This window comes from Medicago sativa, chromosome 4 (assembly GCF_051527215.1).
Source record: "Medicago sativa cultivar Bolivia chromosome 4, Bolivia_mono, whole genome shotgun sequence".
Lineage (NCBI taxonomy): Eukaryota > Viridiplantae > Streptophyta > Magnoliopsida > Fabales > Fabaceae > Medicago > Medicago sativa.
Window position 1 is genome coordinate 26365494 of NC_140752.1, and position 144179 is coordinate 26509672.

At 35.0% G+C, this 144179-nt stretch overlaps 6 protein-coding genes, 2 long non-coding RNA genes, 2 other non-coding genes and 4 pseudogenes across 10 annotated transcripts; 5 read left to right on the forward strand and 9 right to left on the reverse strand.

Annotated features, from left to right (window-relative positions):
• Positions 1–806: 806 nt before the first annotated feature.
• Positions 807–2582, reverse strand: LOC146927327 (F-box/kelch-repeat protein At3g06240-like). The gene is made up of 2 exons (XM_085708144.1): positions 1909–2582; positions 807–1485 (listed from the first exon to the last, which is right to left on the reverse strand). The coding sequence occupies exons 1-2, from the start codon at positions 2554–2556 to the stop codon at positions 928–930; spliced, it is 1206 nt and encodes a 401-aa protein (XP_085564270.1). The 5' UTR covers positions 2557–2582; the 3' UTR covers positions 807–927.
• Positions 2583–6070: 3488 nt separating this feature from the next.
• LOC146927328 (F-box/kelch-repeat protein At3g06240-like) lies at positions 6071–7851 on the reverse strand (annotated as a pseudogene).
• Positions 7852–12339: 4488 nt separating this feature from the next.
• Positions 12340–14477, reverse strand: LOC146927329 (zinc finger protein ZAT9-like). The gene has a single exon (XM_085700619.1). It carries the CDS (start codon positions 14069–14071, stop codon positions 12617–12619), a length of 1455 nt encoding a protein of 484 aa, XP_085556745.1. The 5' UTR covers positions 14072–14477; the 3' UTR covers positions 12340–12616.
• LOC146927330 (putative MO25-like protein At5g47540) lies at positions 14196–33176 on the forward strand (annotated as a pseudogene).
• Positions 18667–18773, reverse strand: LOC146927331 (small nucleolar RNA R71). Its single transcript, XR_015009177.1, has one exon. It is a non-coding gene; the product is annotated as a small nucleolar RNA R71 (small nucleolar RNA).
• A 9335-nt stretch (positions 33177–42511) lies between the features above and the next one.
• LOC146927332 (uncharacterized) lies at positions 42512–47439 on the forward strand. The gene is made up of 4 exons (XM_085700620.1): positions 42512–42787; positions 43021–43158; positions 45879–46628; positions 46701–47439. Exons 3-4 carry the CDS (start codon positions 45899–45901, stop codon positions 47168–47170), a joined length of 1200 nt encoding a protein of 399 aa, XP_085556746.1. The 5' UTR covers positions 42512–42787; positions 43021–43158; positions 45879–45898; the 3' UTR covers positions 47171–47439.
• LOC146927333 (uncharacterized) lies at positions 43641–45164 on the forward strand. Its single transcript, XM_085700621.1, has 2 exons — positions 43641–44176; positions 44262–45164. The coding sequence occupies exons 1-2, from the start codon at positions 44018–44020 to the stop codon at positions 44877–44879; spliced, it is 777 nt and encodes a 258-aa protein (XP_085556747.1). The 5' UTR covers positions 43641–44017; the 3' UTR covers positions 44880–45164.
• A 23379-nt stretch (positions 47440–70818) lies between the features above and the next one.
• LOC146927334 (secreted RxLR effector protein 161 pseudogene) lies at positions 70819–71529 on the reverse strand (annotated as a pseudogene).
• A 16429-nt stretch (positions 71530–87958) lies between these two features.
• On the reverse strand, positions 87959–89772 carry LOC146927335 (putative expansin-B2). Its single transcript, XM_085700624.1, has 4 exons — positions 89571–89772; positions 89309–89421; positions 88812–88993; positions 87959–88520 (listed from the first exon to the last, which is right to left on the reverse strand). The coding sequence occupies exons 1-4, from the start codon at positions 89746–89748 to the stop codon at positions 88199–88201; spliced, it is 795 nt and encodes a 264-aa protein (XP_085556750.1). The 5' UTR covers positions 89749–89772; the 3' UTR covers positions 87959–88198.
• A 797-nt stretch (positions 89773–90569) lies between these two features.
• Positions 90570–96855, reverse strand: LOC146927336 (uncharacterized). Its single transcript, XR_015005644.1, has 3 exons — positions 96099–96855; positions 92096–92249; positions 90570–91998 (listed from the first exon to the last, which is right to left on the reverse strand). It is a non-coding gene; the product is annotated as an uncharacterized LOC146927336 (long non-coding RNA).
• A 7917-nt stretch (positions 96856–104772) lies between these two features.
• Positions 104773–104879, forward strand: LOC146927337 (small nucleolar RNA R71). The gene has a single exon (XR_015009107.1). It is a non-coding gene; the product is annotated as a small nucleolar RNA R71 (small nucleolar RNA).
• A 3689-nt stretch (positions 104880–108568) lies between these two features.
• LOC146927338 (protein MID1-COMPLEMENTING ACTIVITY 1 pseudogene) lies at positions 108569–115389 on the forward strand (annotated as a pseudogene).
• Positions 115390–117178: 1789 nt separating this feature from the next.
• Positions 117179–117823, reverse strand: LOC146927339 (uncharacterized). The gene is made up of 2 exons (XR_015008194.1): positions 117534–117823; positions 117179–117453 (listed from the first exon to the last, which is right to left on the reverse strand). It is a non-coding gene; the product is annotated as an uncharacterized LOC146927339 (long non-coding RNA).
• Positions 117824–121934: 4111 nt separating this feature from the next.
• Positions 121935–123783, reverse strand: LOC146927340 (cyclin-U2-1-like). The gene is made up of 2 exons (XM_085700625.1): positions 123255–123783; positions 121935–122598 (listed from the first exon to the last, which is right to left on the reverse strand). Exons 1-2 carry the CDS (start codon positions 123659–123661, stop codon positions 122349–122351), a joined length of 657 nt encoding a protein of 218 aa, XP_085556751.1. The 5' UTR covers positions 123662–123783; the 3' UTR covers positions 121935–122348.
• Between the last annotated feature and the right edge of the window lie 20396 nt (positions 123784–144179).

Sequence of the window (144179 nt, forward strand, 5' to 3'; positions counted from 1 at the left end):
TATCCTCTACGTGATTCTCTGCATAACACGAGTTGGCCAAAAGAGTACGCATCTAACAACAGTTTGCGAGTGAGAGGAGGCAGCAAACAGATACTTGTATGGAAATTTGAACGATATTTGGGAGTGACATCCTTTGAAATGAAGAATAATCTACCGTCAAAACGAAGACACTTATGCTTATTAGTCAGATGAAGTAGATTGTTCAAGCTACATTCATGGCCATCCAGTTCAAGACGTCGTAATAACGATGATATTGCAGAATTGAACTCAAAATAACCTAGTGGTCTTTGGCAAATTCACTAAAACTGATAAGATTCTTAGTAAAATAGCAGATATGAACAAGCCAAGTTTATTATTTAAGTTTGGGATGCAAAAGAAAAAATAAAGCAGAAAACTAAACATTCGATGATATGGAAATCAAAAAGTTTGCAAATAGAAAGAGACTAAACATTCAAAATAAATTCATAAAGCAATACAACCAAAAGGGACACTCGACTAAAGCACCAACAACTAGCCCACAGACCAAACCCCAAAAACAACAAACACCCCTACTGGAAGCAAAACAGACCCAACATACAGTCAAAAACCCAAACAAAATAAATACTCCAACTGCCTCCACCAATCAAACAGAAGAAAACAAAACCTCAGCAAACCATGCTAGGCCGCAAGGAAGTCGCATCCAACAAGCCTGAAGGTTGCACAGAAAAACGGTGGGATCGACCCAGGAAACTTCCAGAACGCCCACTGCGAAATAACAACCACAGACCAGGAAAAACAGCAACAGCAGACCAGAAAACAGCACAAGGACAATGGCCCGCTACCTATTCAAGCTATCTCTGGAATTCAAATTGACAAGACACTTTGCATACAAGGTAATATCCGAATTACCGCAATCATTTTGCTCCTGGTGAAAACAAGGAAAAAAAACTAATTACTTATTCCTCCAATTGGAAGAATGTTTACCTTGTACATTACTATCCGTTCAATAGAATTCACTTCTTTGTAAGCAAGCTCCACAATCCTTTGAGTACTTAAATCAAGACAAACTAGTTCTTTATCTTTTCTGATGACCAATATTTCTCCTTTCGTCCCCACTCCGATAGGACGCTCAATGCAAGACAACGGTCCAGCCATGAAGAGTTTGGTCCACGCGTCCTTTATACCGTATCCACCCAAAATCGATATGTGAAAATTTCTCGTCTCTTCATGATATGAGATCAACGCAATGGTCCCGTTTAGCACCACCAAGTTTATCCATAATGCTTGAAAATCAAAACAATCATCCAAGTATGAGGGTACGGGTGTTATGAAGAATTCCTCATTGCTCAAGTAAAATGATACCAAACATGGATCAGAGTGACTATCTTCATCTTCTTCACACAACCAATGACACACGCCATCCATGTAGACTTGAGTGCCGTCATTACATGCCAAAGAATAAGGCATGTCAAAAACATCAAGTATCCTCCACGAGTTAGTTTTTTTTTTTTTTTTTTTATCAAAGCTAGGAAAATTAAATTGCAAACCAGGAGATGCCTGAACCTTTTTACAACAAAAACTGGCCAACTATGACCAAACTCAGCTAAAACAAATCTCAACTAAAACAACATATATGTAAAGAAGCAAACAACTAGCTACTAACACATATTAAGAAGCATATTTGGGATTGTGTTTTATAACACCCTTTTTGGAACGAGTTTGGATGTGCTCACTACTTGTGATGCCATCCAAGCCTTTGCCTCTTGTAGAGCTGCTACTCTTTCCTAACTTTCTGCTGAACTTTGGTACTATTTCAGTGTCTGTGTCAAGGTCCATAGTGCCATCTGTTGTGTGGTCAGAGTCCACCACATCCCCCCAAAGTTTGCTAAGAATTTGGACACTTTTCTTGGCTGCAGCAGAAACATTTTTACTATATATCTTCCAGAATGGGTCTAAAGTCATATCTCCGTAACCAGGGTGTTCACCACTAATAGATACATAACAAATGACATTATAGTCATTTCTAAGATCGTCATAACCAAATCCATGAAGATAAGACGTATAATCTATACTATCAAAATCCTCAAAATCTTCGATAGACGACAAAACTAACTCATATGGAGTGGGAGGAATGAGCTTGATTGCATGGGTAGATGGGTTCCACAATAGAGTTTTTCCATTATAATCATCTTGATGGAGACAAAGTGTGCCATTAATACTACCAAAACCAAAAACACGAAAATTGAAACGGTTTGCAAATGGATTTGAGAAATCTAATTTAACTTTGTTCTCAAACATTTCGCCATAAATAGAATAGAAAACATCTTTACCAAGTTCTAAATCCTTTAGGAGCAGAGATGCTCCGTCGTAATAAGGACATCGGTGAGAATTAGATAAAAGATTCTTGTAGAACATGTTCATGAAGTGAGGGTTTTCAGATAAGAGAGACCATGCTTTGCGAACGCATTCAAATCGCTTAATAGATTTAAAAGGCAATTTGGATAGAATGGAGAAGGCAATATCATTAGGTATATAGATGGTGCTCACCTTTCTCTTTTTTGCAGCAACTGACTCCATTATCGGTTACAAATCGGAATGCTATGAGATCTTGAGAGCGCAAAGTGGATTGGGATTAGTAGAAGTAGAAACTATAAACAACTTTTGAGCGAGTTTGAGGTGGAACCTCTTTTATATATTGAGAAAGGGGCCCTATCCTTGAAACCGTTATGCCTAAGTTAGAAACAAATTTTTTTTTGGGTACATTTTAATGTATATTTATACTGTATAAAAAGAAAATATGTTGTTTTGTCGATGTTATTAAAAAAGATAAGAATTATATTATATATCTTTTAAAAATATATTATATTTGTTATATTGTTGGTATCATTGAAAAAAGATAAGTATAGTTTGTTACATCTTTAAAAAAAATATAGTTTGTTACAATATGAAAGTGCAAAATATCTATTATCTATATCTATTATTTTAATTAAAATCAAATTAATTTTATTCGAAAATTTTATAAAAACTATCGTTACATATAATAATAATTCTAGAGGAGTTAATATTCTGTAAATAAGATTAGTTGAAGTGAAGTTAAATTTTTCTTAACTGAATAATCTTAGTTAAATTTTGATTAATGTGAAGTTGAAATAAATTTTATTTTGTTTGTATTTAAAAAATGTGTGCAATACTTAAACTATTGACACTTATTTGTTATGGGAGAGAGATGAAACATGTCCAACAAAAATATGAATTTGTTGGAGAGTACCTAACAATTGTTTGTTATTTTGTCAAAAAAAATTTGTTAGAAGAGTAAGATAGCATTAAATTTAATGAAAAGAGAAAATGTGTTAAAAAATTTGAAATTTATTTGTGGATTAAAATGAGGGTATAATAGAAAGAAAAGGAAGCTCAAAAAACCAACTTCCTTAATTTTGTAATCAAAAGTTAACAAGATGTTTAATCCTATCTGAGTAGATGTGTAATTTAGATGGCTAATTTACATAGCGAAAATGAACTTATTTACAAGGAGTTTAATTCTACTATTTATATAGAAAGAAATAGGGTTAATTAAGTTTTTAGTCCATATAAATATTCACAGTTTTGTTTTTAGTCCCTACAAAATAAAATCATAGTTTTTAGTCCCTGTGACATTTTCCTTAAGCATTTTAGGGACCAAAAATGTTGATGGAAATTTTTGACAGGGACTAAAAATGCTGATGGAAATTTTTTATAGGGACTAAAAATGTTGATGGAAAAATTTATAGGGACTAAAAAGTGTGATTTTATTTTATAGGGACTAAAAACAAAGGTGTGAATATTTATAGGGACCCAAAGAAATAAATTAACCCCTATGGTGCATGAATGTCAAATGTCTTTTAGCCACCTTGAAAAAACATCTTCTACAAGTTTCTTCTAGTATTTTGAATGTTACAGGTCTCTTAAGTCTAACTTCATTATGATGGCGGAGCAAAGTTTACTTGAGATTCAAGCAATCAAGAATGGGAGAGGTTTAAGAGAAATTGAGTGAGAAAAGAGAGAGATACAAGTTGGATTGTAATTCTATGTTCATTAATTAATGAAAATGTGAACATTACAATCATTTATATTTTATACTACTCATGTGCAACTAACTTGTAAAAGAAATGAAATGCTTAACGAACTAACTTCCTTAAAAGTTGCTAAACAGTTAAACTAACCATCATGTATCGACACAAAACAAGATGGATCAATCCATGTTACGAAATTCTTATAATTTACAAGTTTCAGATTTACTTCAGCTGGAGTAGAAGTAGGAGTGCAGCTCATCATATTGAGTTTCAGATTTAATGCTTTGGAAGTTTCGGTGAAGGAAATAGGTTAGCTTCCCTAAATCAGTCATAGAAAATTCTTTTATCATTTGTTTTTAGAATTCTTCAATCTCTGCTAGATTGCTTCCTATTGAATGAGTCTAACCGTCATCCCTATGTAAGATGCTTCAAATTACTATCTAATAGTGATCTTTATCTTGAATAGCAAATATTAGATTATGTTTGCTATGCAAACTTGACTGATCATGATGGTGATCACATTGAGCTTTAAAGAGATCTAAACCTGCGCATCTGAATAGAGAGAGCAGCACAAGAATTTCTATAGAATTCAGACATGAAAAAGGGGTGCAGCACAAGAAAATCAGACTAAGAATTTGCTAGAAATGTAAATGCAATATAGAGAGTGCGACATCAGAATTTCTATGACATGGGGAAAATGACATTGCATGAGGAAAAAATGATGAGATGTCAACAAAGTAATGTGGAACCTGTCATTTCATTGCTACATGAACAGAACTTTGAGCAATAATTGTGCAGTAGACATTGTCAGACACATTACTTGGAATAACTAGGAGAGATTTCACTTGGTGAATGCAGAACGAAACATGACAACAAGTACCATTACAGTTATGAAAGACACAACTGTGAAATGAAGTGATTCGAAAACTAAGGTCGAAACATTGCAGTCCGTTTGAACATGAAGTACGTTCTCATTTGCATCGACACATCAGAAAAGATAAAGTATATGCACATTTCTTAAAGAGGATAAAACTATTTTGAATTTTCACTAGCCATATTTCTCTATGGTTTTATAACTTCATTTGTAAATGACCAAACACCCTGCAAAGATAACATTTAAATTTAAAGTTACTAATTCATTTGAGGTGTGTCGCCGGTGTCGGCATAATAAATGTGGGGTAGCTCTTCCAACCGGAATTCAAATCTTGGTTCACCACATTGTGGTAGTCTAGCAGCTTGTGTTAGAGGAGTCAGACCAAACAAAAATGAAAGACGGCATAATTAAGGAAACAATATCTTGGTTGCAAATTACATTCTACCAACTTCACAATGTCATAAGATTTTGGATTACTGTATTAAATATCCACCCTATAGAGTTACCAACGCTCAAACTGACATTTAAAAGCTACCTATCAATTCCGAAATAATGTTAAAAACAATACCAGATGCCCAATATCAACTAGGAACAGTGTCATCAACATCACATGCACAAAGTTCTGCCTGACAAAGGACAACAACAAAAGGATGGCAGCAAATGAAGAGTCTACCATCAAAGAAAGACAGATATGACAGACATAACCAAAAACTCGTTCGAAGGTATAGTCAGGTGGTCGTTTGAAAAAATTAGTATAAGGAACATTAAAAGGCTGGTGAAGTAGATTCTTCAAGCTACATTAATGGCCATCAAGTTCAAGACCTCGGTGGTATTGGCTTGGGTCTTGGGAGTGTGCTCCTCCGCAAGGTCTCAAGTTCGATTCTCTCCGGCGCCAATTTAGGTGGGCAATTTAGCTTCTTCAAAAAAAAAAAAAAAAGTTCTAGACCTGGTAATAACCATGACATTTCACACGACAAAAATCAAAATTGAACTCGAAATAACCTAGTGGTCTTTGGCTAATTTACTAAAACTAATAAGATTCTTAATAATTGATTTGAAGTAAGCCACCAACCTTGAACAGGCCAAGTTTATTATTTTGGTTTCGGATACAAAATAAAATAAAACAAAAAACTAAAAATAGTGACATGAATATTCCTGGTAGAAAGTAATGAAAGTTCAAATATAGATTTATTGCTCATCACTTCAGATTATAAAGTTTTCCATAAAACTGGAGGTCATTCACTAAAGGCAAAAGATCATTATTTTCATTGATATGGAAATCAAATAAGTTTGCAATTAGAAACAGACTAAACATTCAAAATAAAATTGATAAAGCAATACAACCAAAAGGGACTCTCGACTAAAGCACCCTAAAAACAACAAACAACAAAAATTAAAAACATCACACACACCCCTGCTGGAAGCAAAGCAGAAGAAAACACGACCACAGAAAACCTTGCAAGGCTGCAAGGAAGACACACAGAACAAGCCTGAAGGCTGCACATAAAAAAGGTGGGATCAACCAAAGAAACTTCGAGAACACCCACTGCCAAACAGCAACCACAGACCAGAAAACAGCACCATATAAGCATCAGAGACGATACAAGGATAATGGCCCGCTACCGATTCAAGCAATCTCCGGGATTCTAATTAACAAGACAGTTTGCATACAAGGTGCTATTCCAATGACGACAATCATTTTGCTCCTGGTGAAAACAAAAACAATAACTAATTACTTATTCCTCCAATTGGAAGGATGTTTTCCTTGTATATTACTATCCGATCAATAGAATTCACTTCTTTGCAAGCAAGCTCCACAATTGTTTGAGTACTTAAATCAAGATAAACTAGTTCTTTATCTTTCCTGATGAAGAATATTTCTCCTTTCGTACCCACTCCGATAGGACGCTCAATGCAAGACAACGGTCCAACAATGAAGAGTTTGGTCCATGATTCCTTTATACCATATTCACCCAAAATTGATATGTGAAACTTAGTCGTCTCTTCATGATATGAGATCAATGCAATGGACCCATTTAACACCGCCAAGTTTATCCACAATGTGTGAAGATCGAAACAATCATCTATGTATGAGGGTATGTATGTTATGAAGAACACCTCATTGCTCAAGTAAAAGGATACCAAACATGGTCCCTCCCGGGAATCATCAACTTCTTCAGCCAACCAATGACACACACCATCCATGTAGACTTGAGTGCCGTCAATACATGCCAATGAAAAAGGCATGTCAACATCAAGTATCCTCCATGAGTCAGTTCTTAAGCTATATATCTCCCAGAATGGGTCTAAAGACATATCTCCGTATCCAGCATGTTCACCACCAAGAGATACATAACAAATGACATTATAGTCATTCCTAAGATCATCATAACCAAATCCATGAAGATAAAACGTATCATGTATAGTAAGAAAATGCTCAACATTTGGGATACCCGACTCAATTAAATCATCCGGAGTGGGAGGAATGGGCTTTATTGCATGGGTCGATGGGTTCCACAATATAATTTTGCCCCATATATGAGCATGATGGAGACAAAGTGTGCCATTAATACTACCAAAACCAAAAATACGAAAATTGTCGGGGTTTGCATATGGATTTGAGAAATCTAATTTAATTTTGTTATCAAACCCTTCACCAGAAATAGAATAGAAAACGTCTTGACCAAGTTCAAAATCCTTTAGTAGCAGAGATGCCCCGTCGTAATAAGGACATCGGTGAGAATTAGACAAGAGATTATTGCGAAACATTTTCATGAAACGATGGGTTTCAGATAAGAGAGACCATGATTTGCGAACACATTCAAATCTCTTAATAGATTTAATAGGCAATTTAGATAGAATAGAGAAAGCTATATCATCAGGTATATAGGTGGTGCTCACCTTTCTTTTCTTTGCGGCCACTGACTCCATCGGCGGTTGTAAATTGGAATGCAATGCAATTTTACCCGTAGACAACTTTGAGCGAGTTTGTGGTGGAAGAATAGGGAAACCCTAACGTCTTTTATATACTGAGAAAGGAGCCTCCTTCGAAGTCAAACCGCTTTGTTTTCCATTCTCTCTTTGCCACAAAAACCCTTCATTTTCCATTAATTTTACTCCCTCCGTCCCTATATGTAACCACCATTTCCCTCTAATAAAAGGGTGTTTACATATAGGGACGGAGGGAGTATTTTGGTTAAATTATATTGGAGGTTTTTTAAGTTATTTAATCGTAACAAATTAGTTAAAAAAAATTCGTATCATTTATGTTCTTTAAGGTATTTAATTGTAACAAGTTAATCTTTTTAGTATTTTTTGTTACACTTAGATCCATTAAGTTATTTAATTGTAACTCATAGGCCTCGAATAACTTACACTTTTAAGATCTAAAATCCCATAAACCTGTGAGGCCGCCCTTTCATTTCCAAAACATGTTCTATTCAAATACTAAAATCCAAATCAGTCAGACAACTTTCTAACCGAACTTCTGTACTCACTGCAAGTACACTAAGAGAATCTACAACAGAGACAATTTGATCCTCATGTACCCATATTTTCATGGGTACTCTTGGGTTAGTTCTATAAGATTGTTTACTCTTCAATATTTTCAATCTAGGCTTTCAAAATTGAGCAAAACCTTTTATTATGCGCCTTTTTTAAACAATAGAAACAAATGGCATGTTTTGGTACAATTAAACTATGAACATTTGAGTTTTGTTCATTCTCTATGTATCCAATACCTTTCATTTTGTTCCTTCTGACTCCGTATATGGAAGCCATTTTACTTCTTTCTATACCATGTTCCAAAAACGCTTGAAAAACATATTCATATTTTCAGAGTTGGATTTACTATTTTTAGCTTATTGAGATATTTTTAGTGAAATAGAGTTTTTAGATTTTATTTTAATTTCTCAATTTTCAACATTCAATGTAAGCTCTTTGTCAATACCTCTTAAACAGGGCCGTCCCTGAGAATTCGGAGGCTCGGCTCAGGGAATGAAAAGAGGCCAGTGATAAAATCAAAACGTATTTTTTTTAAAAGAGCAATAGATAATATAAAACGAGTTTAGGCGAATACGTTCAAAAAGAGTCTTCATTCGCACCAAAACGAGACTTCCTACGTGTATTTACTGAAGCAAATTCATCAATCAACTCTTTGTATTGTATATTTGGTGAGGTTTTTTTTTTTTGAAGAGGTATATTTGGTGAGGTTAGACATGTAAGATTATTAAGAGGTCAATTTGGTGATAATTATCTAGAGTAGATAATGTGGCAAAACTAATGCTTCTAGAATAGAAAAACTATGAACTTCCTAATGGACAAGTTATCATAATTGGGGCTGAGAGGTTCCGTTGCCTAGAAGTCCTTTTCCAGCCATCTATGATTGGAATGGAAGTTGCTGGAATGGAGATATTAAGGGGGCCTAAAAAGCAATACTATTTTTTTTATTGGAGATACTATTACTACTGGGTTTAAAAAAAATTGAGGCCCATCCTTGAGGGAGGCCCAGCTCGTTTGAGCTGTTTGCACCCCCTCAGGGACGCCCCTGCTCTTAAATATCCTTAAACAATACCTCTTAAATTCTTCAAATATTATTGAATACTCATCATCATATATCATCAACTATTCCATCACTATACATCATCAAATATTCCTCATCATATATAATTCAAGTACTCATCATTTATACATTTTTATATCAACACATTTATAACACATCTTTACATCAACACATTGTCATATAATCACTTCATTATTTAATACAACTTTATTTAATCTCATAGTTATATAATCACTTCATTATATGACCACTTCAAATATCACCTTAATCTCACATCATTAAACAATTCACAAATTACACTTAGTCAAATAATTCATCATTTACACATGTTTAAATAACTCAACAATTACTCATCACTTTCACATCATTAAATGTCCATCATCATATAATTATCACAACTCATCATTCATTAATTCTTCAATTCAATTCATCATATAGTTTCCAACATTCAAGTTTATCAAGGTTGCATGCTTATACATACTAATTAAACCACCACAATAAAAAAAAACTTTCCAAGGTTATACATTTTATTGCAGTAGTTCAATATCTAGGCCAAAAATCAAGTTAATTAATTCTCATAGGCCACTGAAAAAGGTTATGCTGAGATTTCATGAAAAATGCAGTATGATCTACGTGTAGTATTTTGATCATAACTCAAGTTCTAGAAATCCAATGGAATCAAATCAAAGATAAATGAAAGATAACATCCATATCTACAACTTTCATGAAGACACATAAACTCAGTTCAGAATAGAAAGGGGTGAAAAATGTTGGCTTTCCTAAGCCTGGAAAGGGTACACGACCTTACTAGCCCTTGTGTAGTATTTTGATTATATCATAAATTGTAGATTTCCAAATGGAGTCAACCCAAAGGCAAAAGAAATCTAACATACATATCTATAACTTTCATAAAGACACCTAAACCCAATTCAGAACAGAAGTTTTTCAATCTGAGACAGCAAGAAACACATGGTGACAGCAAAATTACTGTTTTTTTTCCAGCTTATTGAAAACGTGATTTTCGCCATTTAAACTTCTCTAAGGCTCATAAATCAACCCCAACACACCCAAATCATCCAAAAATATTACCCATGGTTAAAACAATTTAAATAAGCACTTACAACACATTAAAACACCAATCATGCATCAAATTTCATGAATTTCACTCATTTAAACATAAAACTCAAAACCACAACATTAACACAATCAAATCATAGATTTAGCATATCAATATCATGGATTCACAAATAATTACAACAACATATTAGAGCACGAATTCCACATCAATTCCTCATAAGAACATGAAAATAAAGAAGAATCATACAACCCTTTACTATCCATTTGCTCATAAATCCCATATGTGAAAATAATCTCCCCCTTACCTTAATAATCACCAAAGCAAGTCTTTCCAATTAATGAATCTTCCTCCAATCTTCTATTATAGCCTCCTAGAGTTCTCCTCTTTTAGCCCCCTTCTTGCATCTTCTCTCAAATGTTTCTTATGAGCTCTAACCCTAATTTTTCAAGACTGCAATCTATTTATATTCTCTTGTTTGGGTTTGGTTTTCTCACATCACGGCTTAGTTTCTATCATGTTTATTTTTCTCCACAAATAAAACACTACTCGTTTTCTCACTTAAACCTTCTATTTACTCATACACCTCTATCATAATAATAAACCAACCCATCAATTCAACCACGTCAAATATAATAATAATAATAATAATAATAATAATAATAATAATAATAATAATAATAATAATAATAATAATAATAATAATAATAACAATAATAATAATAATAATAATAAACTAATAATACAAATCGGGATGTTACATAGCTTAAACCTAAAAACAACTGTGCTTATTGCTCTACTGGAAAAGTAGGGAACCAACGACTGAGGGACATAGTTCCTCCCTCAATGTTAATCACTTGAAACAACGAGAATCACAGTTGAACGAACTCAACCAACCTCTTAGTTTCCATCAACAATATGTTATAAAATGCTTTTATAGTTTTCTAAAGTGCGTATTAGATATAGTAATTAAGATCAGAAGCCTCCAAACCATATAATTGACTAACAATTATAATTATTGATATTTTTGTTTATGAAACATATAGTTATGGATTCAACTTCATATGTTTTTTCTTGCAATTCAACTTTAGAATTGAAAGTTCGATTATAAGGTTGAAATTATATGAATGGATCCTCTCCTGCAAAATGCAAGAAAGAGAATGATATAAAAAAAATAAGGAAAAAGTAAGAGAGAAAAAAAAGAATTTATAAGAGAGATAAAGAGGGTTGTACCTTGACATTGAGTTTTAGTGACATTGTCTTTATCCCTCTCATAACTAATTATTCTCATCAAAAATAATTTATTTTAATTATTCATACAACATTCTCTCACTAAAATATAATAATGTCACCGATATATATCACCAAAACTCAATGCCACGTAAATATTTTCCAAACTAGAAAATTACACACCTTCCTCTTTTTATGTCTAAAGAACGAAGTCACCTTTTTCTATTATGTAAGCTCACTGACCTTCCCTCATATTACATTCACTTCCCCCATATGTATTTTTTTTGTAAATAGATGAAATAACAATAGTCACTAAAAACTCAAATACACAGATGAAAAATGCATGATTCAAACCCTAATTAATCACGACATCCGATTTAACAATTTTGACATTTTTTCCATATGAACTAGAACTTCTGAACGTGCCCTTTATTTCTACAAAACAGTGGAGAGTGTGAGAATGCAATAAAGAAATGGTTATTAGATATGACAAGTTATTAAAGCACTTCTTATCCATAAGAAGGAAGCATGATTCTCTCAGATGCAATAAAAAACAATGTAGAAGAATAAGTTCTGCAAAAAGGTGAACCTTTAATTTATTCATAAATGTAATAACTTCATATTATAAAATGTACAAAAGGAGAAAACAAAACTGAGGTATAATGCTAAACACGTTTATAGATATGATCATGTCTGTATACATACTTACATTTTCTTGGTTTAGGGTGTAAAAAAAATACTAAACAAAGATAAAAACTCTAAATTGGGATCAATCTTTACCTCATATGGTGTTTTTGTAAAAAAAAAAAAAAAAAGTAAAGAAGAAAAAAAAGAAAGGAAAAATATAATTACGTATCATTCCTCACATCAGTTGTTGTACCAATTCCAACTTGCAACCATGGTGAAGAACTTCCACCAATGTTAATTACATCCTTTAACTCACTTAATTTTGCCAGCTTGACCTTCCTATCATCTTCGTTATCAACATTTTGTACCAATGCATTAAGGTTGTTATTTTTGTTGTTCTCTTGAGTTTCATTATTTTGATCAACTAGGTTATTGTTTTGATTTTGTTTGCTATTGTTATCCTCTTTGATGATGTTGTCCTTTGTTGCACTTGAATTTGCACCCCATGTTGGTTGCAAGTAAATTTGTGTATTCGTCGGAGCTGGAAGATTAAGGTCAAGTTTGAGATCAATTGGCTCAGAAGAGTTATCAAATTTAGGTATTTGTTCTATTTGGTCTTGAAATTGTTGAAACCTAGCCAATGTTGATGTGTCGGGTGCATTTGATGTGATCCAATGACATCTCTTGTGACCACCTAATGCTTGTCCAGAAGAGAAACTCCTGTGACAAATTGAGCATTCATGCACTTTGGATTTTCTCTTGGATGAAGAAGCCATTAATGTAGGGTTATTGGAAGTGCCATGATCAAATTGTAGAGATGAGTTTGGTTTTGAAGGAAAAAATTCATCTTGTGTGATGACATCATCCTCAACAATACTATCCTCAGGGTTTTGATCAAGCCTTGCAGCAAAACATCCCTTAACCTTTTTGTGACTTGCTCTATGGCCACCTAATGCTTGATGTGAGTTGAAAACTTTTTTGCATGCTTTGCATTCAAATAACCCTTTTGCAACACCTTTGGCCTTATTGTTGTTATTGTTGTTTTCATAGGGAATTCTATAAGACAATGGTGCAATGAAATTCATAGGGTTTCTTCTTTCTTCATCTTTGCTAGCCGAGGCACATGATTCTTCCGGTTCAACCTCAAGAGGATCAACAATAGCATGGGACAACATCATTAAACAATTTGCTAGATCTTTTTCTTCACTTGAAGGATTATTATAATTGTTATTATAACTGCCTACTTTAGTTCGCATCGACCTTTTCCTTTTCGACCCGCCACATCCTCTCCTGCCATTGACGCCATCACCATCATCTGCCATGGCGTCAGATTCTGGAGAGGATATGAGAAACTCTTCATCCGCGTCATCTGAGTTGCATTTTCCGTGTTCGAGGAATGATTTCCAAGAAAAAAATTCTTTGCCACAATGCTCACACACCCTACAACTTTTTAGCTTATTAGGATTTGTTCTTAAAGAATACATACGTTTGTTACTTGGTGGGACATTTCCACCTTCCCAGTCGCTCGCTGGATCATCGTTGTCCATTTGACTTGTTTCATCGCCTATGCCATGAGCTCTCATATGTCCTCCTAATGCTCTTCCACATCCAAAGCCTTTTTTGCAAATTTTACAAAAGTGTTTGAAGTTTGATTGTTGATCCACAATCAAAGCCATACAATTTTAAGAATAACCACTATGTTGAATGGTGTAAAACAAATGAACAAAAAAAAAGAAAAAAAAAGAAGGGGGGAGATGAGAGAAAGAGTCACATTGATTTTTTTTAGAGAGAGTTGCATAGATGGAAGATGGTGGAAGTGAGTTGAAGGATGAAGCACAAGGTGGAGTTTGCTCTTGTAGTGATAGTTGTTGAAGGGTTTGTATGGTGAACTAATTAAGGAGTAGTAGTCCTAGTTTTTAGTTGGAGTATTGATTTATGGATGAGAGAGATTAATGCAATAGTTGTTTCACAACATGAGAATTAGTGACAAGTGTAAGGAAGAGACTTTTTCTACGACTCTAAGGTAGTGTCGTTGTATGTCAAAGATTACCAAAGGTGTTTCTATGTGAAATACAAAAAAAAGAAGCGTGTTTGTCTCTCATTATTTAATTTTTGTTTTTTTTTTCTTATAGTAAATTAAGGACTGAGAAGTGAGTGGTTCTAACTACCATATCTATTCATATCACTTCAATTCTAAAGCAAGGAAACTAACCTATGTTTCTCCTTGCCTGTCGGTTGGTTAATGTTTCTTTTCCACCCAATTTATATCATTTTTCATCTTTATAGTCATTGCAACCTGCGATCATGAATTTTTTATCCTTTTCTCAAAAAAAAAAAATTGCAATTTTAGTCCGTACTTTTATTTGACTGGATTCTCTTCATCTGATTTATAATGTTAACATGCTTATACTTTACTTATTCTATTGATTTTATAACTTGTCTTTTTTAAATGGTAAAATGATCAATATATTTGACTGGATTCTTTTATTTAATTTGGAATGGAAGTCCAAAGTAATATGATATAAATAATTAATAAGTTCTGTAAAAAAAGGGAAAAATATGATGGGAATAACAATGTCCACAAACATTTATATTTATTTAATTATTTTATTTTTTATAAAAATGGGTTTTGTCAATCAATTATCATTCTTCTTGCTTGGCCTCAAAGCATATAGTGAGCAAGAGTAATTCAGTAAAGGGGCACTGCTTAATTACTTTAGTGTGGTTTTGATTGGCTTGGAAACCTTGAGAGTCAAACATAAATAATGATAAAAAAAAAAAAAAAAAACTTTGATTTTGAGTGCCAATTTTGGAGGACTCATCCTCTTTAATGGTTGTTATCTGTCTCTATGTAGCTTTGTTTTTTCTGTTTGATGCTGTTACAAAACTTGTTTTGACATATTGTATTTTGTGGTATTTTTTTGACAAGCCTTATGTTTTTTTTTTTTTTGAGAGAACAAGCCTTATGTTGAAAAGTTGTCTTAATGATATTTTATTTTGGCGTGTTAAAAGAAATATCAAAAACTTTTATGGGAGTAGCAATACCTCCAAACATTTGTCATCGTAAACTTAACTCAGTAAGTATGAACAATGCATAAAATATGCAAGGTCTGAGGTTCAAATTCCGATCATCACCAAAAAATACCTCCAAACATTTTCGTATAAATAATTAATTAGTTTTGCCTATTTTTGAGATATTTGGACGCTGCTTTTTGCTCTAACTAAATCGAACATGCTTGCTTTATTGATTATGTTGATTTTACTTTCATTTTTACAAGTTTCATTTTTCATCAAAAAAGGATTAACATATTGGTGCGTGTATAATTGATGCTTTGTTTTTCACTGAATTTATAATTGTTACTTAAAGTGTACCTACTATGTGCATTGAGTCCTTCAAAAAATGTTTAGTGAAAATTCCAAGCATGAGTAAACACAGTACTATATTTATCTATGAAAGAGTTAGTTAATACCATGAAGGAAGGCAAATGCTACCTAGCTTAGTGGTAGAATAGTATGCCTTGTCAATTCCATGTCTATGGATCGATTACCATCTTCATCCATTCTAAACTTTTTTAGTATCAGCATAGAAATCGATTCTCGATTCATTCATTCTCGATCGATAGATATAAAATATCCCAACGCAATCCATATAAATAGGTGAGTGCGTTTCTAAACCCAAGGGGCTTCGAAGAGGCTCTTCATTATAGGACGTGGTTTATTCTAAACCACCACCTCTAACTGAATCTAAGAGCCTCTCCAAGCCTAAGCCTCGTACTCCTTACGACATTGTTCGTAATACTAGAAATCTTCTCCGTCTCCTCCAAAATTCTAATTCTTCTGATAACAAACATGATAATGACAAGATGATCGATATGTTTAAGAATTTGAGAGAGATGAAAACGATTCTGTATGAAAACGATTTGAGTTGTTTAAAAATAGGTGTGCGCGTTTCTAAACCCACAGGGCTTCGAATAAGCCCTTCGTTAGAGGTGGTGGTTTATTCTGAACCACCACCTCTGACTGAATCTAAGAGCCTCTTCAAGCCTAAGCCTTATACTCCTTTCGACATTGTTCGTAATACTAGAGATTTCTCTGTCTCCTCCAAAATTCTAGTTCTTCTGACAACAAACGTGATAATGACAAGATGATCAAGTTGTTTAAGAATTTGAGAGAGATTAGAACGATTTTGTATGTAAATAGTGAAGCTGAACCAGTTCCTGAAGCTTGTTCGCAGTTGACTCAAGAGTTCTTTAACGATAACACTTTGAGACTTCTTGTTCTATGTCTTCCAAAATTGAATTTGGATGCTAGGAAAGATGCTACTCAAGTTGTTACAAATTTTCAAAGGCAACAAGTTCAATGCAAGCTGATTGCATATGATTACTTGGACAAAAATATGGGTCTTATGGATATTTTGGTATCTAGCTATGAAAACTGATGAGTCAATAATTAGTGTTTTTAAGTGTTTATTTTAGTTTATTTTATTTAGATTTTATGTGTTTTATTTTACTTTCTAGAACTATTTTACTTCAATTGCTTGTTATTTAATTTCAGGAACAAATATGGTGAAAGATTAAGTCTTAGAGCAAAAGAAAGGGTTTTGGAGCATGATTAAAGGATGAAAGGATCTAGAGCATGATTTGGAGCTGATTGGAGACAAAAATATAAAGATCCTGTGCAAAAATATCAGGCATGGTCGTGCCTCCAAGTGTTCAAAGAAGTGCCATTTTCCAGAGAGCTGGGCACGACCCATGCCTATGGTGGCAAGGCCGTGCTCGATACCCATCTTCCCTTTTGCTTCTTTTGCTTACTTAACAGGCACGGTTGTGCCTGCACATGCACGGTCATGCCAAGGTTCCAGCTGCCCTTTTTGTAATATTTCTAACCTAAAGCCCATGGGTTTCCTTGTGAACATTCTAGTGATTTATTTCATGGGGCTTAAGTTAGTTTTAGGCTATAAATAGAGCAGCCACCAGACATATCTCCTCATCTTTTGTTCTTGTGAATTTTATGTGACAATTATTTCCATCAATAAAAGTTCTTCTTCTTCTTCTTCTTCTTCTTCTTCTTCTTCTTCTTCTTCTTCTCTTCTTCTTCTTCTTCTTCTTCTTCTTCTTCTTCTTCTTCTTCTTCTTCTTCTTCTTCTTCTTCTTCTTCTTCTTCTTCTTCTTCTTCTTCTTCTTTCTTCTTCTTCTTCTCTTCTTCTTCTTCTTCTTCTTCTTCTTCTCTTCTTCTTCTTCTTCTTCTTCTTCTTCTTCTTCTTCTTCTTCTTCTTCTTCTTCTCTTCTTCTTCTTCTTCTTCTTCTTCTTCTTCTTCTTCTTCTTCTCTTCTTCTTCTTCTTCTTCTTCTTCTTCTTCTTCTTCTTCTTCTTCTTCTTCTTCTCTTCTTCTTCTTTCTTCTTCTTCTTCTTCTTCTTCTTCTTCTTCTTCTTCTTCTTCTTCTTCTTCTTCTTCTTCTTCTTCTTTCTTCTTCTTCTTCTTCTTCTTCTTCTTCTTCTTCTTCTTCTTCTTCTTCTTCTTCTTCTTCTTCTTCTTCTTCTTCTTTCTTCTTCTTCTTCTTCTCTTCTTCTTCTTCTTCTTCTTCTTCTTCTTCTTCTTCTTCTTCTTCTTTCTTTCTTCTTCTTCTTCTTCTTCTTCTTCTTCTTCTTCTTCTTCTTCTTCTTCTTCTTCTTCTTCTTTCTTCTTCTCTTCTTCTTCTTCTTCTTCTTCTTCTTCTTCTTCTTCTTCTTCTTCTTCTTCTTCTTCTTCTTCTTCTTCTTCTTCTTCTTCTTCTTCTTCTTCTTCTTCTTTTCTTCTTCTTCTTCTTCTTCTTCTTCTTCTTCTCTCTCTTCTTCTCTCTCTCTCTCTCTCTCTCTCTCTCTCTCTCTCTCTCTCTCTCTTCTTCTTCTTCCTTCTCTCTCTCTTCTTCTTCTTCTTCTTCTTCTTCTTCTTCTTCTTCTTCTTCTCTCTCTTTCTTCTTCTTCTTCTTCCTTCTTCTCTCTCTCTCTCTCTCTCTTCTTCTTCTTCTTCTTCTTCTTCTTCTTCCTTCTTTCTTTCTTCTTCTTCTCTCTCTCTCTCTCTCTCTCTCTCTCTCTCTCTCTCTCTCTCTCTCTCTCTCTCTCTCTCCCTCCTTCTTTCTTCTCTCTATGCCTGCAGAAGTAGTCATGAGATGAGTGTATCACTTTTGTTCTGGGATTATGATTAGTTTAATGGACTTAATCCTTATCAAATTATACTCTTTTTACTACTTCGGTAAACTGTGCACTTGCGGATTTACTTCGGTAAAACTGCTCAATTGAGGGATCAAATAACACGATTCACTCAAAGAGATGGGGAATCTCTTTACGATGTGTGGAAGCGTTTCAAAGGAATGCTTAGGCTTTTCCCCCATCATGATTTAGAGAAGTGGCTAATTATCCATACTTTCTATAATGGTCTTTTGTATACCATAAAAATGAATGTTGATGCAGCTGCAGGTGGAGCTTTGATGAATAAAACTTACATAACAACATATTCTTTGATCCAGGACCTTGGCTCAAAACCACTATCAGTGGACAAGTGAAAGAGCCATCATTGTTGTTGCTCCATCATCCTCTAAAAAAGAGGCAGATATGTATGAAGCTTCTGCCCTTGATCGTTTGAATGCTAAGGTGGACACACTTTTTCAAAAATTTGATAAATTAAGTGTAAGTGTTGTCACACCTGCTCCTGTTTCACCACCATGTGAAGTTTGTGGAGCCATACTGGCGTTAAATGCCAACTAGGTAGTGCTGTTGAAAGTCTCGAGTAGTTGAACTATGCTCAATACAATCAAGGAATGAGGCCAAATCAAAAAATTTAGAATAAAACTCCTCAAAATCCATTAAGAATTTGCAAAAGCAGCCAAGGGAGCTTCACGAGATCGTGCACGACCGTGCTCAGCTTGGCACGGTCCGTGCCAGTGGTTTGACATTTTCACAGCACGGTTACTTAAAAGGGGCGCACGGTCAGTGCTTTTGTAGGCATGACCGTGCGTGATAGAATGGACAGAAATTCCCATCGTTCTCCTCTCAAGTAGGCTTCGAATCATGCATCTTTATGCTTCATGCCTCAATCATGCTTTTAGACCCATTCTTTTGCTTTAAGACTTGATTCTCCATCATTTGAAATCCTGAAACAAAAACAAACAAATTGCAGTAAAATAGTTCCAAAGAGAAACCTAAACAAACTAAATTCTATGAAAATAACCAGTTAAAAACTACTTATTATTGACTTATCAGGGATGATTGATATGACGATGTTGATTTGGTATGATGATATAATGATGTTGATATAATGATGATGACATGATGATTTTGATTTGATATGATGATATAACGATGTTGATATATTGATTATATGACGATATTGTTGATGTGTAACTGTTGAGTCAAGTTATGCATTGTTGAGTCATAATGAAATGTTCATGCATTCATGGTCATTCAAATTTAACGATGGTGAAAAATGATGATATGACGATAGTGGGATCACTCAGAAACATACCTCTGATAACAAAAACGATATCATATGCATATAGAGTCAAGTAGGAACATTGCATACAGTTGAGTATATGTGGAAGTTGTGTATTTGACTATGTGAAGATGTTGTGAACTGATTATGTGTCACTATGTGGAAAATATGTGATTTGACGATGGTGATGATACGTGAATCTATGTATTCAGTTTGGTTATTACTTAATGATGTGAATACATGTTTATGTTCTGGTGATGATGTTTTGAAGTGTGTTATAGTCAATTAATAATTAAATGCGAACTCATATGAATATTTGTATGCTTATATGATGTTGTCGTTTATCTTAAATAGTATGCATGCATTCATATTTCCTTTATGTTGAACAAATATCTTAATCTCTAATGGCTGTTTGGTCGCCTACATCCTTGGGGTGTAGACTTGCAGGTTGAGAACGCTTAGTCGGTGTGAGTATTTCGAGGACGGCTTTGGAGCCTACTCATCTTTACCGCATTTTTTTTGGAGTTTAGTATAGGATTACTCTAATTAGGACTGTTGGGAGTTATATTTATGTTATCAGATTTTGTTGAGGAACCATGAGTGCAATTTGTTAATGTATTTACTTTGAGATATGATACATGACTATATGATGTTGAGACTTATTTTCAACCGTGACTTTATATTATATGATGGAATTTTTATTATGTGATGAATGGTGAAGAGTAACACCTTTAAGTATTTGATTATTTGTTGAATTATTATTTAAATATGAAGGTGAGAAAAACACAAGAAGGGGGGTTGAATCGTGTTTTGAAAAATTCTTCGTTTCTCTAACAACTGAACACACTGATCAGAAGCTAAGTGAAACAGCTTCTGAAGTGATAATCAGAATCTGAATGCAGTGGAATAAAACAGAGAGAGAGAGAGAGAGAAGAAGAACGACACAAAGCAATTATACTGGTTCCTTCCACAAACCGGAAGTAGTCCAGTCCCCCTTGCACTTCCAAGGAGATTTCACTAAGAGTAATATCTGATTACAATTGCTCAAGCACACACGCAAGAGACTTCCTTTGCTCAAGCACACTTTGCAAGAGTCTTCCTATGCTCAAGAACACAATCAAGAGATTTCTATGCTCAAGCACAACTGCAAGAGACTTCCTTTGCCCAAGCACAACTGCAAGAGACTTCTAAACAAAATTACACAGAAAATTGTTTAAGGTTGAACACTTGATATACAATCAGAGGTGCTCACAATACAAATCAGATACAGACTCAATGACTTAAGGATTTCTAAGATATGACTTTGAGACACAGAAATTCTAAGTGAATGCAGAACAATTTCAGCAGAGGTTTGGCACTTGTAAAAATGTTGAGAGTCTGTTGTTCAGCATTGCCAATTCTCTAAGTCTTCACTCCTTTATATAGAGGTGTGAAAGAGACGTTGTGAAATTGCCAGCACATCAAAGAGTCGTTGTTGAAGCTTGATCTTTCACCAATGATCTTTTGCCTGATTTAGTTGTTGTCCTATGAAGAACCAATTTGAAATCCATTCCTAATCCAAAGGAACATCTATGCAGGCGAAACCGTATTCTGGAGCTGTTTTCTTGTCTTGTAGCGTGGACACAAAATAGAGTAGTGGAGAAGGTGGTTGTACAGTTCGTACAAAGTACAATGTCAACGTTTTCATCCAAAATTGCAAGCACATGTCTTCAAACACCTTTGAAATGACCGTTGCAAAATTCCACTGATCTTTTGTTGTCCTTTGATGAATTTCTATCCATGACACAACTCTTGAATCCTTGAATTCCTCAAATTCAGTTGATCTTAAGCTTCTGGTGAAATGACTTCTGCTGAGGCAGCTTCTGATAATGTAGCTTCTGATGATGCAACTTCTGATAACTCAGCTTCTGATGATGTGGCGCTTCTGGACCTCTTGTCTTCAGGAGCACTATTCTTCAGGAGCACTTTACTAACTTCAGGACCGGCTTTACTTCAGGAGCGCTTTTTCTCTTCAGCAGCGAGTTGCCTTCAGGAGCGTCTAAGCTTCAATTTTGTTGATTCCTTTTGCTTTTTATTTGCTCATTCTGAACCAATAAATGATGTAACTTTTTAATTATGGTCCTGTACACTTGAACAAATATTAGCTAGTCCAATTTACAATTTTTAATACCTTGTTATCATCAAAACCCTTTAAGGTTCATTGTTAAACACATTTTGTTCCAACAATCTCCCCCTTTTTGATGATGACAAACAATAGTATTTAAAATTGATCGATTGTTATTAATCTAATTAACAAGTTGATTTTGGGGTTCTGAGGTTTGTAAGCTCAGAATCTGAGGTTTGTAAGCTCAAACTCCCCCTGAGTCTGATAGTCTTTAAGGTGAGGTTTGTAAGCTCCCCCTAAGTTCTATCCAGGTTAATTAAATTCATTTTACGCACAATAAAAATATCAGAGCTAAAAATTTAGAAAGAATTAACTTATAGATAAGAAGAATGGTTCAATTAATTTTATTTGAAATTTGATACCCCCCCTTTTTTTGATACACCCTTCTTTAGGTAAAACAAAAAGATAGAAGTTTTTCAAAAAATTTCAAATATCATTAATGGGGCTCAGAGCCTTTAAATACTATCACATATACTCCCCCTTTTGTCATTAGCAAAAAGCAAATAAGTAATCAAGACAAAAAGATTTGAGAAAAACTCAAACACAAGAGAGTATAAAAAAAATTAGAACCTATAAACTCATCCAAAATATAATCAAAGCATAAATAACTAAGTAAATCAAAGCAATGAATATGTATAAGAACAAAAATATCCAGACATTCATGAATCAGAACCAATAAAGCATTCAGAAGCAGTAACAAGTAAAACAAGAAAGTTTCAGAAGCAAGAACTAAAGTAGCTAAAACAAACAACAAACAAAAGATAACACTAAGGTGTGAAACTAAGGGTTGGTTTGTTGTTGTTTCTTCATCTTCTCCATTTCTTATGCTTGCTTCTTTAACAGTTCTTCAAGAACTTGTTGCCTCTGGAGAAGAGCCTGTTCCCTTGCTCTAGCTTCTTGATGCTGCTGTGCCATCTGTTGCCTCAGAAGCTTGAACATTCTAGCTTCTCTTGTCATGTAGTCACCTTATGAGTAAAATGGCTTGTTTGCCAGAAGCAGCCTTGGACCTCCAGCTCTAAGTCTTTGCTTCAGATCCCTTAGCAGTTTTCTGACAGTAGCTCCCTTGATTCTGACACACTTGTTCTTAACAGTCTCTATCAATTCAGTAGCTCTCTTCTGAACTGATGCCCATTCTTCCTCATATGCATTGGTTAGATCAATTGTCCTTCTTTGATCCACCAGATCATGCATTTAGGAGAGGATCTTGAGTAGCTCTACATCAATATATTCAGATTCCAGGATGTCCAGAGGTGGTTGTTCAAGAGTTTCAAGGTCTGAGGATTGGTCAGAATCACTAAGAACAAGGTCTTGAATAGGGTTGGATTCTAGAATGGTGATTTGTTGAGATGGAGTTGAGGATGATGGTTGGTCAGGAGCAATGTGTGAGGTTGAGGTTGAGGCTTGGAGATTGACTTGAGGATTGTCAATATCCATGGGAGTGGGTTTGGGTAAAGTTCGCTCTGGTTGTTGGTTTAGTTGGGAGTCAATTTCAGTATCGGTTGGTGGTTGTTGTGGTGAAGTTGGTGTTTGAATGTTGAGTTGGGGGTCAATGTCATCTAATGGTGATTTTTGTTGTGAGGGTGATGTGGATTTGTGTGGTTCAGGTGTTTGTTGATGGGGGCTTTCTGAAATAACTTTTTCAGAAGCAACTACTTCTGGAGTTGTCTCAGAGGCTTTTTCTGAGGTAGATTTGACTTTGGGTAAGTCACCTGAGTAGTGGAGAGCAAGATTATCTAAGACAGAAGTGTCTTCTTCTTGCTCAAGTGCAGGTGGTGAAGAGGGTGAGATGGGGGTAGAGGTGACTGGAATCTGACATACCATGACTGTAGAGCCAGCTACTGAAGTGGTAGCATTTGGTGCTCCAGCTGGAGGAACAGATCCTGAAGCATCAGCTTCTGGAGTTCCAAGATTCTCATTCTGACCCATCTGTCTTTGCACTATGTTATCAACACCAGCTTCTTCCACAATTATCATCATTTCTCCTTCCTCATCTCTTTGAAATTCTTTCATAGCTTTCACTTCTCGCCTATTGGCTAAAAAATCATCAGAACGTTCCTTAGCCATCCTCTTCATGGCTGGAGTCACTTTAATCATGGAAGATTCCATCTGTAAAGGTGCCTTCTTCTTCTTCAGCTTGGGTTCAGCTTCTTCTTTCTCTAGCTCATCCAGAGCTTCATCCAACTTTTCTTTATGGAAAACAGTTTCAGCTTTCCCTCTCTTTCTCTTAGCAACCTTCTATTGCTTGCCCTTATCAGTAGCAGTTCCTGATGCAGTAACACCCTTAACTTTCTTTCCTTTAACAGGAGCAGATTCCTCTTGAGAGCTTACATCTTCCTCCAAGACATACTCAGCTTCTGATTTCGCTAAGTGTTAAGGATTACTTCCCTTAAAGATGGAAGAAAAGTCCCTGATAATCTCAGTTTCTTCTGTGGTCATCTCCAACCACTTTTCATCTTGAGGGGCTTTCTTGAAAATGTGCATAGAATTTAAGGTCTTGCTACTGATAGTTTTCTCAGCAGTAGAGACTTCAAAGCATTTATCAGATGCATCCCTTGTTTTCTTCAGAAAATCCAGCACTCTTCCCTGATGAAAGATCTCAGACAACAATCTTCCATATGGCACTTGTTTCCTTCCTTTGACAGTGCCTTCATTAATAGCCCAGCAGAGATGGTCCATGACATATCTTGGGAAATTTATCTTTTCAAACATAGCCATGAAGTAGATTGCTAGCTTCTGTTGATGATTGGGTTGATCAGACCCTCCTGCTCTTTGAAAGAAGCAATCAGTGCAGAACTTCACCAACATCCTGTTATGAATCTCCATTTCTGAAGGCTTGGCTTCTGAGTCTCCACCCAGAAGCAAGTTGTAGTAGCTTTTTAGCAGGACATCTTCCTTCTTTACTATTTCTTGGAATCTGCCTTCAACATCCACTCTGCAAGCTTTAACTATAATATCCTCAGTGATAGTTATAGGAATGCCCATCACTTCAGACCTTATCTCTAAGCTACTGAAAGAGGTGGGATTCAATTCCACCGTCATCTTTCCTTTCTTCGACCCACCTTGTTTCCCTACGACCTTCGCAGGCTTTCCATTGAAGACCTCAGCCCTTAACCAGAAGTCTTTGACCAAGTTCACATAAGTTGGTCCATTCTGCATCTTGAAGTACTCAGACAGCTTCTGAGTTTCTACCAAACCTTTCATGTCCACATCATACTTCTTAAGTGAAGCAAAATCCACTGGTGATTCTATTTGGACAATCAGAGAGTTGATTGGAATAGACATAGTCTTTTCTTTGTAAACTGACCCAGATTCTGATGCGCCTTGCATGCTTGATGTAGATTCTGACACTTTTCGTTGCGAGCTGGATGATGCCATATGATGATGATTGAAGAAGATGATGATTTTAGGGTTCTAGGGTTGAGAGAATGCGCTTACTTCGCCAGACCAGGTTTGAAAGCAAATGTGTTTGTTGTGAGTGAGTAGTGTGTGAATTGACAAAGTGTTAAGAGTAAAATGATTGCAATTCAAAAGAGACAAACAAACATAACATTAATCACTAATTGGGGGCGCGTGAAAATACTTTCAAAGCAATTGAATCAGCATTGCCCTTTTAAGTTATACACCAATACAGACAAGCCACGTCAGAAACTTTCAGAGTAACTACCAAGTTACTGGGCCAGAAGTTACCAAATAAAGTAACTCCCAACGTTTCCACTAACTCTACTATTCAGAAGCATAAAATCCAGCTTCTGGACTTCAGATGCTGACGTCATCAACAGAAGCGAGTTTTCCTCATAACCTCAATAAAGAGCTTCTGATGGACTACTGCTTCTGAACTAACTTCAGAACCTAAAATCCTATTCAGGAGCAAGCAAGCTTTAATCAGACACGTAGTGCATGTTCAATTTTTTCTTTATAAAATCAAACCTTTCAACAGTTAAAGGCTTAGTAAATATATCAGCCCATTGATTCTCAGTATCAATGAATTGTATATCTAAAATTCCTTTTTGAACATAATCTCTGATAAAATGGTGTTTGATTTCAATATGCTTAGCTCTTGAATGCAAAATTGGATTTTTAGACAAACAAATAGCAGCACTATTATCACAATAAATGGGAATACTGTTAGCAATTATCTGATAGTCTTCCAACTGATGTTTCATCCAAAGTAGTTGTGTACAACAACTTGCAGCTGAAATGTATTCTGCTTCTGCTATATACATAGCAATAGTTGTTTGTCTTTTGCTAGCCCAGGATATAAGATTATCACCCAGAAATTGACAATTGCCACTGGTTGACTTTCTCTCAATCCTATCACCAGCATAATCAACATCACAGAATCCAATTAGCTTATAATCTAAGGATTTCCTATAAAGGAGTCCAAGATTAGTTGTTCCTTTCAAATACCTGAAGATTCTCTTGACAGCAGTCATATGAGATTCTCTAGGATCTGATTGGAATCTTGCACACAAGCATACACTGAATAAAATATCTGGCCTAGATGCAGTGAGGTATAAAAAAGAACCAATCATACCTCTGTACAGCTTCTGATCTACTTTAGCTCATTCATCTTCTTTGCTTAAGGTGCACGTAGGGTGCATTGGAGTGTTCATCACTTTACAATCTTCAAGCTTGAACTTCTTCAGAAGCTCCTTTGTGTACTTTGATTGATGAACATAAACTCCATCTATTCATTGGTTGATTTGAATTCCCAGGAAGAACATCTGCTCTCCCATCATGCTCATTTCAAATTCATCCTGCATTAACTTAGAAAATTCCTTGCAAAGAGATGCATTAGTAGAACCAAATATTATATCATCAACATATATTTTCACAACAAGAATATTTTTCCCAAGGGTCCTTCTGAAGAGTGTTGTATCAACCTGTCCTCTTTTAAAATCATTTTTGATTAAGAAATTACTTAGTCTATCATATCACGCTCTAGGAGCTTGTTTCAAGCCATATAGTGATTTCTTCAGTTTAAAAACATGGTCAGGATATTTTATATCCTCAAATCCAGGAGGTTTCTTGACATACACTTCTTCTTCAATGACACCATTTAGAAAAGCACTCTTGACATCCATCTGATATAATATTATGCCATGATTAACTGCATAGGAAAGAAGTAACCTGATTGCTTCCAATCTTACAACTGGAGCAAATGTTTCAGTGTAATCAATGCCTTCTTGTTGATTATACCCTTGTGCAACAAGTCTGGCTTTGTTTCTTGTTACTTCTCCTTGCTCATTCAACTTGTTTCTGAATACCCATTTTGTTCCAATAATGTTCTTGTGCTGAGGTTTGGGTACCAGATCCCACACATCATTTCTTTGAAATTGATTCAACTCTTCTTGCATAGCTAAGATACATCCATCATCTGAAAGTGCTTCATCAACTGTTGTAGGTTCAATCATTGAGATCAGTCCAATCATTGACTCTTCTTGTCTGAAGTATGATCTTGTTCTTCTTGGACTATCTTTGTTTCCAACGATTAGCTCCTCAGGATGTGAATACTTGTGCTTGAATGTGTTTCTGGGAGGATCTGCTTGATCTGAGCCATCTTGTGCTTCATCAGACGCAGCTTCATCTTGCGCTTCTGATGTGGGTTCAACTTCTGGACTGTCTTCAGATTTAGCTATCTGATCAGGTTCTGGAGTAACTTCAGGAACCTGTATCTCTGCAAAACTTTCACCTTGCTTTGAAGTTTTATCTTCAAGCTCTTTATCATCAAATTTAATTTGATAGATTCTTCAACACAGAGTGTCTCTGAATTATACACTCTGTATGCCTTTGAGCTTTCAGAGTAACCTAAGAAGATTCCTCTTTGGGCCTTGGCATCAAATTTCTTTAGGTAGAGCTTGTTATTTAGAATGTAACATGTACATCCAAATTGATAAAAGTAAGAGATATTGGGTTTTCTTCCTTTAAAGAGTTCATATGCTGTTTTCTCCAAAATAGGTCTAATATAGATCCTGTTCTGGACATAACATGATGTATTCACTGCTTCTGCCCAAAAATATTTAGCCAAATTGTTTTCATGGATCATGGTTCTGGCCATTTCTTGTAAAGTTCTATTCTTTCTCTCTACAACCCCATTTTGTTGTGGAGTTGTAGGAGAAGAGAATTCATGGACAATTCCATGTTTTTCACAAAAAGCTTCAAATGGCTCATTTTCAAATCCTCCACCATGATCACTTCTGATTTTCAAAATCTTTGACTCTTTTTCAGTTTGAATCAGTGTGCAGAAGTTACTGAATACATCATATGCATGATCCTTACTTTTCAGGAATTTCACCCAAGTCCATCTGCTGTAATCATCAACAATGACTAATCCATATTTACTTCCATATAAGGATGCAGTACTCACTGGTCCAAATAGATCAATATGGAGTAGTTCTAAGGGTCTTGAGGTTGAAACAATGTATTTGGTTTTAAAAGATGATTTCACAATTTTCCCTCTTTGACATGCACCACAGAGTGCATCTGAATGATAGTCAATATCTGGTAGCCCTTTGACAAGTTGTAACTTACTAAGCTTAGAGATTAATCTCCAGTTAGCATGTCCCAACCTTCTGTGCTACATCCATTTCTTATCATTCACTGATAGAAGGCATATCACCTTCTGATCAGCCGACATTGTCAACTCTCTTTCCCTTGAACACAATGGATTTGTCTTCCTTGTTGATTACAGTACAGTTGGTTTTCTCAAAAAGCACATCATAACCATTATCACAAAATTGACTAATGCTCAAAAGGTTATGTTCAAGACCATCTACCAACCATACATTATTAATTGAGGTAGAGGAATTACCAATAGTTCCTGTACCTATGATCTTGCCTGACCGATTGCTTCCAAACTTCACATTTCCTCCCTCTTTCATTGTTAGGATGAGGACCATGGACTTCTCTCCTGTCATGTGTCTTGAGCAACCGCTGTCTAGGTACCATGATCTTTGCTTTGGCACTGCTCTTTGACATACCTGTATTATTGACATTTTTAGATTTAGGTACCCATTGTCCTATGGGTCCTGAAAGGTTAGTACTTAAGGTTTTACTCTTCACTTCTTGTACCTTGTGTTGTGAGTTGGGTTGCTTATGATTAACCATCACCTTAGGTTTTGTACTTCAGAAGCAGTAAATGTCTTCTTCTGAAACTTAGACTTCAGAACCTCAGATTTTGGTTTCACCAGACTCTGAGGAATAGGTTCTGATCTTTTCAGGATCCTGATCTTTGAAGTCTTGGAATCAGATTTGATCATATCCTTTGGCTTAGAGTTCTTTGGCTTTGAGATGATCTTAGCCTTAGTGCTAGAAGCTTCAGCTTCTGATTGAACAACATTTTCCAACTCAGCACCTTCAGGTACAAAGAAGGTTTTCAGACCTTCCTTGATGCATTCACAACAAGATTTTAGATTGGTTTTCTCAAGTTTCACTTCTGGAAAACCAATTCCTCTGCCATTTTTCTTGTAAATGCTATAAATCATAGAAGCCACTCTGCTTCTGTCAATGCCAGATATGATAAAATCTTCAAGAGCAATTTCATGGTTACTTAAAGGTTTTTCATTACACTTTTCTTGTAGCTTCTGACATAAGAACCTGAGCTGATCTTCATAAGTTTTACACATGAAGTCAAAGCCCCTAAGTCCTTGTTCAGAAGCTTTCAGATCCAATAGAGCTGATTTTTGCTGTTTTACCAAATCAGCATATTTTTCTTTTAAATCCTTCAACTCATTGGTTCTTACTTCAAAATGTGTAAGAAGTTCTTTAAGTGACTCAACAAGTTCATCTCTGGGAATCTTAGAATATACCTCGTTTTCATCTTTTGAGTCTGAATCTGATCCTGCTTCTGAAGTTGCTGTAGCCACTAACCCGACAGTTACCTTTGCGTCTTCATCAGCTTCCTCTTTATCACATCCAGATTCACTTCCTAAATCATCCCATGTTGCCATTAAACTCTGCTTAATCTGCTTAATCTGCTTCTTGTATTTGCTTGGTTTGAATGTTGACTTCTTTGACTTGTCCTTTGATTTCTCCTTCTGAAGATCAGGGTATTCAGCAATGAAGTGTCCAGGCTTCTTACAGTTGAATCATCCCTTCTGATCTTCTTTCTTTGAGCTTCTGGAGTTACCCTGTATGGCAAGAAACTTTCTGTTCTTCTTGGCCAGATACTGAAGTCTGTTGGAGAGCTTAGCCATCTCAACAGCATCTGGTTCAGATTCTGAACCTGATTGTTCTTCTTCTTCAGATTCAACCACTTTGAGAGCTTTTGATGACTTGCCTTTGGATGGAAGAGCTATTGATTTACTCTTCTTAGTAGACTCGTGTTCATTAAGACTTAACTCATGAACTTTGAGAGAACTAACAAGATCTTCGACACTTAAAGTGTCTAAATCTTTAGCTTCCTCAATGGCAGTCACCTTTGGTCTCCATCTGGCAGGCAAGCTTCTGAGTATCTTGCTCACATGGTCAGAAGCAACATAACTCTTCTTTAGAATCTGTAGCGCAGAGACTAAGGTTTGAAACCTTGAGTACATCTCCTCAATGGTTTCATCATCCTTCATCTTGAATAACTCATACTGATGTACAAGCATGAGAGACTTTGCTTCTTTGACCTTCTTGCTGCCTTCGTAGTTTGAACAGAGAGAAGCAAACATAGCTTTAGCAGTGGATTTGTCACTCATCTTCATGTACTCTGCTTTAGGAATAGCAGTGACAAGAGCTCCTATGATAATATGATGCTTCTTGTATAGTTTCTTCAACTCAGGAGTATGTTTCTTTCTATCCACAGCAGCTCCTTCTTCATCATGAACCAAGTCACCAACTCCTTCTTCTAGTATATCCCATAGTTCTTCGTCTAAGCTCATGATATAACTATAGAAGTTGGTTTTCCACCAAGAAAATTCTTCAGCATCTCCATTAAACTTTGGAACTTTTCCAACACAGGATCTCTTACTATCACTATAATCATGTGAGACATTAGTGTAGCTAGTTTGACCAGGAGGAGGTGTAGGAATAGGACCAGACATGTTTTTCTCAGATCTTTGACTGTTGCACGGTTAAGTGTTACACAACAAACCAAGGCTCTAGATACCAATTGAAGGTGAGAAAAACACAAGAAGGGGGGTTGAATTGTGTTTTGAAAAATTCTTCGTTTCTCTAACAACTGAACACACTGATCAGAAGCTAAGTGAAACAGCTTCTGAAGTGATAATCAGAATCTGAACGCAGAGGAATAAAACAGAGAGAGAGAAGAAGAACGACACAAATCAATTATACTGGTTCCTTCCACAAACTGAAAGTAGTCCAGTCCCCCTTGCACTTCCAAGGAGATTTCACTAAGAGTAATATCTGATTACAATTGCTCAAGCACACAAGCAAGAGACTTCCTTTGCTCAAGCACACTTTGCAAGAGTCTTCCTATGCTCAAGAACACAATCAAGAGATTTCTATGCTCAAGCACAACTGCAAGAGATTTCCTTTGCTCAAGCACAACTGCAAGAGACTTCTAAACAAAATTACACAGAAAATTGTTTAAGGTTGAACACTTGATATACAATCAGAGGTGCTCACAATACAAATCAGATACAGACTCAATGACTTAAGAATTTCTAAGATATGACTTTGAGACACAGAAATTCTAAGTGAATGCAGAACAATTTCAGCAGAGGTTTGACACTTGTAAAAATGTTGAGAGTCTGTTGTTCAGCATTGCCAATTCTCTAAGCCTTCACTCCTTTATATAGAGGTGTGAAAGAGACGTTGTGAAATTGCCAGCACATCAAAGAGTCGTTGTTGAAGCTTGATCTTTCACCAATGATCTTTTGCCTGATTTGGTTGTTGTCCTATGAAGAACCAATTTGAAATCCACTCCTTATCCAAAGGAACATCTATGCAGGCGAAACCGTATTCTGGAGCTGTTTTCTTGTCTTGTAGCGTGGACACAAAACAGAGTAGTGGAGAAGGTGGTTGTACAGTTCGTACAAAGTACAATGTCAACGCTTTCGTCCAAAATTGCAAGCACATGTCTTCAAACACCTTTGAAATGACCGTTGCAAAATTCCACTGATCTTTTGTTGTCCTTTGATGAATTTCTATCCATGACATAGCTCTTGAATCCTTGAATTCCTCAAATTCAGTTGATCTTCAGCTTCTGGTGAAATGACTTCTGATGAGGCAGCTTCTGATAACGCAGCTTCTGATGATGCAGCATCTCATAACTCAGCTTCTGATGATGTGGCGCTTCTGGACCTCTTGTCTTCAGGAGCACTATTCTTCAGGAGCACTTTACTAACTTAAGGAGCGACTTTACTTCAGGAGCGCTTTTTCTCTTCAGGAGCGAGTTGCCTTCAGGAGTGTCTAAGCTTCAATTTTGTTGATTCCTTTTGCTTTTTATTTGCTCATTTAGAACCAATAAATGATGTAACTTTTTAATTATGGTCATGTACACTTGAACAAATATTAGCTAGTCCAATTTACAATTTTTAATACCTTGTTATCATCAAAACTCTTTAAGGTTCATTGTTAAACACATTTTGTTCCAACAAAATATTATATGGGAGTTCAAGGTGTTACATTCGGGAGTCTATAAAACATGATATTGTTGCAAAATATGTTATGGAATCACCTTATATGAAGAAGTTTTTTTTACTACATTTAGCTTCCAAATTTTAACATAGCCGCAGATGCCGCATCGAATTTTAAGGAACTCGTGACAAGACATAAATCTATTGTAGTTGAATTCCATTCCAACAATTATAAATGATTTTTTTGATGAATATAGCTCAAAGATATTGGAATCTTCCAATTATATTACAAGGCGACAAGTTATGAAGTTGTTGGGAGATATGTAACTTGATTGCTCAAATGCACCTGTAATGACGCAATATGTCTGCTCCAGTGACAATTTATGGATTTTAATGAATCTAATGAGAGAGTTAAGCAAGATCATACAAATAGAATCATTTTATGTTTTCAAGGTTTTTGTTGCTAACTAAAAGAAATTGTCTTAAATCATTGGTATACTTGTTGCGAACAAAAGCAAACTTCTGAGACCGTTAGGCAACTTGAAAATCAATAAAGAGGATGAACAGTTTGAAGCTGACAAAGCTCAAGTTATGAAGGAAATTCCTGCTCTTGAACCTATGGAATAGGGACCATCTTTGAGCTTCGTATTGTGTCAAGTTGCAAGTTGCATTGTGCCATTTCATTTCAATTGGTGGTCTATTGTTATAGCTCTCTTCATTAAGTTAAGATTAATATTTCATACACATTTCTATGTTTAGATTTCATAATTTTATTTTGGTTCTGTAAATTTATTACAAAAATAAGTTGCTCAAAACAGATGCATGCAATAGAAGTATATGTCTTTCTTGGTGTTTAAAAAAATAGTACAATGAAGGAAAATATACCAAAACATTTGGATCTACCCACGACAGGTTAGGAAAGTGATGTTATCATTTTAATGTCATTATACAATAGTAGTTTTGACATATTCTTTTGAATATCAATTGTCATTTTAATGTCACATATATACTTGTACAATTCAATTGTCAATCTCTCTTTCAATTTCTTTTAATAACTTTTTAATTTTTATTTATTTTTACCAATAACAGAAAAAGTATAATACTATGTTGTAGACAGTTGTATCAGGATAGATTTTTATAAGAGGCAAGTAAATGAGGTCGTTTATGAGTTAACAAATATAGATCAATCTTAACCTATCCCCACGTACCATCATATATTTGACAAATTTTGACTATTAAAATGTGTTGAATTGATTCTTTAAAAAAAAAGTGCGGAGCAAAGTGAACACCCGCACAAATATAAACTTAAACAAAATTATCAATAATAAAAAAAATATTTATAAAAATTACGGTCTATCTAACATCAAAGTAAAAAAATCACTAAAGATGGACCATTGTAATTTTTAAGAACATATATACCATATATAAAGAGAATACATATTTTGGGTTGAATTATTCACTTCCAATTATACCCTTAAACAAATTTGTCAACAAAAAAGAATGTTATTTTGTTTGTGTTATTCAAAAAGATAAGAACTCATTATATTTAATATAATATTGATATCATTGGAAAAGATAGGTATAGTTTCTATCATATGAAAGTGAAAAATATATATTATCTATGCATACAATTGTAATCAAAATTTTATAAAAAATATTGTTCGTAATTTATATGCATTAGCGCAATATAAAGAGCGGACAGACGAGCATGGAGCGCCCGACTGAACATTACTTTTATTAATGTATTCAATCTATTTCTCGAATTAGTCGATCCTTGAACCAGATACTGAGTTTTTAAAAAACAATACTTATGAGTTACCTGAGCGTATTTTCTAGTGTTACCCGAGTTATATGCATAATATTAGTTTTTGTGTTTTATATGTATAATATTTATTAAAAGCTCATATAACTTGGGAGTTATAAAAGGAAAAAGATTACTCATATTATTACCCGTATTTTATTAATAAACTATTAATATCTGCTTAAAGATTAAAATAAATAAATCGTAGTAATCTAAATTGAAAAAATTGTCAATAACATTAGTGTTTCGGTTATCTATACTATATATATATATATATATATATATATATATATATATATATATATATATATATATAGGGTTATGTTACAAGCCACCTTCATAAAAAGTAGTGTGGTGTCTTTTATCAAGTCACACCTCAAGGTGTGATTTTCACTTTTTTAGTTATAACTTTGATAAAAGACACCTTCACAAAAGGTGTCTTCTATCATAACCCATATATATATATATATATATATATATATATATATATATATATATATATATATATATATATATATATATATATAAAGAGGCATGAAATACATGAGTTTGGGATGACTTTTTCATTACCTATTTTACCCTTCATTTATACTATTTTATTTACTATTTTATCCTTTAATAATATTAATTTTAATTAAAAAATTTAACCCCATTAAAATAGAAAATATTCCACTACAATAGGAACAATAATATTATCGATAATTCTTTATGCTGATGACATAATGTTGTTTTGTAAAGGTACAAATTCTAATATTCAAAACCTTACTCACCTTTTCCAGCAATATGCTATGAACTCAGGTCAATATGTCAATCCAAACAAATCATTCATATATGCTGGCTCTATCAATCACCATAGGCTTCTGAACTTTGCTGATTCAACTGGATTCAACATTGGTTCTTTACCTTTTACATACTTAGGTGTTCCTATCTTTAGAGGGAAACCTAAAACTGTCCATCTTCAACCTTATGCTGATAGAGTGAAATCAAAATTATCTTCCTGGAAAGCATCTCTACTCTCAATTGCTGGAAGAGTCCAACTTGTCAAAAGTGTAGTTCAATCCATGTTAATTCACTGCATATCAATTTATTCTTGGCCAGTCAAGCTCATCAAGGATGTGGAAAGATGGATGAGAAACTTCATCTGGGCTGGGGATGTGAATCAAAGAAAACTAGTTACAGTATCTTGGAAACAAGTCTGCTCACCTTTAAAAGAAGGAGGACTTGGAATAAGATCACTATCTAGTATAAATGAAGGAGCCAATTTGAAGTTATGTTGGGAGCTTTACCAGTCAGATCATCATTGGGCCCAATTTCTGAGAAATAGAGTTTTAAAAGGTAAACATCCGATCTCTTATCATGTTTATTCTTCTATATGGAGCAGCATCAAACACAAAATTCCTGAGATCATAAGCAACTCTTTTTGGAATCTTGGAAATGGTAAAAACATCAGTTTCTGGTCAGACAATTGGTGTGGAGAACCTTTGGTTGAAACCTTACAGATCACACATACCATTCACAATTCTCTTTCTTCAACTGTGGACATGTTTATTGTCGATTCCAATTGGTCAGTGCCCAACTGTGTCTTACATTTATTTCCAAACATGCTTACAATTCTGCATAAAGTCACAATTCCTTTGATTGAAAAAGAGGACAGATTGGTGTGGAAACCTTCTCAAAATGGTGATCTATCATTCAAAGATGCTTACACTTTTCATTCTCCTATAGATCAAAGTGTATCCTGGGCAAAATTCATTTGGCATCAGAACATTCCTCCTTCCAAAACTCTAATGCTATGGAGATGCCTGTTAAACAAGCTTCCTACAGATGATAATCTCAGCGCAAGGGGCTGCCATATTCCCTCCATGTGCAGCCTTTGTAATTTATATGAAGAATCTGCTGATCATCTTTTTATTGAATGTTCTTTTGCTAGAAGAATTTGGAGTTGGTTGAGTTCTATCATCAATATCTCTTGCAACTTCTCTTCAGTAATAGAAATTGTTGAGCTTTATAATAGAGGTTGGTCTCCTCTATGCAGATTGGTAATTCTTGCGGCTGTGACTTATTGTGTTAATCTAATTTGGTTCAGCAGAAACCAAAAAAGATTCTCAAACAAATCGGTGGATGTCAGAAATGCAATAAATTTAATCATCTCAGGCACATCCATGTCAGGTAATAATTCATCTTTAAAAGCTCATTCTTCCGTTTCAGAATTTGTCATTCTGGGAGCTTTCTCAGTAAGGAGAAACTTTGGAAATGCGCCAAAAATTAAAGAAGTTCTTTGGCACCCTTCGGTAATGAATTGGATAAAATGCAATATTGATGGTGCCTCCCATGGCAATCCTGGCCAATCAGCCTGTGGAGGAGTGTTTAGAAATGCGTCTGCAGATGTGGTTGGTGCGTTCGCTTACAATCTTGGAATCACAAACTCTTTATCTGCTGAGCTTCAGGGAGCCATGATTGCCATTGAAATAGCTTCTCAAAAAGGGTGGAATCACCTTTGGTTAGAAACAGATTCAACTTTGGTAACTCTTGCCTTCAAATCTTCTAAAATAATTCCTTGGCAACTTAGGAACAGATGGGAGAACTGCTTGTATAAGATATCTTTTTCTAATTTTTTTGTATCCCATATTTATAGAGAAGGAAATCAATGTGCTGATACTTTGGCTAATATAGGTCTCTCTCTGCAAACTCATATTTGCTGGGATCATATTCCTACTAATATTATGACAGAGATTACTAGAAACAAACTAGGCATGCCTAGTTTCAGATTTTGTTGATGTTTTGAGGGTTTTGGTTAATGTCCCCCCTCTTTGTCTTCTTTTTGTTGTTAAATATATTTCTATGGGGCTTGCTATTAGCAAGTTTCCTTTTCCTTTAAAAAAAAAAATATTATCGATATTATATATGAAGGGGATAAAGATTTTGAGTTTCATTTTTTATAATTCAAATTATAACCTTAAACAAATTTTTCTATATTAACGTTATATTGTTTGTGGTATTAAAATATATAAGGATGTATATTATACTTGTTAAATTACTACTGTCATTGATAAAAATAAACAAGATTTTTTTTGATTTGTTACAATTTAAAAATCACAAATATTTACACTTATAATTTTAACCAAAATTTCGTATAAAATACAGTTCATAATTTACACGCGTTAAGCCGTTAACGCAATAAGAAGAGCGGAAAGACGGACACGTGAGTGTCCGTCTTTTCGCTAGTATGTTTAATATTTATTGAAAATACATATAATTTATATGTTTAATATTTATTGAAAGTACATATAATTTATAAGTAATAAAAGAAAAAGATTGCTCATATAATAACACGTAATTTTTTTGTGGTCGTAACTTGTTAAATAAACGATTAATATCTACCTAAAATATGGATTTAAATTGGGCCCCACAAACGAATCGTGGAATTGGACCCTCAGGTTAGTCGATCATTGGACCAGGTATCGAATTTTTAAAGAAACTACTTAAGATATAAAATAAATAAATCCTAGTTATCTAAGTTGAAAAATTATCAAGAGTGCATGTTTAGAATGAAAATAATGAGCACATGCAGGCAAACAGAATTATTTATTTATAATTATATGAAATTGATAAATAAATAATTTAACCAATTAATCGTCTAAATATTTCTCTATCAATTTAATATTTGGATAATGAATGAATTATTTATTAAATTTGAAAAATCTATGCTAAATAAAATATAATTTAAAATGAAATGTAATGAAGGAAAAAACTGAGAAACGAATAAATAGTTTGAAATAAGGACTGAACTCATGTTAACTTTTTATGTGTTTTTCATATGATTCTTAGCTAAAAATACACTTTTCGTGGGTGGTTTATTTATGAACCATATGAAAAACATCTAAGAAAATATAAGTTTCTTGTTAGAATCAAAATAAGGATAAAACTTAGGTGTATTTTCTTAAATGCTTTCCGTGTGGTACTTCACATAAAATAATCACAACTACCAATGATTTCTCAAATCCATAATCACAAAAAATGAATTTTAATTATGTGAAGAACCACAAGAAAAGCATGCAAGGAAAATGCAACAAAATTTTGTCCTTAAAATAAAGGATTTTTTTAATAACAAAAATCAGCAATTAGTTATTAAAAATAACACACTATATAAAGGAATAAAAAGAACAAATGAATATGTTGTTTTACGACTTAAAATATACCGAACGAAATTACTGGGTGAGTCACGACCAGGTCGCTTTCTTTAAGACGTTTCGCGGCACTACCCTAGTTTGTGCGAGGTAGACTAACAACCACGCCGTCTCCAGGATAAAACAGCCCAGATCACTGTTACGAGTATATACTGCACAGTATATAGTCGCTCGAGAATTACACCTCAAGGTATGGTTCAATCGTTTGATTGAAGCCACTCGATATGGTACGTAACCGCTCTATTCGAAACCGACGGGACAAAAAGGAGTAGAAGATGAAGAATGATTCGTTAACACAAATCGGAGGGAGAAGAGAGAAACCGCACAGGAAGCATCAACTGTGAGATTTTGTGTGTAGAATGAATGGGGCGTGCTCTCCTTTTATAGGGAGAGTTTGTAACAAAAAACGAGTGACTTGGGGATTAAGTCTGCTTAATCCTTAAGCAAACGCGTTTTGTTTCTTAATTGGGTCGGATCGTGACAAATTTATTTGTTACGCGTAGCGCTTACGGATAATGATTAAATTAATTAATTAATTAATTTAACATTTTCAAGTGACAAAAAATATATATATCATTTTTTAATCCACGACCCACGCCCGGCCGGTCGGTCGGACGGACGGCGGCGTCGTATATAAACACTTGGAGGTACCCCAAGGGCACACCCTTGGAGGTCACTTTGCCCATATATAAACACTTACTAGTTGGGGTGACCCTCCAATGTGATACATTTTTAAGTCACACCCACACACTAGTTCTTTCATAGTGTTTTTCTTTCCAATTTTCTTCACTAGAATGACTAGTGCTCCAACAATCCCCCACTTGACTTCAAAATGGTTTCGAGAAATAACGTAAAATGTTTCCATAAGATTTACTAATATACAAAGGTGTCGCCAACAACTTGAACCTTTGCATAGTGGAAGGTATTCTGATTTAACAAGAGTTGCTTACAACATTGAACTCTATCTCAGACATAGAATCCACACACAAACCTTTTCATAGGTGTATTCTAAAAGCCCGTGCATTTTAAGGCCCTGCACGTGTATCCCGGTTTTAATGAATGCTCTAGGAATTCTGCCTCAAAATTCCATAGGACTGGCCTAAGTTCCACATTCATATAGGTGAGTCTATCAAGGGTACTCATGTAGCTGCGTACCCCACTCAACATAGAGTATAGATCTCATTAAGAGTTACTATTACCTCATCCTTCTTTTGCTGCAGGATCATGCTTTCTATATTCTTTCTCTCATAGCATGTTCTACCACTTCATGACTTGTTTTTACCCATTGAACCTAAATCTTTGGATCTCCAGTCATATAGGTCGGGTTACCATCATTCAGTGGGCTATAGACATTAGTCCCATCCTACTGGATGTTTCTCAGACTTTCTCTCTATTAAGTCCTTTCGTCAAAGGGTCAGCTAAGTTTTCATTCGTACGTACAAAATCAACTCTAACCGCTCCATTAGAGATAAACTCTCTAATCGTGTTGTGTTTTCGTCTTATCTGTCGTCTCTTACCATTGTAATAACGATTCTTAATCTTTGCAATAGCCGCGGTACTATCGCAATGAATTAACACAGCTGGCAACAGTTTCTCCCATAAAGGGATTTCAGCTAGCAAGGATCTTAGCCAACTTGCTTCTTCACTAGCAGTAGCTAGTGCTATCATCTCAGATTCCATTGTGGACTGAGCCAAGATAGTTTGTTTCTTAGACTTCCAAGAAACAGCTACTCCAGCTATGCTAAATATATAGCCACTGGTCGCTTTGGAATCATCTGACAAGGTGTTCCAATCTGCATCACTGTACCCTTCAAGTACAACATGATATTTTTGATAATGCAGTCCTAATGTCATGGTCCCTTTTAGGTATCTCATGACTCTCTCAATAGCATGCCAATGCTCCTTGCTTGCCCTACTTGTAAATCTGCATAAGAGTCCCACGACACAGGCAATGTCGGGTCTAGTACAATCAGTGGCATATCTGAGACTACCAATGATGCTCGCATATTCAGTTTGTCTAACACCATCTCCAGTGTTCTTAAAAAGTTTTACACTTGGATCATAGGGTGTGCTTCCAGGTTTACAATCAATGTAGTTGTATTTCCTTAATATCTTCTCAACGTAATGAGACTGGTCCAAGGAAATTCCTTTATCTGATCTAGTAATCTTGATGCCAAGAATTACGTCAGCTTCTCCTAGGTCCTTCATATCAAAGTTGTTACTAAACAGTGATTTCACATAATTTATGGCAGGAATGTTTGACCCAAATATGAGTAGGTCGTCTACATATAGACATATGATAGTACAAATGTTTTTATCAAACTTGTAGTAGATACATTTGTCACTTTCATTCACTTTGAACTCATTCGTAATCATTAAGTTGTCAAACTTTTCATGCCATTGCTTAGGGGCTTGTTTTAGACCATACAGAGATTTGTCTAACTTACAGACTTTGCTTTCCTGTCCATGAACTACAAAACCTTCAGGTTGTTCCATATAGATTTCTTCTTCCAACTCACCATTCAAAAAAACAGTTTTCACATCCATTTGGTGTACGATCAAGTTATAAACAGCAGCCAAGGAAATTAGTACCCTTATGGATGTGATTCGAGTAACTGGTGAGTAGGTATCGAAAAAATATATATTTTCTCTTTGTCTGAAACCTTTGGCTACAAGGCGTGCCTTGTATTTATCAACAGTTCCATCAGGTTTCAGTTTCTTTTTCAAAATCCATTTACAACCTATTGGTTTGCAGCCTGGAGGCAGTTCAGTCAAGTGCCATGTTTCATTAGACAGTAGAGAATCCATTTCATCATTTATGGCTTCTTGCCATAAGCCTGCATCCAAGGAAGACAATTTGATGGATCCTCTTCTAATGTATTGACCACATATTCAGGTCCATACTCTTTAGCAGTTCTTGCTCTCTTACTTCTTCGAAGTTCTGTTACATCAGTTATGATGTTCTTATCACTATCCCTAATCACCGGAGAGTGATCAGGTGTAGTGTTCATATTTGCGCCCCCACTATTACCCCCACTATCTCTTGATAGAAAGGGAAATTTTGTTTCATAGAAATCGGCGTCATTTGATTCTATGATCACCTTAGCCTTTAGGTCATAAAACATGTATGCTTTACTGTTCAAGGCATACCCAATGAATACACATTCATAGGCTCTACTTGCTAGTTTGACTCTCTTGGGATTAGGAATCCTTACATAGGCTAGACAGCCCCATGTTCGAATGTAAGACAAATTTGGTTGTCTTTTCTTCAAAATTTCATAAGGAGAAATTTTGTTCTTAGTTTTAGGTACTCTATTTAGCACATAGCTAACAGTTAATAAAATTTTCCCCCACCAATGAGGCGCTGCACCAGAATTAAGCATGATGGCAACTACTAACTCGGTAAAGGTTCTATTTTTTCTTTCCGCTTTACCGTTCATCTCAGGAGAGTAAGGTGCAGTTGTTTCATGAATGATTCCGTGCTCTTTATAATACCCATTGGATGTGTGTGAGAAATATTCAGTGCCTCTGTCGCGCTTGATTCTTTTATTGAATTGAGTTTCAATTTCTTTGACAAATATTTTAAACATATCAAGCGCATCACTTTTGTTTTTCATTAAATACACATAAGTGTAATCAGAGCAATCATCGATAAAAGTTATAAAGTATCTTTGCCCGTTTCTAGTCAAGTTACCATCAAGTTCACATATATCAGAATGTACTAATTCAAATGGTTCGGTTTCTCTTATTACAGATTTATGAGATTTTGTTATTTTTGCTTGACTACAAAATTGACATTTTTCAAATTCATTCAAAGATAACTTAGAAATTAAACCGAGATTGCTCATATTAGAAATGATTCATTTATTAACGTGACAGAGTCGTGCATGCCAAATATTAAAATCACACAACATATAAGAAGAAGGAGAAATTTTATTCATAAGATTCAACTTAAACATACCATCAGTAGCATACCCTTTCCCAACAAAAACCCCATCCTTAGTAATAGAGTACATATCACATGCTATGATTTGTTCAAAACCAGCCGTATTCAATAAAAAACCAGAAACTAAGTACATGTTTGGTTACCCGGTGGGAAAGGGTAAACACACGTCTAACTTCCTCAAAGCGCTTTCACGTTGTTTGGCTCTCCTCACCCTTCCACCGTCGCCGCAAGTTTGCATCATCAGAATCGATTTTCAATGAAGCTGCAATTCATAGCTTCTACAAATCAATTTTCACAACCGTAGGTTTGTATTCCTCCAATTTCTCTTTTTTACCCTTGATTCTCAACTAACTTCTCACCTTACATCATAACTCATGTTTATCTGAATTTTACAAAGCTGTTTTTTTCACCTATATCATAACTTCTTGCTTATCTGAATCCTAATCTCCTATCAAAAATTAAAGACAAAGCTGTTTTTTTCAACCATATCATAACTTCATTAAACTCTAATTCCTTTCATCATATTTAATTTTACAGATCAAAATCAATCGGTTCACCTACCTCAAAACTTCTTTATATATGTTGCCTCATCTCTAACCCTTTTCATTCTCTCAAGCACGCAAGAAAAGGAAATTAAGCAAAGTTCCAAATAGCAGCAGTGTTGGATAGCTCAAAGTAAGCTCAAATTCTCCTCTTTATCCATTTATTCAGTTATGATAACAATGCATTTGATGTGTTTGATAAAATGAATGAATGAATAAATATTGTTTTTCTTTGTTTTCCTTAAACTTAATTATGATTGCTTCTTTGTTTTGCTTTTAAAATGATAATGATATTGATGGAGTTTGAAAATAAATTTTAAGTTTTTCTTTAGTTTTGCTATTATTATGGTTTAGTTTTTGGTGCATTTCTTGCTGTTATGATGTTTCTGTTGATAAAAGTAATAAGCACTTCCAATCCAAAGGTAATAAACTGCACATATATACAACAGTGATAAAAGCATGTGTACAAGAAGCAAAATATTTCGCTGCACATATATTTTAAAGTGTTGACAACTGATTGTAAACCTTAAGAATGATATACAATTAATAACAAACCATCTAATGTAGGAAACTTCATCAAAACATATCAGGTTTGCATGATATATGCAGATATGATATTAATGCTTGGTTATTTGACTTTATTCTCCAATATTTTGGTTCAGTTTTTATTAGTGTTTTGCTGTCATTGATTGGTGCAGACTTTAGTTACTCTTTTCACCTCATATATAAGTGGTTATTTGAATATAGGTTTGATTCAAATAGATTTATATTTAACCTTGTTTACATAGAATGGTGAATACCAAGAAAAATGTTGTGGGTTCCTCCTCACCTAATGATGGGGGCAGAAAACAAAAGTTATTTGGGATTATAAGTCAACTGAAAACTTTGTGAAAGCATGTTTGGAGCAAGTCTCCAATAGAGAATGTGTTGGTACGAGCTTTTCAAAAAAAGGGTGGAAAAATATTAGGGTCTGATTTCATGATTTAACCGGAATGAAGTATGAGAAGGCTCAACTAAAGAATAGGTATGACAGTCTGAGAAAGGATTGGAGAGCATGGTATAACTTATTTGGGAGAGAAACTGGATTAGGGTGGGATCCTGTGAACAACACTGTTGTAGCACCTGATGAGTGGTGGGAGACCAAACAGCTGGTATGTAATAGAAAAAATTGTTATTACGTAAGCCTTAGATATGTATACTTGAGTTTCTTATATGATGTGAGTTATGAAAATGCAGGAAAACCCTCTTTATGAAAAATTTAGGAACAAGGGGCTTCCATTCGCTAGTGAGTTAACCACACTTTTTAAGGATGTAGTGGCTAATGGAGAGTACACTTGGGCACCATCATGTGGGGTATTGCCATGTGTGTTTGAAAATGATGATAATGATGATGATGATGAGGCAGTGGCTGCAGAAGGATCTGGCGATAGTGAGGATGCAAGTGTTGGAGCAACAACTGAATTTGCAAATATTGGGTTGAATTCTTCACAAAAAACCGATGGTCAAAAGAGTGGTGAGAAAAGGAAAAGAGCTGTTAGAGCAGACAAGCCAAGTAAGAAAAAAGCAAGTGCATCATCAAAGATAGCTGAAGCTGTGAGTTTAATTGCAGAGACATGTCGTTCTCGCAATGATGTTGCTGGTAATGCATCTATTGGTGAAGTGATGGCTGAGCTTCACACCATGGATGAAGTCTCAAATGATCTTTATTTGCATGCTCGGTGTTGCAACTTGCTGATGTTAAAGCCTGCAAAGGAGATGTTTATTTCCCTACGAGGTTCAGAGGAGAAGAGGTTGAATTGGCTTAAGCATACAATTGAAAACCCACTGCCATTCATGACTAACCTGTGTGACTAGGATGTATGGGAATTAAGCTAGGAAGTACTATGAATTAAGAAGTAATCTACGAAGTACTAGTAACTATGAAGTACTATTATGTTTAGTCTTTAATGTTGTCATGTTCTGTTGTCTTTAAATTAAGAAATAATCTAGGAAGCACTAGTAACTATGAAGTACTGTTATGTTTTTCCTTCAATTAGGAAGTAATGTAAGAAGTGGTAGTAACTATGAAGTACTGTTATGAAGTACTAGTAACTTATGTAATGTTTATATCCCTTAATGAAGACTTATGTTGTGTGATAATTATGCTTGTATTTTTGGTTCACTTATGTTGTCCTGATCATAGTTATTTGCAAAGCTGTTATGATGTCTGCACTATATTCTGCACTATATTTGTCACTATATTCTGAACTATATTTGTTTTAGGTTGCAGTTATTTGCATTGTTATGATTTCTGCACTATATTATGCACTATATTTGTCTATAATACATTGCTAGTACCTTCTGCACTTGCTAGTACCTTGCTAGTACCTTCTGCACTTGCTAGTAAATTTCTGCACTTGCTAGTACCTTGCTAGTAACTTATGCAGAAATATATAGTTACAAAGATAAGATCATAATAAAAAACACAGAAGATGGCTGACAGGATAGTTCTGAATGCAGAAATAAATAGTTCTGAATGTACACAATAAAGACACATATGTCAAATAAGATGCAAAAACAATGCAGACAAGTATATGTAATCCGAGTAAAAATACAATAGATGGCTGACAGGATAATTAATTTCTTCTACAAAGCTCCTGCACTATATTTGTCTAATTGTCATGATTTCTTCTACAAAGCTCCTGCACAATAGATTCAAATGCCATGATTTCTGATTGTTTGGATAATTGTCATGTTTCTTATGATTTCTTATGTTTTAAAGCATGTTTTAGATTGTGTGACATTCAAGATAGCTCCTGATATAGTAAATTAATTTTTTTTTGTTTTTTCTTACTAATTGTTTACCTTTGACAGTAGCCAAATCTCATTGCAAAATGAACTATTGGAATGAAGAATCAAATGAAGACGATGAATTTTTTGAACAAGCTTCTTTAGTGGCTGCGCTGATGGGTGAGTATGGCATGAAACATTTATGTAAAGAGCCATGTAGAACTAGTGAGCTAACAGGGCATGCATGGGTGAAAGAAGTGTTACAAGGGAATCCAACTCATTGTTATGAGATGTTTCGAATGGAAAAACCTATTTTTCATAAACTTTGCACTAAATTAGTTGATCATGGTTTAAAGCCCACTAATCACATAGGGGTAGAAGAGATGGTTGCAATGTTCTTACTTGTTGTTGGACATGGAGTGGGTAACAGAATGATTCAAGAAAGGTTCCAACACTTAGGAGAAACTGTGAGTAGACGTTTTCATGATGTGTTAGTTGCTTGCTTGAGTTTGTCCATCGAATATATAAAGCCTCAAGATCCTTTGTTTATTGATAGTCATGCAAAAATTCAAAATGATCCACGATATTGGCCATTTTTTAAGAATGTTATAGGAGCAACCGATGGTACGCATATTCCCTGTGTGGTTAGTGCCAGTGACCAAACTAGATTTATTGGACGAAAGGGATATCCGACACAAAATGTAATGGTTGTATGTGATTGGAACATGTGCTTCACTTTTGTTTTAGCTGGATGGGAAGGTACTGCCCATGATGCTCGTGTTTTTGACCATGCTCTCACAAATGCAAATCTAAATTTTCCACATCCTCCTCCAGGTATTAATATTATCCTTTACAACTTATTTATTAGTATTATTCTTTACAATTTATAATTTAATTTATTTTTAGGTATGTATTATTTGGTGGATGCCGGTTATCCAACACCGATGGGGTATCTTGGTCCATACAGATGTGAACGTTATCACCTCCCTGATTTTCGGCGTTCCCATGGGTTTGAAAATAACAACGAGGTATTCAATTATTATCACTCAAGTTTAAGGTGCACAATAGAAAGAACTTTTGGTGTATGGAAGAATAGATTTGCAATTTTACGACGCATGCCTAAATTCACAATTAAGACACAAGTTGAAGTCGTTGTTGCAACAATGGTTATACATAACTTTATTAGAAGGAATGCTGATATGGACGTCGATTTCAATCGGTATGAGGATGAAGACATAACCCTTGATCATGATGATTATCGTAGACCAGTTAATTTGGATTCATCTCAAAATTTAAATATAGCTTCCTCATCTGAGATGAATCATGTTCGAAACTCGGTTCGAGATCAAATTATAGAGTTTAAGAAAAATCATTAGTATTGTAGTAATGTTTTAAGGAGGAGCACCCTGAATGGGAAATCAAGAACGGTTTTGTCTATTTTCAAAAGGCAAAAGATTCTGCCCCTTGCAAAGAAATGGATGCAATGGATTTTGTGTTTTTCAAGATTGCTAATACTGTCTAATGAAATTGTTTAGTTCAGGTTCAATGTGGAACTATAAAATGATTATTTTGTTCATCTAGGTGTTGTATTGTTCCTTAATGTACCCTTTTCTTTCTTCTTTACAGTGCTCAAAATCATTATATACTTGTGTTGACTACTGTATCGAAAGAATTGGACAATTGCTGAATTTCAAATCCATTGGAAGGTTCATATTCAAAAAAAATTATATATATTCCCTACATCTATTTTTATTTGAATATTGTTTGATTAACGGAATGTCTGTGTCAGTTCTTCCTCATCAAGCCGAGGAGAAACACGGGCAGCTGCCCCTCTCCACCTCTGAGCATATTCACGGAAGGTTTCATCTGTCTTCTGAGACAAAGACTTAAGAGAATCCCTATTCGGCTTCAAGCGGGTGTTAAACTCATAATGACTTTCAAAAGCAGCAGCTAGTTCCTCAAAAGTATGGATATTGTCTTTACTCAAACTGGTGTGCCAGTCCGCCGCATCTTCAGTCAGACTATCCTGGAAGCAATGGATCATCAGTGCATCATTGTCTGCGTAATTGGCCATTTTCCGGACGTACCGGATGACGTGGCTATGTGGACAAGAAGACCCATTATATGTTTCAAAATCTGGCATTTTGTACTTCTTAGGAATCTCAAATTGGGATACCAAACACAGATCACGAGCCTTAGCAGAAAAACCGTTCCCACGGCTAGCCTTGACCTCACGGAGTTCTCCAGCTAGCTCTCTTAATTGTTCCTTCATAGCCTCCATTGCGGGGTCTTGTCCGCGTGGGGTGTCAACATCAATTACCTGAGGTACGGTGTGTACAACAGGATTGGTAACAACAGCAGTCACTTGAGGCATGGAAGTATTTGCAGAAGCAAAGTTTGTTGCAGGGATTTGTCCTTGATTGGCAACACCAGAAACACCGGCTGCAATATTTGGAGCATAGAAGGCTGAGAGTCCATAAGGACGCCCATTGGGCATAACAAAGCGAGCATCAGAAGCCACAGTAGACAGTGGGATAGATGGAATCCCTTCAGTAGAAGCCGGGACAGACGTGGCTGGTTGTTCTTGTGCAGCCAGCAAGGTAGACATAGTGTCATGAGCCTTAGCCAAGTCTTCTTTCATAGCAGCCAATTCGGCACGGAGCTGAGCATTTTCTTCCTCAAAGTTAGCCATATTTTTTCTCTTATACAATCTTGTCTGATGAACTCTAGCTGGTTGGTAAACCTTGCGAGCACGAGCCACCTTTCAGACTGCGACGGAAAAACCAGGAGACAATGAGCACCAGGGAAGTTTTTTGTGACCAATGAATGCATATGATGCATGAAATGTGTAAATGCATATGCAAAAAGACTCTTTTTTGTGTTATCAAAGGGTTTTAGGCAAATTAGAAGTTTGTAAACATCACTACACAACAATTAACATAAATGGGGAACAAACAAGCAACAATGTAGTTTTACAAGAAAATTCCCTTTGAAATGCCAAGCCAAGGGATAAACTTTGAAATGTAAACAACAACTGGAAACAGGAATCCTCAAGCATAGGAAGTAGAAGGATCATCCTCAGGCTCAGACTCAGACTCATAGCTGCAATATCGGGCATAGAAGTCACGGGCACCCCTAGCCCTTTTGGAATCCCTCATAAGCAACCTATCCTTTTCTTCAATTTCTTTTCTAGCCTTAGCTAATTCCCTCTTCAATGTCAAGACCTCATGAGTCTTCTGCTCATCCTTTCCATCCAAAGTCATGATCAAATTCTCAGCCTCATAGTATCTAGCCTTCCACTGACGCTTCTCTCGGCTCTCCATAGCTAGATGCTCCTGATACATCTCCTGAGTAGGCAAAGGTAGAGGCAAAGGCATGGATGGTGTAGATGAGGACACATATCTCATGGCGGGGTAAGGCATGCCAATCTTCTCAGCTTGGTTTATTACCCATTGAGTATAAGCCTCATGAGAAATACCGGATCTCACACCCATATGCTTCACATCTTTCTTCCGAATCTTGGGCCAAGCCTCTATGAAGTCTTCTCTTATCCCGGTAGGGGCATTGGAGTAATGGAAGAAGTAAGGAGATGTAGCAAGGTAGATGGTCTTATCTTTCATCGGGAAACCAAATTGTCGCAAAGCGAGCTCCGGGTTATAGTTGATTCAACCCCGGGTACCAAGAAGAGGTACATTAAGAAACTTTCCACCACCAAAGATAATTTCCTTGACCTTAACTGCGGGAGTGAGCCAAACCACCTCATTAGGGGTGAGAGCCATAATCCGCTGTGAAATAGACCAATTCTCTGGATTATCATGGAAAGACTTCGGAAGATGCGTAATAAACCACCTATAGAGGAGAGGTATACAGCAAAGAATGTACCCACGACCCTTGAAGGATCGGTCGTGAATAGCATGGTATGTGTCAGCTAGCAAAGTAGGAACCGGATTCTTGGAACGGAAGATCATGATTGCATTCATATCCACGAAGTCGTCAAGATTTGGAAAGAGAATAAGCCCATAGATGAGTAGTGCAAGAATAGCCTCAAGAGTGTCCTGACAAGTGGTTTTGAGATTGGCTTTCTCAAGTAGATACTTCGAAGTGAACCCTCGGATGCGAGCCTTAGTGACAAGATTCTTGGAGACTTCAGAGGTCATGAGGTGGAGATCCTTAGCAATAACTAAAGAAATAGGAGGATGCTCAAGACCCGTGAAAGGTATTCCCTTGGCTATGGGTATACCGATCAAGGAAGAATAAGCCTCTAGAGTAGGTACCAACTGAAAGTCAGGAAAAGTAAAGCACCGATTATCCCGATCATAGAATTGCACTAGAGTGTGCACAAGCTTCTCATCCACATTAGTTCGGAGAAGAGTAAGTAAGTCCCCGTGACGATGTCGGAAACTAATCGGATCCTCAATCTTGAGTGCCAGATCCCTCAAACTAGCCAAATCAACCTCCATGAACTTGTAGGACTTGGTCTTCCCCATTCCTACAATGTTTACAAATTCAATTTGTCTAAGCCCTTCGATAAATGCATGGGAAAAAGTTTATGCATGTATGCATGATCACATTTCAAGTACGGAGAAAACATGGAGGGTTGAGATTCAAAGTCAAGGAGTCAATGGGTGGACACGGTGTCCGGTGAAACTAGGGCTTTAGGAAATAGTAACCGGGTTCTAAAAAGGGTTCCCAAGTCGCAACCTCTCTCAAGTATATCATGGTGCCACGAGACGAACACTCGCTCCATGATTATCCGCAAGAAGGTCTAACTTGAGTGTAGTATCGCGTGACGACTAAAACTCGAGACAACACTCGGTTTAGCCTCCGCACTACATCCTAGAAAATGGCCATGGATGGGTTCGGTTATCTACGGTTCATAGCGTCATAGAACAAATGGAAGTAAAGTGCCTAAATGCGATAAACACGCGCCAACAACATCACCCCCAAAATGCCTTAGCTATGTGGGATTGATCGCATAACCCAATGCACGAGGCAACCCCTGGATTGAATTGTCGATTATATCCCCCCTAAATCCTAAGTTCACTCAGCCCGGGTGCAGGGCTTTAATATTCTCACCCCCACACGTTTGCAAAAATTTGAACACTTATTCATATAAGAAAGCAAGTAAAAAGCAAGTAAAAATACAAGCGCAAGCGTGAAAATAAAGACTAGGCGTAACTCTCAAATATCCCCAGTGAAGTCGCTAGCTGTTTTATCTTGGTTTTTCCGGTGTCAAACATTGATTAAGTTTGAACCATTTTAACCTTTGATATCTCATTTTTCTTGGGAAGGGAAAAATAAGAAAAACCCTTGAGAATCGAGGTCCGGGAGTTGTTTTCGCTACGGGAAGGTGTTAGGCACCCATAACGACTATAGTATCCTATAGGAACCGTCTTTACTTTCTACGCGCGCGCTTTATTTTTAAATGTTATTTGAAAGCATTATTTACACCTAAAGATTTACTAAGTGAAGAATTGGAGGGAGAAGAATGTTTGAATTTTTATTTTTATTAGAATTGAAGGAATATTGGTTCCCTGCCTACGTACCCTTTTAAGGGATCAAATCCATCGTAGTTCTCTTCCAAAAAATGTTTTTATTTTTGTTGGTTGATTTTAAGTTTGAAAATGAAATTTTGAAGAATGAGAGAGAGAGGCCTCAAGGGCATAAGATTGTGAGAATGTGAGGTTGAATTAGTCAATTTGCAAAAGAAGTCCAAGTATGATTAAAATTCATTAAGATTTTGTTTAAGAAAAGAAAAAGGAAAATTCAATGGGATTTTGATCCCAAGGTTTATTTGGAAAATGATTTGAGTGATATTATTCATATTTTTTTTTTGAAAAGAGAATTTTTGTCTAAGTTTCAAGGCTCCTAAACATACATCTAGGCATACATTCCCTAAACATACATCTAAAGTATCCATGTGATGTGTGGCATGTGTCGGTGCTTGTGTCGGTGTACATCATTAGAGTCCATTGTCATTTACATCATTGGCCTAAATACATGCTATGGTCTTGCAAGAAAAGTAAATGACATGAAAGTAATATTACAAGTCCCTAATTCTTTACATGCTAAGTTTTTGTAAGAAATATAATATTGCGAGAAAACTAGGCTAGAATATGAGATGAGATGAGCTTATGGAATGCATGAAACATGAAATAAAAGGGGTTAGTAGTACCAATGATATAGGAACAAAATAACAAATTCATAGTGAAGCAATTACAACTTGCAAGTAAAGTAAACCAACAAACTTAACCAAAAGTGACAAAAAGGACTTGAAATTCAATATACTTCTAAAGCAAGTTCAAGACCTAAATTCTCACAACATTAGGAAGTTTTAAGTGCCTTATTTCAAGGAAAGAAACATGAGAATCAAGGAAAATCAACATGCCAAAGATTATAAGGTTTTCAAGTTCTTTATGCACTTTATTTCACAAGAGCACTTCACATTATTTACAACACAAGGTTCACAAAAATCTAATTCAAAACAGCAAGCATACACCACATGAAGAGGCAAATTTATTCCACAACATTATATGTCTAAAGCCACAATCATGTATCAATATTCAATGCTCAAAATCACATCACAATTTCACAAGAATATTAACAAAAAGTGAGTTACAAGTAAGAAAAGATTACACATAATCTTGAGGTAAATTTTGGCATGAAACCACATCCCAAAAGATAGGTTTCAAATGCCAAAATTACTACAAGGAAGAAAGTTCACAAACACTTAAGAGTTTTTAACAAGGTTTTAACAAGAATCGAAATATTGAATTAACAAGAACACAAAATATTTTTCCTACACGTCTAATCAATTTTCAGCATGCAAACAACATCAAGATTCATCAAAAAACACAAGAAAATTAATAGAAATTTTCTTGTGAAGAGGCAAACCTCAAGCATACACCACATGAAGAGGCAAATTTATTCCACAACATTATATGTCTAAAGCCACAATCATGTATCAATATTCAATGCTCAAAATCACATCATAATTTCACAAGAATATTAACAAAAAGTGAGTTACAAGTAAGAAAAGATTACACATAATCTTGAGGTAAATTTTGGCAAGAAACCACATCCCAAAAGATAGGTTTCAAATGCCGAAATTACTACAAGGAAGAAAGTTCACAAACACTTAAGAGTTTTTAACAAGGTTTTAACAAGAATCAAAGTATTGAATTAACAAGAACACAAAATATTTTTCCTACACCTCTAATCAATTTTCAGCATGCAAACAGCATCAAGATTCATCAAAAAACACAAGAAAATTAATAGAAATTTATTTGGAATTTTTTTCAAAATTTTTGAACACATAGGGGTGTAAACAGCAAGAAACAATGTTGAAATAGCAAGAAAATAGAGAAAAACGTAAGAAACCCAAACTAAAGCCCAGGCCCAAGGGGAGGTGGATCCTGGATCTACAGGGAAGCAACAGAGGCCGTTGGATTGATCCAATTGGATCAAACCCTAGATCTAATGGCCAGGATACAGGGACAAGTGAACCAGGACTGAACCAGACTGGTTCACCTGCTTATATAAGGGTTTGTGGACCGGTTCACTTCATTTCTCCCATTCGTTTCTCTCTCTACGTCTCAGACTTCTCTCCCTTCTCACTAGGTTTCCGATCATCTTCTCCAGCGGGTTTGACCACCGCCGGCGAAGTTTCCGGTGGCGGAACCCTAACTTTCTCCGTTTAATACAAAACAAAACCCTAACCTACACTACTTTTCATGCTGATTTCGAATATGAGTCCAGATTTTACATATGAACGATGAATCTTAGTAGATCTACATATTCAAGCTTCGGTTTTAACGTTTTTTAAAGTTTTTTGAGGAAAAAGACTTCAAATCCACAAATCTATTTCGATTCATCGTTTAATCTTTCATATAAGTCTTCGATGAAGTTTTAAAGCAAGAACGAAAAGGTTTTATGAGTCTTACCTGAAATTAAACGGAGATTTGAGTGAGACGATGAAGAAAGACCTTGCGAATCCTCTCTGAGCCTCTGGTAAGTGTTGAACCAAAAATAAATCAGTAATCTCTCTTCTTCTTCGTCACCGGTTCAATTCCTCTTTGATTTCTCTTCTTCTCTTCCTCAATCCTCTTCTTGTGATCGTTTTATACTTGAATTGCAAGAAGAGAAAAGAAACAGTTCGATGATGATGATTTTCGTAGAAAATCACTGAGAACAAATGCGAATTAAACCGAATTTGATGAAGATTTTCGAATTGAAACGATTTTGATTTTGGTTTTCTGAAAGATTGTGTTGATTTTGTGTGCTTGATGATGAATTTGGTAGAGAATTGAATCGGTTAGGGTTTGGTGATGATGAAGATTGATGAAGTTCTTGATGAACTTCAACAATGTTCTTTGATTCTGTTGAGTTTCGATCTAACTGCCAAGAGAGAGAAAATTTCTTTCTGTTTCTTGTGATTTGATGAGTTGGCAAGTTGTGACTGGAATTGTTACTGTGTAATTGGTGATGTGGCCTTTATATAGGTGACATGTGGACTTGAGACCCAATGGATTGTTGACACCTGTATTTGGACCTGAGAAATTCGGCCTTGGACTAAATTTGGGACATAGGGTCCTTTCTGCAATTTTGAAGACTTGAGGGGCTAATCTGCAATTCTGGTACAAGGACTGAAAATAAACTTTAAAACAAAAAGGGACTGGACTGCAATAAAAAAACTAACAAACAATTTTTGAACCAAAAGGACTTAACTGCAAATTTAAAAAAAACTTCGAAGGACTCAAATGCAAATTGTAAAGACTTTAAGGACCAAAATGCAATTAAAAATAAAATTGGGTAAAAAATGTGATTTGAAAACAACGTAAAGTGAAACCAAATAAAAAACCAAAAGGACTAAAATGAACCAACTACATAAATGAGGTACTTCAAAGTAACCTCTCTCTGTCGAAATTTCATATGAAATGACCAAAATGCCCCTAGGGACTAAACTGACCCAAAATGACATAAATGCAATTTTAAAATGGGTTTTTTAACAGGGAATTAAAGCAAGAGTTTATACAAGTTAAATGAAAAGACTCAGAGACAATTTTCAAAGATTAAAAGGAATTTTAACACAGGAAATGACTAAAATGCCCCTAGGGGCTAAACTGACTCAAAATGATTCAAATGTAATTTTTGAAATGGATTTTAACATGGAATTAAAACAAGGACTTATACAAACCAATTGGAAAGACTCAAACAATTTTCAAGGACTCAAATGAGTTTGAATGCAGGAAATGACTAAAATACCCTTTTTCATGAATTTTGCAAACAATATTGAAATAAAATGCAGAGAAGTATGCAATTGATCAGAGACAAATTCAAATCACTTGAAATGCAAGGAAAAATATTTTGGGTGATTTGAAATGCAAGAAAAGAAGAATTGAGCTAGTATTTTTAGGTACAAAATTAGGGTATAACACTATATTCTGAAGCTCCTGAGATTGTTCTTCGACAGATTTCTCGTCGTTCATCTTATAGTTTAGGTACCGGCTCACAGCAAATTTCTTTGAGCCAGCCTCTTCAGTGTTATATTTATTCTGAAGAGCATCCCAAACATCCTTAGCTGTCTTATAAATCAGATGTAGATCATATAGATGATCCGCAAGACAGTTCAATATGTAATTCTTGCACATGTAATCCTCTTCTTGCCAGAGGAGTATATCCTTTTCAGCCTGTTTCACCTTTTCAGCATGTTCGGCAGTAAGCCTTTTCAACTCAGCATTTGTACCAGATACAGAAGCATCTGTAGCCGCTGCTGACTTACCGTTATTAGTCGTTTCCATAGGAACCGACATCGATGGTATCACAGGTATGTTATCCTTCAAGACGTGGACAACCTTTTTCGTAGTTAGAAAAAACATCATCCTTGTTTGCCACTGCTTGAAGTTACTACCGTGAAACTTAAACGGTTTGTTGAAATCGACAGCTGTTCCAGATACAATAATTTCGTTATTGGTACTCATGGTTTTAGAATCGTCTTAAAATTGTTGTTTTACGAGTTAAAATATACCGAACGAAATTACTGGGTGAGTCACGACCAGGTCGCTTTCTTTAAGACGTTTCGCGGCACTACCCTAGTTTGTGCAAGGTAGACTAACAACCACGCCGTCTCCATGATAAAACAGCCCAGATCACTGTTACGAGTATATACTGCACAGTATATAGTCGCTCGAGAATTACACCTCAAGGTATGGTTCAATCGTTTGATCGAAGCCACTTGATACGGTACGTAACCGCTCTATTCGAAACCGACGGGACAGAAAGGAGTAGAAGATGAAGAATGATTCGTTAACACAAATCGGAGGGAGAAGAGAGAAACCGCACAGGAAGCATCAACTATGAGATTTTGTGTGTAGAATGAATGGGGCGTGCTCTCCTTTTATATGGAGAGTTTGTAACAAAAAACGAGTGACTTGGGGATTAAGTCTGCTTAATCCTTAAGCAAACGCGTTTTGTTTCTTAATTGGATATATCCGGAAGTTTCTGGATACACGATTTGGATCGGGCCGTAACAAATTTATTTGTTACGCGTAACGCTTACGGATAATGATTAAATTAATTAATTAATTAATTTAACATTTTCAAGTGACAAAAAATATATATACCATTTTTTAACCCACGACCCAAGCCCGTTCGGACGGCGGCGTCGCCGCGCGCGTGATATATATATTTTGTAAATGTTCACCCGTTCACAAAATTGGGCACCCCAAGGGCACACCCCTGGAGGTCACTTTGCCCATATATAAACACTTACTAGTTGGGGTGACCCTCCAATGTGGGACATTTTTAAGTCACACCCACACACATAGTGTTTTTCTTTCCAATTTTCTTCACTAGAATGACTAGTGTTCCAACAGAATATAATATTAATAATAGACTTATGATGTGTAAAAAATAATAGTAACAGTAGCAGTAATTAAGGATGCCAAAAAATTTATATGTATGATATCCATAGATAAAATCGACCAGTGATACGAAGTGAATAATTTTATTTTAAGGATAGTGAGGTGCAAGGAGCACACTCGCCCAAAATATATTAAAAAGAAGATTGTTACAAGAAGATTGTTGCAAGGAGCCAAACCTCCTCAAGCAAAAGAAAACTATTAACTAGGCAACCCTAGTCTATTGTGAACATAAGCTTCTCTAATTTTCATAGGCAAAGTATAAAAGTACTGAAAGAAAGCTAAGGATAAACCAATGTTTGCTAATCTATTAGCACAAACATTTTCTTCTCTATAAATATGAGACACTATAAAATTAATGCTGTCAGTGTAATCCAAACAATTGAACCATCTATTTCTTATCTGCCAAGACACTATATCTGCATCATAGTCACATAATTCGCAACCGCGCTGGTACGCGGTACGGGTACGGGTTCACGGTACGCGACATGTGAAGAATTCGGTACGCATAGGGGTATAGAGCTTCGGTACGCGTCGGTTCGTAGTACTTGTACTATTTTAAGTATAGTAAGCTATTTTAATATTGCAAACAAGTACAAGAAAATATTGCTAACAAGTACAAGAATCATAGTAGCAAGTTGTAACAAACTTTTTTTTTATATTCACTTTTCTTTTGTTTTTTTCTTTTATATCAATGTTATTTTGCAAAGGAAGTTCTCATTTTCCAAGCTCCAAAGACGTTTTCCTACAAAATTTATTTCCTTTACCAGAGATTTTCCTTTCTCTTTTATCTCTTACTCAACATCTTCTTCCTTTTTCTTCGATCATCAGTCACTTGTATCGGTTCGCCAATTTTAAAGAATTACAAGGGGAATTTACGCGAACCAATTCGCAAAAGTACCACGAACCGGTACGCAAGTACCAATTCGCGGTTCGCAGCATGTCAAGAGAATTATGTGACTATGATCTGCATATTTGTATGCAAGAACTGCTATCCTTGAATCTGTTGGAACAAAATGTGTTTAACAATGAACCTTAAAGAGTTTTGATGATAACAAGGTATTAAAAATTGTAAATTGGACTAGCTAATATTTGTTCAAGTGTACAGGACCATAATTAAAAAGTTACATCATTTATTGGTTCTGAATGAGCAAATAAAGAGCAAAGGAAACAACAAAATTTTGAAGCTTGGATGCTCCTGAAGGCAACGTGCTACTGAAGAGAAAAAGCGCTTCTGAAGAAAGTATAGTGCTCATGAAGATTAGTGCTACTGAAGACAAGAGGTCCAGAAGCCACAGTATCAGAAGCTGTATTATCAGAAGCTGCCTCATCAGAAGCCATTTCACCAGAAGCTGAAGATCAACTGGATTTGCAAAGATTCAAGGATTGAAGAATCATCACTGCAAAAGCTGTCTATTGGATTCGAAAACACAACAAAAGATTAGTGGAATTTTCCAACGGTCATTTCAAAGGTGTTTGAAGGCATGGGTTTGCAATTTTGGATAAAAGTGTTAACATTGTACTTTGTACGAACTGTACAACCACCTTCTCCACTACTCTATTTTGTGTCCACGCTACAAGACAAGAAAACAGCTCCAGAATACGGTTTCGCCTGCATATATGTTCCTTTGGATAAGGAATGGATTTCAAATTGGTTCTTCATAGGACAACAACCAAATCAGGCAAAAGTTCATTGGTGAAAGATCAAGCTTCAACAACGACTCTTTGATGTGCTGGCAATTTCACAACGTCTCTTTCACACCTCTATATAAAGGAGTGAAGACTTAGAGATTTGGTAATGCTGAACAACAGACTCTCAACATTTTTACAAGTGCCAAACCTCTGCTGAAATTGTTCTGCATTCACTTCGAATTTCTGTGTATCAAATTCATATCTTAGAAATTCTTAGGTCATTGAGTCTGTATCTGATTTGTATTGTGATCACCTCTGATTGTATATCAAGTGTTCAACCTTAAACAATTTTCTGTGTAATTTTGTTTAGTTAGAAGTCTCTTACAGTTGTGCTTGAGCAGAAAGTCTCTTGATTGTGTTCTTGAGCATAGGAAGTCTCTTGCTTGTGTGCTTAAGCAAAGGAAGTCTCTTGCTTGTGTGCTTGAGCAATTGTAATCAGATATTACTCTTAGTGAAATCTCCTTGGAACTGCAAGGGGGACTGGACTACTTCCGGTTTGTGGAAGGAACCAGTATAATTGCTTTGTGTCGTTCTTCTTCTCTCTCTCTCTCTCTGTTTATTCCGCTGCATTTAGATTCTGATTCTCACTTCAGAAGCTGTCTCACTTAGCTTCTGACCAGTGTGTTCAGTTTTTAGAGAAACGAAGAATTTTCAAAAACACAATTCAACCCCCTTCTTGTGTTTTTCTCACCTTCAATTGGTATCTAGAGCCTTGGTCTGTTGTGTAACACTTAACCGTGCAACAGTCAAAGATCTGAGAAAAACATGTCTACTCCTCCTCCTACTCCTGGTCAAACTAGCTATAATAATGCTTCACATGATTATAGTGATAGTAAAAGATCCAGTGTTGGAAAAGTTCCAAAGTTCAATGGAGATGCTGAAGAATTTTCTTGGTGGAAAACCAACTTCTATAGTTATATCATGAGCTTAGATGAAGAACTATGGGATATACTAGAAGATGGTGTTGGTGACTTAGTTCTTGATGAAGAAGGAGCTGTTGTGGATAGAAAGAAACATACTCCTGAGCTGAAGAAACTCTACAAGAAGCATCATATTATCAGAGGAGCTCTTGCCACTGCTATTCCTAAAACAGAGTACATGAAGATGAGTGAAAAATCCACTGCTAAAGCTATGTTTGCTTCTCTCTGTTCAAACTACGAAGGCACCAAGAAGGTCAAAGAAGCAAAGGCTTTGTTGCTTGTACATCAGTATGAGCTATTCAAGATGAAGGATGATGAAACCATTGAGGAGATGTACTCAAGGTTTCAAACCTTAGTCTCTGGGCTACAAATCCTGAAGAAGAGTTATGTTGCTTCTGACCATGTGAGCAAGATACTCAGAAGTTTGCCTGCCAGATGGAGACCAAAGGTGACTGCCATTGAGGAAGCTAAAGATTTAAACACTTTAAGTGTCGAAGATCTTGTCAGTTCTCTCAAAGTTCATGTGTAAAACTTATGAAGATCAGCTCAGGTTCTTATGTCAGAAGCTATAAGAAAAGTGTAATGAAAAACCTTTAAGTAACCATGAAATTGCTCTTGAAGATTTTATCATATCTGGCATTGACAGAAGCAGAGTGGCTTCTATGATTTATAGCATTTACAAGAACAATGGCAGAGGAATTGGTTTTCCAGAAGTGAAACTTGAGAAAACCAATCTAAAATCTTGTTGTGAATGCATCAAGGAAGGTCTGAAAACCTTCTTCGTACCAGAAGGTGCTGAGTTGGAAACTGTTGTTCAATCAGAACCTGAAGCTTCTAGTTCTAAGGCTAAGATTACTTCAAAGCCAAAGAACTCTAAGTTAATGGCTATGATCAAATCTGATTCCAAGACTTCAAAGGTTAGGATCCTGAAAAGATCAGAACCTATTCCTCAGAGTCTGGTGAAACCAAAATCTGAGGTTCTGAAGTCTAAGTTTCAGAAGAAGACAGTTACTGCTTCTGAAGTACCAAAACCTAAGGTGATGGTTAATCAGAAGCAACCCAACTCACAGCACAAGGTACAAGAAGTGAAGAGTAAAGCCTTAAGTACTAACCTTCCAGGACCCATAGAACAATGGGTACCTAAATCTAAAAATGTCAATGATGCAGGTATGTCTAAGAGCAGTGCCAAAGCAAAGATCATGGTACCTAGACAACGGTTGCTCAAGACACATGACAGGAGAGAAGTCCATGTTCCTCAGCCTAACAATGAAAGAGGGAGGAAATGTGAAGTTTGGAGGCAACCAGTCAGGCAAGATCATAGGTACAGGAACTATTGGTAATTCCTCTACCTCAATTAATAAAGTATGGTTGGTAGATGGTCTTGAACATAACCTTTTGAGCATTAGTCAATTTTGTGATAATGGTTATGATGTGCTTTTTGAGAAAACCAACTGTACAGTAATCAACAAGGAAGACAAATCCATTGTGTTCAAGGGAAAGAGGGTTGACAATGTCTACAAAATCAATTTTTCTGAACTGACTGATCAGAAGGTATTTTGCCTTCTATCAGTGAATGATAAGAAGTGGATGTGGCACAGAAGGTTGGGACATGCTAACTGGAGATTAATCTCTAAGTTTAGTAAGTTACAACTTGTCAAAGGCCTACCAGACATTGACTATCATTCAGATGCACTTTGTGGTGCATGTCAGAGAGGGAAAATTGTGAAATCATCTTTTAAAACCAAAGACATTGTTTCAACTTCCAGACCCTTAGAACTACTCCATATTGATTTGTTTGGACCAGTTAGTACTGCATCCTTATATGGAAGTAAATATGGATTAGTCATTGTTGATGATTACAGCAGATGGACTTGGGTAAAATTCATAAAGAGTAAAGATGTTGCTTGTGATGTATTCAATAGTTTCTGCACTCAAATTCAATCTGAAAAAGAATCAAAAATTTTGAAAGTCAGAAGTGATCATGGTAGAGAATTTGAAAATGAGTCATTTGAAGCTTTTTGTGAAAAACATGGAATTGTCTATGAATTCTCTTCTCCTAGAACTCCACAACAAAATGGGGTTGTAGAGAGAAAGAATAGAACTTTACAAGAAATGGCCAGAACCATGATTCATGAAAACGATTTACCAAAACATTTTTAGGCAGAAGCAGTGAATACAGAATGTTATGTTCAAAACAGGATCTATATCAGACCTATTTTGGAGAAAACAGCATATGAACTCTTTAAAGGAAGAAAACCCAATATCTCTTACTTTCATCAATTTGGATGTACATGTTACATTTTGAATAACAAGCTCTACCTAAAGAAATTTGATGCCAAGGCCCAAAGAGGAATCTTTGTAGGTTACTCTAAAAGGTCAAAGGCATACAGAGTGTACAATTCAGAAACACTCTGTGTTGAAGAATCTATGCACGTTAAATTTGATGACAAAGAGCTTGAAGATAAAACTTCAAAGCAAGGTGAAAGTTTTGCAGAGATACAGGTTCCTGAAGCTACTCCAGAACCTGATCAGATAGCTGAATCTGAAGAAAGTCCAGAAGCTGAACCCACATCAGAAGCGCAAGATGAATCTGCTTCTGATGAAGCCCAAGATGGCTCACATCAAGCAGATCCTCCCAGAAACACATTCAAGCACAAGTCTTCACATCCTGAGGAGCTAATCATTGGAAACAAAGATAGTCCAAGAAGAACAAGATCTTACTTTAGACAAGAAGAATCAATGATTGGACTAATCTCAATGATTGAACCTACAACAGTTGATGAAGCACTTTCAGATGATGGATGGATCTTAGCTATGCAAGAAGAGTTGAATCAATTTCAAAGAAATGATGTGTGGGATCTGGTACCCAAACCTCAGCACAAGAACATTATTGGAACAAAATGGGTATTCAGAAACAAGTTGAAAGAGCAAGGAGAAGTAACGAGAAACAAAGCCAGACTTGTTGCACAAGGGTATAGTCAACAAGAAGGCATTGATTACACTGAAACATTTGCTCCAGTTGCAAGATTGGAAGCAATCAGGTTACTTCTGTCTTATGCAGTTAATCATGGCATAGTATTATATCAGATGGATGTCAAAAGTGCTTTGCTTAATGGTGTCATTGAAGAAGAAGTGTATGTTAAGCAACCTCCTGGATTTGAGGATATTAAATGTCCTGACCATGTTTTTAAACTGAAGAAATCACTATATGGCTTGAAACAAGCTCCCAGAGGTTGGTATGATAGACTAAGTAATTTCTTAATCAAAAATGATTTTAAAAGATGCAGGTTGATACAACACTCTTCAGAAGGACCCTTGGGAAAGATATTCTTGTTGTGCAAATATATGTTGATGATATAATATTTGGTTCTACTAATGCATCTCTTTGCAAGGAATTTTCTAAGTTGATGCAGGATGAATTTGAAATGAGCATGATGGGAGAGCTGAAGTTCTTCCTTGGCATTCAAATCAACCAATGCAAAGATGGAGTCTATGTTCATCAATCAAAATATACAAAGGAGCTTCTGAAGAAGTTCAAGCTTGAAGATTGTAAAGTGATGAACACTCCAATGCACCCTACGCGCACCTTAAGCAAAGAAGATGAAGGAGCTAAAGTAGATCAGAAGTTGTACAGAGGTATGATTGGTTCTTTGTTATATCTCACTGCATCTAGGCCAGATATTTTATTCAGTGTATGCTTGTGTGCAAGATTCCAATGAGATCCTAGAGAATCTCATATGACTGCTATCAAGAGAATCTTCAGGTATTTGAAGGGAACAACTAATCTTGGACTTCTCTATAGGAAATCCTTAGATTATAAGCTAATTGGATTCCGTGATGCTGATTATGCTGGTGATAGGATTGAAAGAAAGTCAACCAGTGGCAATTGTCAATTTCTGGGTGATAATCTTATATCCTGGGCTAGCAAAAGACAAACAACTATTGCTATGTCTACAGCAGAAGCAGAATACATTTCAGCTGCAAGTTGTTGTACACAACTACTTTGGATGAAACATCAGTTGGAAGACTATCAGATAATTGCTAACAGTATTCCCATTTATTGTGATAATACTGCTGCTATTTGTTTGTCTAAAAATCCAATTTTGCATTCAAGAGCTAAGCACATTGAAATCAAACACCATTTTATCAGAGATTATGTTCAAAAAGGAATTTTAGATATACAATTCATTGATACTGAGAATCAATGGGCTGATATATTTACTAAACCTTTAACTGTTGAAAGCTTTGATTTTATAAAGAAAAATTTGAACATGCACTACGTGTCTGATTAAAGTTTGCTTGCTCCTGAATAGGATTTTAGGTTCTGAAGTCAGTTCAGAAGCAGTAGTTCATCAGAAGCTCTTTACTGAGGTTCTGAGGAAAACTCGCTTCTGATGATGACGTCAGCGTCTAAAGTCCAGAAGCTGGATTTTATGCTTATGAATAGTAGAGTTAGTGGAAACGGTGGGAGTTACTTTTTATGGTAACTTCTGGCCCACTAACTTGGTAGTTACTCTGAGAGTTTCTGATGTGGCCTATCTGTATTTGTGTATAACTTAAAAGGGCAATGATGATTCAATAGCTTTGAAAGTATTTTCACGCGCCCCCAATTAGTCATTAATGTTATGTTTGTTTGTCTCTTTTGAATTGCAATCGTTTTACTCTTAACACTTTGTCAATTCACACACTACTCACTCACAACAAACACATTTGCTCTCAAACCTGTTATTGCGAAGTAAGCGCATTCTCTCAACCCTAGAACCCTAAAATCTTCATCTTCTTCAAATCTTCAATCATCATCAATGGCATCATCAAGCTCGCAACGAGAAGTCTCAGAATCCACTGCACGAATGATCCCTGAATATAACTACAGAGGAAGAAGCATGAAATTGGAAGAATGGGATTTACAGGTTCAGATAGAGAATCCAGTCGATTTTGAATCATTGGTTTTTCATAAGTGTTGGATCAGAAGCTACTATGAAGAGCAAGGACTCATGCAATACTTCAAGATGTTGAATGGACCAACATACGAAGCACTGGTCAGACATTTTTGGGTTAGAGCAAAGATTTATAACAAAGAAGCATCAAAAGCTGAAGAAAGCCATATGGTTCTGCTCTATCCAATACTGGAAGGGAAATTTAGAGAAGAAATGGGACTTGAGCCATTTACTGGAGATGAAATCAGGTCAAGTATATGTGGTATTCCAGTGAGAATCACACAGTGGCATATAGAAGCTGTTCTTGGTCTAGAAGCTTCCAGAAATTACTCTGGAATTGATCTTTCCAGTACTGATGAAGAACGCATCTGGAAAGCAAGAGCTAAAATGGTGATATACAATTCTCCAAAGGAATGGAAGTATGCTGATTTGGGCATGGAAACTAAGTTGCTTCTGAAGATTCAGAATGGGAACTTACTACCACGTGGTGGATGTGAAAAATCAAATTTAGCACAGAAAGTCTTTCTCCAGCACTTCATCAAGAAGGAAAAGGTGAACGTGCCCAAATACATGTTCAAGTACCTGATAGAGTATCTGAAACAGAGTCAGCTGCTGAATAAACCGTGGGTTCCTTATGGAAGACTCTTATCAGAGATATTCTATCAATGAGGTATTCTGGACAATTTAAGCAGCTCTCAAGCCTTCACAGATGAGCTACTTGATGCTAAGACTGGAGCATTCATAAATGCTCAAACTCTCAAGAATATGAAGCTGATCACCAAGGTCATCGAGCGTGACACTGACCTTAGTGTATCTCATGTCATGTCTGATCTCATGAAAGATTTTCCACCTATCTACAAGCAGGATCCTCTTGATGTGCAGATGTACTTCATCAAGGAGCACTTTGAGGCAACCAACGAAGTCATCAGATTGGAGGATGTACCTGAGGAAATGTATGGCGGTGCTCTGCCACGAGTCAGAGGCAGAAAGTCAAAAAGGAAGATGACTAAGGAAGAATATATGGAGGTTGAAAAATCTGCGAAGAAGGCTAAAGTCATTTCTGATAAGCTTGAAATTGGTGGGTCTGGAATGACATCAATTGAAAAAGCTGCTGAAGATATGGACTCAAAGTTGATGATGGATATGGGTATTGCTCTTGATCAACCTACAATACCAAAGAAGAAAAGGAAGCAAGCTGTAAGGAGGATAAAGGATTTTCCTCATGTTACCCAGAAAGCTGAAGCTGCTTCTGATTTGACTTTGAAGGATTTACAAAGGAAGAAGGCAGAAGCTGAAAAAGTCTTGGAAATTGCATCTGAGCTACAAGAGTCTGCAGTTTCAGAAGCTAAGCAACTGATGTTGATGGAAAGTGAATCTGCTAAGAAGGACTCTGAGTCTAAACCAGAAGAGGTAGTCAATATATCATCAGATTCCGCATCCCCATCATCATCAGACTTTGATGATGATAAACCCATAGCTCAACTTCTTCGAAAACCAGTAAAAAGCCATCCAACATCAACCAAAACCAACAAAAAGCCCTCTCAGTCAAGCTCGTATGAACCAGTTGGTCATATAATCAATCAGAAGTTGGCTGAAATGGCTGAGTAGAGAGAAAAAGTCATTGATACTATTCTTCGCCATCACCCTCAACCTCTTAACATTCAACCACTCAACATGATTCCTCTAGAGGATGTTGAACCAACATCAGAAAAAGCCTCTGAGACAACTCCAGAAGCAGCTGCTTCTGATAAAGTTGTTTCAGAAAGCCCCCATCATCAAACACCTGAACCACACAAACCCACATCACCCCCTCATCAACAATCACCAGTAACTCACATTGACCCCCAACCCAACACTCAAACATCAACTTCATCACAACAAACTCCAGCTGAAACTGTTACTGAACCCCAACTCAACCATCAAACAGAGCAAACCTTGCCCAACCCAACACCCATGGATATTGATAATTCTCAAGTCAATGTCCAAGCCTCAACCTCAACCACACACATTGCTTATGACCAGCCATCATCCTCAACTCCATCTCAACACATCACCATTCCAGCTTCTAGCCCTGTTCAAGACCTTGTCCTTAGTGATTCTGATCTAGAAACTCTTGAACAACCACCCCCTAACACCCTGGAATCTGGAGATTTTGACGTTGAGCTACTCAAAGTCCTTTCTGAAATGCATGATCTGGTGGATCAAAGAAGGACAATTGATCTCACCAATGCATATGAAGAAGCGTGGGCATTACTTCAAGAGAGAGCTAATGAAGTGATAAGGGCTGTCAAAGACAAGTTCATCAGAATCAAGCAAGCTTCAGTCAGAAGGTTAATGGAAAATCTGAAGCAAAGTCTCAGAGTGAGAAGTCCAAGACTGCTTCTGGCAAATAAGCCATTCTTCTCAGAGATGGACTACTTGACCAGAGACTCAAGGATGTTCAAGCTTCTGAGGCAACAGATGGCACAGCAGCAGCAAGAAGCTAGAGCAAGGGAACAGGCTCTTCTCCAGAGGCAACAATACCTTGAAGAACTGTTGCAGAAGCAAACGGAAGAAATGGAGAAGATGAAGAAACAACAACAAACCCACCCTTAGTTGCACACCTTAGTGTTTTCTTTTGTTTGTTGTTTGTTTTAGATCTTTAGTTATTGCTTCTGAGACTCTCTTGTTTTACTTCTTAATGTTTCTGAGTGCTTAATGGTTCTGACTGCTTAGCTGATTCTGATTCACATATGCTTGGATATCTTTGTTCATATACATATACATTGCCTTGATTTATTCAGTCATTCTTGCTCTGATTATATTGTTGATAAGATAATAGGTTCTGATTTTTGTTATACTCTCTTCATGTTTGAGTCTTTCTCAAATCTTTTTGTCTTTTATGTTTTTTTTGATAATGACAAAAGGGGGAGTATATGTGATAATATTTAAAGGCTCTGAGCCCCATTAATAATATTTGAAAATTATTTTGAAAAACTTCTATCATTTTTTTTACCTTAAGGGTATAAGCTATGAACGAAAGAAGGAGTATCAAATTTCAAATAAAATTAATTGAACCATTCTTCTTTTCTACAAGTTAATTCTTTCAATTGTGCTCTGATATTTTTTTAAGCGCTAAAATGAATTTAATTAACCTGGATAGAACTTAGGGGGAGCTTACAAACCTCACCTTAAAGACTATCAGACTCAGGGGGAGTTTGAGCTTACAAACCTCAGATTCTGAGCGTACAATCCTCAGAACCCCAAAGTCAACTTGTTAATTAGATTAACAACAATTGATCAATTTTAAATACTATTGTTTGTCATCATCAAAAAGGGGGAGATTGTTGGAACAAAATGTGTTTAACAATGAACCTTAAAGAGTTTTGATGATAACAAGGTATTAAAAATTGTAAATTGGACTAGCTAATATTTGTTCAAGTGTACAGAACCATAATTAAAAAGTTACATCATTTATTGGTTCTGAATGAGCAAATAAAGAGCAAAGGAAACAACAAAATTTTGAAGCTTGGATGCTCCTGAAGGCAACGTGCTACTGAAGAGAAAAAGCGCTTCTGAAGAAAGTATAGTGCTCCTGAAGATTAGTGCTACTGAAGACAAGAGGTCCAGAAGCCACAATATCAGAAGTTGTATTATCAGAAGTTGCCTCATCAGAATCCATTTCACCAGAAGCTGAAGATCAACTGGATTTGCAAAGATTCAAGGATTGAAGAATCATCACTGCAAAAGCTGTCTATTGGATTCGAAAACACAACAAAAGATTAGTGGAATTTTGCAACGGTCATTTCAAAGGTGTTTGAAGGCATGGGTTTGCAATTTTGGATAAAAGCGTTGACATTGTACTTTGTACGAACTGTACAACCACCTTCTCCACTACTCTGTTTTGTGTCCACGCTACAAGACAAGAAAACAGCTCCAGAATACGGTTTCGCCTGCATATATGTTCCTTTGGATAAGGAATGGATTTCAAATTGGTTCTTCATAGGACAACAACCAAATCAGGCAAAAGTTCATTGGTGAAAGATCAAGCTTCAACAACGACTCTTTGATGTGCTGGCAATTTCACAACGTCTCTTTCACACCTCTATATAAAGGAGTGAAGACTTAGAGATTTGGTAATGCGGAACAACAGACTCTCAACATTTTTACAAGTGTCAAACCTCTGCTGAAATTGTTTTGCATTCACTTCGAATTTCTGTGTATCAAATTCATATCTTAGAAATTCTTAGGTCATTGAGTCTGTATCTGATTTGTATTGTGAGCACCTCTGATTGTATATCAAGTGTTCAACCTTAAACAATTTTCTGTGTAATTTTGTTTAGATAGAAGTCTCTTGCAGTTGTGCTTGAGCAGAAAGTCTCTTCATTGTGTTCTTGAGCATATGAAGTCTCTTGCTTGTGTGCTTGAGCAAAGGAAGTCTCTTGCTTGTGTGCTTGAGCAATTGTAATCAGATATTACTCTTAGTGAAATCTCCTTGGAAGTGCAAGGGGGACTGGACTACTTCCGGTTTGTGGAAGGAACCAGTAAAATTGCTTTGTGTCGTTCTTCTTCTCTCTCTGTTTATTCCGCTGCATTTAGATTCTGATTCTCACTTCAGAAGCTGTCTCACTTAGCTTCTGACCAGTGTGTTCAGTTTTTAGAGAAACGAAGAATTTTCAAAAACACAATTCAACCCCCCTTCTTGTGTTTTTCTCACCTTCAGAATCAAACTCCAACCATAGGTCGGCAGTGTAATTGCTTTGTTTATGCGGCTCCAAAGTTCTCATTATCCCACATAGCTCGGAAATTAAAGAGTTACCAGCAATAATTGGCCATAATAGTTTCTAATAATGCCACCATATGAAGTGGCTCTAGAAGTAGTTGCACCATCACATTTTATTTTTATCCATAGTTACATCAGCAAAGTCATCCTCTGCATGTCTCTTATCAACAATCTCTTCAGCTTGAATTATGTTGAGTAGGTAGCTTTAAACTTTTAACTCTAGTCAACCTTACGATATAATTGATTTTTGTTTTCACTACCTTTTGGATAATTCTTGCACAATAGACTAATTGTAACATTAGTCTTTTGCATCTAGGACAAAGTATCACCTCTCAATTCTTATTACATTTCCACTGCAAAAACTCCAATAAAGTATCCACGACCTTAGGGTAAATTTTATTCTAAGTTTCTTCTTTAAATTTCTCAATCACTAAATCATTATCTTCATACTTTACAAAGACAACTTTGAGCATGAAAATATTAGAACCCGGATATACCTTTTCATTAGCATATTGTTCAGAAATTTGGTCTTCTTTCAGAGTAACTTCCACCATACAAATTTCAGGCATTTATGTAGTTAGACAACACTTGAAAAGGATCTTCATCGACTTTCATAGGTAGTTTTACTTTATCTTCGAAGACTAAGTGTCCGTCTCCAATTTCTTTATGTATTTTATCCGTGAAACGAACACAAGGGTTAGTGTGTTTTTCCAAAAGTATTATGAAATTTACAATACCTTCTTCCTCAAATTTGTTTAGGAGGAGGCATTTTATGACCATCACTGTTGCGGATTCGTTGTGAAAACCACACCAATAATAAACTTGATGGGTGGAGCAAATTAATACCAAGCAATCAATTGAAGCGTATGACAAAAATAATTCAAACAAAAATAAACAACAAGAGAGGAGAGAGAGAGAGAGAGAGAGAGAGAGAGAGAGAGAGACAGAGACAGAGAGAGAGAGAGAGAGAGAGAGAGAGAGAGAGAGAGAAAACACAAGGATCTGTTTACCCAGTTCGGTCTAATGATGACCTACTCTGGGGGAGAGAGCAGCTCTCCGTTCCACTATAATGATATGAGTTTCTTTACAAAGAGATGTCAGAGGGTTACAAAAATCAGTCTTCAAACCTAATTCTACCCAAAGTCCCAGCCTCTTCCCGTGACCAAGAGACTCACTCCTAATAGTGCTTTGTTCAAGGTGAATCAAAACAATCCCAACCCTAGTGTTATTGCCAAGAGAATTCTCTATAAACCCTAGTTTTTATGTTGGCTTCTAAACCCTATTTTCTACTCTGTGTTTCATCTGATACAAGGTTTATATTTATAGTAAAAGTAACCCCCTTAAAATATGGAACAAATCTCCACTGAAAAATACGTTTTCTTTATTTCCTTCAGCGTACCATCGTGCCACGTTACGATTCCATCGTGGCACGATTTTTCCAGTGCTTGCCTCAGGATCTGAAACCACCAATCGTGGCACGTTGCTTCTGATCGTGGCACGTTGCTCCTGATTTCTGAACCTGATTTTAAGTTAACTCTTACAATTCTACACCTTGACTTCAAATCAGTGATGATGCCAATTTATCCATCAATCACCTTGCTGCTCTCTCCAACCTTCATCTATTCTTCAATGAAGTTAATCAAGTCCAAGCAATGTTTGAATCTTGATCTTGGTAATGATTTGGTGAACATGTCTGCTGAATTGTCTTCCGATGCCACTTTCTCCACCATGATCTCCTTTGACTCAATCATGTCTCTAACAAAGTGCAAACGAATGTCAATGTGTTTTGTTCTTTCATGCTAGACCAGATGATTTGCCAAATGAATGACACTCACAATATATCTTCACACACCCTTGACTAATCCCCATTTCTCCAATCATACCTTTCAACCAAATGGCTTCCTTGACCACTTCAACAAGGGCTATGTACTCTGCTTGAGTTGTTGAAAGAGCTACAACTGATTGTTGATTTTCCTTCCAAGTTAATGTTGTACCGAACAATGTAAACACAAATCCGGACAAAGATTTTCTAGTGTCTACATTACCTGCATAGTCCGCATCCACATATCCTTCCAAAGCATCCCTTCCTGGTTGTGAACTTGTATACTTCAGACCTCCTTTCAAAGTCCCATTCAAGTATCTCAGAACCCACTTCAAAGCTTGCCAGTGCACTTGACCCGGATTTGCCATAAACCGACTTATCACACTTATTGCATAGGATAAGTCTGGTCTACTACAAACCATACCATACATGATGCTTCCAACCCCACTTGCATAGGGAGTACCCTCCATCTTCCTTTTCTCTTCATTGGATTGAGGACACTGCTTTATAGACAACTTTGTGTGATGACGAAGAGGAGTGCCAACGACTTTAAAATCTTTCATTCTGAATCGCTCCACCACTTTCCTCAAGTAACCTTGCTGAGATAAGAACAGCTCACCTTTGTTTCGGTCCCTTATGATATCCATACCAAGTATCCTCTTTGCATTACCAAGATCCTTCATCTCAAATTCATCATTCAATCATTTCTTGAGCTTCTGAATCTCTTGCATTTCAGAACTTGCCATAAGAATATCATCTACATAAAGGAGAAGGTAGAGAATGACTTTCTCATTTCTTCTCATCATGTAAACACAACTATCATAGTTGCTTCTCACAAAACCAGCCTTTATAAGGAACTCATCAAACCGACGATACCACTGCCTTGGACTTTGCTTCAACCCATACAAAGATTTCTTCAACAAACACACTTTTGTATTATCTTCCATGAAACCTTCTGGTTGTTGCATATAGATAGTTTCTTCCAACTCTCCATGTAGAAATGCGGTCTTCACATCCATTTGTTCTAACTCAAGATCATACATGTTAACAATCGCCATAAGTACCCTTATAGAACAATGTTTTACCACCGGTGAAAATATTTCATTGTAATTAATCCCTTCCACCTGAGTAAAACCCTTTGCTACAAGTCTTGCCTTATACCTTAGTGCTTCGACCCCTGGTATACCTTCTTTCTTCTTAAACACCCACTTGCTTCCCACTACCCTTTGATTCTTAGGTAATGAAACAAGTTTCCAAGTCTGGTTCTTTTCCAATGAAAGTATCTCCTCATTCATTGACTTCAGCCAGTCCTTGATTTCATTGCTTTCTAATTCTTCCCTGAAGTTCTTTGGTTCCGAGTCTTGCAATTCTTCAGCTGCATTCAAAGCATAAGATATGAGGTCAGCATAACTGTATCTATCAGGTGGATTAATTTTTCTCCTTTGCCTATCTCTTGCTAGCTGATAGTCAGGATCAATTGTTTCTTGGCCTTCACTCTCATCAGGTATTGGAGTCTCATCCTCCTCTTCCCTTTCATCAGTGGTAGGCTTCACCTCAAACTGAATTTTCTCTATCCCCGTTTCTGAGCTTGTATCTAGGTCTTTGCACTTCATCCCCATGCGGGTCTCATCAAAAGTAACATCCCTGCTTATAATAAATTTTGATCCTCCAGGTTCCATCTTCCATAGTTTGTAACCTTTCACACCTTCTGGATAACCCATGAAAATACACTTCACAGCTCTAGCATCAAGCTTGTCTTGTCTCACATGAGCAAATGCTAAAGCTCCAAAAACTTTCAAATTAGAGTAGTCTGCCGGTCTCCCACTCCAAACCTCCATAGGTGTTTTGAGATCTATCCCTGTTGATGGACATCTGTTAATCAAATATGCTGCAATACTAACAGCTTCTCCTCAGAAACTCTTGGACAATCCAGCTCCCAACATCATACACCTCACACGCTCCAATAAGGTCCTGTTCATTCTTTCAGCAAGACCATTCTGTTGAGGTGTGTATGCTACGGTTCTATGCCTCTTTATACCTTTTTTCCTGCAAAACTCATTAAACTGCTCTGAAACAAACTCCAGGCCATTTTCAGTTCTCAACACTTTCAGTTTAGTTCCAATTTGATTTTCTATAAGTGTATGCCATTCTTTAAATTTTTCAAAGGCGTCACTTTTATTCTTCAGAATGTAAACCCATACCCTTTAGAATAATCATCAATAATAGACATGAAATATGAACCTCCCCCATGAGTTTTAACTGATGCTGGACCCCAAAGATCCGAATGAACATACTCAAAAGGCCTACTAGATTTATGCACACACCCCCCCCCCCCCCAAACTTCACTTGTGTTGTTTGCCTAATGTGCAATTATCACATAAATCTAGTTTGTTCAATTTTTCATTCCCTAGCAAACCTTGTTTAGCTAGCTCAACTAAACCCCTCTCACTGACATGCCCTAACCTCAAATGGCACAGTTTAGTTATGCCCAGAGTGTCTACACTAGCAACCGATGCATGACCTATAACAGTGGAACCATCTAAAATATATAAACCATGTATTTTAGACCCTTTAGCTATAACTAATGCACCATGAGAAATTCTCATCATACCACGTTCAATTCTAGTACAATATCCTAGACCATCAAACATGCTTATAGATATTAAATTTCTCTTAAGTTCAGGAATATACCTCACATCCTTCAAAAGGAAATCACGGTCATCAAACATTTTGAGACGGATAGTACCCATACCTTGAATCATGCAAGCCTTATTATTACCAAGGCGAACAAATCCACCTTCTTTCAGCTCCAATGTTTCAAAGTACTCCTTTCTCGGACAGATGTGATAAGAGCATCCAGAGTCCAAGACCCAGCCCTTTTCAGGTTACCAACTTGTCACAGTTAGTGCTCCAGCACTCTCATAACCTTCCTCTTCACTTGCAATCTGAACGGATGGATTACCACTTCCATTGCCCTTTCTCTCCGGACAATCTTTCTTGAAGTGACCATAGTTGTGACAAATAAAACATTTGTACTTGTTTTTATTATCACCACCCTTTGACCTAAACTTTGATCTGGAATTCTTGTCTTTCCCCTTTCCTCTGTTTTCACTTCTCCCCCTTGAGACATTCAAGCCTTCTCCACTACCATCAACCTTTAACTCTTTGAACTTGGTTAACTCTTTGGTTCTCAAAGCTGCTTGAACTTCCTCCAAAGTGATAGTGCCCTCTTTGCCATAAAACATAGTATCCTTGAAATTCTCAAAGGACCTAGGTAAAGCACACAGTAGGTATAAGGCTTTATCCTCATCTTCCAGATTTACATCTATGTTCGCCAAATCATCAATAATCTTATTGAATTCCGTCAGTTGCTCCATTATAGGTTTTGACTCCACCATTCGGTAAAAGTAGAGTTGTTGTTTCAGACATTGTCTATGTGCCAAGGACTTGGTCATATACAATGAATCAAGTTTATTCCACATAGACAGAGCAGTAGTCTCCCTTGATACCTCTCTCAACACCTTATCACCAAGACACAGAATGATAGCACTGACCGCTTTATCATTCATCTCTGTCTTCTCTACAGGTGTCAGATGCGCAGGCATTTATGCTTCTCCCTTCAATGCTTCAACACACTTTTGTTGAATTAGAATTGCCCTCATCTTTACCTTCCACAACCCGAAGTCGTTACTACCGGTAAACTTTTCAATATCCCACTTCGAACCCATGATACCTGGTTATTGATTTGACCTTTGCCCCACGGTGGGCGCCAATTGTTGCGGATTCGTTGTGAAAACCACACCAATAATAAACTTGATGTGTGGAGCAAATTAATACCAAGCAATCAATTGAAGCGTATGACAAAAATAATTCAAACAAAAATAAACAGCAAGAGAGGAGAGAGAGAGAGAGAGAGAGAGAGAGAGAGAGAGAGAGAGAGAGAGAGAGAGAGAGAGAGAAAACACAAGGATCTGTTTACCCAGTTCGGTCTAATGATGACCTACTCTGGGGGAGAGAGCAGCTCTCCGTTCCACTATAATGATATGAGTTTCTTTACAAAGAGATGTCAGAGGGTTACAAGAATCAGTCTTCAAACCTAATTCTACCCAAAGTCCCAGCCTCTTCCCGTGACCAAGAGACTCACTCCTAATAGTGCTTTGTTCAAGGTGAATCAAAACAATCCCAACCCTAGTGTTATTGCCAAGAGAATTCTCTATAAACCCTAGTTTTTATGTTGGCTTCTAAACCCTGTTTTCTACTCTGTGTTTCATCTGATACAAGGTTTATATTTATAGTAAAAGTAACCCCCTTAAAATACGGAACAAATCTCCACTGAAAAATACGTTTTCTTTATTTCCTTCAGCGTACCACCGTGCCACGTTACGATTCCATTGTGGCACGATTTTTCCAGTGCTTGCCTCAGGATCTGAAACCACCAATCGTGGCACGTTGCTTCTGATCGTGGCACGTTGCTCCTGATTTCTGAACCTGATTTTAAGTTAACTCTTACAATCACTTAAGTGTTGAAGCAAAAATCTTTTTGATGAATGTTTTAATGATAACAAACCTAGTGGAATATATAATAAGTCTTACGAATGGTGATCTACTGATGGTTGCACTTGAGTTTTTGTTAAAAGAACAGGAATCACATAAGTGGATAAGCTAGAAGCCACCCACATTGATAAGTGCATCATATCTACTCAACAATGAAAGAATGAGTATATCATCAGTTGAAACAACAAAATCACATATCCATGAAGATTCATAGCTCAAGAATCAAGATGGAACAACTTGAATCATGCTGGAAGAACTTACATCACAAGCTGCACAAGAATGTGCTTGAAGTTATGTGACAAAACTCACATTGAGTTTTATGCTATATGATTTGAAGATCCACCATGGGTAAAGAAGATAAAAGGAAATATGCATACAAGTTAGGAAGATTCTCTGAACTTCCTCAAAGTATTACACTTCCAAAGCTTCTGAAGATAAAGAGTTCAGAGTTCAGAATGTTCATATGAACAGAGATCAGAATGTTCATATAAATGGAATTAATCATGAACATTAACCCTGAATATATCCAGAAATAATAAAGGATTATTTCATGGATAAACAAGAATATTTAAAGTCATCAGTTACATGCAATAATGAACTAGATGCAAAGAAATATTCTTTTGGACTTCAAAGAAAGAATCATCTTGTTTGTCAAAACAAATGATCTCTCATTTATATGCTTCAAGTAGCTCTTGAAGGAAATAAATAAACAACCTTCATAAGGTTCAAAGTGTTGAAGAACATCAGAATGTTCAGCACAGAGTACAACCATCAAAAAGGAAGGAACCCAGAAGAAACATTCTGAAGTTCATATGTTTGAACCCAGAAGGAGTTCAGAAGGTTGTTCAGAAGGTTGCTCAGAAAGTTCATTAGAGCAAAACCATAAATCAATGTCCACACCAAGAACATGCAAGAACAGATGTGACATGAACATATCTTATACAGACAATGATTTTAACTTTGGATCAAAAAATCATTAAAGACATCTATGGTGATTAAAGGATTAATGGACTTTGATAGTTCTTGGTATTTGTGCGTTCTTGAGTGATTAACCAAGACACAAACAAAGTTAAAACATACCAAGGTACAAGAAATCAAAGAACATTTACATTCATGAACTAACTCTGAGTTCAGAAAGTTAGTTCAGAATGTTGTTCAGAATGTTGATCAGAGAGTTGATCAGAACGTTCTGATGATAGTTCAGAAGGTTGTTCATAAGCAAACCCAGAATCATCAAGAACGTGAAGAACATGCAAAGCACACTTGACATGAATAAAAGGTCCAGAAAAGTACATCTGCATGGATCTATCAACAATAAAGGCATAGACAAAGATTTATGTCAAAAAGGATCTTTAATGTTCATCGAAGACTATGAACATTAAAGTACTAGGATTATTCCAATGAGAATTTAATCCTAGATGTTGCATTCACTGCACTTCAGTTTTGTTTTCACTATTAGGATTGATTACACCAGATACAAGTCTTACAATCATCCTAAGTGAAACAGATGGAACATTCTGATGGTCAGAATGTTCACTCCTGCACATGCTTCCAGCTATGAACAGTGTAGTTGGTAGAAAGAAGAAAAAGGTAGCAAAAGGAGATCTTGCATCAGAGATAACTTGTACTCTGAACAAAATCAAGCAAATCTCCTAGAAGCATGGGCCTGAAGCTGCAGACCCACTATCCTCTTTTTCCTGTACAATATCCAAGGCAGATTTGAATCAAGCTTTATCCTACTTTTCCAGCAACTTTTGAAGCATATGGAGAAGCTACTTTTTGAAGGATAAAACTCATACAAATCTCATACCACGTGCTGGGCAAGCCCAGAAATTCATCCAACATTCATCCATGATGAACCCAGATGAAGAACATCATGAATATCCAACATTCTGATGAAGAACACAGCAACATTCTGATGTTCATCCTGGGAACGCAACAACATTCTGATGGTCAGAATGTTCACCCAGATTTTCAAGTAAAAGCTTGTGGGGCCCAGGACACGTGGCATAACACCATTGGTCACCTTACAACGGCTATATGAGCCCAAAGACTCTATAAATACAGATCTAAGGCTCAGCAAAACTTGCACCATTGTAAAGCATACAAGAAAACAACAAAGTTTGTTTGAAGCTTTTACAATCTGAAATTGATCAATCTCTAAGGCTTTTGTTTCCTTAGTGCACATCAATACTCTCTGTTATCTCGTGCCAAGATAACTTTCTCTTCCCCATCCTCTGTTTGATTCTCAAACATTCAAACTCCACACAAATTGAAAAGCATACAAGAAAACAACAAAGTTTGTTTGAAGCTTTTGCAAACTTCAATTGATCATCACTGAAGGCTTTCTTCTTACCTTCTTTATAGTGTAAATCAATTTTCTTTCTCCCTCTCTGTTATCTTCTTCACAGATAACTTTTTCTTTCCTCTTTTCTTCTTGTCTGTTTGATTCACAAACATTCAAACCTTCATACAAATTGTAACAAAGTCTCATCTAGCTTTAGGGGTACTAAAGTGTTAGTTTGAGCAAAGGTTGTAAAAGTCTAAGTGGTTAACTTAGCAACAAGGTGCAAGCCTGCTGAGGCTTAGAGAATACAGGGTTGTAAGTGTTCAGGTGAACACAGATTGTAAGGTGCAGGATTTGAGAAGTTATCTCAAGCATCATAGTGGAAACTCTCACAAGATTGTGAGGAGTGGACTAACCCACATTGGGTGAACCACTATAAACTTCTGTGTGTTCTTTCTCTTCCCTGTACTCTTTACTTACTGCAAACACAAACACACACAAACACATTTACTTTGTTAAACTGTTTTTGCACTCAGACATCAGAACATTCTGAAGTCTGCTTTAAACTGTTTTTGCACTCAGACATCAGAACGTTCTGAAGTCTGCTATTAACTTAACTATTCCAAGTTTCCACTTGAGAATTAATTTTTAAGTTGCAGGATAATTTTTAAAGGGTCACAATTCAAACCCCCCCTTTCTTGTGACTATTTTATCCACTTCAATTGGCATCAGAGCCTGGCTCTATGGTTTGAGCACTCAACAGTGCATTAGGAAAAGATCCAGAAGGAAGTGATGTCAAAACCTGCAAATCAAAGTGCATGTCACATATGCATCAATGTGGGATACTTCAAAACGAAATGCCCTCTGAAGAAGAAGATGCAAAGATGGCAACCAGAGATGATTTTGAAGTCAAGGCATGAGTAAAGACAAACACAAGAAGTGAAGAGGTAAGAAATTCTAATTCTTATCTTTTATATAAAGTGTTTAATAATATCTCATTTGACTCATGCATTTTATCTTAAAAGTATGAACTTTTAAAATAACAACTTTTCTTGTATAAAGAAAGAAAATGTGAAACTACTAATCCTGAATGATATATATCTTAAAACCATTCAAAAATTGTAGTACTATCATTTTTAAATATTTGAGAAACATAAGATTCTCAATGATCAAAAATTTGTAAGATTTAGAAAAGTCTGAATTTTTGAAACAAGATGTTATTTTGAAAAGGAAAGTAAAACCTTGAAAAATGACGTATTCAACTTTCTAAAGTCTGTTAAGACCTTTCAAAAAGCTGGTTTAGGATTCATAACCTATCACAAACAAAAGTGAGAAGGTAAATGAAAAATGTTCATTTTGAAAAAAAAATTTAAAATTCTGAACCTGTATGTTTCTTTTTTAAAAAAAAAGAAACTTGAGAAAAATCCTCATTTCAAAAAGACATTATATCCTAAAATAGAATGAGCTCAAAAGGTTGAGATTGGTAAAATATAGTTTTCTTGTTTCAACAAATCTGATTATCTTAAATCAGAATGTTGTCATAAGAAAGAATCTCTCAAGAAGAGAAACACTAACCTCCAAGGACCCAAAGTAATACGGGTACCAAGAGCTTTACCAATTTGTGATGCAGGAATGTCTTCTAAATTTCTAGGAAAAGCTTGATTCATGGACAAATTATGTTCAAGAAATATGTGGAGTTCAAAATGACGAAGATTCTGAAACTTCTCAAGATGAAGCTGAATTGTTCTAGAACAATGGAATAATTTAAAATGAGTTCAAGTCAAAGAGCCAAAACCTCATTTACTTGCACACCTCTAAAAAGCTATCATTTGTCATCACCTAAACATGAACCACAACCTATCCTAGAATACACCAAACCTGATCATGATTCCACAAATCTTAAAGATGTCCCTAAAATCTTCCATAACATAATTAGGCACACTTTACTCCCTAGATGTGGAACCTTTGATGCTGATACTAATTTATGTATCATCTCATGATCAAAACAAAACTCAACCTCTGCTTCATAATCCTTCAATACATGATTGATTCTTGTTTGGCTGTCAAACAAAAAGTTGTTAAGTTACCATATGGGATTCATATGACTCCCATCTTTAAGGTTGCACAAGTATCCCTAGAAGGTGAAGAAAGTAAATACACCTTCATGAGATTCACAACAGAAACCTTAGGACAACTTCACATCACAACCACCAACATGCCTACTCCTCAAAAGACTGTATCAGTGAAGAGACTTTCTGATCAGAAAGTTCAGCAAGTAAAAGAGAAACAGGAAGCTGACAAGTCTGCCAAGAAGGAGATTGGATCAAGCTCTCACAAAGCTGAGAAAGGCAAACCTACTCCAGCTCCTGAAGTCTTTGCTCATGTTACTGAACATGCAAGAAAGCTGGTTGAGGCAAGAACTCAACAGTTTGAAGCTATGATGGCTACAAGATTTGTTGATAAAGTTGGAGAAACTACTGATGGTCATCAGAAAGTTGAAACAACTCTAAGTCAAGGTGTTGAAGCACCCTCTGAAGATATAAGAGTTGAAGAAAATTCTGAGCAACATGCTCAGAAAGTTGATAATGATACACAGGAAGTTGCAGAAATCCTGGTATCAAACACTCTTGGAAGTGATCATCATCATATGGAAGTTGATGAAGGAATTCAGTTGGAACAAGATAATGTTGGAGCTCATTCTGACTTTGATCTCAACATTGAAGACATTACAAATGATCTCTACAATGAGATCTTTCAAGATGCTCAGGGAGAAGACCTTCAACAAGAAGATTAGAATGTTCAAAACAACACTGATCAGAATGTTCAGGAGGATGCAGATCAGAAAGTTCAGAGAACTAGGAAGAAAAGAAGAAGGTTAGAAACCTATCCAGCATACAGAAGGAAGAAGGAGATGAATCTCCTATGGAAGATAATGAAGCTCTTTCTCCTCCATCCCTGGAGTTGTTTCAACAAGTTGCTGAGCTTGCAAGAAAGCAGTTCAGAATGTTGCTGGTAAGAATGAAGAACAGCTTCAGAAAGAAGATGAAGTTGTTGAAGAAGAAATTATGCAAGATGAGGTTGTCACTCAAATGGAAGATGATGAGATACCTCAAGAAGTTCATATGGTTCCTGCAATCACTGAAGAAGACAGTCAGAAGATTGACTCAGCTGGTGATGCATCTCTTCAAAAAGAAGTTGAGAATGTTGCTGGAAAGGAACATCAGAAGGTTGGCACACCTCAGAATGTTGAAGAAAACCCTTCTGACCAAGATCAGAAAGTTGAAGAAAATACTGAGCAAGCTTCTAACAAAGTTGATAAAGACACTCAGGAAGATGCAGAAATCTTGGCTTCACAAATAATGAGTCAAGGAAATGCACAAGTATAAAAAGATGAACACATGAAATTTTCATCTGGTTTTGATCTCAACATAGAAGATCTAAACTCATACTTCAACACTGATGTGTTTCAAGATGCTCAGGATACAGTCCAGATTGTTCAAGAAACATCTGAAATTGAAGATCAGAATGTTCAGGTGTCTGCAGATCAGAATGTTCAGGAAAATGCTCCTGATGCTGAAGCTACTCAATCCAAAAAATTGAAAGCTTCAAAGTTCATCCCTCTGTTTTCAAGCAAGGTAGAAATCTTATACTTAGAGAAAATTGGTCAGCAAGAGCTATTACTCAAAGAACATTCAATAACTTTGGAAGGTTAGAGAATGTTGGATCAAACATCAAGGACCTTGCTGGTCATAAGAACTGCACTCATATGATGCAAATAAGAGAATTATTTTTGCAAGCTCAAGATTGAAGAATATGGTCTGATCAAAAGACTTGTCTAAACAATCTCTGCATTCACTTGCTACAATAAGTGAAAGTGTTTGAGTATGTCATTAATGTTGATCATCTACCATGTTCTCAACATATTGTCTTTCAATCTCAACTACATGTTTTTGCAACATATGATTGAAGAACAAGAAGACTTCTCATATTCTATATGAATTGGCTTTCACACTCATATTCAAGCATTTTAAGATGCCTCTGAAAAAATGAAGTGTATGAGAAGGATTGCCAAATCTTTGACATAAAGAATTTGACAACAATGAGGATCCTCCAACAATGGATCAAAACATCCCTAAAGAAACCTTCCAAGAAGTTGCAGACATTGCTAAGGAAGATGTTCAGAAAGTTGATGAAGCTCAGAATGTTGAACAACTTCAAAAGGAAGTTGATGTTGCTGAGAATGGAAGTCAGCAAGTTGATGCAATACCTCAAACATTGAGATTGCAACCAATAAGGTTTGGGAAGCTGATACAGCTACTGAAACATCACTTCATAAAGTTGACACAGCTACTGAAGATGGGAAAGTTAATGAAGTTCCTGCATAACAACTTCAGAAGGTTGATGAAGTTGAAGAAGCTTCTGGAGAAATATCTCAGAAAGCTAACAAAGCAGAAAGCTTTTAGTGGAGAAAGATTCTTTAAATCTTCTACTGCTGAAACAAATTTCAAAATCTGAAGTTGATGTTACAAACATCATGGGTGAACTCCAGTTTGATGAACAAGAAATTGTTCTAGAATCTGATATGGGAAATGTTCCTGTGTCATTAAAAAATCCAGATATGCATGATGTTGCTAAAGCTCTGGCCACACACATGCTTAGTGAAAACACTACTACAAAGGAATCTGATGAGGATGAGCTAGCTGGAAATCAAGCTGGTTTTGATCTGAATATGGAGGAATTCAGCTTAGACTTCAATGCAAGTGTCTTTGAGGATTCTAAGATGGAAAATGATGGAACAATTCCTTCAACTCAAGTTCAGAATGTTCAAAGAAACATTCTTCATGAACAAAGCATTCCATCAGTTGATCACATGTCTGCAGATCCAGAAACATCTGGATATGTTAAAAGACACTCAGATCAGAAAGATGGAAAGACTAAGAAGAAGAGAAAGCTACTGATGATTAAGCTGCTTCAGAAGGTTATGCTTATTGATGCTTGGACTTCTCCATTCAGAAGAGAAAGTATTTCAAAGAAAGAGAAACATGCTCTCTTCATTGAATCTCAAAGTAAGGGATATCATCGCATAAGGTACACATTTATTTGCACTAATAAATATGATAATTAAGTTTATGAAAATATCATTCCTCAAACATGATTTTAAATGAATCTTATGTTTGAATTAGCATTAGAAGATTTTTTATATTCTTGATCTCCATGTTGATGTTGTGTATGATCTTGTTATAATCTTCGAATATTGCTCTAAGGTTTGCATATTTTGTTCTTAAACTTATATTGGACTTGCTTTGAGCATAAAAATTTGTTTTAAGTATTGTTGAATAATTATCTTACTTTAATTGCAAAAATTGAAGACAAAGATAAAGTTGTAAACATCAATGGCTTATCAATATGTGTTTGTGCAAAAATTTGCTGCATATACTTGATTGTAAACATGTATGTTTTCCACAAATTGTGTCAAAAAATTGTTGCTTGTAATTGATTTCTTTTAAAGAAACTATATCTTGCATCAAATGATACTTTGAAGCATTTCATCTTTTGAAAAAACTCAGCAATATTTTCCAACATGGGAATATTCTTAAGAGAGAAAGATCTTTTCTAAACTCTGATTTCACCGCTTCCATAAATGCTTCATTTTCTCTCAATTTCAAAAATTACTGAAAAAGATCAATTGATCTTTGCTCAATTTAGATTAGGTAATCATTTTCTAATTTTTGAGCATGACTTTGTCAAAATGTAAAACTTATCTGCTATGACAGTAAGTAAAAGAAAATAATTATTTTCTTAGAAAATCAAAAGATTTGAAATGTAATAGGATATTCATCTCTAAAACTTAGGGGGAGTTTTCTATACTTGAAAATATCAATCTTTTCATAAACATTGAAACCAAGGACAAAAACATTTTCTTAAATCTTGAGAAAAATTTCTCATATTTTGAATATGTTGAAATGGTTGCATATGTTATCATTTTTCATGTCCAGTTTACACAACTGATTGAAATAATGATTGATCATGATCCTTGCATTATGTTTTAATTAAACCATGAGTTTAATATATGAATGCATTTGTGAATTACATGCAATGTCTTGTGATTCTTACCTTCCAAGATTATGTCACTTTTCCTTCATATCACCCCTAGTACTTTTTGATAGATGACAAAAGGGGGAGAGATATATATGATGGGATAAAAACCTAGGATGGGGAGACATATGTATTATGGGAGAGAAAAATCTAAAATGGATTTAATTAATGAAGAATGTTATGAATTAACCTTTTTCCATATGTTGCGGGGGAGTTTAATTAGGTTGATAAGAATTAAACTCTTGCATGTGTTTAGGGGGAGTTTAATTGCATATCAATGAACATTCTTACATTTATTATTATATCCATCATAAAACTTAATATTTATTCAAAAGGTTTGTCATCATCAAAAAGGGGGAGATTGTTGAAGCAAAAATCTTTTTGATGAATGTTTTAATGATAACAAACCTAGTGGAATATATAATAAGTCTTATGAATGGTGATTTACTGATGGTTGCACTTGAGTTTTTGTTAAAAGAACAGGAATCACATAAGTGGATAAGCTAGAAGCCACCCACATTGATAAGTGCATCATATCTACTCAACAATGAAAGAATGAGTATATCATCAGTTGAAACAACAAAATCACATCTCCATGAAGATTCATAGCTCAAGAATCAAGATGGAAGAACTTGAATCATGTTGGAAGAACTTACATCACAAGCTGCACAAGAATGTGCTTGAAGTTATGTGACAAAACTCACATTGAGTTTTATGCTATATGATTTGAAGATCCACCATGGGTAAAGAAGATAAAAGGAAATATGCATACAAGTTAGGAAGATTCTCTGAACTTCCTCAAAGTATTACACTTCCAAAGCTTCTGAAGATAAAGAGTTCAGAGTTCAGAATGTTCATATGAACAGAGATCAGAATGTTCATATAAATGGAATTAATCATGAACATTAACCCTGAATATATCCAGAAATAATAAAGGATTATTTCATGGATAAACAAGAATATTTAAAGTCATCAGTTACATGCAATAATGAACTAGATGCAAAGAAATATTCTTTTGGACTTCAAAGAAAGAATCATCTTGTTTGTCAAAACAAATGATCTCTCATTTATATGCTTCAAGTAGCTCTTGAAGGAAATAAATAAACAACCTTCATAAGGTTCAAAGTGTTGAAGAACATCAGAATGTTCAGCACAGAGTACAACCATCAAAAAGGAAGGAACCCAGAAGAAACATTCTGAAGTTCATATGTTTGAACCCAGAAGGAGTTCAGAAGGTTGCTCAGAAAGTTCATTAGAGCAAAACCATAAATCAATGTCCACACCAAGAACATGCAAGAACAAATGTGACATGAACATATCTTATGCAGACAATGATTTTGACTTTGGATCAAAAAATCATTAAAGACATCTATGGTGATTAAAGGATTAATGGACTTTGATAGTTCTTGGTATTTGTGCGTTCTTGAGTGATTAACCAAGACACAAACAAAGTTAAAACATACCAAGATACAAGAAATCAAAGAACATTTGCATTCATAAACTAACTCTGAGTTCAGAAAGTTAGTTCAGAATGTTGTTCAGAATGTTGATCAGAGAGTTGATCAGAACGTTCTGATGATAGTTCAGAAGGTTGTTCATAAGCAAACCCAGAATCATCAAGAACGTGAAGAACATGCAAAGAACACTTGACATGAATAAAAGGTCCAGAAAAGTACATCTGCATGGATCTATCAACAATAAAGGCATAGACAAAGATTTATGTCAAAAAGGATATTTAATATTCATCCAAGACTATGAACATTAAAGTACTAGGATTATTCCAATGAGAATTTAATCCTAGATGTTGCATTCACTGCACTTCAGTTTTGTTTTCACTATTAGGATTGATTACACCAGATACAAGTCTTACAAATCATCCTAAGTGAAACAGAAGGAACATTCTGATGGTCAGAATGTTCACTCCTGCACATGCTTCCAGCTATGAACAGTGTAGTTGGTAGAAAGAAGAAAAAGGTAGCAAAAGGAGATCTTGCATCAGAGATAACTTGTACTCTGAACAAAATTAAGCAAATCTCCTAGAAGCATGGGCCTGAAGCTGCAGACCCACTATCCTCTCTTTCCTGCACAATATCCAAGGCAGATTTGAATCAAGCTTTATCCTACTTTTCCAGCAACTTTTGAAGCATATGGAGAAGCTACTTTTTGAAGGATAAAACTCATACAAATCTCATACCACGTGCTGGGCAAGCCCAGAAATTCATCCAACATTCATCCATGATGAACCCAGATGAAGAACATCATGAATATCCAACACTCTGATGAAGAACACAGCAACATTCTGATGTTCATCCTGGGAACGCAACAACATTCTGATGGTCAGAATGTTCACCCAGATTTTCAAGTAAAAGCTTGTGGGGCCCAGGACACGTAGCATAACACCATTGGTCACCTTACAACGGCTATATGAGCTCAAAGACTCTATAAATACAGATCTAAGGCTCATCAAAACTTGCACCATTGCAAAGCATACAAGAAAACAACAAAGTTTGTTTGAAGCTTTTACAATCTGAAATTGATCAATCTCTAAGGCTTTTGTTTCCTTAGTGCACATCAATACTCTCTGTTATCTCGTGCCAAGATAACTTTCTCTTCCCCCTCCTCTGTTTGATTCTCAAACATTCAAACTCCACACAAATTGCAAAGCATACAAGAAAACAACAAAGTTTGTTTGAAGCTTTTGCAAACTTCAATTGATCATCACTGAAGGCTTTCTTCTTACCTTCTTTATAGTGTAAATCAATTTTCTTTCTCCCTCTCTGTTATCTTCTTCACAGATAACTTTTTCTTTCCTCTTTTCTTCTTGTCTGTTTGATTCACAAACATTCAAACCTTCATACAAATTGTAACAAAGTCTCATCTAGCTTTAGGGGTACTAAAGTGTTAGTTTGAGCAAAGGTTGTAAAAGTCTAAGTGGTTAACTTAGCAACAAGGTGCAAGCCTGCTGAGGCTTAGAGAATACAGGGTTGTAAGTGTTCAGGTGAACACAGATTGTAAGGTGCAGGATTTGAGAGGTTATCTCAAGCATCATAGTGGAAACTCTCACAAGATTGTGAGGAGTGGACTAACCCACATTGGGTGAACCACTTTAAACTTCTGTGTGTTCTTTCTCTTCCCTATACTCTTTACTTACTGCAAACACAAACACACACAAACACATTTACTTTGTTAAACTGTTTTTGCACTCAGACATCAGAACATTCTGAAGTCTGCTTTAAACTGTTTTTGCACTCAGACATCAGAACGTTCTGAAGTCTGCTATTAACTTAACTATTCCAAGTTTCCACTTGAGAATTAATTTTTAAGTTGCAGGATAATTTTTAAAGGATCACAATTCAAACCCCCCCTTTCTTGTGACTATTTTATCCACTTCATTAACAATATTTACTGATCTGTCAAAAATTATATATATATATATATATATATATATATATATATATATATATATATATATATATATATATATATATCAAAAGCATATGTTTTTAAGGGATACCTAAAACTACAGTTATACAACTGCCGTTACAGTTTGGGTCAAAGGCATTAAAGGATAATGCAACACCTTGGTTTGCTGCTACCGGAAAACGTTCTTGTAGCTACCTACAACGTTAGTTTTCCACCATTCAGGCTTGAAACGTCATAAAAGAACTGTTATAAATGTGTTCCAACTCGATTTTCGATATTGGTGAGATCAAAATAACTTGTCATGGTCATCGTAGCCACCTTCATCGTCGAGGTTAACCAATGGTGTTTCTGCTCTCCCGAATATATTTTTTCCATGCATTAATCCAGTGTTAGGCATCACTGAGGTTAACCTCGTTCCTGACATTCTATGGGCCTTTGTCAAGTGTGAAAAAAAGGACCCCATACATATAGAAAAATCTAGATTCTAGGCAGGGCCGACCTAAGGGTCAAATAACCCAAGTAAGAGCTTTAGGTCTCTTAATCTGTTAGGCTGACCCTTATTCTAGATCGTCGCATCACATACCTATGCCCAAGGCCGGCCTTGTTTGTGGTCATGCAAAAATCTAAATCATTATGTTTTAACATAAAGTAATAAAAATCGTTATGAGTTTGATTTACAACCCAATTTGTATAAGGTAACACATGATAATTAAGAGAGGAAAGTAAAGAGATTAAAGAAGCAAGAATAGACAACAACAAAAAAATTAGACTAATTAATTCATTCATACCCATCATGCAATACTTATATAGACCCCAAATGAGACATTTAGACCCTTATTCACCCCAAAAAAAAGACAACTAGACCTTAACATACTCAATATTGCACTCTAATAGAATGCTACAATAGATTATTCTAGATAAATTTTTATTCTATAATTAATTAAATGAGCCACAACAAGGGAACCTATGTAGATTTAATAATCTCATAGATTCTAGAAATTAACCAATGAACGATAAACTTTGCCAGGTTGCCAATTTCTTGGAATCACATTCTTAGCTATAATGGTGTTGTACCTTCCATTTCCATTTTCTGTGATCTTAATAGTAAATGGAGGTTGTAACGGTGAACCTGAGTTCAAAGCCCATCTTGCACCCCAAGAACGTTGCATTGGAACCCATCTTCTTGATTGTTTCAATGCAACATCTACAATGTCACCATCTCCATTTTCATATTCTATTTCAGTAGCAAAATAGTATGGGTTGGCTCCACTATCGACTGCAAATGCTATTGATGTCCCAAAAGCGCATGCAACCCTAAAAAAAAAAAAACTAAAATAATTGCTATATAAAAGTTTCTATTGAAAAATACTCCAACACGTTAATATTTTTGGGACTTGATATAGAATAATTAAATTGATCGATTAAAAAAGTAAAGGAATTTTTAATTTCATTATTAACTTTTTTATTTCAGTATACCATTTCAAAAACTAAAATGGAGTATTTACGCCAATTTTGGAGTTGACTATATTTTTTCTTTCCTCTTCTTTTTTACATGAAATATTTTATTTATTTTTAAAATCAAATCCAAACATAACTAATACATACCTTTGGTATTGAACATTAATTCTTCCAGCATTGCGAAGATTTTCGGCCTGGCCATTATTTGCAAGGGAACCAAATGCAGTTCCACTTAGATCAAACTGGATAGGTGCACATCCAGGGCAACTATCAGTGATCATCACTGTCACAGGATTTCTTGAGCATGCACTATTTTGTGTGCATTTCACCTGAAAATTAATGAAACAACCAATGACTTTTTTTTATATATAATAGAACTTTATATCAGCAAACAATAAAAATATAATAGTACTTTATCTTTTATTGTATTTTTTTAAATGATCTAAAATTGATAAAATAAGATCTTATTGCAAAGAAGAAGAAAAAAACTATATTTTTTTGGGTAGATAACACACACAAATGGAGGAGGGAATATTCAAAACTCGATCACAGTATTCGACCTAATAATTTAAACATTTTATCAATTGAACTAGGATTTGTAGATTAAAACAAAAACTAACAATTATATTCATATAGAAAAGCACCTTATAACAAGCACCACATCCTCTTCCCTCAAGGAAAATAGATGGACCTCCAGCTGATATCATTTTAGAAAGTGGAGGATACTCTATACTATCACCATATCCACATGCACCCCCTACACAAAAAATATAGTAAAATAAATAAATTTCAAACTTATTTTTGGCCCAAAAAAATATTATTCTTTTACAAGAAACATAAATGATAAATCCTTATCAATGTAATTTAAATTGTACACCAACACTTAAATATTATGCAAATACTCACCATCTGATCCAGCACCATCTGGTGCTCCATACCATGTAGCTATTGCCATTTGCCATTGATCATTAACATTTTGAATTTCAGAAACATTGAACAATTTATGGTTAAGGCAATAACAAGGGTTAATCACAAGAGAAAAAAGTACTACAAAAGAAATTATAGGATGAAGAACAACAGCCATATTGCGATTAGTTGCTAAAATGAACAGATAGCTTAATGAATAATTATCGTGTTAATGTGATTTTACTATGGTACATAGTAATCGTATTTAAAGCAAAATATTTTCATAAATGGTACTACTCATCTTTTTCGACAGAAATAAATGGTACTACTCATCAATACTAATCAATTTTTTTGACAAAACAGTACTAATCAATCTTTTTGACAAATACTTTACATTTTTGTTTAATTTTTTTTAGGGGAACTGTACATTTGTTTATCAACGTTTCTTTAGTTAGGAAATTTAATATAGTATGGATTCTCAATATTAGAAAATTTGAAAGTTACACTACGCAAATCATTGTCATTTACAGATTAAACTTAAGATTGTCCTCGTGAGCTTAGCTCAGCTGGTTGGGACAATACATAAAAATATGCAAAGGTCCGGGGTTCAAACCCCGACCACTACCTGCATTTAATTACATATAGTTTCGACGGTAATGCGTGCTCTATTTTTAACAATTACATATAGTTTCGACGGTAATGCTCTATTTTTAACTTGTCAGCCTTTTTATTACATATAGTTTCGACGGTAATGCTCTATTTTTAACTTGTCAGCCTTTTTATTTGCCAAGTCAACTTGTCTATCTCTATCCATATTTTTTTTATGCATAACATCTTACATAATTTTTTTAATGGAAAAACTTATTGCTTTTCAATATATTATAAAAAGGGTCCTCGTGAGCTTAACTTAGTTGGTTTAGACAATGCATGAAATATGTAAGGTTTGGGGTTCAAACTCTATCCATCACTAAAAAAAAATTATAAAGAGGAGTCCTTGCAATTAATCATTTTCTAAAATATTAAAAAATTCGTTTCATATTAATGTTGTCATGTGTCATGTTGTAAAAAACCTACTATTTTTGTATGAAATTAATTGGTTGCCTAATTAAGCTGATGTGTTCGTGTAAAAGCACTAATGCTATCATATATGAGTATGACTTCACGATAGATTTCAAATGAAAATAAAAACCGTACAAATTCTCTACCAACTTGACATATTTTATAAAATGTATGGAAATATTTGTATTAAAATCACCAAATTCATTAAAGCATTATATTTTAATTCCTACAATCTTGAAATTCTAACAATTTGAAATTTAACTAATAACTACTCCCTCCGGTCCTTTTTATTAGAAATAAAAGTGAGAAATTTCTAGGTCCTTTTTATAAGAAGATTGACCAAGTTTCAAGTATGTTTGAAGCTAAATTTCATTTGTGCCCTTATTTATTATGAGAGAGAATATTAAAAGTAAGTAAATTGGTGGAATAAAGAGTAATTAATTTAGGGGTATTCATGGAATTTTTTTAAATGAAGAAGTGTATTAAATGAAATGACTATTTTCAATGTATTTCCTTGATCTTGATGTTTTATGTCTTTTGTTTCTTGTATAAAGGACCGGAGAGAGTATTTACAAGCAGATATGATACAATCAAGCTCGCTATTATCATCTACATGTGAATTCACAAAATCAATAACTCTTTTGAAATCAAGAGCAAAGTCCACATTATCAAACCGGAGATCTGATACATTCCAAAGTTGTATGTAACCCGACATCCTCCCCCACATCTATGTCACACAAGGGAGCAAACCAATCCGTTTTGGCAAGAACAAAATCACCTGCATCATCTCTAAGACACATTCCAAAACCTACCCTATTAAGAGAGGTAGAAAAGGATGTGTCAATATCACATTCATACCTGCCAGATGCCGGTTTCTTCCATCTTTTATCGTATTGCCTTATGGTATGTGATTGGACCGTGTTGGACTGAGCATGACTGTGGGACCTTATTATTAGGGCTGCTCACCCACTCATCCAGTAAATGTATCGCACGCTGAACTACCTACGAGTTGGATTCATTCTATTGTTGCCAAAGTTTCGTATTGCGACTCTTCCGAAGGCTCCACATTATCGTAGCCATAAGCTCACACTGATCTGAAGAAAATTGCTGCAAAAGAGTGAAAATAAGTGCATGTATATTAATCTTGACGAAGCACCCAATCGATTTTGTCCCTTAAATTCACATCATGCCATACTTGAACAGCCTTAGGGCACTCAATGGGGATATAGATGTTATCTTCATAATTGATATTACAATGAACACAATCAAGTGGACAATGTACACCTCTACTGCTGAGACGAACACGTGTTGGGAAGCAACCACGACACACGCGCCATAAACAATTCTTGACTTTGGGAGGCACCTTTATCTTGATATTAAATTCCAACAGTCAGGGACATGCAAATGAAAATTATCTACAATTTTAGACACACATATAAATAATGCACTTCGAGCATAATACTTACCCCTCTTCTCCCCTTTCCAAATTAATTTATCTTCTGCAACAAGGATGAAGCAGTGTGTTAGGGTAAATTGTGCAGTGCGCGCATCAAAGAGATTATAAATTAAGGGAGCTTTCCAAACCTTCAAATCTTGATTAATAAAATCTTACAATTTCACCTGCAACAAAGCTCAAATATTAGATTAGTCGTGGACAAGGACAAACTGTCTTTAAGCCAAGGAGCACCTAAAAAAGGTATATTAACTCCTGGGCCTATACGCTACCGCACTCCCTGTTTTACCTACAAATACTTCGTCAAACATAACTTGGATTATGTCCAATACTAGACCCAATAAAATCAGTGTTATGAAAATGTCGTGCCTTAAACAAACGAGAAACAAGTGAATGGGGTCGCTTATGAGTTAGCTCATGCAACCCTATCCAATCCTATCCCCCATATTATAGATGATGTACCTTCATGTATTTGGCACATTTTAGCTAATGATATGCAATGAATTTCTTCATTAAAATAAACAATTTGAAATTTGAAACCATATTTGTCATTTCCTGTGATTTCCTCCTATCTATGTTATATATGTTATGGTGACTAGCGTTCAGACGGAAATGGTTTTTTATTGCGTTAATGCGTGTAAATTATTAACAATTTTTTTTATGAAATTTAGATTTTGATTTAAATTGGATTAATTTTTATTCAAATTATATACATAGATGTTTGTGACTTAAAATTCTAACATCATACTTATCTTTTCAATTACACCAACAAAATAATAAATATAATATAAACTCTTATCCTTTTCATTGACACCAATAATATAACTTTATTATAAGAAATTTTGTTTATGGGTATAATTGAAATAATGAAAATATATCCCACTTATTCCCTTTATATATTGTTATAGATAATATTGTTTCAGTTGTAGTAAGGTTTTCCTATTTTAATGATATTTTTCTATTTTTTAATTAATAATTTAAATAATATTATATAAAGGATAAAATAGTAAATAACGTATTTTAAATGAAGGGTAAAATTGGAAAGGGAAAAATTAGTCCAAACTCATGTATTTTCTTTATAGATAGTATAGATGATAGAACTTTGTTCAATACAAACATTTTTTTTTCATTGTCCTCTTGCATAACTGACAACAATTATTTTTTCGTTATTTCTTATTCATATTGCATAAAGGATGAAGAGATGGAATTTTTTAAAATGCATGATGAATTTATTAAATTTAATTGTTCACTAATTATATCTATTTTCCGTGTTGTTGATTCATTGCTTCCATTTTTTTTTTCAAGTTTGTTTATCTATGAGGCATTGCAATGAGGGATGCATACATGGCAGCGATTTTATTGGAGGAACAATGCTGAGAAAGATCAAAATTGTATCAAATATATACGTTGAAGATACTTGCATGGTTTCCTTAATTTTTGTATTTATTATTTATTGCATGGTTTCCTTAATTTTTGTATTTATTATTTATATTTGTTTGTGATCTTTATTATTTTGTACTTTTTTGTATTGCTTGTTTCTCTAACTTGCACAAAATATTCATGGAGAATGTATTGTGAAAATAAGTAGAGTTGAAATTCATGGAAAAAAAAAATAAGAAGAGTTGAGAACTTTTTCTTTCAGATTAAAGATGAAGTGAGTATAAATGTTGACTCATAGGAAATTCCTTATTAGAAAGAAGAGTCACATTCTTTTTGATGGAACATTACAAGAGGCTCTTATATATTGAGACATAATTTCTACCAAAACAAAAATTTGAGACATTTTGATGTAGTGTATAAGAAGTAGAATTCATAATATTTCATTAACTCTTTTGTTCTTAAAAAGATATTGAAATAAATGTTTCAGATCATTATATAAGTAGAATCCTTTTTATATTTTAATTTTATAAAGAAGATTCATTTCAATTCAACATTTTACAAAATGTTAACAAATAAAAAGATTTTTTTAGCCAGTCCTAGTTTTTTGGTGAGAGAAGCTTCAACTTTTCCCTAAGTTTTTTTTTTCTCTTTCACTTATCGAAGATGAGTGGTTTTAGGTCATTTTTTGATCTAGAATCACTCATCTGCATCATTTTTCCCTTTATTTCGATCTAAATAAGTGATTTTCACACACACACACAGATATATATATATATATATATATATATATATATATATATATATATCAAGTGTTTTCTTTTGTGTTTTTTCATCGTGATTTCATCGTCTAAGTGCGACGTTGTGTTGTTCGTCGTCTTGTGCGGCATTGTTTGATTTCACACCTTGTTGCGGTGTTTGTTTGGTTCATATTGAAAGATCAACTTCAGTGAATCACAGATTCAATCAATGATTTGAACATCAATGTTGTAGATCCGGAAGCATGGGTATTCTAGTGATTTAAATTTTATCATATTATTTGTAGGCATTGTTTTGCTATATGCTATTAACTTGGGTGTTGTGAGTTTGTTCGCAGATTCACCTTTTACGTTGGCAATGTTGATTCTGATATATTCTATCAATTTAAATGAATGAGTATCGTTTTGTTTTTGTAAAAATAAAATAAAAAATATATATGATATTCTATTATTCATTTCATATTAATGCTTGCATGTGTCATGTTGCAAGAAAACTACTATTTTTGTATGAAATTAAATGGTTGCCTAATTAAGGTGATGTGTTCATGTAAATTGACTAATGATATATCATACATATATGTGTATGTCTTCATGATCGATTTCAAATGAAAATAAAAAATGTACAATTCTCTACCAACCATGCATATTTTATAAAATGTATGGAAATATTTGTATTAAAATCAATATTTGTATTAAATCATTATATTTTAATTCCTACAATTGTGCAATTCTAACGATTTGAAATTCGAAAACATATTTGTGATTTCACATGATTTCCACCTATCTATATGCTATGGTGATGAAAGAACTTTGTTCACTACAAACATTTTTTTTCGATTCTTGTCCTATTGAATTTCACAACAACAATCATTTTTTCGTTATTTCTTATTTATACTGCAGAAAGGGTGAAGAGAAAGGAATTTCTTTGAAATGCATTATGAATTTATTAAATTTGATTACTCACTAATACTATCTATTTTCTGTTTTATTGATTCATTGCTTTCATTATTTATTTTTCAAGTTTCTTTGATCTAAGAGGCATTGCAATGAGAGAAGCATACTTGGCAGTGGTTTTGGTGTGGATGGACAATGTCACAATGCTGAGAGAAAGGTCAAAGTTGTATCAAATATACGTTGAAGATACGTGCATGGTATATAATCCTTAATTTTTGTATTGATTTGTGATCTTGAATAATTTGTACTTGCATGGTTCTCTAACTTGAACAGAGAATATTCATGTGGAAATATTGAGACATTTGGATGTAATGTATAAGAAGTAGAACTCATTCTATTTCGTTAACTCTTTTTCTTTTTCTTGTTTTTTTTTGTTAAAATGATATTGAAACAAATAATCCTTTTTATAATTTAATTTTATAACGATGAGTCTTTTCTATTAATTTTTTTAGAAAGTACTATTAACAAATGACATTCTATTATTTATTTCATATCAATGTTGTCATGTGTCATGTTATAAGAAACCTTTTGTATGGAATTAAATGGTTGCCTAATTAATTAAGGTGATGTGTTCTTGTAAAATCACTAATGCTATCATAAATGTATATGTCTTTAAGATCGATTTCAAACGAAAATTATAAAATAAAAAAAAAGAGCAAAATTACACTTGTAGTCCCTCAACTTAATTTTAGGTAACAGTTTGGTGATTTATTATTTTTTTCATTTCAATTTTGTCCTTTTAGTCCATTTACATATGAATTTTTAAGCTTCAAATCCATGATTTTATTTTCTCATGGCATTTCGGTCTTCAAATCTACGATCTTTATCTATGTTTGCATAAGAATATTATATTTGAAGCTTGAAAATCCATATGCAAAATTAAATGGAAAAAATTAAAATAAAAAAGATAAAGGATTAAATTGTTACCTGTGGAGCTTCACAGTATGAAGCTTCAAATTGAAAATCCATATGTAGGTTGACTAATAAGCTTTCATATGCTTCCCTTGATGGGTCTTGCTAGAAGAACAACTGGCATAAACTCCTTTGGAACACGTATACCCCCCCCCCCCCCCCATAAAGCTTTTATAGCCTGGAGATTTTTGCACAATATAAGATCCCCACTGATGATAATCTCAGGCTTAGAGGTTGCCCCATTGTCTCAGTTTGTTGTTTTTGTATGCAAGCTGCTGAAACTTCCTCTTACATTTTCCTTCACTGCCCCATTACTGCTGAAGTGGCTCTCAACTTCAAGCTTGCTATTGTTAAAGGTGCAATTGATATGACTGACTTCAAACTCTTCCACCTCTTTGGAATTCCTTGTAAGGTTATAAGAGTGGTGTATGTTCAGGATGTTCACTGGCTTCCTCCTCCTTTTGGTTGTGTTAAAATAAATTGTGATGGATCTTCTGTTGGGATGCATGTTGGGAAACTACGCACAATTTCTCCATAGTCAAATTAAGTGGACGTGAAATAAATGCGGAATAATAACACATAAAATTGTAAATGAAGTTCGGCCAATAATTCCTACTCTCCGGACTGCTACAGATCTCTTCAATAAAATGGGAATATATGTGTGTTTACAAACACTCACAATCTCTCACTACCCACAACCCAATTACACCCAAGAATTTCTCTAATATTCTCACAATGAGTTTTTCTCTATCTCTCTATTGATGTAATTCACTCACTTGTGTTTTTGTGTATTTGCTTCTGATGCCGAAGCCGCTATTTATAGGACAAATAAGACAATGTGAACTTAATAATCCATATTCAATTGTTGCTACAAGTTGAATGTGAAACCTGCATGTATCACGTTTCTTTTCTTCAAAATCAGCACCGCAAGCTATTCCTATGCACCTCAAGCTACACATTAGCTTTACTATTCCAAAGAAAAATTCACCCTTGCATTAAATGTATCGTGTTAAGGTAGATTGAGAAATTGCTTTGGTTGAACAACACCACATGCAATGGGTCCCATCCATTTTTACCAACAATCTCCCACTTGAAGACTGATTTCAATCGGTCTTCACACCTTGATCATGCAACAACCTTCTCTGGTCTCTTACTCTAACAAGCCAACTAAAGTTGAGCACAACTTTAGTTTGTCGATAGTCACCACCTTTGTTAACATATCTGCAGGATTCTTACTTCCTTGAATTTTAATCAATGTTAGCACGTCATCCTCAAGGAGAGATCTAATGAAGTGATAACGAAGACCAATGTGTTTTGTTCTTGAATGGAATGCTGAATTCTTTGCCAGATGTATCGCACTCTGACTATCACTGTACAAAGCACATTTCTCCTGCATGAATCCTAACTCTGTTAACAATCCTTGAAGCCATATCAATTCTTTGGTGGCTTCTGTTACTGCTACATACTTAGCCTTTGTAGTGGATAAAGCAACAATCTTTTGTATTCACGACATCCAACTAACTGCTCCAGTACCAACAATAAATATATAATCAGTTGTACTTCTTCGGTGATCAACCTCACTAGCAAAGTCTGCATCTACATAGCCTTTTACTTTTATCTCGCCTTTGCCAAAGTACAAACATTTCTCTGTGGTGCCTCTTAGATACCTCAAAATCCATTTAACTGCTTCCCAATAAGCTTTACATGGACTTGACATAAACATGCTAACAACTCCCATTGCATGGCCAATGTCTGGCCTCGTACAGACCATTGCACACATCAAACTTCCAATTGTTGAAGCATATGGAATCTTGGCCATGAGTTCTTCTTCTTCCTCCGTCTGAGATGGTTGTTCTTGGGATAGGCAAAAATGACTTGCCAACTGTGTGCTAACCGGTTTTGCATCTCCCATGTTGAATCTTTGCAAAACACGGCTGATGTACTCCGCTTGAGATAACTGCAAAACTCCTTTTTGCTTATCTCTCGTGATTTGCATACCAAGGATTTTCTTTTCCAGACCTAAGTCCTTCATGTCAAATTCTTTTGACAATTGCATCTTCAAGTTTTTGATCTCATCAATGTCTGAGCCTGCTACTAACATATCAACATAAAGTAGCAAAATGATATAACTAGACTTATATCTCTTGAAGAAGCAACAATGGTCGGCATTGCACTTCTGGAAACTTTCCTTGTTCATGAAGCTTTCAAACTTCATATACCACTGTCTTGGAGCTTATTTCAGGCTATACAAGCTCTTCTTTAGCCTGTACACCATATTCTGTTTCTCTTCTTCTGAGAATCCTTCAGGTTGGTGCATGTATATCTCCTCATTGAAGTCTCCATTAAGAAATGTGGTCTTCACATCTAACTGCTCAAGATAGAGATTCTTGCAGCCAACAATACTTAAAACAGAACTGATAGTATTGAGCTTCACCACTGGAGCAGAAATCTCGGTGTAGTCAACTCATTTATTTTGCTGGAATCCTTTGACCACTAATCGGGCTTTGTATCTCTTAGATCCATCATGGTCCTCCTTTACTCGATACACCCATTTGTTGTGAAGTGTCTTCTTTCCTATAGGTAACTTAGTGATAGAGCCAAACTGCAAGTGCACGGTCTATCGAAGTAATAGTAGTAAGAAGAGTATCGTTCCGCTAGGGAGTTGTTCAATTTAACTAACTTTAAAAGAATGATTAGAGGAGAGGAAAAGTTATAAAAAGGAGGTTTAGTTGCTGAAGGTAAATAACAATAATAATAAAAGATGTCTCGGGATTATTGGTTCGTCATAATAACTAATCCTTCACTAGCCAAGACTTTAACTTCTAATTTCATGGTTTACACCTTAATTTCTAAAGACCGGTTTCCCTTTAGCCCCTCACCTTTTTGATGAAAGACCGGTGAGAGTTTACCCCTAGTAACCAAGCCTATTTCGCTGACTTGATTACTAGAAGATGCTTATAAGGATTGAAACTACTTGTGTCTCAATAATTGCAAAGACTATTTCGTTGCCTTTGCAATTATTGTCTAGATTCACTTGTTCCAACATCAAAGCTCCGCTTTCGCATTATGAATTGATGTTTGGGATGATGGATTAACAATTATCAAACCCTCCACTTTCGCTTCTACAGTTTGATAATGGTTAATCCATGTTAAAACGGTGAATCTAAATTAGAAATTACTGTTACATGAAATTAGGGTTTAAGCTTGGTTCGTTTAGGATTATGTCATTAGACTTATCCAACAATCCCAAGACAATAAGAAGTCTACTCACTCATGTTCATCGTAGACATGGGGAAAGAAGAGAGAAGACAATAAAATAAATTGCGAGAAAAGAAAGTAAAGAAAATAAAAGGACTTTATTGAAATAATTCACTAAATAATTCTAAGAAAAGGTGAATATTTATGATGGAGAGCTAATCTATTTATAGCTTTACAATTGACTCAAAAACTAAGCAACTATAAGGGCAAATCAGTAAAGCTGCAACAGGGTAACTTGGGCTTGAAGAAAAGCAGCAAAAGAGCATTCTGGAGGGTAGCACGGCCATGCCACATGTTGGCACGGGCCATGCCAAGCTTCTGGCTTGGTGGAGACATATTTTTGTCTCGTATCTTCGTATTTTTGCACTGTATTTGCTCCAGTCCTCTTTCTTTTGCTCCAAGACACCTTCCACCATATATTCGTTCCTAAAATAAAATAAAAAGCAATTTAAAGTAAAACATTCAAAAAGGAAATAAATTTGCAATAAAATCAAATCAAATCTAAATAAAACTAAACTAAATAATGCATTAAATTAGACTAAATTATGACTCATCAAACTCCCCCACACTTGAATCTATAATTGTCCTCAAGCAAAAGGCAATGGACATAGCAGCAATAAAAAGATTCATCATGGCAATGCAATTGAAAACAACATGTCTCTTTGAAGGTTTTGTTTCAAGTATACTAATCACAATTTCAAACATTCCTCGTGAACCTATTCAACCCAACATCAAGTCTCAAGTGAGTGTGTGTGTGCAGTCCAACCTTTTTCTTGCTCCTGTATAAGACAGATATTATGAGGAACAGGTTCTATCCTTAATGCTAAAGTAACCGAGAAAAGTCATTTCTTCATTTCATATAAGAGTGATGGGAATTTAGTTAGAATTAAATTTTAGATGAACAAATTAAGCACAAGGGACTGCAGATGCTTAGGGGCTATCTATCCTCATAGGAAGTCTTTTTGGATGTAATTGTCCTTTCCCCTAGATTCAAAATCACCCTAAGCAGTGTTGCAAAATTTTTGATTCATCTCCTGGTAGGAAGTCTTTTTGGATGTAATTGTCCTTTCCCCTAGCATTGATGAATTTATTTTCCTCATTTGAGGGATTTGGAACTTAAGTTCAAATTAGGGAGTCACCACCACAATTAAGAAGTTAGGGATTGTCCTTTCCCCCACATGTTGGTGCCATTCTCCCGCCCCATTTTAACTTTAACAATTAATAATATAACAATAAAGCACAATTGATTAATTTCCCACACAAACATATATTACTTTTACTCTAAAGACTTTTAAAGGTCTAAGTTAAAACAAAAGTTAGAATGTGCTCCTTAAAATACCTACTCATACACTTGCTCAAAGATTGCAACCGGGTGCTTTTCTCATTGGAGATCTTTCACAATAAAACAAGATGTGGGTATATCAAGAACACAAAAAACACAAGAAACCACTTTCATGTACAAGAAACAACCTTTAAAGAAGAGACAAAACAAAAAAAAATTATGCCATATTTTACATTAAAAACAAGCTACTAATCATGCCTTTCGCTATAAAAACAAAACAAAAGAATAAAGTTAAAGGGAGTTTGGACACTACGACTCTAGACACTTTATTAGCCCCTCCCCCCCCCCCCCCCCCCACACCACTTAGGGGAAGCATTGTCCTCAATGATTCAAAAGGAAGAAGAAGAAGAAGAAGAAGAAGAAGAAGAAGAAGAAGAAGCAGGAGGAGGAGGAGGAGGAGGAGGAGGAGGAGGAGAAGGCAGAAGAAGAGTAGGTGAAAGAGAGAAGAGAGAAGGGAAGGGAGGAAGAGGAAAGCTCACAATTGTTCATTGAGGTCCATAGGGAGGACCTTGGAGATGAAGGTGTTGCATCATCCGGCGGAGCATCTCATTGTTTTCTTGTGTTAAGCGGTTGCCCCTTTGAACATCGTTCCTTAGTCCGGAGATTTCAATACCTTGCCATTGTTGCTCGGTGCTCATCCTTTCAACTTCATTGTGAATCCATGCCCATCTTTGATCTTCAATGAGGGTATCAGTGTCATGGCCATGGTGCTCCTCTTGGTGCAAGTTAGCACTTCCTCCCACATCATGGTGCAAGTGAGCACCTTCTCCTTCATCAACCTCTTGCTCTTCAAGAACCTGCACATCATCATCATACAACAAATTCTCTTCCACCTCGGTGGTAGTCCGAGATGGGTTAGGAAGTAAAAACATTATTGGCATATTTAGCTTGAGTTGGTAGTGAAGTGGTGGACGATGTTTAATGAAATTCATAGCAATGAGGGTATCTATGTTGAGCCTATTGTTTCCCTCAATTGGTTTTATCCCCTCATCTTCACCCACTCCAAAACACCTTGCTATGTATGTAATGATGCCACCCACCACTATGTCTCCCTTGCCGGTCGGTCTAGTACCGACAAAGTCTAGGTAATCAATCAAGTAAAAACAAGTGTTTACAGGGTGGTTGTAGAGCATTGCCCATAACATGAACAACTCACCGGTTCTAGTGTTTACTAGCTCGGTTCTACCCTAAATAGTGCAAGTCATTACCCTTTGAAGGTACCTAAGTACGGGGTTGTGAATGTTGCTAGCTTTGTTGGCCCTAGGGACGTATGCATTAAGGCCGGTGATACGTTTCCAAAAGGCAGCTGGTCCATAGCTATCCGATTTTAGGCTAGGATCCCAATGGTCATGGATATATCCCTCATTGGCAAAACCTAAGGCATCATAAAAGTGTTGAAGAGACATATTATAATCAACATTCATTAATCGGAAAACAACTCTATGGTTAGGGTTATCAAAATTCCACTTATCTTTGGTAAAAACAATTGAGCTCAAAAATTCATAAGTGAAATTTTCATAACTCCTCATAGGTTTCAACATATCAGTCCAACCTAGCTTTCCTATCAACCTAGAAACATCATCGAAAAGCTCTAGCACATCTAAAGTATGGGAATCAGGATATCGAGAAGGATGCAAGCGTTTAGAGATTAGAATTTTATACCTGTCCCTTTGCTTGTTGTCTTTGAGCTGGATTCCATGATTCTTGACTTATGCTTGCTTCTTTGGGGGAGCTCCTCCTTGAGATCTTGCTGGTTCCTTACCACTTCTTCTTGAAGCCATTGACCTTGGGTGTGGTTTGGTTTGAAGGTTTAGGGTTTGGGAAGATTTTTGGTGGAAAGGGTTGGTTTAGGGTTGGGGTTTATGTTTTAGTAAGGTTTATCGGTTTGGTTATGGAGATTCGTTGAGATTTGTGGTTTTTGGATTAGGTTTTGAGTGAATATGGTTTTGGTGAATTATGGGTTTGGGTAGATGAAAGTTGTTTTTGATTGGTGGTTTGTGTTTTGGATGAAGTTTGTGATTGATTTGTGGAAGGATTGGATTGATTTGGTGGAGTTTTGATGAAGATATGAAGGTTTGAGGTTTGATGGTTAAGGAGGTTTTAGAGAGAAGTTTAAAGGCAGAGAGAGGTTTGTGTTTGAGAATGAATGAAGAAGAAGAGAAAAATTGATGTAATACCACTAGAGACATCGGGCACAGTCGTGCCAACCTTGGCACGGGCGGTGCCAACATTTTGACTTCATCCTTCAGTTTTGCTTCAAAAACCTGGCACGGCCGTGCCAGCTTTAGCACGGGTCGTGCCAACCTTCTGGACATAGGGGATTCAAAATTTTCAGTTTTTCTCGAATCATACTTGGACAATTACCTACAAAACACTTAAAACAACGGAAAACAAACAAAATAAAGCAATTAAATGCATGGGTTGCCTCCCACGAAGCACTCTTTTAGAGTCACTAGCTTGACGGTTAGAAAAAGTCCTTAAAACGGATCAAAGAGATCATGTTGTGTAGATGACGCTATAAAACGTTCTTTCACATCATGATCTTTAATCATGCAATAAGAGTAAAGAGCATGACCTTTCATAACGTTTTCGAACTCAAATCCTATCATTTTGTCACTCACTTGAAAGACTATCCTATCAAGTTTAACATCAATAAGAGCTCCTGCAGTTGCGAGGAAAGGTCTACCTAGGATTATAGGGACGTCATCGTCCTCATCAATGTCAACGACTACAAAATTAGTTGGAATGTATATCCCTTCTATCTTAACAGGTATGTCCTCAACAAATCCTACTAGTTTCATGGTAGAACGATTAGCTAGTTTCAATTCTATCTCGGTAGGTTTCAACACTCCTATCCCCATCCTTTTAAAGAGAGACAAAGGCATCAAACTAACACTAGCTCCTAAGTCACATAAGGCTTTGTTTATGATTTCACTCCCAATTTCACATGGTATGGCAAAGCTACCTGGATCTATAAGCTTAGGGGGTGTCTTCTGAATGATTGCACTAGTTTCCTTAGCCAAAGCTATTGCCTCATTATGCTCTATAGTTTCTTTCTTTGAAAAATTTTTCTTTAAAAACTTAGCATATAGAGGCATTCCAGACAAAGCTTCAGCAAAGGGAAGTTTAATGCAAATCTTCCTAAGTATGTTAACAAATTTTTCAAACTTACCCTCCAATTTAAGCTTAGCAACGTCTAATGGGGATGGATTGGGTCTTATCAAGTGGTTTCTCAGTTTCTATCACAGTTTTCTCACCTAAAAGCTTGACATTTTCTTTCTCAATGTTTTGAACCTTAGCAATAGTATCTCCTAACTTACTACCCCGAAAAGATATGACATTAACATGAGCTATAGGGTTGGCTTCGGGTTGACCAGGAAAGACTCTCGGTGCTTGTGAAAGAGTGGACACTTGTTGGGCTATTTGGGAGATTTGTGTTTCAAGCATTTTAGAATGAGTAGAGATAGAATCAACCTTGGTATTGAGCTCGGAAAGAGAATCGTTCAGAAATTCGGTTTGGTTTTTGAGTTCTTGAAGTTGTTTATTTTGATTGGCAATAGAATTTTCCAACAAAATTTCCAAATTAGATTTGTCTGGTTGTTTGCATAGCCAGGTGGTGCTACTTGTCCATAGGGATTTTAATTTTTGTAAAACTTTTGATTTTGTCTCATCCCTTGGTTGTATTGAGCATAGTTCATTTGCTCAACACCATTGATAGCACTACCTAGTTGGCAATCAACACCAATATGACCAGTTATACCACATATTTCACAAGAAGAAGGTGTAGAAGCAGAGTTGATAGCACTAACATTGAATTTTTCAAATTTTTCCTTTAATGCATCAATTTTAGAAGTAAGGTGATCATAGTTAGAGACTTCGTACATACCTGCCTCATTTTTGGAGGATGAAGAACTAGTGATGGCTCTCTCGTCGGTCCATTTGTAATGATTATGAGCCATGTCTTCAATCAAGGCTTATGCCTGCGTATAGTTTTTGTTCATTAGAGCTCCACCTGCAGCTGCATCAACAGACATCTTAGTGGTATAAGATAAGCCATTATAAAAGGTGTGGACTATGAGCCAACTCTCTAGACCATGGTGGGGACAAAGTCTAAGCATTTCTTTGAAATGCTCCCACGCATCATAGAGAGATTCCCCATCTTTTTGATTGAACCGAGTAATTTGGTCCCTTAGTTTAGCAGTTTTGGATGGGGGAAAGAACCGGGCAAGGAATGCTTGCCTCATCTGATCCCATGAAGTAATGGAACCGACTTCGAGGGAATGGAACCAAGCGCTAGCTCTATCCCTTAAGGAAAAGGGAAAGAGATGAAGTCTTATGGCCTCTTGGTTCTCCTTCATGGTTCCACTAATTCGTAAGAAAACAGCAATGTGAAGATTGGGATCCTTGGTGGGGGATCCTGAAAATTGGTTTTGCTGCACCAAGTTAAGTAGGGCAGGCTTGATTTCAAAGTTGTCATCCTCAACCATTGGGTACACAATAATAGCTTATGGCTCAGCCGTAGACGGCGTTGCATACTCTTTGAGAGTGTGATTGGCCATGGCGGTATTATTTTGTGCTTCTCTCTTTTGTTTATGCAAATACCTTTCGATCTCGGGGATTATTACCACTCGATTTCTAGTTTTTCGCTTAAAAAATTGAGAACCCAACAAGTTAACGATAACAGAAAAATAAGAAAATAAAAATAAAAAGAAAAAGAAAAGAAAAAGAATAAGGAGAGAGAGTTCTAATCACTAAAGAAAAGTTAATTAAATTAGTTAACTCCCCGGCAACGGCGCCAAAAACTTGATAGAACCAAACCGCAAGTGCACGGTCTATCGAAGTAATAGTAGTAAGAAGAGTATCGTTCTGCTAGGGAGTTGTTCAATTTAACTAACTTTAAAAGAATGATTAGAGGAGAGGAAAAGTTATAAAAAGGAGGTTTAGTTGCTGAAGGTAAATAACAATAATAATAAAAGATGCCTCGGGATTAGTGGTTCGTCATAATAACTAATCCTTCACTAGCCAAGACTTTTAACTTCTAATTTCATGGTTTACACCTTAATTTCTAAAGGCCAGTTTCCCTTTAGCCCCTCACCTTTCCGATGAAAGTCCGGTGAGAGTTTACCCCTAGTAACCAAGCCTATTTCGCTGACTTGATTACTAGAAGATGCTTATAAGGATTGAAACTACTTGTGTCTCAATAATTGCAAAGACTATTTCGCTGCCTTTGCAATTATTGTCTAGATTCACTTGTTCCAACATCAAAGCTCCGCTTTCGCATTATGAATTGATGTTTGGGATGATGGATTAACAATTATCAAACCCTCCACTTTCGCTTCTACAGTTTGATAATGGTTAATCCATGTTAAAACGGTGAATCTAAATTAGAAATTACGGTTACATGAAATTATGGTTTAAGCTTGGTTCATTTAGGATTATGTCATTAGACTTATCCAACAATCCCAAGACAATAAGAAGTCTACTCACTCATGTTCATCGTAGACATGGGGAAAGAAGAGAGAAGACAATAGAATAAATTGCGAGAAAAGAAAGTAAAGAAAATAAAAGGACTTTATTGAAATAATTCACTAAATAATTCTAAGAAAAGGTGAATGTTTATGATGGAGGGCTACTCTATTTATAGCTTTACAATTGACTTAAAAACTAAGCAACTATAAGGGAAAATTAGTAAAGCTACAACAGGGTAACTTGGGCTTGAAGAAAAGCAGCAAAAGAGCATCCTGGAGGGTGGCACGGCCGTGCCACATGTTGGCACGGGCCGTGCCAAGCTTCTGACTTGGTGGAGACATATTTTTGTCTCGTATCTTTGTATTTTTGCACTGTATTTGCTCCAGTCCTCTTTCTTTTGCTCCAAGACACCTTCCATCATATATTCGTTCCTAAAATAAAATAAAAAGCAATTTAAAGTAAAACATTCAAAAAGGAAATAAATTTGCAATAAAATAAAATCAAATCTAAATAAAACTAAACTAAATAATGCATTAAATTAGACTAAATTACTGCTCATCACTTAGCTAGTTCCCATGTCTGATTGGAGATCAAAGACTTCATTTCATCTTTCATTGCAAGCTCCCACTTACTAGTATTTATGGTCTGATATGCTTCATCATAATCTTTCAGGCTCTCCTCCATCAGTTAACAACATGTAGTCTATGTATCTCCTGTTTGGAGCATGAGGTCGAGAAGACCTTCTCAATACAGTAACTGGAGTAAGATGCGCTGGTGTGTTAGATGGTTGTCTAATGCTTATTTCTATCAATTCCTATGACTGAGGACTCTTATCTGTGGGGCTTCCTGGGACATCGTCCATCTCTACATCAACAGGTTCTCTCAATTCTGAGTCGTTGGGGGTTGTGTTATTCATGTCTTTGTACATCACTCTTTCATTGAAGATCACATCTCTACTATGGATCATTTTTTTGTTTCCATCATCCCAAAGGCGGTAGCCAAACTCATCCTCACCATAACCGATGAAAGTTCACTTCTTAGATTTGGGATTAAGTTTATTTCTACCTTGATCTCTAATATGCCCATATGTTACACAGCCGAAAACTCTAAGATGTGAGAGTTTTACCTCTTTTCCACTCCATACCTCTTATGGTATTTTATGCTCCAATGGCACCGATGGACCTCGGTTGATTAAGTAAGTTGATGTGTTGACTGCTTCTGCCCAGAAGTTCTTTGGTAAGCCTGATTGTACACGCAAGCTTCTGGCTCTCTCAGTCAATGTTCTATTCATACGCTCAGCTACACCATTGTGTTGAGGAGTACCTAGCACAATTGTTTCCATTCTGATCCAGTGCTCATAGCAGAACTTCTTGAATTTGGTGTCTTCATATTCACCACCATTGTCGATTCTGAGCTTTTTGATCTTCAAACTTGTCTCATTTTCCACCATGGCTTTCCATCTTTTAAAAGTTTCAAATATTTCAGACTTATGCTTTAGAAATTATACTCATACCTTTCTAGAGTGATCATCGATAAAAGTCACGAAGTAATGCTTCAAGATACAAAACTAATCGTGACAAGCACAAAAGACAACCAATCTTTAATGTTGGAGATTTGGTATGGATATATTTGAGCAAAGAACGATTTCCCAAACAACCAAATGTCAAGTTGTCACCAAGAGTTGATGGTCCCTTCAAAATAGTACAAAAAATTAATGACAATGCTTACAAGGTAGAATTGCCGAGAACCTATAGTGTCTCACCAACCTTCAATGTTGCCAACCTTTCACTATATCTGGATGACGAACCATATATAAACTCGAGGGCGAGTTCTGTTCAACTCGGGGAGGATGATGCAAATCAAGACATTCTGATTTAGACTTTGCAGTCACCACCCTACCATGCTAGCTTTCCCATTCCACCACTCTACTATTGACTTTAAGGCCAACAAGTCATCAAGTTTGACAATATCTATTTTTACTAGATTGTGATGCAGGAGGGTTTTCTTAGTAATTTTATAGTATTCTATTTTAGCCAAATCTTAGTTATTTTCTAGAACTTTCTATTATTATTTTGTTTTGTTTTATTTCGGCTCACATGTTTGTTATTTCTTTTACTATATAAGCAGAACTAATGCAGCCTAAGAGACACACTTTTTCATTCAATAAAATTATTTGAGATTTTCTCTCAATCCTGGTGGATTCTGGAAACCCTTATTTTGATAGGTTTGTCGCTTGCAACCCTATTTTCACAAGTTTTTCGCTTGCAAACTTGTTCCTTTTCAATCTAGGTTTAGCGTTTGCTAGGCTACGATTTCGTACTGCGTCAGTTGGTATTAGAGTAGGTTTCTCCTGTTCTTTTTCTAACGTGATCAGTCATGGGAGATCAACCGGTCATGAGAGCAGAATTTGACGGTCATGAGAGCAGATGCTCTGTCAGATCAGATAGCGGCATTGACAACAACAACAACGTTGACACCTAAGATTGACGACATCATCATCAATAGAAAAAATCAAAACAGGAGATGTGAACTAATTAGGGTTCGTGATGGAAGCAATCAAATTAATTCGGATTGGTGTTCTATTGAAGATTCTAGTTTTCCAGAGATAAAGGAGGAGATTGCTATCAATTGAGACACCGGTGGGTATGACACAATAATGGTGGAGACAATTGAAATTCAATCTCCAGGACCAAAACAGAGACTCACGAGAGACTTGAAGTTAGTGAAAAAGATCAGCATGATTACAAATTAGATGATGAGGACCAACAAGCGCAGACAGTTATTTTAAAACATGATCATGACCAGGAGGATACTGCGGTGCTGAAGAAATCTCTCATGTTATTACCGCAACTGTACTTTCCCTGAAGCGATTGAAAAAGAAAAAGAAAACCTTAATTTAGAGCTACAAAGGACACAAGCAAATTTGGATATGAATAAATGTGAAATCATTCAGCATGTATTAGAGGTCATCAAAGTAGCAGAGTATTCTCTTCTGGACAAGTGTTCACTTGAAAAAAATCATAAGAAAGAGAAATACAATTACTATGATGCCGATGATAACAAGGGTCCTTTAATCTGATGAAAATTGCCATACGAAAGTGGATACTCTTTTGCAATCAAGATTGGCACATTGATCTACTTAATTGTTGTTCTGAACCTTCTCTTTACATGAAGACATTCTTTTCTCCTTGTGGAAAATTTTCAAAAATTGCTACGGTTGTAAAAAACAGGCCCACGTCCTCTGCAGAAGCCTGTAATAAATTGATGGCATATTTGTTAATTTGATCATGTTGTTGCTGTTGTTTTTGGATTTCCAGACTGTTCAATTTGAATTTCCAAATATTATCATCTACCGAAGTTGTTACTAGGTTGAGTCACGACCAGGTCGCTCTCTTTAAGACGTTTCGTGGCACTACCCAAAGTTGTGCAAGGTAGACTATCAACCACGCCGCCTCCAGGATAAAACAAGCTCAGCTACAACTGTTCGATTAACTACTGTACTGTAGAAAAATCGTTCGAGAATTACACCCTCAAAATATGGCTCAATCGTTTGATCGAAGCCACTCGATACGGTACGTAACCGCTCTATTCGAAACCGTTCAAATTAATATGGTATTATTACCATTCTATTATGATGCTGAGACCACTCAAATATGGTGTTACCACCATTCTAACTTCTCCAAAACATGAATATGGCACTACGACCACTCAAATATGGTGATACCACCATTTCTCCTTAAAATAATATATATATATATATACTGTTAAGATCATTTTTTAATATGATCTTAATAGTACTCTATATTCCAAAGAATCATATATTATCGAAGGGACTATGAACTTAAGACCAAGGGACTATGGTCTTAAGAACACTCTTAATAGCGAAGGGACAGAAAGGAGTAGAAGCAGAAGAAACTTGTTAAAAACAAGTCGGAGGGAGAAGAGAGGAAAAAACACAGGAAGCATCGACTGTGAATTTTTGGTGTGAAGAATCAAATGGGGCGAGCTCTCCTTTTATAGGGAGAGTTTGTAACAAAAAACGAGTGACTTGGGGATTAAGTCTGCTTAATCCTTAAGCAAACGCGTTTTGTTTCTTAATTGGATATATCCGGAAGTTTCTGGATACGCGTTTTGGATCGGGTCGTAACAAATTTATTTGTTACGCGTAGCGCTTACGGATAATGATTAAATTAATTAATTAATTAATTTAACATTTTCAAGTAACAAAAAAAATATATATCATCATTTTTTTTTAACCCACGATATATATATTTTGTAAGCGTTCACCCGTTCACAAAATTGGGTACCCCAAGGGCACACCCTTAGAGGTCACTTTTCCCATATATAAACACTTACTAGTTGGGGTGACCCTCCAATGTGGGACATTTTTAAGTCACACCCACACACTAGTTTTTCATAGTGTTTTTCTTTCCAATTTTCTTCACTAGAATTAACTAGTGTTCCAACAATCCCCCACTTGACTTCAAAATGGTTTCGAGAAATAACGTAAAACGTTTCCATAAGATTTGCTAATATACAAAGGTGTCGCCAACAACTTGAACCTTAGCATAGTGAAAGGTATTATGATTTAACAAGAGTTGCTTACAGCATTGAACTCTATCTCAGACATAGAATCCACACACAAACCTTTTCATAGGTGTATTCTAAAAGCTCGTGCGTTTTAAGTCCCTGCACGTGTATCCCGGTTTTAACGAATGCTCTAGGAATTCTGCCTCGAAATTCCATAGGACCGACCTAAGTTCCACATTCGTATAGGTGAGTCTATCAAGGGTACTCCTGTAGCTGTGTACCCCACTCAACATAGAGTATAGATCTCATTAAGAGTTTCTATTACCTCATCCTTCTTTCGCTGCAGGATCATGCTTTCTATATTCTTTCTCTCATATCATGTTCTACCACTTCATGACTTGTTTTTACCCATTGAACCTATTTCTTGGGATCTCCATTCATGTAGGTCTGGTTACCATCACTTGTGGGCTATAGGCATTAGTCCCATCCTACTGGATGTTTCTTGGACTTTCTCTCTATTAAGTCCTTTCGTCAAAGGATCAGCTAAGTTTTCATTCGTACGTACAAAATCAACTCTAACCGCTCCATTTAGAGATACACTCTGTAATCGTGCTATGTTTTCGCCTTATCTGTCGTCTCTTACCATTGTAATAACGACTCTTAATCTTTGCAATAGTCGCGGTACTATTGCAATGAATTAACATAGCCAGTAACGGTTTCTCCCATGAAGGGATTTCAGCTAGCAAGAATCTTAGCCAACTTGCTTCTTCACTAGTTTTCTCTAGTGTTCTCATCTCAGGTTCATTCCATAGTGGACTGAGTCAATATCATTTGTTTTAACAAACAACTCCTCTAGTGATGCTCAATGTGCAAACACTAGTCGCTAAATATTCATCTGAAAGATGTTCTATTTTATATCTTGTACCATTTAAGTACAATATGTTACTCCTAGTGAAGTAATCTTAGAGTCATAGTCTTCTTAAGACACCTCATGACTCTTTCTATAGCATGGCAATGCTTCCCATCCGTCTACTAGTAAACTTGCACAAGAGTTTCACGACATCGACAATGTCGGATCTAATACATTCAGTGGCATAGCTAAGTGCTGCCAATGATGCTCATATATTCTTTTTTCTAATTCCATCTCAAGTGTTCTTACACTTGGATCATAATATGTGATTGCAAGTTTACGGTGAAATAATTACATTTCTTTAAGATCTTCTCAACTTTGTGAGATTTATCAAAAAAGTTATCTTTTCTGATCTAGTAATCTTGAAACCAAGAATTACTTCAATTTTTTGTTTAGGTCTTTCTTATCAATGTTGTTGATAAACAATGATTTCACATAATTCATAACATGAATCTTTAAATCAAATATGAGCAAGTCGTCTTCATAGAGACATATGATCGTGCAAATATTATTTGTCACTTTCATTCACTTTATACTCATTCGATAGCATTAGAATGTCAAATTTTTCATGCCATTCCTCAGGAATTTATTTTAGACCATTCAAATAATTATCTAACTTACAGACCTTGTTTTCTTGTCCATGAATTGCAAAATTTTCAGGTTGTTCCATATAGACTTGTTCTTCTAGTTCACCATAAAAAGGCAACTTTCACATCCATTTGGAGTACTATCGAGTTATAAACGGCGGCTAAAGGGACTAGTACTCTTATGGATATGATTTTCGTGACTGGTGAATGAATGTCGAAGAAGTCTATATTTTTCTTTGTCTAAAACCTTTGACTACAAGGAAAGCCTTGTATTCATCAACCGTACCATCAGGTTTTAGTTCCTTTTTTTTCCAAAAATCCAAATACAACCGATTGGTTTTGCAACTATGAGACAAGTCAACCAAGTGTCATGTTTTGTTAGACTCTAGAAAATTCATTTCATCGTTTATTGCTTTTGCCATAATTCAGCATCCAATGAGGATATAACTTTTTTAAGGCTTAATGAATCTTCTTCCAATGTATAAACCAAGTTCATACTCTTTAGCAGTTTTAGCTTTCTTACCTCCTTGAGGTTCTATAACATCTTGTATGATGTTATCATAACTATTTCTAATTTACACGAATGTGATTAGATATAGTGCCCCCACTAGTTCTTAATTTTTAAAGGGAAATTTTTTTTTGCCCCCACTAATGTTGTGCTCCCATTAGAGCCCCTACTAGTGCCCCCACTATTCTTTAGTTAAAGGGGTAAATATTTACATAGAATTCGACATCTTTTAAATTCTATGATCACTTTAACATTTAGGTCATAAAACCTATATGTTTCGTTATTTATCACATACCCGATGAATACATATTCATAGGCTCTACTAGTGAGTTCAACTCTCTTGGGGTCCAGGATCTAAATATAGTCCAGACAATCCCAAGTTCAAAAAATAAGACAAGTTGGATTGTCTTTTGTTCAAAAAATTTCTTAATTAGAATTTTTGTTCTTAGACTTGGGTACTCTATAAATTTCAATTTTCGTTATAAAAAATTAAGCATATCAATTTTATTTTTCCAAGTTCACAGTCATCAATAAATATGATAAAAATATCATTTTATCATTTCTAATTTATGTGTCATCAAATTAACACATATCATTATGTTTAGAGATTCATATCCTCTAAATTCTAATTTATATGAACTTTTGATTCATATATCTTGACTGCAATAAATAAAATTGTTTAATTATATAACTTTGGAATTAAGTCAAAGTTACTCAAGTTTAAAATTAAACACTTGTTCGTGATCAATTTTGATATGTCAAATATTAAAATCACACAACTAATAACATAAAAGGAGAATTTAATTTTTAACATACCATCAAAGTGCAATCTTTTTCCACAAGAGTGCATGGTACACAAGTCTCTCTTTAAGTCTGAGTCAACTCAGTCTTATTCAATAGAAATCTGAAATTCAGATTCTTTCTTAAACATAAATAGAATTTCACAATTCCATTTATTTTCCTTATTGCATATTTACAAGTTTGGATTATGTAAAGCGATCGATGCATACGTTTATCAATTCTTGTTAAAGATTTGAAAACCAGTACATGATATCAATGTTTAAAAAAACAAAACAAAACACTTTTAGAATTCACCATAACAAAATAACAACCTTGCATTATTTTATTTTCCGCTCCAAACAATTTTTTATGTTTTGTAACAAACTAAACTTGTTTGGTTCTGTAACAAATAATTTGTTTTGTAACAAATTATTGTTTTCATCAAATAAATTTTTAGTAACTAATAATTTTTTTTGTAACAAATTATTGTTTTCATCAAATAAATTTTTAGTGTTGTTGATTGAAACAACAATCACTTCATCGTTTCATTCGAAAGATGTAAATCTATAGCTCGATTTATCCTTAATGTATTTAGGGACAACTTAACCTCAATATGTAACTTCTTCGGTAGACATAGCAGATCGAAACGTCTTAAAATTGTTGATTTTGGATTTCCAGACTGTTAAATTTGAATTTCCAAATTCTATCATCTACCGAAGTTGTTACTAGGTTGAGTCACGACCAGGTCGCTCTCTTTAAGACGTTTCGTGGCACTACCCAAAGTTGTGCAAGGTAGACTATCAACCACGCCGCCTCCAGGATAAAACAAGCCCAGCTACAACTGTTCGATTAACTACTGCACTGTAGAAAAATCGTTCGAGAATTACACCCTCAAAATATGGCTCAATCGTTTGATCGAAGCCACTCGATACGGTACGTAACCGCTCTATTTGAAACCGTTCAAATTAATATGGTATTATTACCATTCTATTATGATGCTGAGACCACTCAAATATGGTGTTACCACCATTCTAACTTCTCCAAAACATGAATATGGCACTACGACCACTCAAATATGGTGATACCACCATTTCTCCTTAAAATAATATATATACTGTTAAGATCATTCTTTAATATGATCTTAATAGTACTCTATATTCCGAAGAATCATATATTATTAAAGGAACTATGAACTTAAGACCAAGGGACTATGGTCTTAAGAACACTCTTAATACCGAAGGGACAGAAAGGAGTAGAAGCAGAAGAAACTTGTTAAAAACAAGTCGGAGGGAGAAGAGAGGAAAAAACACAGGAAGCATCGACTGTGAATTTTCGGTGTGAAGAATCAAATGGGGCGAGCTCTCCTTTTATAGGGAGAGTTTGTAACAAAAAACGAGTGACTTGGGGATTAAGTCTACTTAATCCTTAAGCAAACGCGTTTTGTTTCTTAATTGGATATATCCGGAAGTTTCTGGATACGCGTTTTGGATCGGGTCGTAACAAATTTATTTGTTACGCGTAGCGCTTACGGATAATGATTAAATTAATTAATTAATTAATTTAACATTTTCAAGTAACAAAAAAAATATATATATCATCATTTTTTTTTAACCCACGATATATATATTTTGTAAGCGTTCACCCGTTCACAAAATTGGGTACCCCAAGGGCACACCCTTAGAGGTCACTTTTCCCATATATAAACACTTACTAGTTGGGGTGACCCTCCAATGTGGGACATTTTTAAGTCACACCCACACACTAGTTTTTTCATAGTGTTTTTCTTTCCAATTTTCTTCACTAGAATTAACTAGTGTTCCAACAGTTGCTATACTTGTTGCATTAAGAGAAATCTTGGGAAGATGTTAAACATCACAGGGGGCATTGTTGATGATTTTCTCTCTCATTTGAATGTGTTGTGATGTTGTATCAAAAGTAAGTATTTTTGTTATCGTTTCCACAAGGACTGGTGCGATATTCTAAGCCGTTCAACAATTGATATCGTTCTGAGTGATGGAGTGTTGATAAATTTTGTTTCATAAACTAGAAAACTTCATCAACCTACTTATATGTATTCTCAGAACTAATGCAGCCGATTTGTCAGAAAAATCATAGATAACGAGTCTTCTCTCTCGCGGTTTAGGTTTCTTCCCTAGAACCGTCGCGGTTCCACTAGGTTGCTAGTGTCCTTTTTTGTGTAATAGACACTGTTTTTCTTCCATTCTCTCTCTCTCTCTCTCTCTCTCTCTCTCTCTCTCTCTCCACTCTTTAAACCTTTCTCTCATGGGAAGCTTTCCTTTGTTGTGGTCTCTGTTTGCTGGGATTCTCTCCGGTTAACGGTGGTGGTGGTGGTCAGCCACCACCCATACAACCACTTGCGGTGTACCGTCCGCCATCGAAACCCCCACCACCCCTCCATCTGGATTTGGCTCTTTGAAAGCCTGATCTGCCTCTATTTCTCTGTGTGGTCTCCTTTTTAAGTTGTAATATAGATCTATCTTAATCTTATAGTTGTGTTTCGTTCTCTGTTTGTAAGTTGTTTTCGGATCTGATGTTGTTTTGACAGGGTCATCGTTTGCCGTTTCTGTGAGCTGGATCTATTGCCTAACATCTACTATGCAGGTTGCTCACTTTTGGGTTTGAAACCTTGGCATTTAAGCTTTTGCGGTACCAGAAGATGCTATGACTCCAAAATAGCATCCATCTGTGATTGTTTCTGTTTTATTAGGTATAGTGGTGTTTATGTTGTTCTTGTTTATTAAGAGTTTATTTTGAAATTGTGCTGTATTATGAAGGGTTCTTGTTGCCCTTTGATGTAAGTGGGTATTTTTTTCTTAGCTAAGTTGTGTTACCATGATATGGTAGATGCATAAGTCAGGAGCAAGTCTTGTTTTGTAATGGTGTATTTGTTGGATTTTGCAGTAATTTCTGTACTTGACCCCAATAGTTGGCACTTTTATACATGGTGTAATCACTAGCCATTTAGCTATCAATGAATGATATATCTACTTGTTTGACCAAAAAAAAAAAAGACTAATGCAGCCTAAGAGACACACTTTTTCATTCAATAATATTATTCGAGAATTTCTCTCAATTCTGGTGGATTCCGGAAACACTTATTTTGATAGGTTTGTCGCTTGCAACCCTATTTTCACAAGTTTTTCGCTTGCAAACTTTTTCCTTTTCAATCTAGGTCATAGTTGTCAAAGCGGAAATGCGGCGCGGCGCGGCCACCCCAAAAATTGACTCGGCGCGGGATGCGGACGCGAAGCGGGCGATATTTAATGACGCGGACATTAATATATTTAATATTAAAATACTATAATGTTAGAAAAGAAATAATAAAACACCTTAAACATTACTCAAAATTCATGAAAATACTAAAATACCATATATTACTACTATTATTTTATTGCTCAAGTAGTGGTCTATTAATTTTTATAACCATTATTGATCTATTATTAATAAATAATACAACATTCATAATGTTAAATTAAAAAATATATTTAGTATTAAATAATATAAACGAAAAGTTAAAGATAATTAATACCATTGATAAAAAATGTACTTAGCAGCTAGTATTAATATAAATGAAAAAAAATATTTAGTGCTAATCTTTAGTATTAATTACCTCAAGAATATTTAGTATTTTTTTTTGTTTACAATAATTAGTATTAATTAATACCACTTTGTATTAATTATTTAAATTAATTTATTTTGAAAAATATATCTAGAAAACAGTCCAATAGAAATAAATTGATAGTCCAGATTAGATCATAGGGCCTAGCCCAATACCACATCAGCCCAATAAAATATTATTCATTATACATTAACCCTAGTTTTCTTCAATTCTTTTCTCCTATCAGAAGCCGCCTCCACACTTGTCTTCACCATTGTAGTCCAGCCGCACAACACAGAAACAGGGTTTTTAACACCAATCTCTCCCTCTTCATCCTCTTTTTCTTCATCCTCCCAATTAACAAACTCTGAAAGGAACAACACAGAACGAGAAAAACAGAACAACAAATGAAAGGAAGAAGAGAAGAAGAAAAGAAAAATGAAGTACCTGTAGTCTGTCTGTACTCTCTAATCTGTATGCTCAAGGAAGAAGAAGAGATCTGATGAAATCTCTCTAAATCTCTCTCTCTGTTGCTTTTAAAATTCTGGGTTAAAAAAGTTTTTTTGCTTCTATTTCTGGAGCGCCGCAACTGCCCGCATCAAGACCGCACCGCACCGGCCAATAGCGGCCGCTTTTGACCGCGCCGGCCATCTGACACGCACCGGCACAGATCAACGCGGAGGTGCCAAAAAAAACGCTATCTCGGGCGCGAAGCGGGCGGCGCGGCGCTATTGACAACTATGATCTAGGTTTAGCGCTTGCTAGCCTACGTTTCCGTACTGCGTGAGATTGTGTTTCCATTGATATGTATGAATTATTATTACTATTACTATTTCAACTACAATCTAGCCTCTAGGATTGCTTTAAATAAGGTCACTTCCTTCATGTATCAATATCAATTGAAATACATAAAAATTTGAGTTTCTCATTTGAGAGTCAGTGAGTAGATTCTCTCTTGGTTTCTGAGCCAGAAAATCTCTACGATCTTCCACTAATTTGTTGAAATTTACAAAGCCAATTATAAAAGTTCCTTGAATTTACGAATCAATCATAGTCCTAAATGTTCTATATTAAGTAATCACTACAAAGCTTTCAATCTTCAAGCTCTTTTGAAAAGCGATAATATTTATTGTGAGTGGATAAATATATTGTCAAAGATTAAAATAAAAGACATTTTTCGATATTGTACATCAGAATTGTTTACCTGGACGAAAATATTTAGATGAAGTTTAATAAGATGCCCACAGCAAGTAGTTATAGCACCTTTTTAAAGCCTAAATAAATTAATTTATTTTCTGTCGGTGTCGGTCCATTTATCATTTCCTTTTCAAAAGCACTTTATTTCAATTTAAAATGAAGATACCCTGTCATTTTTCCATGCACCAATTTAACCTGTCTTTGGTTGGTAATGCATCATAATCCACAAAAATAGAACTTTAGAAGCATGACATTATTGATATACTAATTAATGAATAAAGAGACATATTAGTAGAGGATGGTCAACTTCAACAGAAACTAAAGGTATTTTGTTTATGCTTTACTTTAGTTCTTTTCTAACTTTCAATTTTTCTTTTGTTATTTTTGGTTTGTAATGATTATAAGTAAGGACAAATACCAATCTTTAGGTGATGCTGGACCATGATTTTGCTTAGCTACTTTCAAGCAACTAGCCATTCACACGCAAATTTATTCTTTATTTTTTGTTACTATTTTAAGATAATTAAATTAATTCAAGGCATGGGCAGAAAGTGCCAAATGTTGCAGTTTGGTTCAATTATTTGTTAATAGAAGATAAATTTATTTATTTACCGGTTTTTCAATGAATCGTCAAATTAAAGGTGTACTTTTGCGTAATATACAGTATTTCAATGATTGAAATGTGACCATAAATCATAATCAAATATATATCATGCTATATTGCCTTGAATTTTTTAGGAAAATTATATTGTAACTTTTTCTAGTAAAAGAGACGGCCAAGTCCAAAAATTCTACTGTAATTTGATTGAATTGTGAATCAACATTAATTGTGTATATGTTCTTTCAGGTTGTCTAGAGTCTTTTTTTTTTTTTTTTTTTTTTTTGAGGTTGTCTAGAGTCTTTTAACCACTAACTGTGCTTTTTTAAGAATCAAATTGATATTGTGTAATGCTCCACAAATCTCAGATAATGATTACCACTCGGTTAACTTGCTTATAGTTAAAGGAATTCATTTGAGTATTATAGCCAGAGTCTTGCTAGGTAAGTAGATATGAGAAAATGGGTTGAGTAATATGAACCTCGAATACGTAGTACGGGTGCGAGTATTATACAACATATATATATATATATATATATATATATATATATATATATATATATATATGTATGGGTCTTGCTACAATAGACCCACTCCTTTTTATGAAGGAGTATTTTAGCATGTAGCACCTTTTCATTTAGACCAAAATGTCCCAAGCTTTGCTTTTTAAAACAATTAAAACTGAAGGATAGATTTGTAACTTAGGCTGAGTAATTACTGCTACTGGCCCACACACCTCTCTCTTTCGTCGGTTTGCTTATCTTCAACATTTAATTTATTCTGCAATTCTTTAGTGGACTTCGTCTTCCTCTCTTTGTAATCTCTATAATTCTTGCCCATGGAAGAAAACAAGCAGGTGCATATAATTTATTTGGACATTCTCGGTTTCATTCACCTCGCCAACACTGAAGCTCCCATTATCTTTTTCTTATCTAACATAACATGTTTGTTTGTTTCTATATTCCTAAAATTGAAAATGCCAAATTATTTGTGTCTTTGAAGATGAAAGTATCTTTTACAACGAATGATATTGAAGTGACGAAATGAAAAGAGGAACTATCAGCCCTTGCTGTGACGGAAAAAGACGAGACGTTGTTCGGTACGACAATCCGATGTTGAGTACGCTGGACTCCAAATGAGGCGATCTTTCGGCTGAACCCTCGTCGGAACGCTGGACTCCACACGACTGATAAAATTGGATGAAGCATAAGAAAAGGAAAACTCAGAGAGTGAAAATAGCTTCGATGAAAGAGAGAATCAGTGTGAGAGAGAGGTGTGTGGGCCAGTAGCAGTAATTAGTCAGCCTAAGTTACAAATCTGTCCTTCAGTTTTAATTGTTTTAAAAAGCAAAGCTTGGGGCATTTTGGTCTAAATGAAAAGGTGCTGCATGCTAAAATACTCCTTCATAAAAAGGAGTGGGTCTATTGTAGCAAAACCCTATATATATATATATATATTTATATGAAAATATATAAACAATTTAAAATTTAGGATATGATACGGCTGAAGTACATTCACAAAATCTTTACAACAAAACTAATTTTTATGTAAAATACTTGAAAGAAATATGTGTTGATACTCTTCATTAAATATAAATATAAATGTCATAGTTTAAAAAAAAAAACTAATACTATGATCAAAATAGAAAATGTATGGCTATTGTATAAATCATATTCAATTTTCATTCTTATTTTAGGATATCAACAAATAAATCGTTAAAAGAATTCGACATATTTTGTCTAATGTTAACTGATTGTGTCGTCCTTTTCTCTCTCCTTACTTTCATCTATAAAAATTATAACTATTATCCCTCAAAAAAAAAAATTATAACTATTAAGTATGGTTCATCGAGTGACAATTCAACATATTCAAATCTTAAATTGAATGATATACATCTACACTAAATTTTTATAACTTTGTTTAATTTTCTACCATTCATCTTTTATAAGATACGTATATGAAAAGTATCTTATAAGTATCATTGTATATTGATGGGGTATCCTATAAGTATCTGATATAATATTTTATAAAAATTAAAAAATTCTGATACTTCGTGGGTATCTGTGGAGTATCGGTAGCTAATACAAGTTTGTCTCTATGATTGGAGTATATAGGATTCATGCGTTGAGTTTAATTTGTTTATAGGATAAGTGTTAACAATTTGTCTATAGGATAAGCTATTTTTAGCTTATCGGTAGCCCTTGAACCTTGACACCCAAGATTCAAACATCCAAATCTCCTCGATAACCACTCTTTGTGAAATAAATCTGATGATCCAATAAATATGAGAGTCTCCTCAATCTTCACATAAGCTGCTTCTAAAATCCATTTTGGTCTCCTTCGATCTAGACCGCTCAACATTTAATTCTCCTTTTGATTGTTGACAAGACGTCAACTAATTTTAAGATGTTGGATGAAGAGAAAACCCCAATTCCCCAATGAGGTGAAATATCATCTCTTTCCTTTAGGTTTCAATTGTCCCCAATTGTAAAATCCTAGAATATTACAACACGACGTGCAAAGAATCCCTATCTAAGTAACTGACAAGGTCTCAATTCACAATCAATAGCTAAGTGTTTTCAAATAGTAGGAGGTAGAAGAAGAGGTTTTGAGATTGAGAAAAATTCATATTTTTAGAAGCTATGAGGTATTTCACTTATAGAGGTTTATGAAGCAAGTAAGCAAATGAAGTTACAAAAATATGTTATCAAAATAACATAATGAATCGATTCACTTTTTCCCTCTAGACAGTAAATTAAAATGATTCATTTCACTGAGGAAAATGATTAACTTAAAAAAACAGCAAAAAATTTGCATTTTTAAAACAAGTGAAACAATTCACTTGAAGAATCAAATTGCAAGTACCCAAATAATTTAGAGAGACAATGTCAAGTAACCCTCTCTCTCATACTACTTTTGTATACTTAACTCCTGCATTTTCAATTCTATATATAACAATAAAAATAGCCAAATATCAAAGTCCAATGGGCTGAAAATATGCACGTATAGAGACAAAAGTAAAATTTCAAAACCATTAACACCAACAAACAAAATCTCAAAACTCTTGCTCATAAAATTCATTGTTTCTTTGTGATGGAACAATACAAATTGGTACATCGCTCTCAGCTGGCCTCACCTATAGTTCTAAAATCTCAATCCCCTCAACAAACATTTAAATTTACATTGATACGTACACATAAACTACCTACCTTTATTTTGCAAGCAAAAAAAAATAAAAAATCCTAAAATAAAGATAAATATTTTTATCGCAAACACCATATATCTATATGATTTTACAGTTTTAAATAGTTTTCTCTTGGCCCTCGAGTTATTTTTTTTTTGAGAGATCTCAGTCCTGGAGTTGTCTCTCTCAAGATTGATACTCACACTCAACAGTATACGGTGTCAGAAATGTGTGTACAAGTAACACGACTATAAAATAAAACAAAAAATTACCCTAAAAAAGTCTACAACATTACACGTGCAATTTGTGTGTGACCTCTTTCTTTGATTTCTTCAGCACACCTTAAGGTCCTCTCAATGTGGTACCCTCCTCCGATGCTTACTTCTCTCTCCAAATGGGAACAATAGCTCTCAAATACACTCACATTAACATGTAATTTGAAATTCATCATGAAAAGAAATTCAAGCTCCAACTCATTCAATTCACTTCTTGTTAAACCACCAACTTTTGCAAAGTATGAATTTCTGAAATTCCTGCCAAATAAAAAAAGCAGCCACTTTAGTATCACTTTATGCGCTGTGTTCAAAACAATAAACTAAAGATAGAAAAAATAATTGATTATTTTTTTGTCAAAATCTCCAATTGAGCCATGTCGGTTAAAATGTTAGTTATTGAATAAATCATTTTTGTTGTTAAATTAATTTAACTATAAACATTTTAACTTAAGAAAGCTGCGTAGACTTTTTGAATTTTGATATTAGAGAATCTAGGTTGAAAAAAAAGTTCATTTTTTACTATCAAAAAAGTTAATTTGTGAACATTTACCAAAATAAATTTGATCATCAATGCAATTGTCCGTAAATCGACAGATCAAAGAGAAAAAAAAATCTCCCTTAAGCTGAGGTTTACGGACAATTGCACGATATTAGAGTGAAGACCAGAAAAGTATTGGGGATCCAACATGCATGACCATTGGCCATGCTTTGAGGCAATACAATTACCAATTGAGATTTTAATAAACAAAACTTTGTCTAAATTTAACAAACCCTTTACCAAATTGTTGCCTTGGAAATAATGTAAGAAATTTTAATTGTTAGCTTGAAAATAATGTAAGAAATTTTAATTTCTCTTTAAAAAGAAGCAAATTAATGAAAACAAATAGAGAAAAATAAGGGAGAAGAGTACTCACATATCTTCAACATACTTTGAAGCAACCATAATAGTTGTTATGAGAAGTCTATGAACATTTCTTGAATTAATTCTAAACCCACGATTATTTTGGCAAAACCGATCAATATAGACATAAGCAACAACATAAACCGAAGGTCCAGCACGTGTGTATCTAAAAATTCTCTCTAAATAAGATTGAATGGTTAAATCAGGAATCTCTCTACAATCAAAGATTTTTGTGCATGCTTTGGACAAAACTCTTGAAGAACAATTCTTCATAATTCTTTGTGCTCTTGCCATGTTTCTCTCAATTAATGAAGCTAGAACACTTATCACTAATGGGGTGTTTGAATCTTCTTTGTATGAATAGGAATATAAATCATAGTGTAGTTTTCTTGGAGATATTGTCAAAGAAGAAGAATCCATCAAAAAAGGGGAAATTTTCTTCTTTTTTTCTTGTAGAAGAAGGTTTTGAAAGGGATTGGTGTGTATAAGCTTGAAGACTAAGAATGTATTAATTTGTTGTTAAGAAATTATTTGGAAGCAATGAAGAAAGTTTTAGGAGTGGAATTTATATATAAAGGAGAATGGAGTTGGCAATGGAGGGAGAAAGATAATTTTTTGGACTATTAGGATTGAGAGAGGGTGAATAAAGAAAGAGGGATATGATTTTTTTTATTATTTTAAGGGTCCTATATTATTATTTTAGTTTTTTTTAAAGGAAGGAGTGAAAGACTTTTTTGGACTATTAGGAATTGGAGAAGGTGAATAAAGAAAGAGGGGTATGATTTTTTTTAATTTTTTAAATTTTTTTAATTATCATTGGGTCCTATAGTATTAATTTATTTTAATTTTTTGTTGTGTGAGAAAGAGAACATTGAATATCATTGTGGTTTTGGCCATTTGGATTCTTGAGAGGTGGGTGGAAGCTTGATGATTAGAAAAATGACAAATGAAAAATAATAATAAAGATATGAGTGGTTACCCTTTGTGATGGTAAATTACAAACAGTGCCAACTAATGTTGTTCTATGTGTTGCATTAAAAAACAAGGCAGTATCTTCACCATGCTATTAACAAATTAGGGTGCACCTCAAATTGATCTTGGTTACAGCAAGCTAGTATTCACCTCTCACTCACTCACTCACTCACTCACTCACTAGCTAGTATTCACCTAACATTGAAGTTTTTGGTTCCTCATGTATACATTTCTTGCAATTTTGGTTCATGCTTTTGAGCCAAAAATTTATGTTAAGATCAAAGTTGCAACAAATATAAATTTGACGATCTAAATGTTTAATTTTGAAAAAGAGATACTATTTTCTTGAGCATAATAAAATATAGTATCACCAACAATGAATTGGTCCAAGTGTCAAGCGGCTTGAGACCCTTAAGCATGTGGTCATGAGTTCGGTTTTTGGCTTATAAGTACGAAAAAACTCAGTTGGAAGAGGAGAATCTACCTTATTTTTACATATGTTTTTTGACGGAGAAAATCATTGAATAGCGGTGGAAACTTTGTATTAATATGGTAGTAATAAAAAAAATACAGTATCAAAAGAACAACTGAACCATAAAAATTTTATTATTGAAAGTGTTGGGGCTTTAGGAGAGCCAACATTGGTATGATTAGACGCATTTGACAATGAACAACTATACAAATGAGATTAAAGAAAAGATTTAAATATGTTATTAGTCTACGTACTTTCACTGTATTTTGACATTGATCTCTGTATTATTTTTGTCAAATATAATAAATTTATTATTAGTCCTTCTGTTAGATCAAATTAAAAAAATAATACCACATCACACTGTAGTATTACCCTTTCTCTATTTCTTTCCTTGAAACTGCCGTACCACCGACAGTGAGATGAAGGACAAGAACGGAAATAGAAGTGTGACAATATAGCTGGTTGGTTGTTGAGTGGGAGTTTATGGACCTACAAAATTAAAGAACATTTAAATGTGGTTATAGTATTTGTATACTTTTTTGATATTGAAAGATTTGATATGAGAACAAATAATTTATGAAGACGGGAGGAAACTATCATTTTCCTTTATTTATTTATTACATATACTATTTTTTGGTACAATTTATATACTATTATTTAGGCTTAATTATTAGTTAGGCTTAAAATAAAATATTGGATCTAACATATCTTTATAAGTTGGTTTTCTATGCATAAGTTCGATCTAATATAAAAATTTAATATAGTATCATAGTCTAGCAATCACGCCACTCACTATTTATACATACACACTTCAAGTTTAATAGTGTTGAATGTCAGACGTGTACGGAAAAAATCAAGTTCCATATAGAAAAGATAGGGAAAAACTTCAGTGCCTTTGACACTCAGTGCCTTTGTGACATTGGACCAATAAAATTTTGACACATGACAAAAACCTTTAAAACCAGTTTTCATAAAAAACGACTTAGAAGGTTGAGAATATATAAAATAAATCCAAAAGGAAAAATGATTTTATTACCATTTATTCTAAACCCAAATTATCAGGATATTACTCATGTAAAAACACAAATTAGATGGTGTGAAGAAACAGCTCGATATTATCTAAAAGAAGATTTTGATTATTTTCTCTTTAAAGAAAATATAGAATTAGCTGATTCGTTAAGAAAAAATCTTCAAAAATTAGTCAGATAAATCATGGATGGTCTTATTAATCCATTTGGAAAAATAATACCTCAACCATTTATATTAGAACCTAATTATAATAATATAATTAGAATGAGAAATCAAATTAATTGGTTAAGAGAAACAGCATATTGGTTTCTAATATTTGAAGATAATTACACTACATACTGGGAGTATGAAAATTTTGCAAATCTTTTAAGCCTTAAAATACAAAAGTTTATACATGGCTAGTAAAGGTGTAAGTGAAAATATACAAGATATTTTTGAGAATCTGACAGTACTTCAAAAACAGTTAGATAAAATAGTAGAGGTCCTACTAGAAAAAGAGTTTGAAGAAAAACTCAATGGAAAATTATCTAGTCTAGAGGAGAACCAAAGATCACTAGACGAAAAACTTTGTGTAAAAATAGATGATTTAATTGATCTATTAAAACTATTACCTTCAAGAGAAAAATGTCTAACTCTAGAACAATTACAAACTTTTGTCAAAAAAGAGGGGGGAGACATGGTAGAAATTTCAGAAAATATTGAAAAATCAGAAAAAGAAATTAATTTTTTCGCGCCATTACCCTAAAAAATGGACGAAACAGAAGAAGAAATAGCTAACCAGCTAAATGAATTACAAACATTAATGGCTTCTTTAGACATTAATAGAAAAAATCAAATAACAGAAGAATCTGATGACGAAAACAAATTTGTTTACGACTTTGGATCAGAGAGTTCTTTCAGTATGGAAGAAGAACCACAAGTAGGGCTTGTGAAAACCAATGAGCAACCAGAATCATCAGAAATGGGACGTAAAAGAGGACGTCAAGAGGATAGTGAAAAATTTATTGATCAACAAATCATTCAAAATAAAATGGATGAAAGAAAATTCAAACAAATACCATCTAAATATATACCTACAATAAATCGTCACAAAGAAGATAATGTTTTAAACATTGATTGTAGTGAAGATACTAAAAAGGAACTAAGAAGTTGGTATCATGATCACATGGTAACAATCCAATTAGACCCTACACTTGGGAAACTAAGTCCAAAGAGTATTTTCAACTACTTAAAAACTAAAACCATAGGAAATGCTTGGAGTTTTATGTCTGAACAATCAGACTCAGAACTCCCATCAACAACCGAAGAAGTTATAAATCATGTTTATTCAATTCTGAAAAAAGAATTCGTAGGATTTGATGCGCCAGAAGCAGAAGCAGACCTAATGAATACAAACATCCATAGGATCTTTAATCTAAGAATCTGTGATATGTGTTATGTTGAACCATTTATATGTGAATTTAGCAAATATTATTATGCAATATCTCCACAAAAGAGATTACAATATAATCTTTTAGGATTATTCTACAATAAACTTCCATCATCTGTTGGAACAATAATGGAAAAAATAATTCAAGAACATCTAGAAGTGATCGTAGGATTAGACGATACTCTAGGAACAAGAATAACTGCATTAAGAAAGTGGATATCCGAAAAATGCATGGAAAAAACTGCTAAAAGAGAAGCAAAAATAAATGTTTGCTGTGATAGAATTCAAAATAAAGTAGGAAACTATGGTTGTAGTAAAACTAGAAGAAAGAAAAAGAAAAAAGTTTTTAGGAAGATAGATCGTTCTGAATATAAAAGAAAAAAGAAATTTCCTAAAAAATTCAATAAACAAAAATACTTTAGGAGAAATAAAAAATATCCTAAAAAGAATTCATGTCCTAAAGGAAAGAAAACATGTACATGTTGGTTATGTAATGAAGAAGGACATTATGCAAATGAATGTCCTAAAAAGAAAGATTCTAAAAAAGAAACCTTGAAATTAATCTGGGAAGTAGGTTTCGAACCAATAGAATCAGATATAGATTCTGACGAGAGTAGTATTTTTGAATATACTACTGAAGAAGAAATTGAAGAATGAGTAGAAAAATTTTAAAAAATGGAAATCCTAATGCAACATTTATCCAGGTAACACTGAATAAAAAGAAAATTATGGGTTACATTGATACGGGGGCTACTTTATGTTTTGGTAGGAGATCCATAATTAAGGAAGGATGGATTAGACTACAAAAACCAAAAGAAATTATCTTTGCTGATAAGAAAAAACACCAAATCTGGTTTGTTCTAAAACATGTTTTTATAAAAATTGAACAAAAATACTTCTATGTAAAATCAATCTATGAACATGATTCTGGAATAGATTTGATAATAGGAAATAACTTTTTAAAGTTATATAATCCTTTTATTCAAAAAACTGACACTATAACATTAAATTGGTTTGATATCAATAACCCAAAAGAAAGTGAATTTGTTACAACAAACATTATAACAAAAAATGAAATTTTAAAGGCAATTTCAGAAAATCTTAACATACTTAGATGTATGTGGGATAAAAGAAAGTTTTACTTAATAACTGAACAAAATCTAGAACATCATCTAGATCAAGTTTGTTCTGAAAATCCATTGGATACTATAGTAAACAAAATACAAGATTTAATTGTTGTAAAACTTAAAGATCCTAAAAAGGAAGTCAAGGCCTTATACAAGATCCCTTACTCAGGAGAAGATAAGGAAGAATTTAAAAAAGAAATAGCAGAACTATTAGAGAAAGGATTAATAAGTCCTTCTATTAGTCCACATTCAGCGCCAGCTTTTTATGTCAGAAAACATAATGAGATAAAAAGAGGAAAAGCTCGAATGGTGATCAATTATAAAAAACTTAATGAGGCAACTATAAGTGACTCATATAAGTTACCAAGAAAAGATTACGTTTTTGAAAAAATAAGAGGATGTAATTGGTTTTCATCTTTAGATGCAAAATCTGGATACTGGCAGTTAAGGTTGTCAGAAGAAACTAAACCTTTAACAGCTTTCAGTTGTCCAGAAGGACATTTTGAATGGAATGTTTTACCATTTGGTTTAAAACAAGCACCATCAATATATCAAAGATTTATGGACAATACTCTTAAGGGTCTTGATCATATTTGTTTTGTATATATCGATGACATATTAATTTTTACTAAAGGAAGTAAAGAACAACATGTTAAAGATGTTATGACTGTTTTAAACAGAATAAAAGATAGAGGAATTGTTCTATCTAGAAAAAAGTCAATACTTTTGAAACAAGAAATCGAATTTCTTGGTCTTATTATAAGAGAAGGAGGAAAACTCGATTTATCACCGCATGTTCAAGAAAATTTTTTACTTTTCCCTGATCAATTAGCGGATAGAAAACAAATCCAAAGATTTTTGGGATGTTTAAATTATATTGCTAATGAAGGATTTCTTCAAGACTTAGCAAATGATAGAAAAATTTTACAGAAGAAGATATCTGAAAAAGTGCCATGGTCATGGACACAAAAAGATACTGAGGCTGTAAAATCTTTGAAAGAAAAATTAAAAGTTTTACCACAACTATACAATCCAACAGAAAATGATTTTTTGGTTGTAAATGTTGATGCAAATCAGTTTACATGGGCTGGAGTTATGAGAGCTCTACCTAATGGCAAACAAAAATTGGGATTAAATCTCAATGGATATGTTGAGGACGAAACCCCACAACAATCCTATACCATTGTGGGCGCAACCCCACAGTTAAAATCAGATATCCCTAATGGGCGATCAGATAAAACATCAGTTTCAACTGATTCAAAACTTGATTATTCAAGTAATAACATCCGAATTAAGGATAAAGATCTTGTTTTATGCAAGTATGTTTCAGGCTCTTTTAAAGATGCTGAAACAAGATATCATATCAATGAGAAAGAAACTCTTTCTTGTTTAAATGTTTTAGAAAAATGGAGAATGGATTTAATTCCATCAAGATTTTTATTACGAACTGATTCAACTTATGCTAGCGGATTTTGGCGCTACAATTTAAAAGTTGATCATAAACAAGGAAGACTTGTTAGATGGCAAATGCGCATCCAACAATTCTATCCTTATATTCAACTAATAAAATCAGAAAACAATTGTTTTGCAGATACTTTGACAAGAGAATGGAGCAAGCTCTAAAAGTTCTCTACAATAGCTTAAAGCAAAAAGATGAACAGATTGAAATTCATAGCCAAAAGCTAAAACAACTCTCTTCAGAGAGGGGGGAGATGGTTAAAATGATCGAAAGTCTAACCAAGATCATAAATGTTGAAGCTCCAACAGCAACAACAACAATAACAGAAGAACCAACAAAAAAGACTTTGAATGAACAACAAAGTTTTTCATCAACATCTTCAGCAGGTTCTATGCCAGAGGAAGATACGAAAAAGTCATGGGCTGAAAAAGTTGAACAAGAAGAGGAAGAGTCAAAAAATGGTTCAGACCAACCAAGCGATGTTGTCGATCTACAACCAGCAAAGAAGGTGTATGTCATCTTTGATGGTCCAATGAAAGGCATCTACAACAACTGGGCAATTGCAAGCCTCCACATTAATGGCAAAAATGTTAGACACAAAGCTTATCCAACAATGGAAGAAGCAAAAGAAGCTTACAAGGCCTCCTACAAGGAAATGGCTATAGCAAAAGATATTGGCCAACCATCAAAAATGGAATCTAAAAAGAAGGTTTCAGTAGGATCAATTATAAACCTCCAAAAAGAAAAAAATAAGATAAAGACCATTGATGATTTCATGGGAAAGTGGAGATGGCTAGCCAACTTCAAGGAAGAACTAGCAATTGAATGTTTTTATCCAGTTAATACCAAACATGGGGTAAAAGCTAATACAGTTCCAGGAATATCCAAGGAATTACTTAAAGAATTCTATGACTATGGAATGCTCAAGACTGTATATCTTGAGGAAAAAGAAGGTTATAGATTTCAAGAATTGGCTGATCTTCCAAAAGAGATTGGTGATACAGCGAAAAGATTTAATGATTTCCTTGCCAAAGGAAGAGAAATATTTCTCCAATTCGAACAAACATATCCATGGTTCGAAGAAGAAAAGAATCAGATGGCTGTAAGACCAAGAACAGCTATAAAGATAGGTATCTCAAATAAAACCTATCTAGAACCAAATGCAACAAGTGTTGGATGGACATTAATCTCATTTGTTCAACAAATGAAGCGTTTTTATGACTATCTAATCAAATATGGGTCATCAATTACCAATTATAAAGTCTTATATGTCTCAGATTATTGTTTCATGGTCTGTGATTCAAAGAAAAAGGTCTCTACAGAGCACCTCAAACAAACACTTCAATTCGAAGAGTTATTCTCAGGATTCGAAAATGGTCTCCACCGGATTCCAGATGAAGTACAACAGGAGTGTTGCCAAAACTTCTCAACCTACAAAGGGCATATCTGTAAATGGTGTGCAAAAGATAAAGTGTCGGCAGAAGAAAACAAAATACCGACAATTCCAACAATTGGAGATAAGGCAAAAGAAAAAGCTTAGACACGCGTCATGTAGATATCATGATGTAATAGTGAACCTTATCATCTGAGTCAGATGGGGTCCACTTAGAGATAAGAATCTTATCACTTTAAGTGATAATGCGTTTTCTTTTTCTTTGCGTGTTTTAATTGTCTTTCTTTTTTGCTGTCATGGATAAGGACAGGTGAACCACTTGTAAGTCCTTTCCTTCTATAAATAAGAGCCTCGATGCTCACTTGTAAATTACAACTTAAATCAATGAAGTAAGTACCTTAGTTTATGAAAAACATTGTGGGAAAGGGCTTCGCAGGATTTGAGATTGTCATAACCAAATCAAAAGATTTTTAGTTTCAATATCAATAATCGAAAGATTATTTCAAATTCCAAAGGATCGAAAGATCAGAACCATCAAAAATCCAAGACAAAGTCAGGTATGATTTTGAATATTTTAAATACTTTATAATTTTTACATTTCATAATGGAATATAGTATGATAAAAGAAAATTCATCTGGTTTTATGGCAGATGTATTGATAGATCATATAGAAAAGGTAGATTTTACTTTAAAACCAGAAGAAAACTTCAAACAGAAAAGTATTTTTTCCTTAATAAAAGAAAAATTATCTAGAGAAAATATTTTAAAATATGGAATAATGGTAGGAGAAGTTGCCATACCAATGGAATCAACAGATGGATCTGTTGTAATATCCATAATTGATAAAGAACAAATTAATAATAGATTAAAACATCTATCGTTAGAAAAAAGACAGAAGATAGGATATATTCATATATCAACTATCCAAATAAACATAAAAAGTACTTTTATGAAAGGAATAGATGCAGAACTAGAACTTCTTATTGAAGATGCTAGGATGAATGAAAAACATTCACTAATAACCCAAGGTGAGGGAAATTTAAAGTGTGGAAAAATAAAATTTGACATAAATCTACAGATAGGTTTAAGTCTAAATGATATAGATCTAGACAGATCCTTAGTAATTCATTATAAACTTAAGGATCAAACCCTTATGAGACCAGGAAACCATCCTTTTAGCATAAGTTATAAAATGAATTATGCATTAAGTAATTCTCATTATAGTATAGAATTTAGTGGAAAAGAAAAAATACAAATAGATGAACTATTTGCCCCACTAATAAAATTAGAATCACCAATTCTAAAACCATTAAAAAGGTCAAAATCTATTATGACTATAGAAAGAACACCTCTTCTAGAACAAGAAGAAAGCACGAGTGAACCAAAGTTTCTACCCGCAAGAAATTCATTAGATAGTTATGAAAAAAGAAAGCTTAATAAAGCTTTATCAGAAATAAAAACTGAACTTTCAGGTATTAATAAAAAATTATAATGCCAGGAATAACAATAAAAAATGAACTAAAATTATTCAGAATAAAACTAGACACCTTAGTTAACAAAATAGAAGAAAATTTCTTTAGAATAGAAATGAAAAACACAATTTGGGGAATCCATGATCTAATGATCTTACAAATCTCATACATAGATGAAATGATAAAAGAATTAGAAGAAACAGAAAATATTTCTGTTACACAAAAAGAAAGAGCCACAACCCTGTTATGGCCATCCCAAAAATTAACTGAATTTGAACAATCTTTAGAAAAGCTTATATAATGCCTGGTTTAGGTCTTATAACAGAAGTAAAACTCTTTAAAGAAAGATTAGAGGACATAGTCTCTGATATAGAATTCTATCATAGAAGAATTGTCTTAAGACAAATTCTTTTCCATTCTAAAGAATTAGTACAATACCATATAGAATATATTGAAGACTTTCTAAGAGAAATAGAAGATTTAGAAAATCTTACAAATACACAAAGAGAAAGAGCTAAAACACTCTTAAAACCATTTCAAGGTTTAATTAAAATCGAACAAATGTTAAATCAAGTTCGAGAAAATTCCGCTGGCGACCCTGCGCACAACCTGGTATCAGAGCCAGTAATACAATCCTAAGGGATAAAAATGAAAATAAAAATAAAAATAAAAATATCTTATTTTCAAAAAAGACAAAAACTTTTTAAAATCACTTTTTTAAATAACCGATCTAAAAGGTTAAGTACCATATGATACAATCTGGTTCGTTCAAAAATTCCAACGGACACGATTTGTTGAAAGTTACGTGCCTTTCCCGCCATAAAGTCATGGAAGTGCTGCCCGAAAAGATAGGCTCTAAATAAAGGTTTATAAATAGTGACAGATTTACCTTTACTTTACAGGTTGGTTTTGTAAAAACAAGTTAGACACTATAAAAACTCAATACAACTTTAACTCATTATATTTTTTTTGTTTGTAATTTTGTAGTCTCCTTTCAACATTTATATTAAGTAGACATTATTTATTGACGTGACAAATAGTTCTCATAGACACCGTTCCTTCTTTTTAAAATTAAATACATCAAAAATTAATCTTACATGTGAAATGAACGAAATCTCTAATTAGAGTTTTAATTTTTTCAGTGTTTTTGGATGTTTTTAATTTTAAGAAGAAAAAGAAAATCACATTGAATATTGTTATGAATTAGAGGATTCCATGGTTCTAGATCAAATGCAATGGAAAGGTAGATTCTATAATTCTCTCTAGGAGTCATTACAATGATGTAATTGAATAAAAGATGAGAAATAGTACATAGGTGTAGCTTATTTATAGTGGTTTGGAGTAACTAACTCCCTAACTAACTTTCTACTAGACTACTTGCTCTCCAAGTTATCTAGATTGCTTGTACTCCAAGTTACCTTGGCACTATACTCTAATAGTCCCCCTCAAACTCAAAATGGGGAGATTCACCAATTTGAGTTTGAAACACAAGGAAATTACAGTTTATTCTTACTGAAGCAGTGACTAAGTAAAATGGGGGGTAAAACAAGTAAATGGAAAAAAAAAACAGCAAAGCTAATGAAGCCCAGGCCCAAGCATTTGAGAAATTCTAAAACACATGAGAACAAACGCAGGCTATCTTCATCTTCTTTCTTCAAAAATCAGCAACCAACTTTCCCAGAAAAAGTGATTATGCAAAACGTGATTCTGAACCATGAACAACTTATCCCAAAACGTGCTTATCCAAAACAATTTTCCAGAATCATATGTAAACTAACCGCTTCAAAACCCGTTTCTTCAAATAACAGCTTTTGCAAAAAAAGATTATGTGAAACTGCTTAAAACATGATTCTGAAAATTGATTCTCGAAACATGATGCTGAATCACGGTTGTGCAAAACGTGACAGAAAGTTTCATCTGAACCAATACAGCTTATGCAAAAACGTGCTTCTGGAATCCGCTTTAATCAAACGCGACAATGCGTTCCTGTTTTCTTCCTCTGATAAGAATCCGAATCAATTTGCTGAAAGTAACCAACGAACTCGAGCTTCTGCAATGGCGTGTATTGATTTGAATGAAGACAGAACTTTCTTGCCTCGATCCCATGGTATCCACCACAACCGGAAACGAATTTGACAGAGAATTGCAAAAACAGAGAACATCAAACACGAACTAATTCTTCCGCCGGGATCGAAATCGACGATTGACTCGTCATGTAACTTGAGAAACTGAATCTTGTTGTTGTCTGCAGAAGCGATTGGTTCCTGTTTTCCGGCGAAGCAGCAAACGCCGTAAACAGATCCAAAGCATGTGATAACAGTATCGATGGTGAGATGCTTCGATTGCTTGAACGCTGCTTCAGAAACTATGAACTCAGATTCGCGCTTGTTCGAATTAGTTGATTTGGCAGAAACGAGCAACTTCGAATCAAGACTCTGTGTGTTCTGGTTTTCTTCCGAAGCTTCAAGAACAGAGTTTTGATCGCTGCAACTTGAATCAACAAGAAAACAAGGAACTGAACCGATCTGGACGGTGAATCCATCAAGGACTGGTGCGATCCATGATGAAGGAGGAGGAGCAGAAACTGAATCGTCGAAACTGCCGAAAACAATCGAAGCTTGCGAAGCGGAAGAACAAGAATTTTCTGATGCGGAAGCTTCAAGATCTTCTTCTTCATCACCATCGGAATCTTCTTCTTCATCAGAAACTGGATCAAATTCGCTATCTCCATAGAGCTCTGATACCATGTTAGGAAACATGGCATCCATTGATGAAGGAGAGAAAAGCTTAACCAATTCTTTGTATTGATGGAAAAATGAATATTGCAAATGAGAAAGTTAACCCACTTATGGGGAGGTTACACCTATATATACTAATAGGACTAGTACTCCTTGTAACTAAACTATGTATCTCTAATAGTCCCCCTCAAGTTGGAAGGTGTTCAAAACACTTCCAACTTGAAGTGAGAAAATACAAGGAAAGATGCCGGAAATACATCGGCTAAAAAAAAAAAAAATATCAAACAAGTGCTCATCCACAAGAAGCAACCACAACTCAAGGTTGAACTAATTGAAGGAAGGAGCATCAAAGCAACGCTTAACCACCATCCGGTAGAAGCCAATATCAACAAAGCCAATTAAGGCACAACGCTTAACCATCAAGAGTGTTCAATCACTCAAGATAGAAGCACAAGACAAGAAAAGAAGTGCAAGGAAGAGCCATAGTCTACAATGGAAGGAGGTCATATACAAGACCAAGGTTCCAAAGATAAAAAGTGATGCCCCCCAATGCCGAGCCGAGACAAGAAAAACCAAATGCAAGGAAGAGCCATAGTCAACAATGGAAGGATGTCATATGTTGAACAAACTTCACACCAAAAGTACCATGAAGCAACAAGACCAAGCTTCCAAAGATAAAAGTGATGCCCTCCTATGCCGAGCCGAGACAAGAAAAACCAAAAGCAAACCAATAGAGATGCATAGCCATGTGATGTGTCTTCAAACCATAGAAAACAAATCCATGTTGATGCATTCAAACCATAGGCCAAAACCAATGCATCCAATAATGAAGCACTCCAAACAAAGATCCAAGACAAAGAAACCGAAGAAAAGAACGCACAAACTGCCAATAGCAAGTGCCAACTGATGAAAGGCAACAACAATCAAAGAATGCTCTAATCAGACAAAACTGAGTTGGTACTATAGGCTGCCCCAAATACCAATCAGAAGCCAAGGTAACTCACATAGCTCAGTCTGCAACCTCAAGAAGATCATCCAAATTCCATCAAACCACAATAGTGAACCGATAAAACTGAATCTACAACAACAACAATAACAAATCTCGCAACTACAATCTCATCAAAAAGCTTCCAACTAAGAAAGGGCCACAAGCTTGATAGAAAAACAAATCAGCCTCACAAAATAAACCAAATCCACTCATATTGAGTAGCCCAACCAGTCTCCAATAATCCATATTCAAGGAACCAAAAAACACCAACCAAGATAACAAGAAGTAGGCATTGTTGCAGACCCTTGGAAAATAGGCATACGACCACAAAAACAGCATGGCAAATTCAAATGGAACACAAATAGAACCAATTCTTCCAACATATTGCTTCGAAGGTAAGCCAAACTCATCAAAGAAAGTGCAATGCTAACAACAAATACCAAACCGCAAAGACCAAATGAGAATCAGGCCCAAAAATCAACCCAATTATACATCCAGAAGCAATCAATAATCCAATCCCATGCTTCAAACACCAAACCATTCACAAATTAAAAGGAAATGCTTCATATATGAATAAATCCAACTAACATTCACTCATTCTCATGATAGAATATTATCCAAATATGTAACCACAGATAACGAGTAAGCAAGAGATTCACCACAAAACCTTATGTAAGATCTCTGAAAATGAGGATAGTGACAATATATCCTTGCTCTCCTGACTAATGCACCCAAGGTGAAGATGAATACGCATCACAAATAAATTCGAGCAACTTTCATCTCAAGATCTTGAGCCATCTTCAACACAATCTAAATACGAATATCAGGCAAAGCCATGACAATTCACAACTTAGCACATAAAGAGTTTTTTGAGCACAACATCCTTGCTTCAGTGCCATTCCATTAACAAAATATCACAAACACCAATATGTTTTCAGTGTGGAATTTCCTCAAACACCTTGTGAGCACAATAGTTATAGGTTGCAATGACTAAATCACAACCTAAAAAAAAACTCAATGCACTATGAAGTTGAATCTAAAACACAAGAGGATTATGAAAGGGCAATCGCATAACAGCAGCGAAAACGACTTGGACATAGAAGAAATCAACCGAAGTCGAAAATTAAAACCAAATTGTAGAACTAAAGCAGAGTTATGATCACAAGAAACTAGAATCGCACAAGGAATTGAATCAGGAATCAAACATAAATTTGAAGATTAGAAATTGGAAAGACAACACAAACGAAATTGTGACGAATCACAAACTGAGAAGGATGAACGAACAAAGACGAGGCGAAAGAAAATGGAGTACGATTAAAAAACTAATCGATCAAAACAAGAAAATGAACTGAATTTGAAGAAGATTATTTTTGGATTTTCTCTGGAAAACGAAAGAGAAACAGAGTTATGAATGAGATGAGAAAATTAGATTTTCTCTAGAAAATGCAGTGGAAAAAGAATCTTCAAGGTGGATACCAATCATGCTCTGATACCATGTTATGAATTAGAGGATTCCATGGTTCTAGATCAAATGCAATGGAAAGGTAGATTCTATAATTCTCTCTAGGAGTCATTACAATGATGTAATTGAATAAAAGATGAGAAATAGTACATAGGTGTAACTTATTTATAGTGGTTTGGAGTAACTAACTCCCTAACTAACTTTCTACTAGATTACTTGCTCTCCAAGTTATCTAGATTGCTTGTACTCCAAGTTACCTTGGCACTATACTCTAATAAATATGAAAATTAAACTTCAAATCAATAAATTAGTTTTATCTAATATGCACAAATAAATTAGTCTTGTATCATAAACAAGTTTGTTCTTCATCATTGGATAATAACTCTCATCATATTTCATATGTTCCAATGGTAAAACCAATTATTCTAAAGGTATAAATTTATGGATGATGTAAAATTTATCATATTTGTGTATCATAGATTTGGTCCAACAAACGATACCATCTCGACATAATTTTAAAAAAAATTGGAGAATGTCAAATTACAAATGAGAAAGATATAAATACCTAAATTGCTCCCAATAAAAATGAATATTGAAAGATAAATGTTATTTATACAGTCATTTTCTGATAATAATTTAGATAATACATTTTTTATATTCTTATTGTATTTTTACTTTCTCTATTAATTTGATTTTCGTGATATTATCTATATTTCGTTGTATATTTTTATTGTCTCATAAATTGTTTCACGAATAGTTATTCAAATAACGGTCTTTGCACCCAAATATAAAGTTGACTTGACCCTAGCTTTGGAGTTTTGTGCCGTTTGTAAGTCCAATCGGCAATTCTTTAGAGGACAAGCAAGTACTACTCTGCTCTAGCTGTAGAACTTGGATGGTAGCACACGAGTGCATGAGATCGTATTCCACGTGCTTCATCCTTGTATTCTTCTCCTTTGTTGTTTCCTGCTTCCTTCTTTGGAGAAAAAACAGAAAACTCTAGTAACAATGCTCTGATTCATTGTTTTTGGCACAAAAGTTAAGTTTAGTTTAGTTGTCAAAGGTATATTTTGATAGATAATATGTTATTGAATTTTTTTTAACGGCAAATTTTACTAAACAACCGGATCCCTACTTAAAGACGAACAGAGACTGGTGAATTAGAGAATACAAACTAAAGACGTCTTATAAAGGCGGAACACCCGAAAATAAACACTCAACCCTAAAAAACACCCCTAAAGACAAACCTACCAAAACAGGTCACCACCTAAAACATACTTCTGCACAAAAATAAGCAATGAAAAATGGTATCCACCACCGCCCATCGTCACTACTCACCCCGAAAAAACACCCCTCAAAATAAAACATTTAGTCCCCAACACCAAAGTTGAGCCACATTTGAAGAGCTTCTAACTGAAGGATCATACAGCTTCCACCACCTTTCGACCTCTGATCCACCGAAAGAGCACAAAAAAAAAGCCCAAAAACCAACTTGACCCAAAGAACTAACTCCCGATCTCGAATCAAAAGTGATCGGCCCACCAGACTTTAGGACCACATCAGCAGGGCACCCCTCACCCCCGGTACATCAGAGAAACACCATATCAAGTCAAACAAGATTGCAGCTAGACACCGACTCTGGTTTTCGATCAAAGCTTATAACAAAGCAAATCCAATCACTCTGGTTTCTAGCACTTCAATCGCACCTGAATCCAATTGGGGAGATATCTTGTTTTCTTGGTGATTCTTGTTGCAACAACGTTGATTTCTGAAACCAAGCAAGAAATGAAAGAATCGATAAAGTCTTCAAGTATCCATTCTCACGTGTTTCTTGCATTGCAAAAATAGACTTGAGAATAAACCTATCAACTTAAAACCCTTAATGATCTAACTTAAGTCTAAATTGATCATTAGTTCATTTGTTGGAGTGGTATTTTTCTTTGTCAACACTCTCTAACCCTTTTTTATCCATGTTATTAACCCTCACAAGTCACAATTCTTCATAGGAATAGGCTCTTGTTATGTGTAATTCAATGTTGGTTTGTTAACTAAGCTAGATAGTTAGTTAACTATAGTTAATAGAGTTAGTTTCTAACCGTTACTTAGAGAGCAAGTAACAACTTAATTGAAGTTTTGCTAGTTGATACTTGCTATATAAGCAAGCTTTGTGATTGTAAATAGTTTGATATTGAATAAAAAGTTTTTGATCATTTCAATTGTGTGCTATTCTCTTTTCTCTCTAATCCTTCTTCTTCTAAATTAACAAACTTGTTCCAACAGCTCTAACTAATCTGATGTTCAACCAAAAGGTAAAGCATAACCAAAAATTATTCTACCAAAGAGTGACGATTCAATTGTAGATAAAACTTATTAATCTATTCCCCAACTTATCAAACTCAAAAAAAGCAAGATCAAACCTCAAACCTCAAAACTTTGAGCTTGGTTTAAGATTTATAAAAGCATGGAGAAATATTGGAGGGGAGCCAATCCAATATAGAAAGTACAAAGTAAAAAACATTTAACCCAAATCCGTCATTGCCTAGTTGATTTAATATATTTTTTCTTAAAGAAAATATATAAAGTACATAATTTTGTACTGAGAAAATAATATTACAGGAATATTATCAGAATAATTGATGGGTGTTTGATTTCATTGTCTCCTGCAATATCTATGTACGTATATATAAAGTACATAATTTGCTACCGACATACACAATTGATGAAATAATTTTCTATCTTTCTTTTTTAACATTTTTATCACATGATCCATATAATACTTCTTTCTTTGAGAAAAAAATACTTATGAGTTATTGCTTCTAATAAAGTATTTTTTTGGTGTGAGTGATTTTTTTTGGTTCTTTATAATTGAGTTATTGCTTAAACTAATAAAGTATTCAATCAGAACAATGAATTTTCGATCAAAGCTTATAACAAAGCAAATCAAGATGCGAACTTCAACTGAAAAAAATGCTTATGTATAATACCCAACACGCATAAAATATAATTACCTCTGATAGAGGGAATCCATAAAAATAAAAAAATAAAAACAACAACAACAAAATTGCGAGGCATGAATCAAACGGGGTTCACCACTGTGTTCGTGAGCTTAGCTCAGTTGATATGAACAATGCATAATATATGCAAGGTCCGGGGTTCAAACCCCGACCACCACCAAAAAAGGGGTTCACCACTCATGTATTTTCAGGATATTTGTTTGTGGTTATAATATCAACCATTAAAACAAAATAGACGTGCTTGCATGTCAATAAGTTAGGGCTAAGGGGACATAATCTGGCAACAATAGCAAATAAATCTTTAGGCTTGGACGTGCCGTATTAGATTTTCAAATTCAACAAAGGACATACATGAATGAGACCAACCTATAATATTGGACTTTCATTTCAACTTTTATTATCTACCACTAGTTAGGAAGAGGTTTGCAAGGCAACCATGTCACAACAAAATTTACTAGTATTGTAGGAATGCACAAAATTTAGAAGAAAATCACTACTATTATTTGCGGCTACTTTATTATTTTTGTTTTTAAGAAAAGGACAAATTTTTCTGAACTTTGAATCTATTGTCTACTAATCAAGCCATCACAAACCAGCCAAAAAAATAATCACATTTAAACTTGGGTTATGATAGAAGACACCTTTTATGAAGGTGTCTTTTATCAAGTTACTCTATGAGCATTTACGAAAAGACACCAACTTACTTTTATGAAGGTGTCTTTTAGCAAAGTTATAACTAAAAAGTGAAAATCACACCTTAAGGTGTGACTTGTTAAAAGACACCACCAAAGGGTGGCTTGTAACAAAACCCTTTAAACTTTACCACTTATAAACAATTTTACTTCTTTTGGTTTGGAGTTTGAAACCTACGACAACTAAAAAAATCACGTCCCAATGCACTTTTTGATCATGGAATGAAAAGTTAAGAATTTCAGCTTCATTTCAGACGTGCGTTAAGCCCTTCCCACCACTAAACCAAGCCCTTCCCACCACTAAACCAAACAGACGCTCCATCTTTTAGATATTTTTATTTCACTTCTTCGGTTTTTCAGAAATAAGTAAAAGTCTTACTAAAAATTAAACAAAGCATTAGGAACTTCAAAATTTGAATTTTCTAGAACTAATTACGTTTTAGAAAAACAATTTCAGTTTTCCTTTTTTAACAAAATTTAATTTTGGTTTTTTATTATAAGTATGTTTCCAGTAGAAGTTCTTTTTTGTCAAAGTTACCTGATGGTTAAAAATTTATCCCTTGAGGTGAATAAGGTTGGAATTTGTGGTTGAAACATTCAACCCCTCCATACTCCAATGTTCTTGTCAATTGAGCTACGCTTAAGAAGACTTTATACAACTTTTTTAGTATAAGTTATTCAGAATAAAAAAAAAATGCACATTCTTAAAATCTGAAATTTTACTTTTTCAATACTTTCAAAAAACTTAATTCAATTTTTTAAAAGTTGAAGAAAAATCACATAAAACTGGACCTTGATCGAAAGCTTGATTTGAATTTTTGAAACATTTTGTTTTCTTTTTCAGAAAACTCAACTTTCAGTTTTTGTAAACATTTTTTTGTAATGAAAAAACTAAATTTAAATTTTCTAAATTTGGAGAAATAAAAATAGTGATTTTTTTTTTTTAAATTGTGTTGGTGGAAGGATTGATTGTGGATATATAAAAACATTTGAATCGAGAGATACTTCTATGTAGGATCGAAAGACCTCGTGTTGCTTAAGACAAGTACAATACATCTTTGGAAGATATATCCTCCGATAAATTTGAGGAGGCTTCAAAGAAACATGAGTGACTTAAACTGTAATACCCATCATCGAGAATATCTTCCAATAAATCTGAGAAGGCCTCAAAGAAACACGAAAAATGCTCTTCTCCCATCAAAAAACACTCCATTCCAACGGAATGGACGAAAGTACCCATGCGTGACTTAAGTCACGCAAGGTACTTTCAGCGTGAGTTAGCTTGGTGAGTTAACTCACGCAAGTTATAAACCCAACTTGACTTAAGTCACGCTGCGTGCTGTTATAACACAGCAAGTCAGAAACATAACCACCAGTCAGTTACAAAACATTTCAAAAACATCACCAAGTGCAATTTTCACCAAACTCAACCAAATGAACATAAAATCATGGAAATCAACAAGTAAGTGTTGCATATCCTATTGCATTGCTTTTTTTTTTGTTGAAATTTTTTATTTTTTGGAGGAATTTTACATTTTTAGGTTTTTAGAAATTTGGTTTGCATGTTAATTTTTAGGATTGTTAGGGATGAATTAAGTTAGGAATTGTAGTTTAGATGTTGTTTAGAATGCAATGTGGTAGTTTAGGGTTTAGAAATTGTTAGATTTTAAGTTGATTGAAAGTTGGACTCTAGGTGTTTGATAAAATGTCTCAATGATTTTTTTTTTTTTTGGATTGTTAATGATGAAATTATTTAGAAATTGGTTTGTTATTGTTGATTATGGTTAGCTTGATTGCAATGTGGTAGTTTACGGAGTGAAATGACACTGCCAAAATTTAAGTGTTGTTGTTGAATTGTTAAAAATGACACAATGTCCGTATGAAATAAATCATTGATTTTTTGCTTTTTGAAATATTGTGCAGATATGTCTCAGGCTGGTCGACGGAGAGGTGGGGGCACAAGGTTTGGTAGGGCTGATGATGCGGAGGGTTCATCTTCACAGACGGTTGTGTCACAGATTAGTGGACCCGATGCATTATCAGCATTAGCATTAGCATGAGGCGTATCAGCCTCAGTATGAGCAGACTCATCAGGAGGAGGGTGAAGCTTACCAGCTGGAGGGTGAGGCTCATGAGGAGCCCATGATGGAGTTTGAGGCCGGACCGCAGGGTTTTCCTCGGGGGCCTTATGAGTCGTCTCTTTTACCGAACTTCAGTAAACATGTGGCATGCAGGCTATGGGTCGATCCCGAAGTAAGTATAATTGCTTTATATTTTACTTATTTCATGTTTATGTTAGAATATTAAAATTTCCTTATTTTAATGATTATTTTACTTATTTTACTTATTTTAATGATTGTATTATTGCTTTATTAGTTTACTTATGTCGCATACGGTGACCGGTGTCTCGCACGGGAAGAAGCTTAGGCTTAATAACTTGACAGTGACGTTGTCGGGAGAAGCAAATGACTAGTTCTGGGGGCCGGTGAATGATTCTGGTCTTGCCCCCCTCCTTAAGACTAGGTACGACAACATCTCTCACAGGCTCGTTTGTGCCTTGTCAGAGAGAAGGCATGAAGACACCAGCAGCTTCCATAAGCATGTTGGGGAGATGACTGTCACACTAGATGATGTGGCGTGTCTTCTACACATCTGTTTACGTTGGATTTTCGTAAACAACCGCTGGTTTAC

Excerpts from the sequence above, each read along its gene's own strand:
- LOC146927327 (XM_085708144.1), bottom strand. The coding sequence starts at position 2,556 with ATGGAGTCAGTTGCTGCAAAAAAGAGAAAGGTGAGCACCATCTATATA. Across the intron at positions 1,486-1,908 it reads CATTCTGGAAGATATATAGT|AAAAAAACTAACTCGTGGAG; the intron begins AAAAATGTTTCT and ends AAAAAAAAAAAA.
- LOC146927329 (XM_085700619.1), bottom strand. The coding sequence starts at position 14,071 with ATGGCTTTGATTGTGGATCAACAATCAAACTTCAAACACTTTTGTAAA.
- LOC146927333 (XM_085700621.1), top strand. The coding sequence starts at position 44,018 with ATGAAGTATGAGAAGGCTCAACTAAAGAATAGGTATGACAGTCTGAGA. Across the intron at positions 44,177-44,261 it reads GGTGGGAGACCAAACAGCTG|GAAAACCCTCTTTATGAAAA; the intron begins GTATGTAATAGA and ends ATGAAAATGCAG.
- LOC146927332 (XM_085700620.1), top strand. The coding sequence starts at position 45,899 with ATGAACTATTGGAATGAAGAATCAAATGAAGACGATGAATTTTTTGAA. Across the intron at positions 46,629-46,700 it reads TTTTCCACATCCTCCTCCAG|GTATGTATTATTTGGTGGAT; the intron begins GTATTAATATTA and ends ATTTATTTTTAG.
- LOC146927335 (XM_085700624.1), bottom strand. The coding sequence starts at position 89,748 with ATGGCTGTTGTTCTTCATCCTATAATTTCTTTTGTAGTACTTTTTTCT. Across the intron at positions 89,422-89,570 it reads AGATGGTGCTGGATCAGATG|GGGGTGCATGTGGATATGGT; the intron begins GTGAGTATTTGC and ends TTTTTTGTGTAG. Across the intron at positions 88,521-88,811 it reads ATTAATGTTCAATACCAAAG|GGTTGCATGCGCTTTTGGGA; the intron begins GTATGTATTAGT and ends TTTTTTTTTTAG.
- LOC146927340 (XM_085700625.1), bottom strand. The coding sequence starts at position 123,661 with ATGGATTCTTCTTCTTTGACAATATCTCCAAGAAAACTACACTATGAT. Across the intron at positions 122,599-123,254 it reads TCAAAGTATGTTGAAGATAT|GAATTTCAGAAATTCATACT; the intron begins GTGAGTACTCTT and ends TTTATTTGGCAG.